Below are 127,124 nucleotides of genomic sequence, written 5' to 3' on the forward strand. Positions count from 1 at the left end.
TTTATCAACCCAAAAAATATCAATTTTGCGTGACATTCAAATATTAGGTCAATCTTGTTACTCATTTTCTGGTTTGGTGCTTGCATCGTCATATTAATGATAATAGATCTAATTCTACAATTGTTTTCAATGTCAGTTTGATGAAGAATGCTGATCTGATAACGAACAAAAAAAAAAAACCCTTATTTTCAGCAGGACATGCAGGAAAAATTTTGGCCTATTGAAATTGAAGCTCATATGGGTGCATGATCTAGGCAAATTGCAACCTAGGTTATTTTATTAGGTCGACTTCATTATCTTTTGGTTATTCGGTCGGATGGCGTCGAGTTTTGAAGAAAGCGTAGTCTCGTCGGCCTTCCTATTTTCTCACCCAGGTTTGATGCAATCGTTCTCTTATATTTTTGTCCTGGTGCGATCGTTGCATTCCATACCTAATCTTCATTAAATTCTATACCTAATTTTCATATGTAAAATATTAAATGATAGTTAGAACTGATGGGTTATTGCGTTAGTGTAATCTCGAAGACAGGTCTAGACTCTCCATTTGCCACGATGGATCTCAATTTTTTTATTTCTGCCCTCTAGATTACAAGTGCTTTACACAGGACAGCCAACACTTTATTATCTTTTTGTTAATTGATCGGATCTTAGAAATTATCATTTAATATTTTACATATGAAAATTCAGTTATTATTATAGGTATTTATTGGTTTAGAGGCTCATTTTGAAAACTAGTCAATCTTAGTGGTTGGATCAAACTAGATTTATTAGTCACTTAATGTATCAGACTCGGATCGTGACATTTGGTATCAGAACCGACTTAGTATTTAGGCATGGTGAGGGAGCTCGAGTTGGAAAGAACTTATAAGTGTCTCATGAGTGTATTATAATAATTTTAATTGAAGTATTTTGGTTAGTGATTGGATCAAACGAGAGTTATTGATTAGTTAACGCATCAGAGTCGGATTGTGACAAGACATAGGAGTCTAACATACCAGGATGGACCTTCAGATTGAATCATTTGGAGCATTAGATCCACTTAGAGCTGCTGCATGAGAAAGGATTTTATGATGAAGATTTAGAAACATGAACTAGTGAAGGATGCTTGGTAACTCTTATTTAACATATGTTTCGTGCCGTATACAATGGTCTTTCCTTGAAAATAAAGGTATGGGATTCTTGATGTCAGCATAGTGGTATATGGAACACAAAGTTATTACTGATGATTACATAGTCAGCATATTTAGTGCTTATTATTTGAGTTTGCTCATAGTCCACCTGACCATTATCTATACTTTCAATTCTTTTGTCTGATGCTAGCTACTGAAAGTTTTGTCTAGCCAATGTCTGACCAGAATTGTGATAGTGGTAGCTGAAAACAATTCTAGCAAAAGGAGAAGTTGCAATTTGAGATAGTCACTGTTAATGTTTCTAATAAAACATGTAAAATTTCAAGATATAGGTGACATGCAATAAACATATGCCTAAATACAAGCCCAACCATTGAAATAAGAGGATTCTTGTCTGACTTGAGTTTCATTTTCGAACCATACAAGTTTTGAGATGCATTCTACTGACATATTCTACCGATGCAGGCCACACTTTACCTTGCCTCAAATACCATGGACCGAGTATCCTTCTCCTGGTTCTCAGATCACGCTGAATCAACAGTCATCTTCCTTCCAAGATGATGCTTCCTAGCTCTTAATCTGAGGTGTTTGATGTGTTTGTAAAGGTATGTGATAATGGTGTGTGAATCAATGAGTCGAGAAAAATTTGATATCTCTGCTGTCGATTCGGTTTTGGTAGTTGGAAATCTAAATGCTAGTTAGTAAAGTCAAAGAAGCTTGAGATAACATCATAAATCAAGAAAATGTCACTGTTATGATGCAACTTTCTCTTTTATTTTTCTTGTGTGCCGGATGTGGTTTTAATTGATACAGCACATCGGTATCTGCAGTGACATCGCATAACAAATTTCATTTGGTCACTTGAGATTTATATTGATGTATGCATCTGGTAACAGTGTGTGATTTGTGTATTTTTATCTGAAATCTCATTGCAAATCTGCTGTTCAATAAACATTTTATTTGCTTCTCGAATATAAAAAGAAACCAGACCCTACTCAATGTTAGATTTTCATATAGATTGGACCATTTTCTAGTAGCTTAAAAGTTAAAACTTTTAGAATTACGAAATCACTCAATTTAAAATATTTATAGTAGTATCAAAGCAAATTTTATGTTCCTTACTTTATTCTATGTTTAATCAATATTTATGCAATGTTCCTTTTCACTTTTTAGCTTGTGCTATTTGCTTGGGTTCATTTGAGAACTTAACATGTAATAGTTTAAGATTAGCTGATAAGATTGTGAAGCCTGTGGATCATCGTCAGCCGCACACTAAGCCCGCAGGCAATTGTGATCACTTCGATGGGATGAGTGCATGCACCGTCACCGGCCTCATCACTTCCCTACCGTTCTCCATGTTCACTCACCGAGCCAATTTACGGTTTATGTCATTATAAATCCACATCATTCTCGTCGAGTGGCAAGTCGGCTGTGGAGTCCCGACAGTGCGCTTCTAGATGTGAAGCTACGACCTACGTAACGCCCACGGCCATTGACGACGACTTGGGTCACGACGAATGATGACCATCACCCACGGAGCAGTCGAGTCGTGGCACGAGCTCGGATGCATAGAAATGGGTGGCAATAATAAATGGGTGACCAGCACAGCTGCCTCTCTAATGGGATGCCGGTGTCAACATAGGACGACTAGCTCAAGTTGGCATGGTGGCGAGGAAAAGGGCATTGCCGTGTATCGCTTCCGCTAGTATAAAGCCTGTGTCGCCCTACCTATTTCCAAGTCATGGAGCACCATCTCGCCGTCGACGACTTCATCCATCACCACCTCCTCGTCGGCGACTTTGACCCCCTCCTCCTCCTCGTCGACCGGTCCCCACCGCCCATCCCTCCTCCTTACCACGACGCCCCCCTATACCCGACCACGACCGACGCCGCCCCGCCGTCGGGTCCGGACATCGGACAGCCACCCGAGGGCGGGAGGCAACCGCTGCCGTCCTCGGATGATCTGTCCGTCGGCAGGCGGTACCGTGGCGTCCGGCAGCGGCGCTGGGGGAAGTTCACAGCGGAGATCCGGGACCCCTGCCGCCGGGGGGCCCGGATCTGGCTCGGGACGTTCGACTCCGCCGTCGAGGCGGCGAGGGCGTACGATCAAGCCGCCTTCCGGATGCGCGGTCGCAGGGCGATCCTCAACTTCCCCAATGACGTCGGGAGATCCCAGCACCGTTTCCCGCTGGTGGCGGACGATGCCATCAGCCGCGGCGGCGGCGGCGGAGGAGGAGGAGATGGCGCAGGTCGTCATCCGTAGGCCGTAACTGCACGCTACAAGAAGCTAGACTGTCACTGTAGACTTCATGTAGAAGACTTGTTACTTGTTGACGGGTTGAGTGGGAACAAGGGCATTATGGGTATTGTAGGACATTCCTCAGTTATATCTCAACTAATACTCTATATAGCTGTGTTTGATTTCTTTTCCTTTTGGCTTTGTGAGAATATTAGATGGAAATATCAACATGATTGTAAGGTAAAGTTTAATCAAACTTTTAAATAATTGGAATATTTGGTGTTCTTTTCTTTATTTTTTTTGAATAAGTTGTTTCATTAAAAAAAATGAAAAAAAAAAATTGATGGTTGAATTTTTTTTTCTTTTTTCCCTCAAGTAATTGCTTCTTTCAAAGTTGAGAATTGAGACTATATTTGCACCTCTAACTCGCAATCTTTAGCTTCAAGTTTTTCTGTGGAGATTGAGACGGTATAAAACCAGTATAACAATAAGAGAAAGAAGTCCACTAATTCTACACATGAAATAAATTGGCGAGCAAGTTTATTTTGACATTGGTATATTAGTCAACCCTGTGCACTTGTTTATGTATAGAAAACTAGGTTGACTGACCTTAGACTAATAGTCCAATGTGGGTGAAACATTGACAATAGTGCAATGCTCGAGTCGGCAAGACGATTCCACATCTTATTACACATTAATTAAAACAATATAAAATAAAAGAGAATACTGTAAGATGTAGAAGGGTGTCTAAAGTGCCTTAATCAATAAAGGGTGCATAGTTGGTGAGGATTTGGTTGAGGTATAATTGACCCAATTAATTGTGTTGCAGTTCTCACTTTGATTTGACTTTTCAAATCTCCATCAAAGTCTACTGTGATCACCTCTCCCGTTCAAACATACCTTAGACCAAATCCCCCAAATATGAATGGTCACAAATAAGATACTCAATAGCTTACTAAAATACGAGCTCTAATTTGACTCGTATACCAATTCACATGAGTATCTCTTAAAATAGTAAATACAGGAATACCATCGATCGTACGAATCTATGTATGTTATGTTTTTTTCTTATCACACGATACTAACGAAAGAAATACATATGTTTTTTTCTTATCACACGATATTAATGAAAGAAATACATATATCTATATTTACACAATGATAAATACGAAATGAAAAAAAAAGAAATAAGGATTGTCACTATCGATTAGATCTTGCTCTATATGTCTATTTTCACAAAAAATAGAAAAATTTATTTCTTCGTTCATCGTAACACATCTTAGGATTAACGAGTTTCGAACCCATAGCTTCTACCTTGACAAAACAATACTTTGACCAATTGAACTACGAGCCTAATGAGATGTATGATATATATATTTTTAATGATTTAAAAAAAATATTTTTTACGTCGTGTTGTAACAAGACACGAATGATATATTACTAAACGATATCATATACATATAAATATGGAGCATAGTGAAAGTGACATCAAATTCAATTTAAACATATTAAATTGATATAGGTATACCCCTCCCTCACACCCTACTATGGAAATAATTATTTTTAAATATTATAAATTTAAATTTAATTATTCCAATCATTGTTAGTAGGGGCTAACTGGAGTGTTTCTATGGGTTCTTTACTTATCTATTCATTTAAACTTTTTAGAACTTTATAGATCCCATTAATTGTTTAAATATTTTCATGTATGATTTTTAATTATCATTTACTCCAAAAAAAATCACATTAAGTTTAATTAAAAAATTATCTATGTTGAGATATCTGGGTTATTTAGTGTGTTGCTAAATAAATGATAGGTCTCAGTATCAGCTGTTGAATGAAATAAAAATATTTTTTTTTTGTGAAAAATAAGAAAATAAAATTTCAAATACCAAAAATATTTTTAATACAACAATTGAAAAAAAATTAATTTAAGGATGCAGGTATAAAATTACTAATAAGCAAATAATATGTTGAATGATATTAATATCATTTGTAATAAACTCAAATTTAGAGGGATAAATATGAGAACAATTACATTTAAGTTTGTAATTGATGCTAACACGGAGAATATGTATTGCAAATATTAATATTTAGAAGGATGAGTTTGCATTAACAGAATCGTAAAGGCGCGGTAGAGGAAAATAATAATATAGGGGTAAATACGCTATTTCGAAGCTCTACAAGGATATATATGTAAAAGGGTCCCTATAAATTCAACACTGGAACGATGCTCACCCAACAGGAGGAGCGTTTAGGTCCGATACGAGTTCCGCCGTCACCGAGTCGCCGCCCCTCCCAAAAGCGCCGAGCTATCCTTCCCATCGGTACCCCGTCCGCCTCATGGCTTCCGCCAAGGTGAGCCTCTCTTTCGCCTCCCTCTTTGCCTCACTTCTTCTCGCTATCTGTCAGTCGCTTGTTTCCCCTCGAATCCCTCACCCCGCAAATTAGGGCTTCGGTTTCCTCCTCCGGTCGCTTCCAATTTCTGATTCTTGGAACTTACCTCGTTTTCATTGAGATATTTAACATTTTTTTTGTTTTTAATATTCTAAGGTGGATGATCGTGGCTCATTCGGATCCAAAAGGTCACGCAGTGAAGGTATGATCTTAATCTGTGCAGATGACTCCGATAGGTTATTTGATCGTTTCTTATTTTTTTTGCCATGATTTTCCGTATCTCACAGTTTATTGGCTAAACTTTTGATTTGGCTTGGATTTAGATGCCGAACTGAAGTGAAGGATTTTGGTTCACTTAATGCATTGTTCTTTTAAATGAATTGGTCGTGCTGGATGAATCATCGTAACCATCTATTATCATGCTTGTAATTGTACTTAGCTAGGTAAAAATTCTGCTTTGTGAAGCCACAATATTTTGAAATGGAGAGCCTCTCAATAGTTAGGTCAGTTCAAGTCTTGTTGTAAGAGGGAAACAACGGCAAATTGGAAAGGACATGACATTTCCTATGAATGCTGCGTGAAAAAAGAAACCATACCAGTGACATATTTGACTTTGCTATTGAACCTTTGACGGCCTTTCTCCTTTGTTTCCTTTAGGATGCAGTAAAAAAGAACAAAAGGTGGAAAAAGCATGGTAAAAGCATATTAGGATCTGTCAAACTTGGTTGGCCAAGTTATGATTTGGGCAAAACAAATCAATTGTGGGACCTGATTTTTGTTGATCTATTGTAACATTTTTTGGTTATTGCATTAGCTTTCGCCTATATTGTCACTCGTTTTGCCTAAGTCGTGCGGCACCCTTGCTTGTCCGTTCGCAAAGGTTAGCCTCTCCGAAACCTCCTATGGTCTCTTAGGACCTACAAAAGAGAAAACGGATTAGAGAAAGCGTCTCACTCGCTATCCACAAGCAATCTTTTCAGTAAACACTTCATAGCTAATACAAATTATAAACAGATTTTACAAGTTCTGAATGGTCCACTACAGATCGATATCTCACACACAAGTGTCCACATGACACAATCTTTATTTACAAGCCTAAAACGACCATCAAACCCAAAGAAAATGGGGTTGCTAAGCCTACTGTCAGCCCTTTACATGCTGTGCAAAGCATGAACAAACCAAAAGACACGGTCATACATAAGCATTACGTCAAACACCCCGTTTACAATTTTGTCTGTGACAGTATGTTAGCTGCTTGCAAGAGCGTCTTGCACCCTCATCCCTTATAACCATATAAAATCGGCCCATGCATTACATGGTGCCTGTGTCTGTGCTATTTAGAACGGTGCCGTCAACTTTCCAAGACAAATGCCTGTTCTCAGATAAGATACTAACTGGAACCTCATAAGACTTGGCACATGATATATGTTTTTGTTTTATCATTCATGACCCAACCTAAGTTCTTTTTGACCTTTCTGCAGAGGTCAACCAAATGGTGCCATGATGTAAAGAGTAATCAAATCGACTGACCTCAAATTCTTGATTCAACCTAGACACCAAAATTAAACCTACCTGTAGCAGCACTTCCAAATATTCATTATTACTATATGTAAGAACAAGAAAATCATTGACAGATCTCAACATGGCAAGTTAAGAAAACATGTCAGTTATATACTGAATACACCAAGGTGCATGAGACAAATAGTTTAAACTACTCAAAGGAAGAAGAACACTTTGCAAAACACCTTGTATGGAAACTTTAAAAGGTACCAAATTGTTTGAATATTCAGTAGTCAAGTTAATTTTCTCACATCACACACCAGGGGACACACTGTGCTGACATCGAACAAGAGTGTAACATCTATGCATTCAGCGGACCAAAATAGTATTCACGTTCTGCAGATCACCAGTGGAAATGCATTGCAACAGGTGGTGTTGGACGTTTTATATTGTGAATTATTGGTCTTGTTCAATAGTAAAATAGTAATTATATACCATGACCCATGTTGGGTTAGTGCTTGCAGTATGCAATTCATCGTGAATGCTCCATGACTATGGGCTTATGTTACGCCATGTGTGATTTGAGAGAGGTCTTCTTGATGGATTAAATAAATTTTTTCTCCCTAGCACTCATCTATTCTCTTACATTAATTTCTCATTTGTAAAAGGTCTTATTCTTACCTTATCTAAGCTGGACACTTCCAACGGCCTATCATCAGCTATTTCATGAGCAAATTATTTTGTGACCAAATTAGTTCTCTTCCAACAGCCTTTTTATCATCATATCCTTTCAGAGAGTGAGAGTGTGTGTGTTTTCTTCTTAGAAGGAGAAATCACAGAGGGATTGGCCATTGTATGAATGTTTTAGTTTTTTGTTTCTGTATATAGCTAGTGTTCCAAACAACACAACTAAGTTGATACTGTTATGCTGGTTTTCAGGTTCTCGGAGTGATGGAGATTGGACCTGTCCGCAATGTGGTAATGTGAACTTCAGTTTTAGAACAGTGTGCAATCGTGGAAGATGTGGTGCTCCTCGACCATCAGCCAGCCCAAATTCTGTTAGTTTCTCTTAGCACTATTCTTTCCATATGTATCATCAAACCACCTTATTTTCTTATAGTTGTAAGCATTTAATTGTCAGGGTGTGTGTTGGTAGTATGTTGGCACGTAGACACTGGAACGGATCAACATAGGTTTGGTTATTATGGATCATGACCTCAAATTATGGTCAGATATGTTAAGTAACTTAAGCATGTACACATTAGAAGATAGGCTTTGATCCTGTAAAATTGCTGCTGATTTTTTAGGCATGTTACACATTGTTGTTTGGCTCATTACCAAATTCATCTATATATAATTATGTGATCAGAAGTTGTTTACCATTTAAGGGTGTCTTTGTGGTAACAATGTTTTTTTGTCATTACTCTAGAAAAGAGATAAGAGGAGCCAGCCAAATTTATGCACCACTAAATTTATGGTTATTACCAATATTACCAACAATTAAGTAACAAGGTGAAAGCAATTGTATTTTGTAAATTAAAAATGATAAATAAAAATCATCAATTTGTTGCTATATTTGCTGCAAATATTTGAAAGGTAAAAGCTTCCATATAACTGGATTGTGCACTTGGATGTATGATAAGGTTATAAGGTCTTGTTCTTTATCCTATTTAATGACACCAACTTTCAGTTGATCAGTGTAGAATAATTTCATGGGAAAGAAGTTTGGTAGGAATCGTTCCCCAATTTCAACTATACATATCTGCCATTTCTCTTTTCATGTGAATGTTGTTATACCCATTCGGCCATTCCAAAATTTTCCTTTTATTGCTTTACCAGAGAATAGGGCTGACACCTGTCCCTGGTGCTTTTGATCGACCTTTACCTGGTTACTATGGTGGAGTTGGTGTTCCACCACATATGCCCCTTGGATTATCTGGTGGCTACGGTGCTCCACTTCCACTATCTGGGATGCGCTATGACTATGGTCCACTTAGCAGTCCAGGATATGGTCCCTTATCTGCATATGGTCCACCAGGACCAATAGGAGGTTCTCTCTCTCTCTCTCTCTCTTTTTGTATATACATTGTGTATTAATGTGAACATGTATTAATGAGCGTATGTTTGTATTAGCATATCTAAAATATGCTGTCACATATATTTTCATATGTGGCTATGGTTCATTATGTGCATGCATGCCTGTATGCTTGCAGTGTTTGCGTGTCCATTCTGAATAACTGGTTAAACTATTGGGTCATGTTCTGGTCACCATGATCCTGAATCTTTCTGAACTTGATGTGTGGTTAATGTTCCCATGTTTTGGCTGAAACTTTTGTTTTGTGCCCATGTTTTTTCCTATTAACTTTTGTGGTTGTTGCAGGCTATGGTTATGGTCCTGGTCCTACCATCGACAGGTATGGCTATGGTTATCGAGGATCTCCAATGCCGGTATGCAATTTGTTATATAAACTTTATTTCATGTTATGGATACTTCATCTGATGTTTTATTTTTGTCTTATTATATGCTTGGATTCTAAGGTTCTGGGTCCATGGTCTGGGGAAGAACTTCCTGATAATAGTGCTTCACGTAAACGTCGTGGTGGTAAGTTTCTTAGTTTCTTATTGATTTGCTGATAGTGGAAATCTTCTCTAGCATTGTGAAACTATATCGTGTTTAGCATTGAACATGAATAGCAGAAACACATGCAACATGAGAACGGATGTGACTGGCATCTTGTCCAAGTATAGCATCATCTTTGCTCAAAAGGGCAGTTTAGTCTAAAGGAAAATCTTTTATGATGGTTTATATACACATAAATTGCCAAATACATACTTGTCATGTGTTTCTGTTTAGTTCATCTTGCTAAATTTCTATGATTTTGTCATTATATACATGCAGTTTATGGCTATCATTCCATTTTATATCCTATGTTAATTATTTGCATTAATAGTCTTTTATGGTCTTCATCATGCTAATAATGAATTCTTTAATCTCGTAAAACAATTGTAATTCATCTAACTACAACTTTTTCAGGTCCTGATGGGTCATTTGAGGGTGATTGGAAATGCCCTAAATGTGGCAATATTAATTTTGCCTTTAGAACCACTTGCAATATGAAGAAATGTGGAGCTCCCAGGCCTGCTTCTGTAAGTTATCTAACTAGCTTTTTTATTTATCTTCATTTGCAAATCTGATGTAACGGGTAAAAAGGCTGTTCATCTACAGGTATGCCATATGGTACTCATACAATAACCCAGATTTATTGGTGATTCAGCAAATCTGGTTATGTACAAGTGCCTCATAGATGTTTGCACAATGCCATATGGTACTCATACATTAACCCAGATTTATTGGTTATTCAGAAAATCTGGTTATGTACAAGTGTCTCTTAGATGTTTGCACAACACTTTGGTGAACTACTGCATGCATTGCATACTTGCTCATGATTGACATGAACACTGGTTATTTCCCTTGAAAACTTATTTCATGAGTTCCATCTCCCATCTGATAAGAAAATAATTATTTGCTTAACTTTTGTGATTCATTGTTCGTGAGTAATTGGTCTTTTCTCAAAGAATTGGCATGAGGAATCTTTTCCATACATATTTAGGACAAAGTATGCATAAAACATTAGATTCAGTCATATTATTTAAATCATGCAACATATAGAAGATGAGCTCATGAAGAGCAAAAACCAAAAATATATTTTTGGTGAATTGTGAAAATTTGATACGTGCACATGCATGCATATATTAACAAAATAAATCATAGATCTTAATGTTAGGTGAAAACATGTTTACATATTGAGATTTTGGAAATCCTCAATTGTATCCTGAAAACCAACTGACTCAATCCAACAAAACCCTTGTCCAAAGTGGTATGCAATAAAACATTTGTAATGAAAAAGAATTTAAAGATTGTGAGTCCTAAACTGACTTTGCAACAAAACATTTAAAGATATCAATATGTCTTCAAACGATGAAAAAGATTGGTAGAAGATAATAAATATGCTATAATGATTGTGATTCCTAAACTAACTTTGTATATGACACCAAAAGGAGCTGGTGAGGTTCTGACCATTAGAAATTGCAGAAACCATGTAAATTTGCTCAAACCCAAGTAGAGGAAAATAGCAACCGATTTGAAGGTCTTTAAAGTCATAGAAAAATATTTGTCTATTGTAATAGGTTTTTTGTCGCCAGTAGCCCATAAATAAAGGAGTCTGTGAGTCACAAAGGTATGGTTGAACTATCCTTTTCATCGTCTTTGATATCATTGCAATTCCCAGCATTAGGATATTTTATTTTGGAGGCCCTTCTCTTTTTTTAACACAGAAACTCTAGTTAGGATGGGGTTGTACATAACATGACACCTTCAGTTTTATATGTGTCCTCTTTATCCTTACGAAAAAAAAGGCTTTATATGTTTGCTTGCTGAAATTATTATTCAGCTCTCGTTGCTCAATTCTTTGTCCTCCAGAGCATCACATATCATCTATTTGAGGCACATGTCAATCCCTGCTGACACAATACAGGTGGACCACCAAAGCTCCTTTGCCATGAAATGTAAAATCTCGAATTTAGGCTCTCCTAAGTTTTTTCACTGAACTGCTAAAAAATTGGTGAGTACCTTGGAAGTTATTTTCATAGGCCGAGTTCCTTGAGGGTTATACGTGCCACAAAACTTAAATACTATATTAAACAGTGATACTTTACATATACCACAAAGTATTCAAGGCATTGATGCTTTTTGAATCTAGTTTAATTGGTACATTTATGAGTGGATACATCTTACAGGTTGCCATATTTTATTGTTCAAAATCTATTGCCTACTATTTGTGTCTCTATTGCATACATTATGATTGGTAGGCTCTTTGTTTTACAAGACAGTTTGATCTTAATTCTTTAGGTCACACCACATACCCTTTAATTACTCCATAAAATTAAACCATTTTGAATTCCTTGAAGGATCATGAGTTGTCATTTACTAGAAGGCTAGTAGTCAGACTGGATGAGTTGACAACTAAGCCAGTCGACACCAGTGTCAATCCTGGATTTGAAGATAAACATTCCGAGTAACTCTTATCTTACCTGATTTTGTCAGATGAAGAGTTTGTAGGTGGGGTAGAGAGGAATCTGATGATCTGCAGACCGTCTCAGTCAATACATTTGTTAACTGAAAATATTTATATTTCATTATTTTCCATGAATATAATAACTTGATTTGATATCTTTATCCTTTGTCCTGTTAGGCTTCCAATCGTGTCGACAAGGATGTGCCAGACGCTCCAGAAGGCAGCTGGACCTGCCCCAAGTGCAACAACCTCAACTACCCCTTCCGCAATGTCTGTAATCGGAAAGGATGCGGAAGCGAGAAGCCTTCTACAAGCTGATGTTCAATTTTGGCTACTGCTGCGGTTCAAAGTGATGTATTGCAACCTCTTCATATAATTATCATGTCAGCACTTTGGATAGGCAAACATACAATCCATAGTTTAGCATGGGACTGATTTATCCTTCCTTGTATTATTAGTTTGTTGCCGTAGTTTGTAGGCTTTGCTGGGTATCGTGACTGACGGGAGTAATCTCATGTAGTCATCAGATTTTTATTCAAATTGCATCTTTTGCATCTGTAACGATGGTTCCAATGTTAATTTTTTGATTGTTTTCTTTTGTGATTCATAAAAATTGGACAACAATTTGAGAGGAGATTATTTTTCTTAAAATATGGGCAAATAAATTTAATAATAATGGTTATTCTATTTGGAATGTGATGATAGGAGGTATAAGTGTCAAGGGTATGAATACTCGTGTGGCGTCGTCTCTAATGGGACAAGGATGAGGGGAATAGACGAGGATTATCTTTTATTATTATGTGGATATGGAACATTGACGGGTAGATTACTTTTTTTATTTTGTCTTGGACTCATGCCCTTTTGATCATATTAATATGCGGGTCTAGACGTTGGCTTAAAATGTTCGACCCATCTGATTCAAATGTTGTGCCTTGTGTTGATTGCAAGCCAATTATGAGCTATTTGATTCGATTCAATCAGATAAAATAATATTAATATTTAATAGTAATATCCTCGTTTGTGTCTGATTGTTATTATTTATAAATTTTGATATTATTAATTAGTTTTGAGAATAATTTTATTTTTTTAAAATAGAATGAATTAGTTGGGAGAATACGAAGAATCTATATGTTTCTCGCCTCTAACAGAAAAATGAGCTATCTTAGTTTTATGTTTTATTGATTGACTCGTTAAAGTTTTGATTGTATCGTAGGATAAAATGTTTTTGAGACATTTGAGTTAGAAACCCGACTCACGTTAAGATAAATCCATTATAGCAGAAGCACAAGGCTATATATGCTCGAGGTATGTGAGTCGGAAAACTCGACCTACACTAAGATAAATTCACTATGACACAAGCGTAAGACAATATATGCCCGAGACATGTGAGTTAAGAAAAACTAACTCGCGTCTACGAGTGTCTCCTTCATGCTACTAAGGAGCAAGTTGGCGATAGGGATGTTGGGTGAATTGAACACCGCACTTCGGACCCCTCTAATAGGAGTCCCAAAGCATACTTTAGAGGCGGAGGGATAAATGATAAGAAATATATTGACAACCAATCACCATTCGACATCTGTCGCCACATGGATGTTGGGAAATCTAGCGATGACATCGTATGCGCAGCGGAAGAATATAAAACAAAAATCCTAAATTTTTAAAAAAGGTATTCATCGTCGTGCGAGATTGGTACGCAAAAACTTGCAAAACTTAAATCCACGTGTGAGATATTGCTTTTACCTAGGAATATCATATATTCTTGAATTCTTACAGATCTGTGGGATTAAACGAAGGAGTTCAAGTGTCATCATCTCTAGCGGTGATCCACACAATAGGGACATTTATTATCTGAGGAGGAAAAGGAAAGAGGAGAATAGAAGGTGGCAACTAGGAAGCCTCAGCCTATGGGTCTTTGGTTCCCTTCTATTTATAGAGACCCTCAATTAACTTAATCCTAATTGGATCTTGCTCTATTTGATACTAGATCTCCATCCAATTACCCAAGCCTATTAGATTAGTGGGTCTTTACCTAATAATCTCTTATTAGCTTTTATTGGATCTCACCTATGGGATCCAATAATTCAAGGGCTTATTGGATATCCAATAAGATAGGGGCTTCGATGGATATCTCATATCCGAACCTCTACTCGTCGCAACGCCTACTACACATGTGTGACCCTCTAGGCCCAATATCGAGCTGGCTATGAGTCATACTTGTCAAAACTCCTTCTTGCTTAGTAAATTATTATCTTTATAATAATTCACTTGACTCATTGATTACGGATGTATTAGGCTACTACGTCGTAGTCCCCGAGCGATACAAGGGAATCTAATCATTTAAACCTATTTGTTCTTAGTTACCATGTATCTATAGTCTCTCATTCATATAATATCTTAGAGATTGTATATCGGGCATGGTGTTATCAAGGCTATATGATTTCTCTTTGAGTCTCATTCTAATTAGATTCTCTTGGAGAACTTTTTCTCTCTTAATCTGAATGACCTTGGCTAAAGATTTGTCTAAGCAAGAACATAGAATATTTCTCTCGTGATACCGAGAGCAGATGATCCTCTATCGACATTCAATAGTCCTTGTAAGGTTTGCTGTCATTCCCAATGACCGATTGCATTAGATCCGGAACTTCTAAATCTATAAGTCTGGTATCAAAGAGTGGAGTACTCATACATGATATCCTTGGTATCTCAAGTTTAAGGACCAAGTATACTATTAGGATGACAGAATCGCTGTCTGACAATGAGGTATAATCAATCATCCAACATTCCGCAAGCGGATCAATAAGTGAACTCATTCTCCAATGAGCACCTACATTATATCATTAGTATCTCAACATGAGCAGCTATAAGACCAGTCGTCTCCATCATATGTATGAGTATACAGTACATAAGTCTATTCGGTTATCTCAATACCTCTCTCGAGTAACATATGATCAGGATTATTTATGGTCTATGTTTAAGAGTGAATCGGTCTCATTATCGTGATCTCATCACGATTTGATTCTCATTGCATAGATCCATGAACATCACACACACACACACACATATATATAAAGTGAAGACTACGTGTCAAGTCACATGTGTCATCACTCACATGATTGTAGATTAACATAGCAGGAAAGGTCATAGTCATCCTTCACTTGTCTGCTCCCATGGACAATAGTCCAAGGGAAGCCGTTCGAGCTTGTCTTCCATTGTCGTCCACATGGACAAAATGTCAAAGGTGGACATTGAGACACTTATAAGCCATCCTCTCAATGGACCATGTATAAAAGCTTACTCTTGACACTATACCGAGTGGGTTCTTCCCGAAGAACCCAATAATCACTAAGTCATTGATGACTAATTTGAACATCATAGTGATCGGATCGAGAAACTTCTCTCGACATCGATCTTAGTGTAAGCGACGCCTTATGAGCTCGACGCACTCATCTTGGAGCCACCTCAGGACCACTTTGAAGCTACCCCGGAGCCACTTTAAAATCAACTCGGAGCCATTTTGAATACTCCTATGCGCGGGTTGGATCACGTTGGATTGACTTAAACGTCGACGATAATTCCTCCAATCAACTATCCACTTTGATTTATTAGTTTGCGATTTCATACCGAGCGAGAATACGATTTGATCGTCCGATATAAACTTCAATATAAAAAGATGTTTCGATGAATTCAACCATATGATTCAAAAAAATAAATCGTAATCATACCTAAAACAACATCGGTCTGCTTTTGAAGATGTCAATTATGCGAGTAAGGTAGGCGTCAATTATAGTAATCAGCAAAGAATCTCGACAATCAAGTGATGTATCTTATCATTTATTATTAGAAAAATCAGAATCTACAACATTTATATCAGAGTTGTGTCAATTATTTATTACACAATCAAATTAACAATCAAACATCAATCACCAAAACTTAAAGGACCCATTAATTTACAACATTTATTTATTTTTTTTATCTTTTGTCAATTAAAAAGAAAACTCTTTTTGCAACATTTAAAGTCTTAAGGCCCGTTAGTAAGAATTAATACAGTCGTAACACGTTGCCATCTTTAAATCCTGTGAACCAAATAGATTCGCGCGAGGCGGCCGTTTGCTTCCCCGCGACAGCTTCTTCGGCGCCCAATCCAACGGCCAAAATCGAAGGATGGCGTCCACGCCAACCACCAAATAGCTCTTTGAAACCAAGAAGCCATCGAAGTCTCAGACGTCAGACGACACCGCCCGTTTCCTTGCCATCCGAAACCCCTTTTCTCGGGGGGAACGGAGAACAAGCAACCCTCATTTCCGAAGGGAAAGTGTCTCAGGGATGGCCTCCGTGCTGCTATACTGGGGCGCTGTCGTCGTCCTCCTCGCCGCCTCCGCTCCCACTTCGTCTTCGATCCCCTTCGTCGTCTTGCACGGTACGTAGCATCTGAATGAACCCCGGAGCGTCCCGTTCTTTCTTGTTGAATCTCATCATCGGTGGATCGGCTTCGGTGCTTGTTAGGAATTGGGGATGAGTGTGCCAGTAAGGGGGTCTCGCAGTTTACGCAACTTCTGGGCAATTGGTCTCGCTCCGAGGGATACTGCATGTACGTAAGCCTCTCTTACTATTTGCTTATTTGAGTCAAATTGCTCTCTCTTTACCATCAATTGGTCGAATTGAGATAATGGGGATTGATGGATCTTGTGCAAGTTTGTCACTCATTTAAGTTCAGCTGGAGCTTCATTGAGTGCATGGTTGCAATGACCATAATTTACGCTTTAAGCTGCTTCGTTTTCCTTCCTATTGCTACTCCCCACGTGCTGATTCATTGATTTGCTTTAAATTTTCTTTCATATCGGTAGTGGGAAAGGATCAAATAGCAAAAACTCAATTTAACAGGCTAAAATTTAGTTGTAACTGTGAATTTTAACTTTCTTGCGGCAACATGTCTTTTAATGTCAAGTTTTTTTGTTTTCGAGTCTTATCTTGAAATTTAACACATTGTAGGAGGTTCAGGGCTGATTATGATATGGTTATTGGATGTAAAATTTTCATTTGCACTTTATAGCTGAGCAGATAAATATGGGAGAAGTCTTGATGTCAGATATAGGTTGAGGGTTCGAAATCTCATCCAGCAAACTTTTAGTAGATGACTAAAAAAAAAAAAGAATTAGGACTAGAAGCAGAAGTCTTGTTCATCATCAAGACAGATGTGACCAAATTAGACCTGTAAAAGGTAGTGTAATGAGTTCTTAAATAGACTACTGTTGGAAATGGATTAGAATTGGAAGATATTATTTGTTCTGCACCTTAATGCTATCCTAGGCTGATCCTGCCATTTTTTACTTGTTAAAGATAATGGTTTTCTAAGGTAGCACTTGATCTATATAATACAAAAATGGAGTCCTTTGGACAAATGTTTCAAGCTACAGGTGAGCTTTAATTCTTATTTTTAACAGATAAGGATTCTCCAATTAACTGGATAAAGACCTTCCTTTGTTTAATAATTCTGTTTTTTCTTTTGTCTGACGTTTTACCATTGTTCTCCTTAGAGAAATTGGAAATGGTGTCTGGGACTCTTGGATTATGCCACTTCAGCAACAGGTCGATTCTTTTCTTCGTAAATATGATCCTTATTATACATTCTAGCTCTAGTTAACACATTTTTGCAATTTACAGGCAGATGTTGTATGTGAGAAGGTGATTAATTTGTTCGGTTGAAGTTCACTAAAGTTGGTTCGTCATAAAAGCCAAGGTGCTTGTCGTTGGGCTCTTTAAATTGCATGCTTTTTTTTCAGGTCAAAGAGATGGGGGAACTTAGAGCAGGTTACAACATAGTTGGTCTTTCTCAGGTGATGATAAGTTTTTGTTGTTCTTTTTGGTTCTAGTAGTCATTTTCTAGATACCTGTATGTTCAAAATTATGAATTGTATTATTAAACAAGTTGTATAGCTTATAGTTGCATATTTTAGTTAATTTAGGCCTATTTATTGGTAAATATATGGTGTCATACCATTTCTAAATGAAGCTAGTTACACTTCTTTTGGCCCTATTTGTTGCCTATGTTGTAGCTAAAGCAATCAATTACACTTCTTATGACCATAATTGGTATGTTGCCCATCCCACATACCAATTATGGCTTGGACCATTGAGATCGGTATGGTTGGTTTTTTATGCCTTAGCATTAGAACCCCTATATTTGTCTGTTGGCCTCTGTTTGATATTTCCATTGATGGACTATTTTTTTAATTTTTGTGCAAGTTTACTTTCTGAAGCAACAAATGTATTGATTCAATATTCAGATTAGAAGTTGGAATCATGGTTAAAGATTAAAGATACTGTGGTTGTGGCCACCTAGTATTTAGTGAAAAATTTTAACCTGTGTTTAATCTTGAAATTTTAAAATTTATGGGTCATTTTTTCTTTTTGATATTATAAATTTATAATGTCTAGTTCAGAAAATATTGCATGAAATGCTAACGTGGGCCAATACAAGAAGAAAATCATAGGTGAGCAATTCCAATTTATTCTACTTAAAGAGGAATTAGGGTTTGGTTAAATCACTTCTCTGCTAAGATTTTGTTGCTGCAATGACGTTAACTTTATTGAAATCTTTAACTTCTCTTGCTTATTTGTTCATTTTTATCCAGATTGTTTCTGTTAGGCAATTAAGATGTGTTTTTGTTTAAAATACTAATCAAGAAGTTTATTGAACTGTTCTTTTAGGGAAACTTAATTGGTCGAGCAGTAGTGGAGTTTTGTGAAGGTGGACCTCCGGTAAGATATTATACTTCTATATGTTCCCTACTTCCAGGATTTGTTCTCTATTTCCTGAACATTTTTATCTTCACTAATATGAAAGCATTGATGCATGAAGCTGCATTATTTGGTCTCACATATTTGACAGTATTTAGGATTTGAAGCAGTGTTTCAGAGATGAAGTTGATATTTTTGTATTTTAGAAATGTATACTTTTATTTTATAATGCTCCAGGTTGTATGACAATTTCAAGCTTCCTGTACGGTCGAACATAGTTATAGAGGCTTATAACTGTTGCAGTGTCATTGACATGGATTGTAGTCGAATTATAGAGGGTCCATGATACAAGAATTGTCATGATGCATTTTCTAATGTGGCATATGTACATACTACATAGTACATAACTACATATAACAGCCTTTCTTTAGAAACATTTAAAAGTAACGGTCAGTCAGATACTTGATAAATTGGTTGCTATGATACATCTTTCTAGGTTAAAAATATGTTCTATGAAGTTATTTAAGTCAATCCTGATAAGCAACTTTATACTGAGCTTATGACAATGTTAATGGTTTCCACCAGGGTTAATATCTCATAGAGAACAGAATATAAGGAGTATCACTTCTTGAAGAAGGGCAGGTTGACCATTGTTCTTTAATGTACTGCATTAGTGTGATATATACTTTGCAGACATGCTAGGGCTTATAACTTCAATTAATTTTAACATTTTCTTGATTGATTTTATCTTTATTCAACATACTTAATATTGTGAACATAAGCATCCCTAGCAAGAACGGATTTTTTAAACTTATATGCTTTTATTGATTTTCATTACACAATTTTATTATGCTTTCCATGCCATTTGTTATTAAGAACACATCACGCTTGCTTTATGTGACTATATCTATTAAGGCTTTTGTAACAGGTTAAGAATTTCATCTCATTAGGGGGCCCTCATGCTGGTATCGCCTCTGTTCCGTTATGTGGTGTAAGTGCTCTGGAAGTGGCTCTATCTTGTTTATTCTTCCATATATGTCCCACGTACTTTACTTTTTGTCTACGATTAAGGCTATTTATGTAAGATGTCCAATTAGGGGCTTTTCACATTAAATAAGAGGCAACTTTGCCTATGATCTCATTGGAGTCAGCCATTACTTTTTGTAATATAGATTATGGCTTCCATCTTTCTGTTGAATTGTTTCTTCTTTCTGTATGTAGTCAAATAATATTAGACTGTTATTATGATGTGGTTACATGAGTTTTGTAATAAACTTTTCCTGATTTAGACTTGTACTTTTGGTTCCTTGTATATGAATATCCATGTAAAATTTTCATATGTTTGGCTGACTTTAGAATAGTTAGAAGAGTATGATCCTGGTTTCTTCATGTGTACTGCTTGAATGTTAGATTCTCAATGGTTTATCTCCAAACACTAAATGTTTCACAGAAATTGTTACATTTTGTAATTATGACTATATTCTTCCAATGTTGTTTCTTTCTTGCAGTCAGGGATCCTATGCAAACTTGTGGATAACCTCATCAAATTACAAATCTATTCAGATTATGTGCAGGTTTGTTTGCACTACATATTAGTATGCTGTAGCATGAAACAAATATCTAACTTCTTTGGAATTCTTCTATTTAAGCACTTTGAAATGAAATGTTTGTGTTAAGCCAACCATGACTACTATTTGGCACTTCTGACTTAAGATTGTTCCATCACAGGCCCACTTGGCTCCTAGTGGTTACCTCAAGATCCCAAATGTGAGTATTGCAGTTGAATTTGAATGGTCAACTTTGTCTTCTCATCTAAACTATTTTTATTGTTGTTTTTGATATGTAGTTATATTGCTCCTAATCACTTGGAACTTCCGAGAGTTAATGTGCAGCAAGCAGACAATTGTCACTCAAACTCATTAACTGACTAATTCCCTTACTTTATTTCACACATCTTATTTTATTAGGAAAGGCTTATTAGCCAACTAATGCACCTATGCTGGTCTAGTGAAAATTACATCCCACTGCTTAGTTATTTTAGGAAGTCAATCTTAAAACATCGTAGCTATGCTTTTTCTTTGTCCTAGAGCTTCTAGAATAATTGTTACTTAATCTACTGTACCAATGTATTTTGTATTGCAAGAGGCTGGTTGTCTGTGATCAGCAAGATCAGTAATCATCGTATATACCATGATATCACTTCTTCGCTATATTGCTGAAACATCAGAGTTTTCCTGCTGACATGTCGTATTATGTGAAGGGTTCTCTTGTGTCCAGTCAATGAAGGCTGCTTGCCAACTGATATGGTCCAGCATGTTTTGTTGTTCACCTACTTTAGGACTTGGATTTACCTAGACAATCCTTTAAAACCTTTAGTGGAGTTTGGGCATAGGAAATGTCTCCTCACCTTAAGGCCTTTGGTAAGATTACTATTGTTTTCTATTTGGATAGGAGCCCGAAGCTGGGGAAAACACTTTTAAAAGGATATGTGAAAGGAAACATTCCATCATAAAGTGGTATATGCAGTATCCAGAATGTTCTGCTGGTGAACAGTGCTGCAGATACTGTATTTTCTCAAATTCTTGGGAATCATAATCAAAATCCCACCCGCAAGTTAGCATTTCAAAGCCTCTGAAAAGGCAGAATTTTCTTAGCTAGAATGTGAATTGAAATGTGATCTTCTTTTGGCAAACACTATAAAATCATAATTGTTCAATCTGATCTCAATTCTATAATTGAACTCGTTGATAAAAACATCATCTGGTAATAAGCATATAGAATAATAGCTCAATAGAATATTGTTCTGGCTGGTTGCTATCTACGGTAGAAGTAATGCACTTATTAAAAAAAATCCTAAAAATAACTTTATAATATACATTTCTCCCCCTTTAGTTAAGAACTTCGAAAATAATATACTTATCACTATGTTATACGCTCTGTGTTATTGGTGGATCTGGGTTTCATCTCAATTGTCTATTCTACAAGACCAGCATAACTTTTGTTCCTTGTGCATGAAGTTCTTTTCATTTAATAAATTAATACTATTAAATAAGATTGCAAAATTAAACATCAGTTTGTAAAATTATCACATGAACACAGTAGGCATGAATTTCTAGATATCTATAGCATGGAGTTTAGGAAAGGATCATTCTTTTGGACTGATTGTGTATTGTGTATCACCATACTGTTACCATGCGCATGATATAGTCAAAGATGATTTACATACGACATCAATCAGATATTTTTTAGTGTTTGCAGTGACAAGTTCATTTTCTATCCTGCTGTTTTTATTTTCTATATTAAATGTTGCAATTTACTTGATTATGCTTTTCACTTGTAATGCCCGCTCTCAATTCTTTTAGGACATCCCTGGCTATATGGAAGGATGCATGTTCTTACCAAAGCTTAACAATGAAGATCCTAGCAAAAGAAATGCTACTTACAAAGAAAGATTAAGTAGCTTACAGAATTTGGTGCTTATCATGGTTAGTTCGGAAAGCTTTTTTTTTTCTTGTTTGATTGGTAAATAAAGAATCATAATTACCAGTACATTTTAGGATATAACAGATGAAATACTTATTTCTTTTGACATTAGAATCTCCTGTATCAACATCACATTCTGTAATGTGGGTAGAAGTTTCTTATATTTATGATTCCTACCCGCTGGACAGTTTGAGCACGACACAGTTTTGGTTCCTCGGGAGACATCTTGGTTTGGATTCTATCCAGATGACAACTTTAACCCAATTTTGCCTCCAAATCAGGTGAAGATTTTATCACTATTGAACATCTTTAATATCACTTGATCAATCATGTTTCTACATCTAATTATGTTTGAAATAAAAACTATCCATATTTAAGCGAATCTTCTATGATACACTACATGTTTTGACTTCATTCACTCCCAATTATTGTCTGTGCACTTGTCAACATTCCTTACATGTTAACTTTAATTTTTGTTGCATGGAGTGTAAGTACTGCTACAGACTTGTGGATGATTCAACTCTTGATGCTTTCTCTGCAGAAGGCGGTTAATATGTGGAATACTACTGTCGCATGCTTGGAACACAGTTCATAAGTTTCTATCTTTTTGCAATCTCTATTTAGAGGATTGCAGTCATCATATAGTATCAAGCAGGTTTTACAGTTCATCTAAATGTAATCTGCAGAAGCATTGGGTAGACATATCATTAAAATGAAGTATCATGGTCAATAAAAAGTATGGCACGGTTTTGAGCCTCGTAGACCTTACCAAATGCAAACTAGAACGGGTTGGGTTTTCAAGCTAACCATGCAAATTGATGACTTTTTAGAAATTGATGAGTTGAATTTTTGGTGCATCATGATGATCCAGATTTGTAAAGCCAGTTACACTGCAATTTTCTGTAAAACCAGATGATCCAGAAAATTAGTACATCATTAGACATACCGTCACTGATAACAAAATTCTATTTGAACAAACCAAACTTTATTTAGCTACATTATTTTCCTTCTTTGATGATTTCATTGCTTATTATGAAGAATTGACATTGCAGACCACTCTCTACACTGAAGATTGGATCGGTCTGAAAACATTGGACGATGCGGGACGAGTCAAATATATCAGCGTCAAAGGAAACCATATCAAAATCTCTCAAAGTGATATGAGAAAACATATTGTGCCATACCTGGAGGAGAACCCAGAGAAGTTCATGCAAAAACTTCCTATGAAAGAATAGTTCTCATAACTCTGATCCAAGTCTTATTCTTTTGTCCCCTACTTAAAGGGCAAACAGATGCAAATTTATTGATTGAATCTTCCTACATTATCTATGTTTTAGTGACAACAGCTACTGTCTAAATGGCCATTTGACATTCTCATTAAAAAAAAAAAATAGATTTTTTTTTATATTATTTATTTTCATATGTGTTATATCGAACTGAATAAAAAAGCTGATAATACTTATTAGTTGCATTACCAAATTCTCAGAATATACTGATGCAGGTTGTAATGTCTTCGAAGCATTGACTTTGTTGGTAGAGAATTCAACTAAATTTGCTTGGTTATTTGAGTATCTGAATTTTAGGTACTCGAATCCAACTCGATTACCTATTTTTCTCATGATTAAATGAAATTTGAATCCCATTTCCTAAATATTATATGAGTTTATAGTAGCCATGTTGATAATAGTTTTTTAAAGATAAAAAAGTATTGTGGATTTTAGGAGCGTCATGTTCATTAACTCCGAACCCTCAAATTCTTGTGGATCGTCCGATCGCCGCGGGCACCGCATCGCCACCCTTCATCATGATGTGTGATGGTGTGTGATTCGTTTCTGCTCCCTTGGAACCTTTTCGTTTTATTTTGTGCCGTTTCTTCCATTCATTTCCGTGACTGTGTTTTAGATCTTCGCGACGATGTTGGCGAGATGGGGAAGGGCCGCTTCCCAACTCGCTGCCGCTGCTGAATTGACGCGTAGGGTGGCCGCTCCGCGTGCCGCTTACCTCTCCGATCGGAGCTACTCCAAGGTCGGTACAGACGCCGCCGCCACCGTGACCGCTCCCTCGACTCCGGCCGTGTCTTCGCCCTCGAAGCTCCCCCTGAACAAACCAGAGGTAATCGAATGGAATCATGAAGCCCATCGCCTAATATTGATTGTTTTCTTCGATGATGTACTCGTGTAGGAAGACTCCGGTTCTGGAAAGACACCAATTTTCAAGGAGACGAGTACAAGATATCATCATGAGTGTTGTTTAGTCCTGAAAATGAAGCTATAGGTCTTAGAAAACAAATGAATCCTAAGTTTCTCAACGTCCCCATCCTATGTTGTCTTGTTGCAGCTTCACAACATGTCTTAGTGAGCATAAAAGAATTGTTACTGTGGCATCGTTATGCGCAATGTTTTCCTAAATTGGAGTTCTTGCAAATATATATTGAGTGGAAATGGAAGTCATCCACCATCTCGTGTTTCATGTGTCATTCAAATCTAGTATTACTTGGTAGGGTGGTTCGACGAATTTGAGAAGAATTGTGCTTCTAATGAAATTATTAAACCACTGGAAACATATCTCCTCTTTCTAGTGATGATGCTGATACAAATTGTGTGAACCCTTACACCTACGTGTACCAAATAATATGGATAATAGGTGGTTCCAGTTGTGTTGTTTTCATAAACAATTTTAATGTAGACTAAATTGATAGAATCTACTAGTGAAGTTAGTATCAAGACTGTACTATTTCAATGTGATCTAGTTTCCATTTTCTTTTTTCTTTTTTGACAATTAACAAATGAAGAGTGATATGAGCCATTCTCAGTTGTCATATTTCACCTCAACATTGTACCATTTTGACTTGCTAGCGGTGATGACTAAACAATCATGTTTTGAGTTTGACATAATGAACACTTAGAACAGCCAAGATTATGGTTGGGATAGTTGTGCAAAATTTGTGTCCATAACAGTCCTTGCATGTGACAAGCTCATGAGATGATTTATTATATAAAGAGGACTGACTTTTTCTTAAATGGGTTCTGTATGAATAGAATTGCTTAAATGATTAGTTGCCCATCGTCTCACAACAAGTCACTTAACTGAAAACTATAGTGTTATATCTTCCTTGTGATGTCATGAGAGACATTGTTTCTGTCTTTGTACTCCTGCTACATCTTTTATTCCAAAAGTTTGAACAAATTTAGTTGCAAATCAACATAATGACTCTTGGATCTTTGTTGTTGCATGACAGGATCCACGAATTGCATATCATAACAAGTCACATGATTTCATGTATGCCTACCGAAAATTTCACGTCTTTGCAGAACTACCTGTGGCTGCTAAACTAAATTGTAGTGTTATGCAGTTGTGCTAGCACCACACTCATCCTGATACTAATTTTTCCTAGCTCAATGTTAAAATAAAGGTTGAAACCTTCTCCCGCTGCTAAGTGTCAAGATCTATTTTGAAATCATGAATTTTCACACCAAATGTGCTTTTCTCTTTGTGACCCTGTATGACTGTACCATAAAATTGGTTTCAAAGTTACATAAGTTGATTTTCTCCTGTTGTTACGCCAGTTCTTTGGCTATAAACTTTGGAGTTATTTTTTCCATTTCAAAAGAACAATATCCTCTGAGTTTTCTTGTTTTGGTACTGAAAGCTAACATTTTTGGACAGGTTAGACTAAATGTTATGTTTTGGTCCAAGGCATGCTCATTGGCTTTGCCACCCAACTCTCCTCTGAGACTAGAAGAACCTCACTATGAGGGCATCAAGCGTCTAATCCTGAAGTTATTGTTGTTCTATAGCAAACAAAGCAAATCCATTAGAGGAGCAAATGTAGTTTATCAGCGCATCATTTCTCAGGTCGACAAGCCTGCTATTTATGATGGTGTGCCTTCTTCATTTTCTTTCTTTGCATATTGATTTTGCTTTTACTACTCTGACATGGTCAAATACATACTCCTTTTATTATTATTATTTTTGAAATTGAAAATTTTGAGCACACACATTCTGTGCCTAATATGCTTTTCTTCCTATTACAGGCAATCGTTTTACATTTCATTATTTCATGTTTGGATTACATAACATAGTATGTTATTTTACATATTGTACATATTGCTAAGGATTGATACAGAACGTAATATGTTATTCTATATATTGTACATATTGCTATGAGTTGCATAAAGCTTGAGCACAGTATTGTTAAAGAAGCTTAAATAAATAAATCCTTGCTTGCTAGAGTAAAACTAGATTGCAAGATTAGTTTTATTCTCAATACCATTATTTGTGCTATATTATGTGTTATTGTGCAAGTCATATTGTATTATTGCTACTTGGTTCCTTGTTTTAATTATTTGTATTATACTATTGTACTAATATATAGAGTTGACCCATGAATGTATCTTTAACATGAGAGTTATTGCAGAAGAGATTCTGTTGTTCATATTTCCTTATATCCATACTCCATCTCTTATTGGCCAAGATGGCATTAATTCACATTGCTGTGCTACGGTGACATGGGTACTCAACTTGTCGTGTCATTGTAAAGATGGGTCAAATATCGAATACATATTACAAGAGTTAGTACGTGGGAGAAAATCAATCTGATTCTGGTGGGGTCTCATACTGATCATAAAGTTTAACGATTCAAATGAAGTACTTGAAAGTTCAATTTAAAAATTAGAATTTGAACTTTACACAAAACAAGCAAAAATATCATGTAATCTCTTGTGTAGCAGAGCTACTATTGATGTTAGTTTGATCAAATACTTTTTTCACTTTTTTCAAGCAAGTGCAGCTTTTGACATTTTGTTTCCTTTGATGATTTGAAACATCAGCTACACTAGCCATGATTTTACATACAACTAGAAAGAGAAGTGTTTTCTTTAGCTCTCGCTAACTTGATTTTTCCTTTTGGAATCTTGGGACAGTCAAATTTTCTACTTCACAAAATAGTGATTCCCGAATCTTACGAGTTGTGCAATGTTGTCATAGAGGCATGTCATGGTATTTAGTTCCTATTGTTGTCTAATGCTTAACTTTTGTTTCTATCACTTCTGAACTAGTTTTTTTTTTCATGACTTTTCCATCTTCATGTGTTGGCTGAAAACTTGGCTAAGTAGTCTTTCTTAGGTAACATTATGTAATGGGCTCATGTATCACAAAAATCAGTCCTTGGCCTTGAGAACACATCTAAAACTATATTTTCATTACTTGAAATTCATGTAGTTTTTCTTGGACCAACACTTGATGGCCTAATTAAACATTTTGTATCCATTTATGCAGTATTTCAGTTGGAGAAAACATTTAAAACTACATTTTCGTTGCTTGTACTTCATATGTGGCTCTTCTTACGCCGCTTGAAGGAAGAGGGAAAGGAAGGAGTTGACTTTGGGCAATACTTGTATGAGATTTATAATCATGATTTGGAGTTGAGAGTGTCCAAGGCTGGGGTTAGTAGTTTCCTTTATGATTTTCTGTATCTCAATCAATTGCATTACATCTTTTTGACATAATTTTGTTGTATATCGAATTGTCAAATGCATATTTTGATTTAATGTAAACTTGTATGTCTAGATTATTCTGTCAGCACCGAGGTATGCAGTGTCTTAACAATGTCAAACTGCTTCAGTAAAACTCGACAAGAACCTACATTTGTGTGGACTTGGAAAAGAAGCTTAAACCAGTTAAATTTGAATCAATAAAAGAAAACATCAACATATTTTTTACTGTGGTTGTTCATTAGCTTCAAAATTGTTATCTATGCTCCAAACCATTGTAGTAAACTAGTAATTGCTAATAAGGAAAAGGCTGGCAGTTTATAAGAGAGGTACTGTCCCTTGATCTTTGGAACTCCTGCAACACTGAATGTAACCACTGAAATTTTAGTTCTCACTTTCGTTTGCAATAACTAAGACAAGTGTGATCTCCATTCACTAAACTAAATGATTTTTTTTGTCTGCCTTATTTCTGAAAAGCACAATCTACTTTTTTTACAAAATTATATTTTACAGAAAAATATATTAATTAAATACATGACTCTGATTGTCACTGTGATCATGCTCCTGAGTATCTCCAAGAACCATCTGATATTACAATTTACAGTGGATTGTTTTGTCTTGCGGCTGGATTGCAGGTTAACTTGTTATTGACAAAATGGATGAAGGATCTAGAGAAGATATTCTATGGCAATATTGTTGCATATGACACTGCCATGACCCCAGAAGCTAAACATGATGACCTTGCAAATGTAATATGGAGGTAACATGTTCCTCTGACCCATTTCTAAATCTTCTTGTCATGAGGGAATTTACTTGCATTGGCATGCCCACATGTTGGTTGGTTGGTATGTGCCCACAACTAAAGAGAATTAATTACTCATCGGGACTATCAACAAGATAAGTTGATAGAGGGATATGGCTGCTGATTTTCTGTTATCATGGTACATGCTGGTTGTCATGATTGAGATGTGTATGACTATTAGTTCCAGAATTTATCTTGAGAGGTTGGAATACTATTAAACCAATGTAAAAACGAGTAACAGGTATTGGATTAGAGCTTTCCACAATTTCATGTAATGAAAATTGTGGAACATCATCAATCAATGTTCTAAATATTTTATTATTCCTTGTACTTAAACTAGAATATGTTCGAAGTGCAATGAGATGAGTTCAAACCAATGATCACCATTTTGGATTCCAGACCCATTTTAGTGATCTATCGGACCAGTATATACTGGCCAGTACCAATGTACCATGTAACAGTACACCGATATGTACCAGTGTTTCGAAGGGGAAGAAAAAGGAGAACAGAAATGAAAAGGAAGAGAGAAGGAAGAAGGAAGAAGAGCAAGCAGCAAAGGAGGAAGAAGCGGAAGTAGAGAAGGAAGAAGAAAGAAGAAGAGGAGGTGAAGAGGTGAGCGCGTACCTTGGAAGAAGGAATGCGCCGGTGAAGCGATAGTGATGACAGCAGCGTTGAATGCGCGAGAAGAGGGCTCGTGTTCGCGAGCTCTAATTTCTATTTTAGGATTTTTTTTAATGCCAAGTTGGATGGGGCCCATTGCTATTTTTATTTTTTAATTATTTTAATTGAACTGGACAGGGCCACTAGAAACGGGGATGATCTGCATAACGGCCCATGCCCGAACCGGTACATACCGCCTGTTTTGTACCATTTCGGGTGGAACCGCAAACCTTGATTCAAACTATGGATACTGTAGATAAGAGCAAGACCTAACAAGACTTGGTTGGAAACTGTAAAGGATGTGATGTCACTTGGATTATCTATCAACCTTGTTCTCAACAGAGCTCAATGGCCAGAAAGGATCCACATAATACTATTTCAATATTAAAGCACCACATAGTCAGAATCATCTTCGGTTCGTGGCATCATGTTCATTTGACCGTTGTTTTTTATCTGCACAATTTGTTAGACTTGTTTGGTCTTTAAGTGCTAGTTTCAATACGTGCAGTACTCTGACAATTTCTTGTCCAGCAATTTGGTAATGAAGCTGGTGCAACTACTGTTTCAGGAATATTTTCTCCGAAGATGGTTCTGGGTTATCAAATGATGCTGCTGCTACTGCTGCTGTCCAGGCATATTCTCTATTTATTACTTTTAACTGACTATAACATGACATGTGCAACATGGAGAAGCTTCCCATGCTGAACTATGATAAATTTATGTTAGTAACTTCCCACTGGAATGAATTTTGCCATATTTTTGTGATTTCAGGCCATGGCTCGATATACTCGCAGGGAATCTACCTGTCTTTTATTGACAGGTTTAATTACTTCTGCTACATATCATCATAACTTTGCTTAAGCTTAGCCTTTATCACAAATATTTGTTGATAATGATTATTTTCTAATCTCCCTGCAAATTAACTCTGATGTTCAGACAAGGAGGCTATATTCTCTGGCAACTTCATGTTTACCTCATTGGAGAACAAGCCTAACCCTGGGAAGATAACAAATTGAGCCTAATGTTCCACAGTAAGGCGACAAATGTAATCTTCTGGATTAAAGAAGTTAATCATGCAAATATGATGAATTAAGAATGTTTATGGCTCTACACTGTTTTTGTTAAATGAAAACTCATTTTTTAGTCTATGGATGGATGCATCCCAACTCAACAAGGAACAACACATTTCTGTATTGTTGAGTTTTCTGCAAATGGAATGATTTGTAATAGTGGACAGCCCTTTCAACTTGTTGAAAAAACTGAGATCTACACCCCTTTTTTGTTGTTGTTAAATCTCAGTTGAATGTTTGGTTTCATGTGTTTACTCACTTCATTGGCATGTTCTTTTATAGACTTATTGGTGTCCATGATGTCAACTGAATGTTCTGGTTCTGGAAATGTGTGTATGGTTTGGTCCAATACTGAGATCAATTGCATGCAAAGGTAAAACAATCAGATGACTGCAGTGATCTAAGCACTCAATAGCCAAAAGATCCAATCTTCTCAACCTATACATGTTACTAATTTTTTTTATAAATAGTGCATACTTCAAAATATTTTTTTATATCTATATATAACTTTTTTACTTGTGAAAAATTATCAGAGAATGGTTGCTTTTATATTTCTGGTTTCTTATTGGTATTTTGTAATGTAATTAGATTATTACAGTTACTTTTACAATTTTTATAATTTTTTGATTTTTATTTAAGTAATTTACAAAATTATTAAATTCAATATCATTTTTCATTTGCATTTTGTCTAATTAATAGTAATGATTTTATCTGGCTTCTCAATTTGGACATATTTCAGACATGATAACCCACTATCCAACTTCAACCCCAACCCGGATTCGGATCCGACCCGATACTGAAAGGATTCTATACCACTTGAACTGGGTCGAGATACCAAGATGACCGGTAGCCCGGTCCAATACCGGACCGGTCCGATCCTGACAACTGATCCCCCTTCTGTCGGCTATAAAGCTATCGGTGGAGGCCGAGGCGGAGACGGCGACGGGACGGTGGCGGTGACCAATGGCGACGGTGGGCTTTCTGGAAGACGAGAACCTCGAGGCGATCATCACCCGGATCGAGCACAAGTCCCGCAAGATCGAAAGCTTGCTTAAGCAGTGAGTTCGAATCTAATCCTAACCCCGATTCCAGCTGAATCTACAAAGATCCAGTCTTTCCTCGTAGGCCCTAATGCTGAACCCCTAATGGCAGATCTAAGCCGGTGGAGGCGCTTAAGACGGCGTTGGAGGGTTCACTCTTGAAAACCAAAGATGAGAGGTGCAAGGTTAGTTGGGATCGAATTCCTCGCCGCTTCGAGTGTTTAAGTTTTGATTTTTAGGTGAAGAATTATAGCTCTTTTGGGGCTGTAGTCGGCGAATTGGATAGTGGTGCATCGGGCGATCATGGCTATCAAGGATGTGGATGCGATGTTCTCTTCCTTGGATCCCGAGTATTACGACATTCTCATGAAGTAAGACAAATCAATCTTTTCTTTCCCAGTTTCTGTTATATTTATGATTTGTTCTGCGATGTTGTTCGTTATCATTATCACATGGATTTGATGTTTTAGCAACATCTTTTTCAAACTATTCGGATATAGCTTGATATTTCCGCAATTTTTTTGCGTTCGCTTTGTCTTCCTTTGGAATGTTAAAGGTACCATGACTAGTGGGAAACTTGGAAATCAAGAATATAGAAAGATGCGCAATGTTGACTTGATCTAATTGCAGAGTTAGCTTATACCAAGTTTAGACTGGATGAAAATATACTTTCTGAAACAGTTGATATTGGGATAATGGGGAAGGCAATGGCTTTATGCGACAAGAGGATCCTTAAACCTATCCATGCTAGCCTTTAAATGGATTGGGATAGTTACTCTAAGATTTTTTGCATGACTAATGGACCTTGATTATAATGAATTGGCAAATTCCTTTATTTAAAATATTTTGGCATTATTTGTTTCTTTTGATGTTGAAGGTTGATTGCCAAAACTAATTTCTAGCTTTTGTTTCTCAACATAAATTTCTGAAAATGACACTTTTGTTCATAACATGTCCATAATTTAAGAAATGGTCAAGTTGTAGATGAATTTTGACATTAATTACAGCCTGATGGTTTCTTAATAAACATGCGACTGGATGCTTTATGATGCACACTTTTGTTTACATCATAGAGGACCAAAGCATTAAATTATTTTGGTTGTGATCCTTCTTGTGCTGTATCCTGGCCACTAGACTAGATCCTAGCGAGTGTTATGGTTAAGGGTACATTGGATCGAGGGACTTATAATCTACTGTGATATAGTTATAAAGACAAACGCCTGGGTGCAATGACTTATGTGAAAGTGAACTACTGGGCACATTTTGGCTGAATATGCACTGAATGAAATGCCAATTACAAATAGTGGTTGCTTGTAGCTCATTTTGAAATGGTTCTTGATGTTTGGTGGGTTAAAGATGCATATTATGCTGGCGTAAGAGATTTGGAGCATAATCACGAGCAGTGCTTATCTTTATGTCGATGCTACACATGAAGGTTGACTCATATAAGAGACTAATAAATGTTTTATGTTGGAATGTAGTCCCTGTAAGAATATTTCTCATGTTGTGTTCTTGCTATCAAGTATGTCGGGATGCCCAATTTGAACTGTGGTGAGGATTGCAATATCTGTAAAATTTGTAACTGTATGAGAATACTATTGAGCTATGGGTCAAGTAGACTCAAACTAGTTGTTTTAGATTTTGCTCTATCCCCACAAACATGTTTTCTTATATTATGATCCAGACCTAGCATGGTCATAATTTACAACAGAGCTGCAAAAGTATGGATATAAACATGGAGTAGGTAGTGAATACCCAATATGGAGTCTTGGAGTAGTTAAATAGATTTTGGGTGCAAATTTGTGATAAAATGTTCCCAACTATGCAAAGGTCTCTAATACAAAGGGAAGAAAGTTGGTTAAGAGTTTTATCTTGGTTTCAAGGATGAATTGGTTCATATAGTCTTTTCTAGAGACAAAATGCTACTTAATTCCAAGGTAGTTGTGATCTATATATAAATACAATTTTTATGCTTGGTTAATATGATGTAAAGCATGAGCTTTAAGTAAGTTTAAGATCTTATTATTTCTACATTGATTTGTAGGAATGTATGTTCGGATATTTCTCAACAAATGAACTTATATTCTTAGTTAAATGTTTCTTCACAGAAAACATGCATGATGAGTGTTATTCAAGGGTTGTGACAATCCTCTGTAGTTTTGGAAGTAATTTGTTTTGACCATTTCAATGGTTTGTGTCCCAGTGACACAGTGACTAAGATTGAAGTCATGGAGAGAGTCTCCTCCTCTCCGGTTGTGTTAATGGGAGCCTGATTCATTGGGTTATTCTACTATTTTTCTCAACTTAATCTGATAGGTAGTAGCTTAGACATAACGAGTCTTTTAAGCATATGATCCAAAATGCTCTTATTGTCATATCTAAACTGCATGGAGGATGTTCACAAGGAGTCTCCAATACATTGGTGTTCTTCCAAATAGTACTCGACTAGTCCTATCGTCTTCCACATAGAGCAGCTCATCTTCTGATACCAAATTCTGATGCCATCTCTTGTAATTTGTTGGCTGCTCACAGACATTCTAAAACATGCAGGTATTTATATAGAGGCTTAGCAACTGGAGATCGACCTACATGTGACCAGTGCCTCAAGATCCATGAGAAGCTGACAGAGAAAGCAGGGTTGGGTTGTATTCTTCGCTCCTTAGCTGACACCATTAATACTGTGTAAGCTTCACACAAAAGCAGCAACCTTGTTCTTGTGACACTTATTCGCTTACCACAAATGAGTGACATTAGCAAAGCGCTGTCTTGAGTTCGTTTCCGACAGAGCTCCATGTGTTGGCTTCATCATATCTTCATGCTATTTTAGTTGATTCATAACCAAGTTGTTACACGCACGTGCCCACGCACGCGCGAACACTCACAGGCGCACACACGGTTCTGATGGTTCTGCCAAGCCAAAGCCGTTCGCCTTGAATCCTAATCCTTCCTTCCTTAGCGTTGCACCTGGGCTCGCCCTGGCGGCTGAAGCTCCTGTGCACACTGCCGCCGAAGCTGAAGAACGTGTGCTACCGCCACCGTGCGCGTGCCCTGGTGGAGGCGCAGCGCGTGCTCACCGACTACCTCCACGGCACGCGCGCCCTCCCCTTCTTCCACTTCGACTACATCGCCTCCCACTCCCCCTTCGCCCTCTCCGCGTTCGTCGCCCAGGTCCCCTTACCCCCGGACGCCGCCGTTGACTACCTCAGATGCACCCTCACCCGTTTCCTCCCCTACCACCCCGTCAACGAGTTCGAGTTCTTCTTCGAGAGCATCGGCCTCCCGGCCTCCTCCTGCGCCGCCGCCTCCTCCTCCCGCAGCATCTTCCTTTCAGACGACGCCCCTCTCCTCGCCGCCGTTTCCGCCCTCATTCACTTCGGCTTCCCCTGGACCAAGCTCGGCCTCCTTTACCGCGAGAAGTCCTCCATCTTCTCATCCGTCCCCAGCTGCCTTGTCGCTCGGCTGCGCGACCTTGAGGCCCGCGGCTTCCACCGGGTCTGCGTCATCGGCATCTGCCTCGCGTTCCCTACCGCGATGACTGTTGATGCTGAGCCCGGCGGGGAAATTGATCGCTTGCTCCAGGATCTGAGAACGGTCTTTGTGGACTTCAGTCTGGCCGAGAGCGTGCCCGAGGACAATGTTGATGTGTTCCTTCAGATTTGCAGGAGGATTCGAGTGTTCTACGATCTTGGTTCCAGCAGGGGGACAATGGGCGAGCTGATGGGCATGAACCGAAGGATTTTCTTGGAACTGGATGAGGAAGCCATCGCACAGAAGTTGAAGTTCTTCATCAAGCTAGGTATGGAGGAAGAGAAAGTTGGGCCCTTTATTCTGGGATGCCCAGATATTTTGGATTTTGATTTGGAAAACCCTATCATCGCAATGCCAGAGTATCTGAAACGTGTTGGATTAGCTAAAATGAAGTTATTCTGCTGCCTCAGAGGTATCCATATGTATTGGGCAAAAATAAATTGGGGAATTTGCCAGGAATCATCCGTGCCATGAACCTGCACAAGTGGTTCTTAAGCAGGATTTTGGATGGGAATCACCATTACCTTTCATCTTCTTTGGTTTCTGCTACATCACCTGATACCGAATTGGAGAGCAAATTTCTACAAGGTTTGGAGAGGGTAAAATGTGGAAGGAGTAGTCTGTGGATAACAAGCTCAAATTCTTGCTAGGTATTGGACTTGGGCAGAATAAGGCCACTGTTAGATGCCTTTTACTGATGTACAGCACAAGTGGCCAATTGCAGGAGCGCTTTGATTGCCTCCTTGAGATGGGTATCGAGTACTCCACGCTATGTAAGAGGATAAGCATGGTTCCTAAATTACTTAACCAAAGCAAAGAGATGCTTTATGAGAAGGTGAATTTCCTTTGCAATGACGTGGGTTGTTCCTTGGACTGCCTTGATAGTTATCCGGCTTTTCTTTGTTTTGACCTGGAGAATAGGATCAAGCCAAGATATAAGATGCTAAAATGGCTTAAAGAACATGGCTTGCTCAAGAAGCTTTTTTCCCCCATTAGTGTCCTTGCTAGATCTGAGAAGAGCTTCATGATTAACCTCTATAGTGCCCATCCAGCAGCTCCTAAGCAATGGTTGGAATGCTTCTCCGGCTAGCACTGTTCAAGATCTCACCTCATTGGTGCAATTTTATTCATAAGCATTAAGGTGATTCCAAACCTCTGAATTTGATTTTTTGCATCTCTTTTCAGTTGTAGATGTAGATTGCTGTATTCAACTGTTAAAAGTATCTTGGGACGCAAGTTTCAGGTTGTAACCCTGCCAACTGATGCAGAGTGATTCTTCAGCACTAGCATCTCGAGACCAAGTCTTGGCTGTTGTTATTCTAGTTAAGATGGAAAGATTTGCACATGAATCAGGGAACTTTGGTCTTTAATGCTTCATATCAACTTTTATTCACCAAAATTTGTAATTGATATATTGTCCCTGTATAGGATTTACTAAAAGAGGGAAAATTGTTTTGTTGGTTGCTGGTCTCTCCTTTTAACTGATTGTTTGTATAGATTTGACATTCTTCTTAGCGTGATACACTGAACTGAAAGTGGTGCTCACATATCACTTTGCTCTGATTTTGTGCCTTTGTGGTCCACCTGGAGTAAAATGTCCAAGATTTCATGAATCTTATACATTTGTATTTTAATTGATGCTGGCAACCGAAACTATGCTTTCTTTATTGTTAATTTGTTAAGACTACCCAAATATTCCTGTCGGTTATCTAAAGAAACACTTCATTTTCTATTACCAACATGTCTGTGGTTGGCTTATTTTATCCAAATTTGCTGGCATGCAAGATCATACTTTTGTTCTACTTGTCCAATTTGAGCACCTCCTCAGGAATTAATCCTCTGCTTGTAGCTACTTTATCATTACCTCCAGTTAACTTGATCTGCTTAAAGAGCTTGCATTTGGTGATGGGAAGAGACTTCTTTCTCTGGTGCTATGCCGTTTACTACTCAGGAACCTTGTTCTGTGTTCCCTCTGATGAATTATTGTCTTCTGAGATTTTGAGCTTCTTAGTGTTGTTTGGTGACATGCGTCCATCTGAAAGTTACTGCTTTTGTTGGATAAACAGTATCATATTTTTCTTGTTAATTGGTGTTGTTCGTTGAGCTCGCCTGATTGATCTAACATCAGCACTGAATCCATCTAGTTGTGAGCAAAAGAGTATATATGAGAAATAAACACATTCTTTTAGGGTTGTTCTACAGTAAGTTGGATTGAACTAGATTCTTTAGTCCATGCATTTTTTAGTGTTATGTTTCGTGAATTTGTTGTTTTAGCATAGTAAGAGTACAAACTGAGGTTGTATGCTTCTTGGTATGGTGAAAGGTTTTGAACCTGTAGATCTCTGGAACTACTGGTTTTCCACATTAGTTTATGTAATTGTAAGCTTTTTTTAAGTTGTCAAATTGTCCCTTCATGTTATCATTTATGCCACCTTTTGTTGCTGGTTTCTTCATTTTGCTTTTGAGAAAGAACCCTGCTTGTTGCTCTGCCTTGCCATTGATGTTGACCTCACTCCACGAGGCAGAGAGGATTGCTTTCTTCATTTGTGCTCGTTATCTTGCTAACTTTTTTTTATCTTACTGTTGGCAGAGCATCTTTATCTAATGAGTCACAATTGTTTAATTCAATGTTTGTTCTTTGCAATTGGCAGAATCTAGTCATTTTTCTCCAAGAAGCATGGAAACGACTTTTTTGCATGTATGTAATATCTCGAGTTTTATTTCAACTTGTCTTTGATTTAGATTGTGGCATGTAATATCAAAAGTTTCATTTTGATTTTCCTATTCGAGTTATGTTGAATACATGGTAACTATGTTGATGACATGAAGAAGTTCGCGCCTGACCTTGGTTCTCTATTATCATTACATGCTAAATCTTTCCACCAGTTAGTTTTGTCGCATCCCTGCTTATATAATTCATTTTTATGTTTCTTCTTTTGAAGTAATCAGTGCTTTCTGTAGTTTGGATGGATTGCACATCGTTGAGATGGGAGCAAGATTATTTCTTGTTGACTGGTAAGTGATAACATGACATGATGATGGCTTTGTTTGGTTCACTTCTTAAGAAATTTAGATACTCATGCAATGGATTTATGGAACTACTGGTTTATAAGATTTATTGCTTTTGGATGGTAAGATGTGTTGCATCTTGCCCCACAAGAGCTTCAGCAGTTCCCCAGTTCTGTGTTGCTAACAAGTTAGATTCTGCATGACTGTTTCTTTCTCTTTTGCTGGATCGGATTAACCCTCAATTTTTATCAGATGCATGCTACATAACGAGGTCCTCTGAAACTACACTCGTTTATTGTTGCTATGATCTGTGTCCTACTGTGGTTCCAAGACGCATTTAATGTGGTGCACTCTCGCACACACATTGACCTGCACACACACATATAGACGTAGAAAACACAGATTTTTCACTCTTGCTTGTAACAGAGGATCCAAGAACAGGCAGACCTCCAGAGCATTTCGAGGGAGGATGGATAATGATTCCAAGCCTCAAGTTCAAAGGTAAACCTTAATTTCTTATAGGTAGCACATAATTGTTTCCCTTAATTAATAGCAAGTTAAATATATGTGTTATTGTTGAGAATTTTGCACTGTCATATAAAATAAATACTTTTCATTGGAGAGTAGAAAGTAAATGATGTAGATTGACAACAGGATTCTTGCCTCCATCTTCCTAATTAAGGATCAACTCCTTCCAATAGATGATTGCTCATCATGTTTCTGTTCTTCTGTTCTTGTTGTCTTTCGTATTACAAGTCCTTTTTGCTGCGATCTTAAACTTGTAGGATGCGATGCTTAGTCTTTAGACTACATTCTGGTCTTACTATGTTACTCAGGAGTGTTGTTAGGATTCTTTGGATGATCTTGTGAACCTGTTCATTTTCTTCTGCCTTTCTTCCATTTACACTCTTCTCATTTGTCGTCTTCCAGCAATTTCTCCCTCCATTTGGTAGAATTTTATTGGGTTTCTTTGTTTCTAAGAGAATGCATGATCTTTCAATCGGATACCATCTGAACTTTTTGATCAATGGCCAATACATATGAAATGAGAAGTAAGGATGGATCTTTTAAGGTATTATTACATTTACATATCTGCAAGATTAGGATTCATTCTGGTCATGGAAATAGACGATAAGATTGTATACCCGTGATTTCACAGAGGATGATACTGCGTCTTAACCATCCCCAGGTGGCCAGAATTGCCCAATTGGATGCCCATAACAGTCAATTATATCATCAGAAAAGTCAAAAGTGTTCTCTGGTGCTCGTTCGGTCAATGTGACATGAAGGTCAACGATCTTCCTAAGTCGCTTTTGTAACGATAATGCACGTTCCACTGGAATACTGATCACAGAAGTAACATTGATAATTCTATTAGACTATTTCGGAAAACGACGCGTGTCGTCTCACAGTATGGTGTCGGCGACTCTCGGAGTGCTCATTTAGTTCTTGCAGAGCCAGGATCTTAAACTTATTCGATCGCCTCAACCTCAAATCGACTGGCATCGACACGGGCGCGGCTCTGAATCGGGAGGGATCCACGCTAAAAGATGTCGAGCGGCCTCAGCCTTCCTCTGATCGACCTCTCCTCCCCCGATCGCGCCACCGTCGCTGAATCAATCCGCCAGGTCCCCTTTTCGAAACCCTACTTCCAGTTGTTCCAAGACTCTTAAAAGATTGTATCGTTTCGACACCGATGCATTCTTTCGCTCTAGTACTATTCAAACCTTATCAAATACGACTCCCCTATTGTACACCTCTTCGTGTTCGTCATCTTTTGCGAGACCCGTTTGTGTATCCATGTTGAGCAATTGAACTTCATGTTTTGACCCTATCGTGTTCTTGGCATCTTTCGGTTTAAAGAGTGGTTCTTTAGTTTCTGCAACGCTGTTTTTGGTTTTATTCTGACCAATTAAATCTCGTTGGGCGTTTTCTGATATATGTATCTTTAGTGAGCTATTGAACCCATCTTTCGTTATCCCTTACACCTCATTTAATCGTTCATACGTTAATTTAACGTGAATCGTTTATAATCGTTATTGTGAGTTTATAAAAATTCGAAGGAATAATTTTTTTTTACTTTTTCTTTGATATAAAGACAATTTTTTGCCTAATATTTTTTCAGGCATGTATTGAGTATGGATTCTTTTATGTAATAAATCATGGGATTGGCAAAGGTATTTTCCAAAAGGTATTTGAAGAGAGTCAGAAGTTCTTTTCACTACCTCTGGAAGAGAAGATGAAGTTGAAGCGCAATGATGCTCATAGAGGCTATACTCCATTATATGCTGAGACTCTTGATACTTCGACTGAGTTTAAAGGCAATTTTTCATGCTTATATGTTTGTCTCTTTGGTATTCGCTGCAATATCATATTGCTTATAGGCTTACTGTGGTGTCTTATCTTGTTTAAAATGACGAAATAATTTATGTTTGATGTTCTAGTAATTGTATTTGTAATACTTGGTTTCTAAATGACATTGCATCAATTTTCTTGACTTCTATGTAAAACTAAATCTGACTAGGAAGACACATCTGGGTAGGATCTAGATGTGACGTTGCAAATGCATGGGTAGGATCTACATCTTGCGTTTCAAAGGTTCTTTGATCTAGGGTTTTTAATACCGTTTCGTACCGCCCAGTACGGGCGATACGTACCGGTCCGCCAGCTGACTGGCACGAGGACACTCGCTACCGGGCGGTATTAGCCTAGTTGCGGCAAGTCGAGGCGACGAAGAAGAGGGACAAGTAACGAGAAAGAGGGAGAAGCATCGAGAAAGAGGACCGCGGAGTCACTGATGCGTCGTCACCAATGTCTCGATGAACCTAAGCTCGTCGAACCTTAGCGCGAACTTGTCTTCCATGCCCTTTCTCGATCCCGATCCGACGTCGCCCTCCCTTGACGATCCCGATCTAGGAGGTAACAGCGAGGAGAGTCGTACCTCTTTGGAGGAGGAGGTGGCGGTGAGAGCGGCAGAAGAGGAAACCACGAGGAAGGTGACAAAGACCCCGACCTTCTTCATCTTCGAACAGTCTCCTTCGTCCACTATCGCCGATGTCGTCTTTCTTCTCCCCATCTCCTTGACGTCAAAGGCCACAAATGAGGCGACGAGGAGAAGAAGGATGAGTCGATGACGACGAGGCTACCACTCGGTAATCTTCTTTATATATTTTTATATCTTTATATATTGATTTTTATATTTTTATATAAAAATATATATTTTATATCTTTATATATATATATTATATTTTTTTTTTTATATTTAGTATCGCTTGGTCCTAAAATTGATTTTTATTTTTTTTCTTAGTGTACCGCTCGATACGACTTGGCGTACTGCTCGATTCGCCTTGGCATACCGCTTAGTATGTCGTACCGTACCGTACCGAGCAAAGCTTGGTACATCGGTATGGTACGAAATTTCAATCCTTGTTTTGATATATGTGATTTTTTTAAATCAGGTAGTAGATTTGCTTTCAGTGATAGATATTATTGATAGTTTATAGTGTGTTACTTGCTGTGATCGAAAGACTTTTTGTGGTCATGTACTAGAAGTAGAATTATAAATGCTTCAGAAAGTCAATAATCACTTAAATCATTTAGGTTCTTTCCCATTGATCTTAAAGAAGGCAAAGAGGCCTGAATGAATATCCGATATTCCGACAAAACAAACTTCCAGTGTAACACCTTCAGAACAAGCTTTCTAACTGAGAAACATTTGACCTAATCATGTTTTTACTACAAGATTCAGGAGTTACTGTATAGTTGACTGCGTTTTGCCCTAAATAGGACTCTCTCGAAGGTAAGATGTTGCCTATTTTCCCTTTTATTAGAAGTCTCATTCTGTCACTTTTTGATTCCATAGTTGACTCTTATTAAAATTGAAGGGTGAGCCTTTATACCATACTAAAGTTGCTCATTTGCATCTTGAGTGACCATTCTGGGTTATGGAAACACCTCTCTTCTCATAGAGCAAAGTCTGCAAACCGTGTTGGTTGGAGATTTGTGTGTTGTGCTGTCCATTTTTTGTTTGAACTCTTGAATTAAGGCACTTCAAATTGATCTCTAAATGGAATGAGTACTTGGTACCCAATTTACAAGTACACCAATGCTTGCTTAATGAGAACTGAGAACCCTCTAAATCAGAAAATAAAATTATAATGAAAAATCAGATGGGCTTCCAATTCTCTTTGACGTAACTCACTTCTGCACTACACTCAAATCTTTTGCACCCTCTCCTTAACGTAGGATAAGTTGCTTACTAATCTAATGTAGGACAAAAGCATGATGGGCAACAAAGTTTTTCCTAATATGGATTTAAGTAAAGGGAACTAACAAACTTACTCTGTTTCAAGGAGTAACTCCCAAGACCAAAGATCTTATACCTCTGCACTTTTCATGCATACGATGAAATTATATTTTTGTCTCACATCACTAACACATAATATGAGCAAAGAATTATTCCTACATTTATCAACTGATTCATCTCTTAGTTATAATCTCTTTCCTGTTTTATAGACATTCCAAGCAGAATAAAAAAGGAAAATTATTCAATAAGAAAAAAATTACGTTAAGTAAAATCAATTGCCTATCTTTCTCTTCTTTTGGGAAGACAAAATTTCGGAATTTTTCTTGGCAAATAATCTTTTCTCTTATTATATCAATAGGCATCTATCTTTATAGAATGATGAAACTTCCTTTTAGAGATGAAATCTTTAATCAAATTCAAGCCTCATACCCTTCCTCTTTCCTTAGAATTTTCAATCATACAAAAGATTTGCCTCCTTTTATTTTTTATTTGTTTTTCTCCCCTTCTCTTTAGACAATATTGGTATCTAATTTAGGATTATAGATGACGTCATCATTTGTATACTTATGACATTTGCAACATCCTGCTAAACTACTAGAATTTATTTAAACAAATAATAAATTAAGATGACCTGGCATCACTAGAGTGGATAACCCACTCTCCTGTCTTTTATTCTAAAGTACTGCATGTTCCATTTGCTGATATTCTTTCTCTAATTTAGGCTTGAAATGTTAATTATTTATTCACATATACATAAATGGTTCAATTCTTGAGACCTCTCTTTGATGGTCAGAATAAATACAACTTCGGTAGTTTCATAGCTTGTTTATGCTGTTTCTGGAGTCTGCTTGTCAATTCCTAATGTGAGTAGAATGCAGAATCTCTTTCTACGAGCAAAATCATGTTTATCATTTAGATTGTGCTAAAATATGATCCTACAGATCTCAATTATCATGAAACAAGAATAGACAAAATTGATAAAAGCTTGATTCTTACAGAATTTGAGAGACATTTCATGAATTATTTGAATAACCAATTATGCTCCAATTTGCTCAAACGGTGTCATTTGAAAGATATATTAATCTAGTTTCAGATAAATTAAGTTTTGTATGAATTAGAGTTTCCAGCAAGGAGTTATAAACAGTTTAGCAACCAAAGGTTAGAGAACGTCATCTCTGTTTTGCAGAATTTATAGAGTTGATTAGAATTTAGAACAGATGTTTCAATAGGCATTTGTACTTCAAATCTTTCATATAAGGTATAAAAAGAAATATCAATGAGTCTGGTTTCTCATGAAGTAAGTTTTGCCATAACTGGATTCTTTAACAGAGAGTTAGAAGTAAAATAGTACTAAATGGTCAGAACTTACAATCTTTGTTTTACAGATTTCATAGGGTCAATTGAAATAAAAGTTTAGGTAGGTATTTAGACTCCAAATTTGTCAATCTTGGTATCAAAAGAAATATCAATAAGTCTATTTTCGAATGAATTAGGTTTACCCAAATCAGAGTTTGTTGCCGAAAGTTATGGCTAGCATAAAGCAGAAAGGTCAAAATCTCGAAAAATTTCAGATTTATAGTTTTATTCCTAAACGAGGGAGATATCATGTGCAAAGTCAAAATCTTTCGAATTTTTCAGAATTGAGATGAAATCAGAGATCAAGATTATTGTAAGATGGGGTTAGAATACTTGCCTTTGAAGGATTAGATCCCAAATGAAAGGATTTGAGCTAAAACCCTAAGCCCCAAATCCTACCCCTTCTTCTTCTTCTTCTTCTTCTTCTCCCTTTTTTCCTCTCTTTTCCACAGATGTTGTCTTCTCAGGTTCCTTAAGAACGAAGGCAAAGGTGTAGAGGCAATGGAATTTGTCTTTTTGTGTATTTTGCAGTTTAGTCCTTGTATTATTCATATTTACGATTAGGTCTTCAGGGTTTACAAATAGGTTTCCAGATTTTACAAATAGATCCTCAGATTTTTACAAATAGGTCTTTATAAACCATTCAAAATAGGTTCTTATAAACATTCCAAATTTGATTCTGACATCACAAGCAAATCCTTATAAACATTTAAAAAATGATCCTTACATTACAAACAAATCTTTATAAACATTTCAAAAATGAGGGATATTACACTTTATGATGAAGAGGTGCATGAGGTTTAATATGAAAGTATTTGCTTTCATGTTTTGGTGTAGCTAATGTGCTGTTAGTCTTAGATAGAATTAGATGATTGCAATCTTGATGCCAGACAGCATACTGGTTGTCATATATCTCTATACCAGGCATTGATATTGTCAGGGACAGAAGTCACACAAAGGCAGTGGACAAAGGTTTATTTACTTTGGTTTTGTTTTGTTCTGCTTGACCCAAAGCTCATGTTTGGCCCTCCTCTCCTCTTCCAATTCTTTAGGGTTTGTCATGAGGAGATCATTGCAAGGATTTGTGGATCACAAACCTTGATATCTTTATCATGTTTAAATAAATCCTGATCATTTACTGTATGCCACCTGGTTTGGGGTAGTTCATGATCCACTCTATGCTTAAGACTGTTGTGTATTGAGCATCATACACCATGTTATTTAACTATTTTTTGATGTACCACATGTATATTTTCTCTTATCTGAAAAAAAATTGATTTGGATTCGTTTCTTATTCTTTTGACAAAAGGGGACCTGAAGGAGAGTTTCTACATTGGAAGCAATTCACAAGATGATTTGAATCAGTGGCCTTCCGAAGGTATCTTTTTTTTTCACTGTTAGCTTACAGGTGAATTGGTCTTCTTTGTCGAACAGCTATGGATTGACAGGAGCTCAAGTTACTTATCTCTGGTTTTTTTCAGTTTGGTGGTTTTTTTCATCGTGTATACATATGATGATAATGTTTTTCTTCTAATATGGGCCCATGTTTTGGTGGTGTGTTTGTCATACTTTTCATACTTACTCTAACAAACAAAACCTACGTTGTCTTTGGCATGTGCATATCAGAAAGTTTACCACTTTGGAGAGATACAATGCAATCATATCATCAAGATGTGATGTAAGTTTCTTCTTATTATGTTGTCATTGTTACATATTGTAAAGTGTTGTAACACATCCCTTATGTGTTGCTTGTATTTACATTGTTAATTTCTTCATCTATGTATCTTAATTATAATTCCTGGTATTCTGGTTCCACACCATTCTTATAGTGACCAAAATTGGTATCGGACTAATATTTTAATCCTTGTTGAATTGATACTTGTGTTTGTGTGATTATTGGTTATGTTAAATTATTGATTTGAATGATAATAAGTACGATATTCAAAGTGCTGAAGATCTTGATTAATGTTCTACATCATGTTTACAATTTAGAATTGGAACAATTGCATATGATCTCCTTGAAATGTATCAATTATTATACGTGGCACTGAAATTGAAAATTTTAGAGACCATGAATTTTACCTTGGGTATTTGGTACTAGATCAGGAAGATCTTCATTAGCTACATTGTGATTAGTTGAAATCTTATGTGTTGTCAGAGGCAGTCGCTAGATGCCTACACAATCCACTTAGGTAATTTAGCTATCTCCACCACCTAGATGTCCAGTGCTTTGCAGGGTTTAGGTGATTGCCTATGGGCTTGCATGGGTTCTAGGCAGCTTCCTAGTTTTACTTAATTGCCTCTTAATTGTAACAAACCGTATCAGTAATGATTTTGCTAAAATGAGGTAATAGGATGAAGGTACTTGTCATTTTTAAATAACTTAACAAGAAAATGTTATTTTATAACTACATTTTTTAGTTCTACATGTTTACATAATGAAATATAACAACAATGAATACATTATTTTGAGTCGAAAGTGAACAAAGTCTCACAGTTCATTTCAAATGGAAGAGTTTGGAAAGTGAAAAATAAATGCAAAAAGGAAGCACAAAGAACAAACAAAACAGCCACCAGTTACTATGTCTTAGCCCATGAATGAGAAGAAAAGAGTATCTTGTTTGTCTCTGGACCACATGATCCTGGTTGCCTTCTTGCTTGTCCTTTGAATTCATTCAATCACTAATAATAATGGTGGGACAGAGTTGGTAGAGGGAGAGTATAGAATGTAAGGAAGAGCAAAACAAATGAGTGTTTTTAGAATGTAAAATTAGAGGGTCAGAAATAGGGGACAGGAGTCTAAATGGAGCAACTACCTCATGTTAGTCCCCCCTTCCTCTGCCACATGATTGTTCTGGTTATTCCTCTGTGATTAAGATAATAATTGCTATTTTGATGAGAGTAAAGTTCAAATCAAGTAAACATCATGATTAAATAGCACAAATAAAGAGATCATAACAGGAATTCAGTACTTTCTTTGCTTTAATTTTCTTATTTAATTTGCTTTAAATAGCACAAATCTAATTGGCTTGCAAGTCTTGAGGCCGAACATATGATATATTTACTGAGATTCTGATGAGCTTTATTAAATTCAGGTCTGTTGCAAAAAGGTTAGCATCTTTGATAGCTTTGTCTTTGAACCTAGATGATAATTTCTTCGAGAGAATAGGGGCATGGGATTTTCCAATGGCTTCTGTTCGCCTTTTGCATTATCCAGGTATTATTATCAAATTTACTTTATTATCTTATGCCAACACTACTCTCTAGTCCTGTCCCTAATTATTGCTTCTTTGTTACTTGACTTGCATTCATGCTTATGTGAGGCCACTTAACGGTATTCTTGTCTAGCATATCTGTATCTATACTATCACATTTTATAGGAAAGTTTGTAATATTAACTGTAATTAACTTGTAATCCCAAACGAAGTATTTAAATAAATATAAATGTTGGGACTTTGATGTTGTTGAGGTTTTGTGCTTTCATTGTGTCATGAAGCAGCAATGCAATCAAGGTGTTTGATGCTTGTCCATGATGCTTTTCGGTTCTTGTTCTCCGTTGTTTTTTAGTGTTTTTGTCATGACCGGGGTTTGATAGGCTAACTGGCCTATCAACTTCGTTTGGCCCAAACCACTAGCCAAAATACTTAAGTTGAAGTTGATAGTAATATACTCATTAGACTTGGGACTAATCGGGGTATTACAATCACCCTCGCTCAAGAGCTTGATGTCCTCGTCAAGGCTCAGCATAACCCAGATCAAATCCTAGCATGGTGCATGTGAGTTACAGCCCAATATTGGCTCCACATCATAACAAGACCTCTTACTCCATCCACAGGTAGCCCTTTCCTACTCGACCCCCCTCACCATGCCCAAATACTAGGTCGACTTTAATACCAAATGTCACGACCCGAGCCTGATGGGCTAACTGGCTTAACAACTTCATCTGGCTCAAACCACTGACCAAAATGCTTAAGCTGAAGTTGATAGTAGTCCACTCATCAGACCTAGGACTAATCGGGGTGTTACAATCTCCTCCACTCAGGCTTGACGTCCTCGTCAAGGCCCAACATAGCCTAGATCAAACCCTAGCATGATGCATGTGAGGCGTAGCCTAGTGGTGGCTCCACGTCGTGACGAGTCCTTTGACTCCATCTACGGGTAGCCCTTTCCTACTCGAACCCCTTTACCATACCCAAATACTAGGTCAGCTCTGATACCAAATGTCACGACCCGGGTCTGATAAGCTAATTATCCTATCAACTTCATTTGGCCCAAGCCATTGGCCAAAATACTTAAGCTGAAGTTGATAGTAGTATACTCATTGTCCATTTTCGATATGAGACTAATCGAGGGTGTTATAATTTTCTCGTAAGCAGCATGTACGAGGCAAAAAGTTCTACCATCAACCCCATTTTAAATTGTTGTCAGTGTTTTTGTTTTTTGTTTGTCTTGTAAAACTAAAAAATGTTTCTTGCTATGCAAAGCTGTGCGGAGGTGAAAATAGTCAAAATAGCCCCGTCCTCGTGTGCCATGGGCTGATTTTTGGCTAACGGTCTTGTGGAGCGAAACGTCATCTGTCACAGCATCCTGAAACTCCCTAGGTGGCACAAGGTTGGACGGGGCCTTAGTTTTATGTCTAAGAGGTGGTGCAACGCCTTCAGTGTGTCTGATTTCCGTTCGATGAAATTGCTAAGTGAACATTGGGCTTGCACTTGCCTTCGAAACCTCCTTTGTGTACGATCGTTCAACCCGTTTTCGAGAGCTTTTTGTGCCTACTAAAAATCGATTGCTTTGTGTTACTTGTGATCCCATTTATCTTGTCCTTTTTGTGCCTTCTTCTCTGTGCAGTTCCTTTGTGGACTGCACGAGGTTAAGGTCTAGATTTGACTCGCATAAGAATATCGATTGGGTGTTACACGCCTTAGGCAATCCCAGCTAAGGACGTGACAAAGTAGCATCAGAGTGGGTCAAGCAAACATCGAATTGTCATGGCAAGGCAACATGGCAAAAATAGCACTGGTGTACAAGAGGGACAGCAACAATGCGTGGATTATTGTTAGTTTTTTAGTTTGATTTACAAGAGGGGCAGCAGCAATGCGTTGATTATTATTAGTTTTTTGTTTGATTTAGTTTATAGTTTGGTTTCCAAGAGGGGCAGCAACAATTATGGATTATTATTATCATTATGTGTCGATTCTTTAAAAGATCTACTTTGTTTTGTTGAGTTGTCTTATTATGTAATATTCTTTAAAAGGTCATATTATGTAATACAGATCAAACTTACTATGAAACTAATCTTTTACAATATTTAGGTGAGTTGTCTGCTTGTGATAATGGTAAATATGGAGCATCGGCACATTCAGACTATGGAATTATCACACTTCTTGTGACTGATGGAGTCCCTGGTCTTCAGGCATGTCTACTGAACATGTATTTTTTTTTTCAGAGAGTAAATAATATGTATGTTTCTCCAGCTTTCCAAGGTATTTATGGATACCACGTTGGAACTATTTAGATTTGCAGGGAAAAAGATACCAATCCGCAACTATGGGAAAATGTACATCACGTTAATGGGTAAGTATAAACAAGAAGTCTCACTTTTTCTGTAAATAATTGTAAATGCTAATGGATGGACTTGCTATTGGATTTCATATTTTATGTGATCCATGATTGGTTGCAATCTGAACACAATCGTTTATTATCACCAGTATCCATTATGGATCCATATGTATTATATATGTTTGTGCAGAATTAGCTAAATTTCTTTTGCACGAGCATACTAAAATTTCTCTAGTGCAGGAGGTTACATATTATTGTGGAAACTATATAGAAAAAGTGCCTTGTAAATTGCAAGGAGATTTGTGAGATGATTCTCTCATGAAGAGCTTTTAAAATGGAGAATTTATGTTTTCCTTTTAACACCATCTTATCATTTTTTTTTCAGCTTATATGTTTCACATTTCCCACAATTCACTCATTTATCTGACTTAACATGCTATTATATTTTGCTTATGGTATTCAACTTTGGCAGTTGCTCCTTATCCAACGCATGCCTGTACTCTGAGCTTGAAACCAGGGATTATATTGTACATTTCCCAGTTGACTTGTGTTTCTAAACCTAACACTTACTGATCTGCAGTCATTGTTCTGACGGTTGCATATTTTTCTACAGTTTGCAAGTGTAAATCATCAGCCATACCTGTTTTTCCACTTATTGTTTTTTTTTTTCTTTTATGAGGTTCTGTACTCGTGAATATCAATTGAGAAAAAGGCCGACTTGCTCAGTTTTTTTATAAACCAGTCTAAGATAATAATCTGGCATGAATATGTCCTTTCCGTTGGAATATTTGAAAATTTGAATCACAGATAGAAGATGCCTTATGTTCTGAAATCTAGCTGGGTATACTTTTGCAGAGCTTTCATTGTTAATGTTGGAGATTTATTGGAGAGGTGGACGAACTGTTTGTTTCGGTAAATTTTCAATCTTATATACTGTTTAAATTAATTTGATTGAACTTTCCAACACATTAGAAGTTTAGTTTAGTTTGTTTTTCATGTATTTTCTGATGTAGTAATCTAAGAGTACATATCTCTTAACCATAATTTGCAGATCCACATTGCATAGAGTCCTGGCAATTGGAAAAGATCGCTATTCTGTAATTATCTCATCTAATCTTTTATATATTTATGTAGACCTGAAAAAGCAAAATTTTGATGCACTTGATTTTAACGTTTCAGTTGTTACTCTGTGGTTTCCTGTTTTTGCTTTTGTCTTGTGAAAGACATACAATTGCCAGAAGTGATTCTGTTGAGGTTTTTTAACTGAAGATTGCTATAAGTAATGCTGACAAACGCATAATGACTTTGTCAGGTAGCATTCTTTCTTGATCCAAATCCTGATTGCCTGGTTGAATGCTTAGAAAGTTGCTGCAGTGACTCTCATCCACCAAGGTACCGTTTTTAAGACCCTCATTACTCTCTCTCTCTCACTCTCTCTCATAGATGGACGCATATTCCATAACTACATTCTATTGAGCATACTTATACCAATTGTTCTCAATGGTTCTTCTGGAGGTAAATACAAGCTGTCATCTTGAGATGGCATTCTAGTTGTCGGTCCATATTGATGAGAGTCTAGTATAGTCTTAAAACTGTAGAATTATTTTATTTGTTTGATGAGGAACAAGCATATGCAACAGCTGCTGCTGTTTAATATTTGTCAAGGCAGATTAAAAGCTATATAAGGTGATCCATATTATAAAATCCTAGTATGTATTCATAGGATTTCTGTAAATTTCCATTATTATTAATATACTAAAAGGCGCATCAAATGTATTCCGCAAATGTTCTCCCAAAACAACTTATAACTGTTATTGTGTTTCGTATTTTAGATTCTCTTATCACGCCTGTTTGATTTGGGTCATGAACTCGATTTTCTTGCAGGTTTCCTCCCATTCGAAGCGGCGATTACTTGAAGGAACGTTTAAGAGTTACTTATTCTTAACATCTGAGTGAAACAAACAACAAACTACAGCACAAGTGATACGGTGATGTGTAGAGTTCCCCTAAGAGACCTGATTTAAACCTCTTAGTTAGCAAGAACTCAAATGAATCTCTATTGACTATGTGCACTTAAATCTCCAAATCCACAATATTGTTGATGGGAAGTGGCTATTTGTTTTGTTCTCGACCAATGCTTATTTGCTTTTGACCACCCTATTCATTCCTCTTTCAGAATAGAAAGTGTACAAGAGTATTTTCATTTGTTTCCAAGAATCTCATGTCACCGTTGACATTTGTATCTTCGTCTATTCGATTTACTTTGGTCGGGCTTCAGTATATTTTGGGATAGATTTGCATATATATATATATTGTCGGGCCACGTCGACACAAGCTCAAGCGGAACCGGCGTGCGTCTCGTCACAAGCGACGTGGCCCCCGCCGAGCCGGCGTCATGCCCTAGTCCTCCCACGTGAGCCAACTACCGTAGGATCAGCGTCATCGGCGGTACAGATCTCCCTAACCGCTGACCAAACCTGCGAGCTACATTGAAGGGCTGGGAAAGCTCGGAATCTCCCTCTCCTCCTCGATTTCGCTTCGGGGCTTCACCTCCTCGGCTCATCCTCCACCGCCTCCGACCAGTTCCCCCCTCTGCATCAGGTTAGGGTTCCGTTCCTATCTCGATAACAAGTGATCTCGCCTTCGATTTCCTGTTCCCCTTCTAATTTCTTTCGTTTAATGTCGGTATTTTGGGTTCTTTGTGGTGATCTTGGGGGAAATATCAGTTCTTGGTTGCTTTTTGTTGTATCATTTGCTTGATTCGTACTATGGTCGTGTTTTCGTAGGGAAAGGTAGGGGAGTTCGGGACCTGAGAAATCGGTTATCATGTTTGGGCGTGCACCTAAGAAGAGCGATAACACCAAGTACTACGAGGTTCTTGGCGTTCCCAACAGTGCGAACCAGGATGAGCTTAAGAAGGCTTATAGGAAGGCCGCCATAAAGAATCACCCGGATAAGGGTGGAGATCCTGAGAAAGTGAGACCTTTTAATCTACTTTTGCCTTTTGTTTGCCTTTCCTGTTCTGTTAATGGTTAGTATCCGTCGATTAATTCATTGGAGCAGTTTAAGGAGTTGGCTCAAGCATATGAAGTTCTTAGTGATCCTGAAAAGCGAGATATTTATGATAAATATGGGGAAGATGCACTTAAAGAGGGAATGGGAGGAGGCAGTGGTGGCGGCGGCGGGTTTCACAGTCCATTTGACATATTTGAGCAGTTCTTTGGTGGTAGCACCTTCGGTGGTGGTAGTTTTGGTGGTGAGGGAGATCTCTCTTGCTATTCCTTTTGGTTTGCTTTGTGATTTCTATTGAGTATCTATCAATTGAATTTGTTTGGTCTAAAGGTGGCAGTTCGAGAGGCCGCAGGCAGAAACAAGGTGAAGACGTAGTTCACAGTCTGAAGGTGTCATTGGAAGACGTGTATAATGGGACATCAAAAAAACTTTCACTATCAAGAAGTGCATTATGCCAAAAGTGCAAAGGGTATGCATCTTAAGATCCTACACTTTTGTTTTGTTTTGTTTGGAAATTCCATCCATGATGCTCATTAGCTTAATTGGAAGAATATGTGCTATTTGTCACTCACCATGAGCTTGTGATTGGTATTAAATGCTATAGATTTGACTGATGTATTTCGACTTTACCTTTATACTAACTCTTGAGTCGTATTGCTAATTCAATCTAATTTGGGCATGCTTAAGTACATTCACTTTCACTTTACCTATATACTAGCTTTTAAATTGTACATTGTTACCTATTCTCTGAAATTTTTAATAAATTTTAATAGGATCTAATGCTATTAAAGGCATGCTTAAGTTTTTCCTAGGCGGAAGCTCATTGAGGTTTGGATTTCAGCCTTATCTGTCATGATCGGCCTGATAGACCAACGACCCATTAGAATCATTGGGACTAAAAATGCTTTAGAATCATCTAACCCCATAAACAACAACATCATGCCTTAGTATGTAGCATGTGAGGCCCACAATGCAGCTCACCAGTGGCTTCAGACTATAATGTGCCACCATCCTGAACCAGGTGTAGCTCTTTCCATTTTGGTCCTGCTACACAGCTTAGTATAAGGTCTACTTTAATACCACTTGTCAAGAGGCAACCTTATGGACTACAAGCCCAATAATTTGGAGGCCTAGAATAGCGATCCTGATCTTTTTGAGGCATTTCATATTGGCTTTTGCCATCCCAGATCAAATAAGCTGATCTGGATTGGGATAAAATTATTTGTGGCTTTATCCCTTAAAACCACAGGTCAACTAGCACTAGTGTCATATTGATTTAATGCCATGTTCTGAACATCATGCAAACATGGGTAAACATTGGACAGGCCCTGGTTTGACCCAGACTGAGTTGCTAAAAAAGATTGTACTGGGGTGATATTAGCCACGTTTCATCCAAGAACGTTGTGATATCATGTTTACGAAATTAATAATTATCCAATTGGATAGAGCAAAGATGGGTGTCAACTGTTAGGTAGTATTAATCTGTTTCATACTAGTGGAGTGTGTACAATTTTAGTTTGGTGTGAACCACTCTTTCATTTTGCTTGTTTCATTCTTCTTGGTGGAAGCACCGATGCTCATATTATATACACACCTTAGCATAGACGCTGGCATGTCCTAGAGTTTCTAGAAAGAAGTACCAATCAAGTATTCACAATTTTATCAATTCAGTTTATTCCAATTTTATGATAATTATGGTACCATTTGTACCTACAACAATAAGAAGTGTTTTCGCATCTGTCATTCAGGAATCTACTTTCTGTGTTTTGTTTGTTTGTTGATCATTTCAGAAAAGGTTCGAAGAGTGGAGCATCAGGGAGATGTTATGGATGTCAAGGGACAGGAATGAGGACTGTTACTAGACAAATTGGACTAGGCATGATCCAACAGATGCAGCATGTTTGTCCTGAATGCAGAGGCTCAGGTGCTGTCAATCTTTTTTCTTCACCTGCTTGTTTCATGTAACATAAGCATTTGCTTTAGAATGTTATTCTGAATAAATTGTTTTGCAGGTGAGGTCATCAGTGATAAGGACAAGTGTCCACAATGTAAGGGGAACAAAGTTGTACAGGAAAAGAAGGTCTTGGAGGTGCATGTTGAGAAAGGAATGCAACATGGTCAGAGGATTGTATTCCAAGGAGAAGCTGATGAAGCTGTAAGAAAGGATCATGTGTCTCATAGTTTATCTTGTTTAGCTTTAAACTTCTTGTCAATTTAGATTTTTTTTTTTCCTCAGAAGATTCTACATTTGTATGTGTTTACCTTTCAGCATGTAGTCTTTTGCTAGAAATTACAAGACTAACTATGAATACAACATTTTCTGATATTATATGATAAACAGCATTTTTGTTACTGTTTCAATTCGTTATACATTCTTCTATTTTATTTTGCATTTGTGCTTGTTGTCTTTGGGTCAGATGTTCTCTGAATCTCCCGTTACTTCTCTCCCCTAATATGTATCCTGCTGCTTGCAATGCCTTGTTTTGCAGCCGGATACGGTGACAGGAGATATAATTTTTGTCGTACAACTTAAGGAGCACCCAAAGTTCAGAAGGAAGGATGATGACCTCTATATTGATCATACTCTCTGTCTGACAGAGGCACTTTGTGGTTTTCAGTTTGTTCTGACACATCTTGATGGCAGACAGTTGCTTATTAAGTCAAATCCAGGCGAAGTTGTTAAACCTGGTAAGCATCTTCTATTCATGTCACCCGAGTATATTTCTATCACCAATTCTTTCTTCCGGTGACTTAAGATAATCTATTGCCTTGGTTTTTTTGGCATTAAATGTCACTATTCTCTTCAATCAGGTCAATATAAAGCAATCGATGATGAAGGAATGCCTCATCATGGGAGGCCATTCATGAAGGGCCGCCTTTATGTCCAGTTCAATGTTGAATTTCCTGACACAGGTGTGTTCTCTCCTGATCAATGCCGTGCACTGGAGAAGATTCTGCCACCGAGGCCAAGCAACCACATTTCAAATATGGAACCAGATGAGTGTGAAGAGACCACCATGTATGATGTTAATATTGAAGAGGAGATGAGGCGACAGCGCCAGCAGCGGCAGCAGGAAGCCTACGATGAAGATGAAGATGCGGGTCCACGTGTACAATGTGCCCAGCAGTAAATTTCTATGATATGTTGTCTTGTGGGGAGTAGTCAGGCCTTTCCTGCTTCATTCTAGATTCCAATAGCTTAACAGCATTCCTTATACGTACTGTTTAAAGATAATCGCACGCAGTGGTGTGTTGATGCTTAAACCGATAGGTTGCTTGATTGGTGTCATTGGTTTTTCAAGTCTTAGATTATATTAAGATATTTTGACCAAATCCCTATCCTGTAATGTGGCAGTTTATCGGCATTATTGTCTTCTTACCTTGCTTGGTCTTTGTTAGTACAGATGCAGGATTGGAGAAGGAACTCACGCAGGAGTAAGACAACAATGCAACAACAACAGGCAGCATCAAATCATTATGATCTGCAAATCATAACTTGGTAGTGTATTGTGATTAAAAATCATTATTTGAGAAGCTCCCATTGTCTCCTCAGTTAATTGTTCATCTATCAAATCATAACTTTAGAGGCAGTGAATTCAATTTCCTCCAAACTGTTTCACACCGTATGGTTCTTAAGTGGGTTAGGGTATGAATTAAGTATGGAGCATTTCATTTCAAGTCGTCTTGTAGAATTATCTTGAACTGGATGTCTATTAAGCCTTGTGAGGAATGGTTGGACTCCATTCTCTCTCCCTCTCAATCATGGTTGTTTGTTAACCTGTCTCATCATTCCTTTGTTGCTGTTTCATTCCCTCTGCAATCTCCACTCTCCTCTCTTCCTAATACAAGTGTCAGCAATCTAGGTGTTCATTGTATATTCGTGATCTCTTTTCGATTTTTTTTTTTATTGTTTTAGGTGTTTTTGATTGGTATGGCCTTTTGGTTTGTACTTCATTTTTGTAAAAAACTTAAAACATTTTATTTTGGTATATCATGTTCTATCAACAGTATGCAATTTGTTCTCTGTGCTTGAAGGGTGATATGGTATAACATTTTTAGTATGTTCATTTTTTAGCTAAGCTAGCTAACGCCTTCGTGATGGCTATCATTTTACTTATCCATTCATCAATTACCAAGTTGACTCAATGTACTGCTTGATCACGGGATTAAAGCCTTAATCCCGATGGTGATGCACAAAATAGTTCGTTATCCAAGAAAACAGACAATGGTGATAACTAAAAAGTGAAGTTCAAAAGAATGCAAGCGTTAGCCGAGGGTGTTGTTGGTTCCTCGAAGCTCTTATTATTTCGTGTTGATGTATTTTAAGACGATATCTAGCCTTATTGGTAGAGACTATCATATCATCGTAACTTCCACTCCCCTCTAAAATAAAAATAATTATTTCTAATCTCACTAATTTTTATTAGTAAGTCCGATAGTATATCTTTATATACCGTATGTCAATATAATTCAATTGTACCAATAATTAACCGATGCAACAGTACAGACCAAAAAGATGGATCTTATTTGCTTTTTTATCAATTTTTGTCCTCAAGTAATCAAATATGAAACTCCTTTTGAGTATTAGATGTTATTTCTTTACTGACAATCAATATTATCTGTTTTCTCTAGTGACACTTGTGGAAAGGAAAATAATTGAAGAGATTTTAACACTTTATCAACTTCCAAAAATTTTGGGGCAACAGGTGCCAGAAAAAGATTAATATTATTCAAACCTGAGCATTGAAGAAATGTAGAGAGGCTAACTTTAGACAATTAGGGCACAGAATCATAATCCTATCATGAATAAATAAATACTTTGCATGTGGATTGGCACAAAAAATTAACTCCACATTCCGTGTATGTGACAAGGATAATAATAGCATCATGTCCCTGATTATCTGAATTCATTTTGTTCCAAAAAAATTAAAACCCTTCTTATCAAAATGAATCCTTTCCCTGAGAATTACCAGTAGAGCAGTAGTAGGTTCAGTGGATCACCTCTTCTCAACACTGCATGTGTGAAGCCAATAGCTACTAAAACCTCATTTCAAATATGCTGGGCACAATTAACTATAGCGGAAATTAAACATTAAACCAGGATAAGTTGTTGAAGGGAACAGAGTGTTATCAACACCAAGTATTTTTGCCTCTGGCTATGTCATCTTTAACTACTACACCTAACATGATGCTAAATCATAGACTTCAACTAAGCAACTATAAGAATGATGCTAAACTGTCAGAGGACATCCGAAGCAGTCATGTCGACGAGTGGTTGTTAGGGTTTGTTGATCCGTGTCACGATGACGATCATGAACACGATGATTGAGATCATAAATGAGGACTTCACCGCGTCATCAAAAGCAGTGTTCTTCTTATTCAACTCCTTCTCTGTGTGAAAGATCTGGTGTGCCAACTTTGAGATCTGGTCAATGAACTCCATAATCTTAGACTTGGCAGTACCAAGGATCCGGCCAAGGAAGCTGGTCTTGGTATCAGCATGTTCATCTGAGTTCCCTATTTCACTGCTTGCAGATCCATCTGCCAATACACAATGTTGTAACACAAAATGAAAAAACACGAAAAAGGAAAGATGTCCATAGAATCATATGTGATAGTGTAAGCTTCTGTTTCATAAATAGTTGGGAATTAAATAAAAAACTAGATGGATATGATCAAATATAAACACTTGACACAGTTGCCTCTCATCATCACAGGACCGGTTGACCAAAAACATCTAGAATTTAGACATATTATGCACACATTTGGTAGCCTCGTCATGCAAAAAAGACAAAGAATGATCATAATCATATATGACATTCTAAGCAATAGTAGCGACATAGTTTACCAATCATAGATAAAGATTTTTTTTTAGGTGTAAATCTATCTTAAACAGAATATATTTTTCAACCATCCACTTAACAAAGTCATTTACTATGTCACTTAACAAAGTCAACTCAATAAATCTTATCAATCACTTATAACTCACGAGATCAAAGAAACACCATATTCATAAATCATAACCCAATATTTTACTACAAGTTCACATCAAAGCATGAAAATTTCATATTTAACATCTCTAAACTTCAAAACAAAACTTAGTTGTCAAACTTCCACAAACCAATTCCCGTAACTTCCATGCATAGAAGATCATTATGACTCATCTTAATCCTCCTTCAACATATGTCAGTTGCCCTTTAGACTTTACTAAGAAATCTTGTTTTTCCATTATTTACCGAGTAGCCAAAATTTCCCAATATTACTAAGTACAATTCTCCCTGTAACTTTCCTTAATGTTTGGCATATCCCACATCAGATGATCTAAAAGGAACTCTACATGTTCACGCTTCACTAGAGGTTCAACAGCATCAATTAACCACAGTCATTTGCTATTGAAATATATAAACACATTTGATACTTGAAGTGCCTCTATAAATTAAGAGAAAATTATTCTTTCCACAAGTATGAAAACACTTCTAAGAAGCACGGACACGAAACTCGACAACACGCCATTTTTACTAAAACAGCGAGGACGTGTGTATTTTATATGTGTGTGTGTGTGTGTGCCCGCGTGTGCGTGTGTATATATATACATGTGCGTGTGTATAATATTCAATTAACATGAGTTTTATTATTGTTCATAATGCCTCATGTTCTCAAAGTTACTCAAATATTCTATTTTGTTATATTAATGCAAAAACAGCATCTCACTGAAATATCCAAGTTAAAACTGGCATGGGTTTGGATAACTGGATACTTGATCAGATTCAAGAACAGGCAGGGTGAATTTATGGGTACCTAACCTGTCACCTTTCCCGATCTATGTAGATTGGAGTCATCATTCCTAATCCATGTAGGCATGGTAGAAAATAAGATACTTCCAAATTCCAGTGTCTACTCAAGATTTTAAAGTCAGATTAGAATACTATGAATCTGATTCAGAACAGGTAAGCATATGTATACCAAAATAGGTTTTAACAAGTTAATCAGAATAAGAGTAGTAACAAAAATTAAGCATGTGACATTATAATTAGGGACATATCATGATCAATTCCTAGAAAAAAACAGAGGGAAAATCCTACTTCTGCGACCATTGGTGAGATCATGGGTTTGCACAAGCGAGGCCGCCGGTGATCCATTCCTAAAACGAAACAAAAGGCGATGGGTCCTTAAGGGCAAGAGGGATGCCGAGGGTGCACGTCGCGGGTCGCCAAGGGCACGCGTCACGTGACAGATGCTTGACCGCCAATGAGGTTGAGGGTCGCCACACGTGCATCACAAGATAGGTCACGGCACGCAACGTGATTTGTCGAGGGCACAGGTCAGTGAGGTTGCAGGTCACCAAGGGCATTGGTCAAAGCTGCAGTGGCATCGTCAATGCAACTGTAGCCTATAGGTTTTGGCATTCTGCTATCGGTAGCTGCTGAAGCTTGGCTTGGAACCATTGTTGCCGCTGGCATTCTGCTCCCTCTGCAACACACCTCATTCTATTATCGGTGACAGAGGGCCACAATATTTAACGTCAAGGATCCTCCAATAAGAAATCCTCCAAAGATTTCATGCCTCACCTTCACTTGAGGGCCTCATGAGCTCAACACCGCACGCGGGAAGGAAAGGCACAGGAGAAGTGTCCGACATGGATACACCATGCCCAAAATTAAAATTAAAAAATTAAAAACAAACACGTATCTTACATGTGTGTGTCCGAATGTGTTGATGACATATCCGGGTTTGACATGGATACATCTACCAAACTGACATGTACGTGCTTCTTAGAAGCACTTATCCTTGAAAACCCTTTACCATTCGAACTAATGATTTAAAAGAATGACTAATGATGACCCTACATGTTGGCTTTTAGTCTCCAAAATCACATGCCTTCTCCAGGAAGAAAAGGCATACAAAATCTTTCTTGTTTCTCTATTCTTACCATTGGTTACTAAGAAATGACTCCATGTTTATCATCGTATTAACTGAAATTTATCTACGATTGTTCTCATATATTGGATTCTGTGGATCACAAGACTAATAATCATTGCTGAATCAATCGATTGAAATATTTATTCACAAGCAAGAGAATGAATTATCAAAAATGTTTAACCTGATTGTTTATTTTCAACAAGTTAATCAGACAAATCAACTCTATTTCATTTGGACAAAGAAAAATCGGCTAATCAGTACAATTCTCTTGTACCTTGCTGTTCAAACTGCATGTTCATATATCTCAAACTTCAATCATCTCATTTCATATTTTATCTCAAAGCAGAATAAAACAATTCTCAATGTAAATTACTTGACAAACTTTTGCAAATTTTGCTGATTTAGGAGAACTTTTTCTTGCAAATACCTTCATGAAAAGATCGTCTCAGTTCCTGGACTACTTCATTATTCATTACTGCATCCCAAACAGCTGCATCAGATGAAAGCGAAACAACCATTCTCTGCATGAAGAAAACAAAAGACATTGAGAACCAAATTAGAAGTATCAATATAAGCATAACAACTTATAATTAGAAGAACCAATGTAAGCAATAACAACACCCCAAAGAAGCAGCATAAGGAGTACGCATTTGATGATGATATAAATGTTAATAAGCCAAAATGCCCATAGTATTTACAATTTAGCTAGTTAACCATATCGTAGAAACAGTAGTTGTTGCCATTCGAAATGTAGTTTGTTTCTACCTAGTGACAATCAAAACTAACTTCAAGTTCATAACTACCGGGGTATGATTGAATTTATTTTTTTCTAACTTATGTACATTAAACAAAGATGTTAGGACCAAGGTATACAGTTTCGAATAATACCGTCCATACCGAGCGGTACGTACTGGTCCGTTAGCTGACCGGTACACAGACCATCCATTACCTGACGATATATATATATATTTTTTCATAAAAGGCGACGTCGCCCCGCGTCGGAGAAGGAAAAGGCAACATCGCCGAGGCGACGCGACGTCGCCTTTTATAAAAATATTTATATATAAATATATATAATCATATATATATATATATATATATATATATATATATATATATATATATATATAAACGAGGCGACGTCGCCTCGCATAGGAGAAGGAAAAGGCGACGTGGCCTTTTTCGACGACATCGCCTTTTATAAAAATATTTATATATAAATATATATATATAATCTTATATATATATATATATATATATATATATATAAACACCAAGCGGTATACCGAACGGTGTACTGCTCAGTATATAATATCGTATCGTACCAAGCGAATGTCGAAACTCCGATACGATACGATATTTCAATCCTTGTAAATTGCTTCAGGTATAAAAGAAGACAAACGATAAATCACAAGTCATATTCATATCAAATACAGACATATAGATACATATTGTGCTTTTGGTTTCTGATATGAAAAATTATTGTAACAAGTAACTTTAATGTGCCAAATTTGTGATATCCTTAACCATGTCATGCTAAGGGATACAAGCTTAACATGCCTGATGGTTCTACTAGATCACAATGCCACATTCCTGGTTGCTTCTTTACATAGCTGTTCTTTTAATGTTAATGTCTACAAGCAGCATCTGAACAGTAAAATATCATTTAACATAATGAAACTTGTTATGTTACATGAATGAAAACTCCATGACTTAAAAGACAGTTTATAAGAGACTTTAGGATTATTTACATAATGAACTTGCCTTCATCCAGATTATTGGCTCAATAAAAGGTGAAAAATCACTATTTTTTTAAGCAACTCGACTTCCAGTGTCCACTTGACCAGAACAAGCTAGATTTTAAATAAGTTATATAAAAAAAGAGAAAAAAACAAAGAAGTAATTCTGCCTTATAACAAAGTGCCTTCGCGACTCTTATGAGTTGCCAGACAATGAAGAAAGTAATAACCAAATGCAGTGTGCAAACTGTATAAACATAGAGAAAATTCACACGAAAATATATGACACAAGTCAAGAATTCACCTGAACAGTTGCATTCCTCTGGTATAATTGAAGTGCATTAAAAACTCTCTCCTCACCTCTAGACTTTAAAAAGTTCGATTCATAGAGCTGAATTGCAGGTTCAATCCAATCAGACTGACATTCAACCGAAGACTCAGACGAATAGCCTCTATGCATTGCGCCCGGTGTAGTTATGTCATCAATTACGTCCTCCGCCAGATAAGGAGACGATCCATTGTCTGAAACCTGAGATCCATCATCAGTAACCTGAGAAATCACGGCTGGTAGCAGTACCCTAAATGCAGAAAAGAGAAGGCATCACAATCAACATGAAAAATAGAAAATTGATGATATATGATTTAGATCTTGAACCTAATAATGGAATATTACAAAAATAAAGTTATTTAATGGGAGAATCAAACAGAGAAATTCTCACAAACGAAAAAAACATCAAGAAAGTATTGTTCTACATAAAGAAGTGCCAAAAAAATCTCTTGGATATAAGCAGAGGTTTACTGGTTTCTAAAATCTCACAAATCGCTCATTCTTTATCTCAAATTAGTTCTTTTTTCTCCAAGTGAAGGATTCAAGCAAAAGTCCAACATCCAAAAGAAACACTTATCGCATACTTACTTGCAACAGTACCATGAGAACAGCCAAAATGAACTCAACGACGATAAAAGAAGGGCGAAAAAGGATATTTTACGCATGGATACGAAGCTTATCTTACTGCTGAAGAGTCGAGATGGCATCGTCGGCCTCCTCCCTCGACGGCGCCGTACCGAACACGTACCGTTCAAGGGTTCCGACCCCGTCGTCCACCACTACCCCCTCGTCCCACGCATGCTCCTCTCCTCCGACCCGCTCCCACTCCTCCCCGTCGAAGAGCGCGTCGCGGGAGTCACTGACCGCCCCCTTCCTCGCGGCGGAGTCTAAGGTGGGCGCCGAGGACGAGTGCGGAGACGTCGCGCCAGACGACGAGACGCGCAGGACAGGGGCCGAACTTCCGGCGCGCGCGGCCGAGAGCGGCCCTCTGACGCGGCCCGCACCAGCCCCGACAGCGCGTCCGACGGCCCGAAGCATGTCGCCGCTGATCATTCCCGTGGAGCGTCGCATCATCGTGGGTATGTCTCCAAAAGAAAACGATGAGGACGTGAAAGAACCAACAAAAGAGGGGGAGCGGTTGGCGAAAGGAGGCGAACGCCGCGGTGTCGCGCTCTGAGATGGAACACGATGCCTATAAATGCGAAGCCGCAGGTGTGCGTACCGAAGACGGGTATCCGTCTTTGCTTTCTTCATTAATATCCTATCTTTACAGCTGATGTTATTCCAATTTTAATTGCAGAATCTCCACAGATTGCGGTTTTCAAAAGCCGATGAAATCCAATTTAATTCTAGCAAATAAATTATTATTATTATTATTATTATTATTATTATTATTATTATTATTATTATTATTATATATCAAAATTTAATATTTATTGATTGATGAATTAAGCCTCTTAAAATGAGATTTTAAATCTTAAAGAGGGGTTGTGATTAGAAGAATATCCTTTTGCATAATAATATTAAATTTTAAATTGATAATTTATTTGAAAACATGAGATAGAAAAGGTAAACATTTTAATTTTTATTTTTATTTTTAAAATCTGATGATAACCATTATATATAAAACTTTTAAATCATTGGAGGATATATATATATATATATATATATATATATATATAGCAGATGTGTTATATTAATATCAAAACTTGGAAGAGAATATATGTTATTTCTAATATATTAAAAGGATATCTTTCCAGGAAAAGAAACCCTTTGCTACTTTGGGTGGTGTGGCAAATCTGTGTCTTACAGCTGAGAAGCATAACGAATCTCTTTGCTTTATATGCATAATATGATCGACTTTGTGTTTGTGATGACAAAACTGTTCATCTGTTTTGAGAATACATCATCTGAGTTTTAGTAGCTCCATGGCGTGCTCTACTTGCTCAGCATCACCTGATACTTGTTTGAGCAGGTTCTGCACCCCATCCACCCATCTCAGCATGGTCGTGCTGTTCTCACACTCGAACTCTATCGATCCTTGAGCTGTTCTCAGTCCAAAGCAGCATCTTTCTCCGGCGCGCTCAGGCCATGCTGCAACATCATCATACACGCCATAAACAACACCTGATCACCACAGGTTTTGTCAGATCATGTCAAAGCAGGTCATGTTTTGCGTTTGAGATTCGGAAGACTCACTCTTTTTCTTCTTGGAGAGTGCACCTCCTATGTGCTTGCTCTTGAGCTTTACTATGACCTGGGGATTGTGTCCATGTCACGTTAGCACAGATGATTAAGCTTTAGAACATGCGATGATGAGCTTCGTTTGATTCTTCCTTTACCTGTGACTTCCTGTTGATGTAGATCGACACTCTCTTCCAGTGTAGAGTTCCTGCAAATCGAATCGACTCGAGTTGTATGTATGATCCATTGTTGCTGAATTGTGTGAATCTGATCTGGATTGAGGTGTTCTGCCGTACCTTTTCCGGTGCGTTTGAGCAGCTCGCCTTCTTTGCACCAGATATCTGGGCTGCAACACTGACTCTTCTCGTACGGGATGACGGCAGCGTTGTTCCTTGCTTCTCTTTGCAGTCTCGACTTCAATGCTGCAGCTCCTCGTAATGCTGTTCAGTGAATGAAGCAAGCACGGGAATTAGCAGCTTGCGGAACGAAGCATTGTTAGTCTTCTCGGTAGGTCTTTGAGAGGGATTTGGCGTCCGACCTGTTGCTGCTGCAGCAGTGAGGGTCATCAGATCGCCGGCTGTTTTGAAATCTACTGCTGAGCGTATAGCAGCAGCCACATGCTCGTGATCAACCCCAGTTTGCTCTGCGATCTCTACACAGTGCGACGCCAAGATCTCGGTGGCAGAGGCCATGGCGGCACTCATCTTTGAGGTCTGGTCACCTGAGTTCGACGCGGCAGCGACGGCAGCGACTGCTGCAGCTACGCCAGCGACGGATACCAAGGCATGGATGCGGGCTTTCTCGGCGCGGGCCCTCTCCTTGCACTTGGCTTTGGTTCGATTGGCTTCTTGGTGGTGAAACCACTTCCCGATTGCTGCAGGATTTATGCCGCTGCGTGGCTGCACAGCCATCAGAGCAAATCGTCGCCATGAGAGAATTCCCAAAGGCTTCATGGCGTTCACTCGGTCAAGCTAACGGAAACAAAGACTGCAAGTTTAGGTTAGTCAATTCATCAAACAGTTGGCTACACGGCGCTAGCTTACTCGCTTATGAGTACTCTGAGGAGGAGCAGCAGCTGCGGCAGCGATGACCAATGTCTCCGGGATCATCATCTCCGGCAGCCGATCCACGACGAAGTTCCTCTTCTTATTCCCAGCCAGAAGAGCCTTCGATATCTCGGAAGCCGACACGCTCCACGACCTCGACAAGAACTCCATCGGCTCGTGCGGCGTCTGCGGCGGAGGTATCACCGGCATCTTCAACCCACCCTCCGACATCTCCCCCTCCTCCTCCTCTTCTGCTACCAAGTCCTTCAAGCTTACAAGCTCGTCTCCCTTTCTCCTCCCCCACAAGTATCCCTTCTCCATGAACAGAACCCGATCTCTTCTTCCGTGGCTCACTTGAAAGGTGGAATTGGCTTTGAAGGATGAAGGACGAGCATATATAAGGGGGAAGGCCACACGAAGCACAAGAAGGGGGACAAGAGGTGGACAGCGGACAGCTTCCTGCACTCCTTTTGCTGCTAGTGTTCCCTGCGCTCCTGTTACTGTGGCGACGCAGTCACCGTGCCCGTCTTTGTACGCGGGGCTAATGATGGGCTTGAGTGCAGGGGACGCAACTCGCGACGAGGGAGAGGAGGAAACCTCGGCGACAAGTGTTCCTGGTCACCCGGCGCGGCCTCGTGCGCTGCTCCGCGATTCCCTACACCTTTGTTCGGGTCCGAGCTCAGCTGTCGGTGCGGGTGCAAGAAGAGCCAGCGAGCGAGGGGTTTCCGAGCTTTGTTTAGTGCTTTCATGTGCGTCGTCGTTTTCTCGAGCGATCGGTGATGCAGTGAAGTGGGGACTTTCGGTGGACTTCTACCGCTGCAAACGGGCTTTGAGACAACTGTTCACAGGTGCTCATCCTTCTCCGTTAAGGAATCCAATCTGCTTGTGCGATGGATGCATCAGGAGAATGTGATTCCACCACATTGTTTGCCATCTGCGAGTGCCAAAGGAATAATGACCTTTTCGTGAAACAAAGGGTAGGTTTGCCACCACCACCACCATCAAAGTTGGGCAGGTAAAGGAGGAGAGCAGACATGTTACTGCAATGAAGGCAACACAGGCAGAGAGCACCATTAAAGTGGCGACCCACTCGCTCTGGAGGGTTCGAAAACACCTCCAATAATTCTCTATATTAAACGGCATGAAGCAGACACGAACGCATGGCACCCTTGAAAACGATAACTGGGGGTCATGATCGAACGCAGCCGCGTGAGGGAGGTGAGAAAGAGAGCTCGGGAGCTTGTCCTTAGTGCTGCGTGAGAGGAATGGAGTGACCAACTGCGGTGGCTTGAGAGGATGAGTTTGGCATCTCAATCATGATCTCTCTCTTTTCTTTTCCTTTTGTTGCTTGTGGAGGAAGTGATGCGGCTTGATGGGTTATTATTTTAGCAGACACAGTGGACCCAGAATTCTCCGGGTCTTCATGGATTCCTTTTATTCTGCTTCTTTTGGATCTAGCAGAGACCTGCAGAAAATTTGAATGGAATTAAGATTTCGATCTCTATGTTTCAAAAAATTACGTTAACATCCATATAATTACGAAAGTGAAACATCCAGATCTATTTATCCTGACTATAACATCTTTATAATTACCAACAACATGATAAATGAACTTAGATATTTTACTTTGAAGCAAGATTCTATAATCAAATCTCATTCTCGTCATTAATATTGCAAAAACAACTTCAATGATCATATAAATACAAAGTGTTTGTGTGATAAGTTCTCTCCTTTTTTTTTTTTCTTACACTTATCCTTATGGTACCATATATAGAGTTTTAAGGTTCACAATTCTTAAAGATTTGATAGAATAACCATAATCCCCAAAAGTTTTACAATAATCAACAATATTTCTCTATTTTTAATGCATTTGTATGTTTTTACATGTTCAAGAAATTATATATACTTGACTCAATTTGAACTCTCATGCTATAATTTTTTAATAATAATTAATTTGATGATGGTCTATTGGGTACACTTACTTGATCAAGACTCAAATCCTCACCATACAATCTTATGTTAAATTAATGGTCTAATGATGGTACATCTTATGAGCTCATAAGAATTTTGATAGTTGATCTTTCATCACTTCAACAAAGGTAAATATTTTGGGAAAAAGATCAATCTCTAATTAGCCCCTACCATTTAGATCTTACTAAACAAGAAATATAATTAGTAAAGTGCACATGCCAAAGTCATACTAATTTTCAGATGATATCATTTTGATAATAATAACATTTTGGTACTAGCAAATGATAGAAGATGCTATAACCAAGCCGCAAGCTAGTCCGACTAGTTAAGACTTTTTTTTTTGCTCGAATGAGTTATCGCTAATCCTTAAGCTATTAAGAAATGAACAAAAGTATATACAAATGAACATAGATAAACCTGACTCACCCTGCATTAACAATTCTCATCTTACAAGATAAGAGCTTCAATCCTCATCATACAATCTTATAAGAACTTGATAGTTGATCGTAAGGTCTCTCTCTTCATCATTTACGATTTGCAATGTAAAAAATATAAAAAAATTATGAACAAAGGAAAATATTTTGGAAAAAGATAAATCTCTAATCAACCATTATCATTTGGATCTTGCTAAACATGAGACAAAAATTAGTAAAGTGCACACGTTAAAGTTTACTAATTCCCAAATGCTGTCATATAGGTAATAGCAAATGATAGAAGATGCTATTGCCAAGCTGCTAGCTGATTAAGACTTCTTTTTTCAAATGAATCAATGTATCAATGTATATTCACTCTTAGTATATGAGATTCCAACAAAAAATAAGAGGTCAATTGGAGTGATCAAGTTTCCTAGCTTTACAAGAGATCTGATACATGTATCATCACTTTCTCCTTTGACTCTCAATAAATTGGTTACAGTGAAGTCTTAATTGAGCATGAGCATTTGATAACAAGCTTTAATACGCATACAGCATTTAAAAAGAGATGCAATAGGAAATTCGAGAAGCAATAAGCCACACATGATACATTTAAATTCAATAAATCTTTCAAAATAGATATAGGCATAAGTCGGATGAAGCATGAAATTTACTAGATCAAAGAACTAGTAATATGACCTTATAATCTGAACATTAGTTAGCTCCGAGGGGAAAAGAATCCTTTAATTCCTTTACAGTCTACAGATATGAACAAATGAACATATTATGATGCTTTACTTCTCAGAAACCGTGTAATACTTATCTTCCAAGTAAGTGATTTGGTTGCATAAATGACATCTAGAGATCACAAATGAAAGAGGCAGTACAACTATCCTTGATTATTCATTCCTTCCAAGAATAAGAAGCACGATCAACGATCAAGTAGTCTCCTCGTATGTCTTTTGCAACTCGAATATCATCATCCAGATATATGGACTCAAACCTGCAGGAAAAGTATAAAACTTTTTAATGACAGTGCACATATATCTATATGAAGGCTAAAAAGCTCACTCTGAAACATTATGGCCAAGCTATTCATAAAGAGATTGACAACTTTGTCACGATCTTCATTTTGAAGTTTGGCTCTCTCTCTCTCTCTCTCTCTCTCTCTCTCTCTCTCTCTCTCTCTCTCTCAAAATTGTGAAAAGTTCTCGAGTAAAACCCCAAAATGGGACTGAAATCAGCAGCTGTTTTGGAATATTGCAACAAATAAAGGTTTCCACATGCTAAAATTTATTGAAAGATTTGTAACTTATGGATGTTTATTAACATAGGGATTTTAGCCTTGTTATATATAGTTGAATCTAGACCTAGCACCAATATTTGATGTATTTATGCATACTTCCCCTCAAATACAGAATGACATCCAAAGTCACTCTTCCTGATTCTTGTATATTTCAGAAAATCAAATTGTAGAGGAAAGTGGAGAGAAAATTTGATAAAAATACATGATATTTCATTTAAAATGCAAAACATATAGTGAATTTTCAAAAAGAAAGGTTTACAATTTGATAGTTTAAATAGCTTGGTAGCATAGAATTGTGACTCATAGGCTCATATTCTCTAGCCTAACATAGCCTTAAAAGTTCAAGAAAATTTGAGGTGTTCAAGAATGAATGCAAGACACTAGAGAAACTACAACTGGCCCTTCTGTCAAGAAATTGTATTTTGCTATTATGAAACAGAATTTGAATTAGTCATTGTAAATTATCAAACAACCATTAAAATGGTCTAAACTAAAATTTAAAGCGATACCTATATCTATACTCAGTCTCACTTAATGACCAGTTTAGCCAATTACTAACCAGTCAGGAAATGGTAGGGACAAATATGCAGGTAACGGGGCCTAATTCACAGGCCTTGTAAATGCTCAGCAGGTTTTTTCCCCACAACCCCATATAGTGCACTCACCATTGTGTTTAAAGATACGGCCAGAAAAACGAAAATTAGCATATGAAGAGACCAACAGAATTCCAAAAGTCAAAGCAGCATTCCTAAATTAGCCTAAGATTTAGATAACCATAGAATTTCTATACTGAATCACATTCATGGATTGGCTGCATATATATTCTAGATCAACATAAAAAATAAAAATAAAAAAGCATAGAATAGGCCGCTGTCCCTTTGCAAAAGCGGTAGTGCATCCGGGCAGGTTTCAAGAAGCCAAGGGTTCAATCCCACTTTTCTGTATGGCCGTCGGTTGCTCGCTGTGTGCTTCTTGTACTCATGGAGCTTATTAGGTGCGTTGTGTGCCTATTGAGCACTCGTAGGCCCCGCCACCTACTCCTTTTCTCAGTTGGAACCCAAAAAAAGAAGAAAACAGTTATTAAAGAGTATCACTCACCATCCTTGTCCAAAAGGGGGCAGTGGGATCTCCCAATTGCTACCTCTCAAAACGGCACTGGTGAATCTGCTCCAAAGTCGAGATATTTGATGAGTTTCACAGAGTTCCCATGAGAATTCAAAAAGAAGTACGAATTTACCTAAAGTTGACTCTTTGGGGCGGCGCAGCTTCGATGGAGGACCGCACGAAGAAAACCCCTGAAGGAGGGAAAGTGATCACATTGTTCAGCGACCTTTTCTCCACATCGATGACCTGGAGAACGTCGCCGGTGCGGGTTCCGAAGAGAGGGGCGTTCTTGATGATGAAGAGCTGCTCCTTCTCGGTGGTCCAGAGCATCCGCCACGTGCCGGAGAGGGATGAGCCGGTGGTAACCTGACCCCTCCCCAGGGCGCCGAGAGCCTCGACGGCGGCGATGATCTCCGCCCGCTTCCGCGGGTCGGACTGGGTTCGGAGGCCTCTTTCTTGGTCGGCGATGAGGGCGAGGAGGTCGGCCTTAGCTCCGAGAGACGCGCCGGAGCTCGGGGGTCGGGCTGCGGCACAGCAGCCGAGGGCCGGGTTGGACTTTAGTATGCGAAGGGAGGATGGGATGGCAGAGGGGCGGGAAGAAAACGGGGATGACATCGCCATGGCCGGTACTTAAACAGGGAGCGGAGATGAGTTGGGAAGGCAATGAACCTGATGGCGGGATCACTTTAAGAGCCCACACTTGTAGACCACACATCTCCTGTGGCATTGGTGAGATGGTGAGCCGTATCTTCTCGCATTCTGATGCATGGAGGATAGGAAACATCACCGGCCGACGTACCCGCGTTTCCCACAGGAACAGGGATGGTCCCACATGTGGATCCTCCACGATTCCCATCGCGCTCCTCCAATAAGACGGCAGAGACGCGTATGGCTTACTTCTTGATGCTCCCTAACGAGGCGTGTTCCATGTTTTCAACAGAATAGGAAACACAATATACCAAATATCATCTCGTTTTTTAGTCCAACTTTTTTAGTTTCTTGATTTTTCAAAAAGCACGTGCAACGCAAATGCTACAGAAAACTAGATTCCCTGCTAATAGATTCACGCTAATTAGTAGTACCCATTACTCGTCTGGCTTACCTGCATCGCGATTGGAAGCAATGCTGTCCTCGCAGGTGAGTTCCGACATCCCCGATCGCTGCCTCCTATCACAAGGTAGGTAGGCGAGACTGATGAGCACAAATGAATAGGTAATATTGCATAAACTGGAAATGTCTCAATGAAACAGTTGCATTCAGGCTTAAATATTAGAGGGGAGATTACCAAAACATAGGGAGTCTGAATTATTGAGAACCCATATGCTCAAAAGACATGTCACACTATAACGGACGTCTAGAATTCCATGTCTCATTAACATTACAGTTCCCTACGTATCATAGAAAGTGCATATATTGGATGCTGGAGAATTCTTGCATGTGGATGCAGAACCATCTAAGAAAACGCCTCAGCCGCTAAGCCTCTCGAGACTAAAGACACTGGGTGATGGAGCATCACGGGAGGCCCTGCAGGAGGAATGAATGAGGTTAGTCAGATGTTTAACATATTCTTCATTGAAATAACTGGAAACCTCAGTTTATGCTATTTTATCTTTTTTGAACGGACCAGGAAACTTCTGTAGGCTTATGCCAATTCTCGATTGGATCAAAGCAGTCAGTACTCGATTGGATCAATCAGTCAGCACAGAGCACAAAGCAGTCAGTACTCGATTGGATCAATCCATTCAGAAGTAATTTCACAACACAATTTAATTTTCCTTCGCACAGTAAATCACCAAGAAAGGCTGAAAATTCACAAGCCAAAGGAGATCTCATCCTACACTGGAGAAATCAAATATAAGAGTTTGAAATTCTCTCCAATTTCTGGAGGATCCCGATCTACCTCCAATTCTCACATCTTAACAATCTCCTTACCTCATCTTAGATCTTAACTGTGCACTTGCATGGGCCCTATTTGTATGTGTGACACGGGAGACGAGACGAAAGGATAAATATGAATCACAAGGTCAAAACATGGCAGGTTGGAGAAGAGACTGTTATAAGAAGGATGATTGAGATGGAGAATTGGAGAGAACTGGTCGCTCTGAATAGGAGATGCTTCTTTCCCAATAGAAAATGGCAATTGATTGCATTATCTTTTCAGACATATGATAATGACATGCATGGATTGTGATCATTTGCAACCTTGCATTATATAAAGTGGTATGAAAAATTTTCAGCAACTAGTTTCGTTGTACCTGCCAACTGAAATTTTATAGCTCTGACTACCTTAATTCTTCTCTGATCTGCTGCTTCTGGAAGTTACTGCAGAAACACCTTGTTCGATACACTGAAATTGGATATATCCAAATAGGTTACTAGGATACAGATGTCATGAAATGACAGCAACAATCTTCTCACAAAAAGTACAGTAAACATCTTGTAATTAACTAGCTCTTTCGTGGACATGATACATGGATCCTTTATGATCATTTAACTTTTATAAAGGACAATAACTATCTTGTCTTCAATTCCACATTAGCATAATATATTATCAATTTAAATGTCAAAACAATGGCAAAGGCATCTATCAGAATGCTATCAGCAGTTCAGAAGATGGATAAAATATGACTGCAGATGCTGGCAAATTCTAAGTTAAACGATAAGGTCTTTTGGTATTATTCCGGATAATAATCATTTCTAGATATTCTTTTCATATACATAAGTATTTGTATTATTATTGTATGAAGATCTTTTGGTAAGCTCCATAACAGCATATACACGTGTATTGTCCATAACAATATAAATACAAAAATTATATAATTAGATTACAAAAGGAATCAAGAATATGATTCACATTTATTGATCACAATTAACACATACTTTAACAGCATATTCATCTTGTCCATTGTCAATTGTAAAACTTGTCTAAAATGACCTAATTTCAAGTAATTTGCTAACTCAACCTAAAATTTTGGCTAAGCCTCGTTTAATTGATTAATTGATTTAATTATTATCTAGTAAGATAAGCTGTTTTCTCATTGTAACTAAAACATTTCATGTTGTTTATAAACATATCCCTATTATGGTATGTTCTGTACCTGGGCTCTCAGTTGTAAGAAAAATTTGTAATGATCTAATCTCCAGGTTCAGTGGGACTTGCGCCAAATAAGTCCAGCAAATACTCATAATGAATCTACTGAAAACTTATAATACATGTGAAATCATTTCCATTTGTTGCACCATTATAGTGTTTCAAGATGTCTTCCTACCTGAAGAAGATAGCTATGGAGCCGATCCAATGTTTGAGGGAACGTTGTGGCAGAGATGTTTACAACAGTCATACCCTGCCCAATGATCAAAGGTAACATGACAGAACAGACATGACTAAGAACAAAATCGGCAGCATCGTTATTTGAACACTCCTTTATTTAAAAAACAAAAAGCCAACTGCAAACAACAAAAATCAGAATAGTTATGCAACAAAATCTAAATTTAGGCTAAACCAACCATAGTTTTAATCTTGATAAGAATTAAAATGTGAAAATTAATATATCAAATTTTTATTCGTTTTATGGGGTTGAAAGGTACAGATCATCTCTACAGATGATAAAGGAAGCGATAGATGACCTATAAAGACTGGCATGCAGTTCACAGGAGAATCTATATCACTAAATATTTATCCTACGAAAACATGAACCAACTTTAGGTAGATCCAATACTAACAAAAAAACACACTTAACAACATCTCCACCGGTACAACAGTTCATTACAATCATTCGTCAAACAGAACTTCAGTTTAGGCTTTTGCTATGGCTGGTGTTGTTGATGGTCATTAAATAACCTATTGTGTTATTCGAACCAGTTAAACTAGATCACTGATCAATGATTTTTTTACATTACTGCACAAGCAACCATGCTTCAACTTAGCTTTTCGAATTATGCTTCTTGACATCTTCAGGGGCACACAGAAAGCCAGTAGGTGCTTAAGTTGATATTAACAGCATAATAATATGTTTTTTTGTTTAAAAATTTAGAAAATTATCTTGCAGCAGTGATTTTGTGATGCATGACTATAATAGTGAACAGAGATAAGAATCAATAGCAGAAATGAGGTAATCTCAATAAGACCACAAGCCTGTTATTTTCTCTCCGGATAAAACATTCACATTTTTCCATACAGTCAACAATTTATTAAAGCATAGTACTTCATTTGCCCAAGGACCTACAGACTGAGAATCTTTTTTCTCCTTCATTACCTATATTATATGTAAGCAACAAGTTGCTCTTTGGAAATTATGCAGAAATCTTGAACACAATTCTAGAATATCTTAGATAATAAAACATTTTTTTCGGTTGAGAGATTTAATTATCAACATTGCAGCTATAATTAATAAGAAAGAAAATGGTTACGCTTATCTTTCATCAATGTTTCTCTACATATTCCTTCCCCATTTTTTTTTTTACTTACGGTATAAGAGAGCAACTTTCATCTTTTGATTGCCACTCAATTAAAATCACTCATTCATAAATGGGACTACATTAGTGTCAACTAACAACAGACACTTCCAAAAGATTTTCCATGCCCAATAACCAAAGCAAGGCAAGCACAAAAGTTACAGCTGAAAAAAGGTTGTGGATGAAGGAATAAAATCTTCAACTGTGGATATTTGGGGCATATTGGAATATTGACAGTAGTGAAAAAGGGAATTCTCAACAGGATCGCTTTTGTCAATTCCAATTTTGGGACTTGGCAACAAGCCCTAGTGATGCACATCACTAATGGTAAGGAACTCCATTCCAAAGAAAACACAATCATCATAAAGCTAAAAAAATCAAGTTGAAATGCCGTCTACAGGAATCCTCGTGTCCTGGCTAAACATTTTATTTGGAAGCATTAAATTAAGAGTTCAGCTTCCTTTTGAATATCTTCCCTACATTAGTTGCTGTCAGTTTATTTCATTGAGCTATACTTCTCCAAACTTGCTAAGTTGGATTTTTCATTATGCTATTTAAGTGTACTCTGTGAAGTGTGTGTCAACTTGAATAAAATAGTTACAGTTTATCTACAAACTACCATCACTCAATTTAGAACCTTGTCAATATAAGCAATGTCATCTTCAAAAGCAAAAAAAAAAAAAAAAAGGTTTACCTGTGACTCAAAAGAGCAAAGATATTCCTGAATAATTTTGAGATTGCTTATAAGCTTATTCTGGTCCTGCAAGATAAGGAGAAAAAAGGTTGCTCTTTGTCATAGCCTCTGACATGACAAGATAAAAAAAAGATCAGAAAAAATACATTGTTCTAATATCTGGTTTACATGTTCAGCTGTTTAAGTGGATGCAATCATTTTCATGCTACAGTGTTGCGAAAGCATATTCAAATGATGTAATTTTCATATCAAAGTTTTGGTTGCATACATTTGGATGTATATTTCCCTTCTTCCTTTAAACTAATTTTTTACCATCATATTCTTGTTATTATGCCATGAATGATATCAGATAATCACGTAACCCCTTCACCCATTTGTTACCACTTATCATTGAATGACTTTCTTAAATGAGCTTGTCAATCATCCTAAACTAGATAAATTCTTAATTTGACCACAGTTACCTATTTATTATCTTAAAAGTCAATAACACATCTATATTGCTATGCTGGTCCATTCCACACTAAATGTGAAAATTATACTAGAAAACAAGAATTAATAACTGGTCCATTCCACACTAAATCAGCAAGACAGGTATGGTACACCAATGACAGCTACAGTAGCCAGCCACCAATTAAAACAAAGACAGAAAATATTGACAATTTATTTTGTATGCATCTGTGTGTTTGTATAGATTCAAATAATACCTACTGAGGACTGCAATACTGACCTGCTGACACAGGCAGCTACCAGGAAGTAAAGGGAAGAAAAACAGAGAAAACAAAGAAAAAAATTGAGGATATGTGTGTATGTGTGAATTGAAATCACATTTATTGAAGACACGAAGTGAATCTCCTTGTCTTCTTACATGAAGTGAGTCTCCTCATCTTCTTCCTCTTATCTGTTTGCCTTGTGGGGGGGATTAAAGTTGCCACCACAACCCATACCCATATTCATTTTAGCCCTAATCCCTCTGAATCCTCAAATTGATTTAAGATTGCAAGACTCAGAAAGTGCATCCAACAAATTCCCAAAGAAAGCCCTGTATTATGCATTTTAAGACAATGAGTGGTACGACCAGTGTAAATGCTAGTCCAGCCTTGGACCACTAAATATTGCATGGTACAGATCAAGTGGAAAATACTTGTGTGGAGTCCATGTAAAGTGATACCAAGCCCACAAGCGGAACCAAATATTACTGTAGTTTGCTTTTGATTTTGTTGTGTTTACATAAGTAGGTCATGAGGAAATCATCCTAAAAGTAAAATATTGATTATAAGCATGCCTCTATAAAAAAAAGGTATTGATTGTATAAGAGCAACAGCAACCACTTTTAGGAAGATCTCCTTGTTTTCATAGTTTCAAGAATAAGGATGGCCGGTCCTCAGCTACGTTCAACACAAGTAAAAGCATGGACCACCACACTGGTCTGTACTGTTTGGTACAAGCATTATGTACCATATTAATGGAATATAAAAGTATAGACCACCTAGTACTAGTGGTATACATCAAACCAAACAGTGTGATATACCTAATGTAATAAGCCAGTATGAGTCCTGTTAAGGTTGGTAAAGTTTGATAACCAGTATGCTCTGTACAGGCTAGTACTTTACCCAGATCTACCTCATTGCTCAGGTGGAACTCCTGATCTCATTCACAAACCATCAGGTGAGTTTTCTGTATAGACATGACATGGAATTGATATCAAAAATATGTAAACCAAAATTACAACTTCTAGATTGATAATTGATATCAGTAGATCTCTAGCCCCCACATCACTCAGATGTGGTTTTAGGCTTAGAGGGTGGATTTTGAAGATTTGACATGTTGTATTGGAACCATTGAACTATCATGTCTTGTTTCTTACTGAATTATGATGTATTGTGATTATCATGTTGACTCATAACTCATAAGTATCATATTTTATCTTTTATTTAAATATTATGCTCATGATATGTTATTAAGATTTTGGACAATACATATAACCATGATGCATTCTGTAGATGATAGATTTTTTATATAATAATTACCAAAGATGATATCTTATTTTTCAAAACCACCAAAAACCAAACAAGTCCTATTACCAACAACTATATCGAGAGTATGAACACTTGGCATTGCGCCAAGAGGGGACCAGTACAGGATTGGTACACAATACAACAATCTTCAAGTAAGAATCAAACTAGAACCACATAGCAATTTACTGTAGATTATGTTTGTTATGGAAGTGCACCATCTCTAGCTAGAAAAAATTATAGTTGCAATGTAGTCTGAGCTGCAATATATGTTTGCAAAGCAATAGTGATGGTAATCTATTATCAGCTACCTTCTGCCAGTTAAAACAGAACAGGTAAAACATAATGTGTTACAACAAAAGCAAGTCATGTCATTCACCTGAACTAGGCATTTATCTTTAACTGTTCTAGTGGTAATCCATTCCTCTAGCAGAGCCTGACCAAGTAAGAACATAGTTATATCAGAAACATGTTACTCCTCCAGAAATGATCATAACTACAGCTACCATTGCAGGAAACCACTGAAGGTTGCAGTTATTAGTAATCTTTTCTTATTCCTAATGGCCAAAGAGAACAACAACAAGCGTAGCAGCATGTGGAGTCGAAAATTGTTTCGAGATTATATTGTTGAACTTGATGCAAGCGTTGAACTGTTAAGGAAAAAATAGCTGCTTGACTCAAGAATCGGTCTGTCCATTGCTGACTATTCAATCATGTGGTGGTCAAATAAAGCCAAAAGAAGTCCTTTAAACTTCTTAGCAGTCCAATGACTGCACCACAAGGATCCATCCAATTCATTTCAAACTTAGAGGTACAAAATGTAGTAATACATAAGTCACCTGTTTTCGATGATATTTTGCACCTTCTATTAATAAACATTATCAACTGAAATATAAAATACTGCAGATAAGTACATTGCCTGGCTGATAAAAAGAAAGATGAATACCAGCAATTAATATGTTTCCTCAGCTAATTCAGAATTTGACTCAACAAAAGACTCACCAGAAGTTGAAATCTTCACTGATGACTGGTGGTTTGTTAAAAGACATTTAGAAGGCATAGCATTTGACATAACATATTCAAATATTTGACTGAGGAATATTCAATTCCATAAAAAAAAGTAGATGAAAACCCAAAAAGAAAAGCAAGGTTTCCACTTTATTCTTCGTAACAAAATCAAGTCAATGGCTTTATACAGACAACTTCAATTACTTGAATAGAAACAAAACAACTTAAGAGTTCCCACATGGAAATATAAATAAAAATATCAGACTTCCAAGAAAACCTATAGATTGCTTCACAAGCATGAGACTTGCACCCAATTAGTGGTGTCATAAGCTAAACCTAAAAAGAGAAGCAATATAATATAAATTAACAACCATGAGCAACTAAGATACTAGTGGCTGTGTAAATGCACAAATTTACAGTAATTCCATGTTTTCCTAGATTGATTATTCACATCCATTTTGGATGGTCCTAGTTGGAATTGGTCGGTCTCAATCCTATCCTGGCCATTTCATGCCCCCCTTGCTGCCATCACTCATAAAATCCATGGAAATCAGTCAGGATTTAGTGACAATCTAGCAAATTCCAACTAGGGATCAATGGGCCAATTGCTTCTAGCAAGATCCTGGCAATTAACAAAAAGGATGGCAGAGGATGAAAATATGAAAGGAAGAAAAAAGAGAAAGAAAAGGAGGAAAAAATTTGAAGGGGTTGCATATAACCACTCATGCCACTCATTGACTGTTTTATGATCCATGGCGGTTCTCACCACTAGCAGGCAACTGCTTCTAGCTACCTCAGAACTTGAGAAAAAGAATGACAATAAAAGAAAGTGAGAAAGAGACGAGCCAGCCTTACATGTTTTTAGAAGCATATGCATGCATGTGCTTTGGATGGTGCACCGTGAAGGAGACATCCAATGCAACAAGCCAACAACTACCATAAACCCACACTACAGAAGGGAAGCATCTACTGTTAAACAAATATTATTCTGGTTAATTGGCAACCAATGAGAAATTATTGACTTCAACAATTCCCTAAAATGACAGAATGTTTACACATCAAACCTATGTTTCTGAAAGTTGCACATATGTTCCTGAAATGTCAATTTGTTTCCTTTTCCAATAAAGAGTAACAAATTGTCAAGTTGACCCATGTACCAAAGGAAAAACCCAAAACCCAAAAGAACAACTGAGGAAAGCTTTTCTTATAAGAATTGAAGCAAGGATCTTTATTACAATAACTTACTGGAGCACACTGAAATCAGAATTGTAAGGTTAGGTTATAATGCTTAATGATAAAGAATCTCATAACAAGTTGAGTAAGCATGTCAAGTTGCAGGAAAGTGAAAAATAGAGAGTTATGTATTACTTGTTAATTGTATCATGTTTGTTGATTATTACTGATTGCTATAATTGCTTATTTTCCAACATCAGTATAATTCTGGGCAGCTTATTATATTTTGCTTTATTTATAACCTTTTATTTAACAATGCATCAATTCTTCCTAGCGAATATATCAATATTTAGTGCTTCTCATTCACTATATTATCAAACATGATATGGCAAGTTACAGGCTTACAGCAAACCCCTTCCTCATCGAAAAAAAAAAAAGGAAAAAAGACACACACAAAAGAGAGAGGAAGAGGGAGACAGGGAGGGAGAGAGAGAGTGAGGACACAGTCCTAACTATGTAACATAAGAATAAACAGACAATTCTATAATGAAATCAATGATAAACTAGATAGACGAATCAAACCTCAAACCTAGTTAGCTGTTATCATACATGGCATCTAATAATGTACAAACGGCAAACATTTCCAACACATAGCCAATGATAAATAAGAAAGGAAAAAAGGGAAACCTTGTGATCAAACTCAGACATCTTCAGAACTATTGGTACGATTATTGGTTCGGTAGCTGATTTTTCTTTTTTGTAAGAGTTACTACTTTGTAACTCTGAATCTTTATGAACTTCGCCTGAAATTTCATAAAGAGCATTAACAGAAAATAACATGGAAAATTGCAGATATGGAAATTTCTTTTTTTTTTTTACTTTTTTCTATACCTGTGAAATGACCTTTAAGTTATTATCATGGAACTCCTTGTTAGATAAGATGTTATAATCATTATCCAGAGTTAAGATACTTATAAACTAATGAAGACTAATGAGAAAACCTTGAGGTCCAGAAGCAATTTCTGCAACACTAGTAGCTCTTGAGCAATTGGTAACCTCAGTTTGAGAAGCATCCCTCTCATCCACAGTTCCTTCAGTTACTGAGTAGGTCATAGTATTCTCAGCATCACTTGCAGATGCAGACTGGCTCTGTTCGGTAGCATTATCTAGTATATTTTCCACTGGTTTCGCAGAATCCTCCACCAAAGTTCCTGATTCTCTGTCTTTTGTATGGGAATCTTTATTCTCCTCCTCCATTAGATAAATACTTGGATCCAAGTGTATACCCTGAAACAATCAGGTAAGACAAAAACACAACCAATTGTAAAAAATGAATGAACTAGTAGAATAATAAAGAGAAATCGAACCCTGATTAATTTGGAGAACTCTTTGAATTTTAAGCAATTTCATTTTTTATAAACCAATACCTGATAAATATAATTAAGTTTTCACTTCAAATGACGAATTTGTCAAAGTGTCATGATACAACAATCTGAAATCTAATTAGATTACTTTCTCTACTAATGTGTGCTATTTTCAACATCACTGGATGGTTTTATATACCAACAGCAAACGAAATGCTTTAGTTGCAGTCTGCTCAAGAATTGACTTTATTAGATTACAAAATAAGATGTTCAACAGGAGACAATTAGATCCACTAATTTATTTATGATTCGTAGATCAGCCAAGTTGAGTTATTATTGGTCATAGCCAACCCAATTCTTGCCGATCCTCAACTGAATCAGCCAACTTTCAGCTACAAACTATCAAAGGACAAGGATGAGGACGGCTGTCATAGGAGAGGAAGAAAAGCAGTTTGGCGCAGATGTGAATGGGGAAAGAGCAACCTCTAAGGCCACCAATCACCTCCATGAAATGAATCACATGCCAACGACTGAGAACACCACTTGTTGCCACTGAATTCCCTGCTTTCTGCTGCCACACTTGCTGCTTGCCATTGACAGCATGCAAACATAAGAGAGGAGCGAGGTGGGAAGGGTTGGGACTTGGGAGTTACTTAAGCTTGAAAATTGAAACACTTGCAGGGGTGTTACTTCTAAACTTGACATGATAACAACCTGAATTGGGGGAACCAGGTTTACTAAACCACACATACCGGCCATTACAAACAGGTGTTAATAAATCTGACAGCCAACCACAATGTGAATCACACGATTTCATCCAGTTTGTATTTTGTAACAATATCATGTTTACCGCATAGCTCACCATACCAAACTTACTAGATGGTCAGCAGGCTATTAACAGTACTAGGCGGTAAACAGACTGTTGCATACATTTTTATTTTTGATGGTTGTGGTAGATGTCCTTTTTTCTCTCTTTTTCAACTTTCTCTTCCTCTTGGGGGCTTTCTCTCACACTCTCTCTTTCCCCTCCTCTCCATCACATCAACATCGCCTCCACCTTGTCCATGTCTACTGCCACCTCCTATTCAACCCCAACCCCCCATCCCTTTATCATTTTTCCCCCTGGTTTTAGGTGGTACCGACCCATAGCATTGATACATTGATGATTGATCCATAGTGTTTTTTTTATCAGTCCAACCACCAACTTGTATCAACATTGGACCAAGATTTTAAACTTGATTGACAGAAACTTGAAATTCATATGATGTGAACATACTTAATCTAGAAATGACATATACAATAACAACAACAAAGCCGTGAGCCCCGACTATTTGGGGTCAACTACATGGATCCTTCACTGTCAGTAAGATCTATAAAAAGTTATAACCAGAAATGACATGATTAATCAATTTAAAGAATAACTAAATATTAATCTTTTAATTGATGCTAACCAAGGATTTTAATTTCAAATGATATCGCTCGTAACGGGCAGTACTGTCGATTGGGACTATTTCCGCCCCGTTACCGCCTGAAATCGATCGGTAACGATTGATTTCGACCATCGCCGCCGGCTACCGAGCAGTATTAGCCGAGGGAGAAGGAAGAAAAGGGAGAACCTGGAGATCCAACACCGCACTCCCTCGACGATCCCGATCCGTCGTCGCCCTTCCCTCGCTGGACGCCGCAGATGAGATGTCGCCTCCTCTTCGTTTGAGGTAACGAGGCCTCGGGGTCATCGACGACTTCTCATCCGCGCAAGGAAAAGAAGCCTCAACAACGTCACCGAGGCTTCGCGAGGAGAAGAAACCGAGGTTTCTTCTCCCCATGCGGGGAAAAGAAACGAGGCAATGTTGCCTTGATGACGTCGCCCCATTTTTTATTTTTGAATTTTTTTATGATGTATATATATATATATATATATATATATATATATAGACTGGTATGATTATACCGTACCGTACCGAGCTAAGCTTGAAATGTCGGTACGGTACGAAATTACGAATGCAGATGCTAACCTGAATTGACATAATTTAAACAAATACGACCAACACAACCCATCAATACCTCTAGATACCATACGTTGCAAAATTTTCAACTTTTAGGTGAGAATCTTCTTCAAATTAACTTTAAATTACAACCATTTGATCCTCACATCTAAACTGTCCATTAGCTTGAGCCCCATCCCATGTGAAAGATCAGACTCATACAATACTCTTGGCCAAATAACCATTATAATAATCAACGTATTAGAAACCTGCCAGACCCGCATTCTTGTAAAATCTTTCACAGAGCAACAGGCAACAGGGCATATATCTGGTGGAACTTAGAAGTACAGACTCCATATGCTATTGTCATAAACTAGTATGTCCTGTTTAAGACCTACCATACCTCAATTATGATAGGCTTCCCATCTTTCATCGCCTTCTTCAGATCACCAGCCAAGCCTATCATCAAGGTAAGTATATTTAGTTGAGCAAGAGGGAAAAAACTTGATTAACAAGTTAAAGCAATCTTCTTTATGCATACTGTGCATTTTACAGATACCAACTTGGACTTGGATTTTACAGCCAGGAAACATCACTAGCTACCTTTACGAACAATTCTGCATTCTCTGCAGAACTCTGTTATAAGCTCTTCAGATGAATCAAAATCTCGAACCCAGACTGGTGTAGATGTCAATGGAGCACTGCAAGCAGTATCAGAAGAAATAATGTTTTAAATGTTCTAAAATATGAAGAGCAAATAGTGCACGATCCTGATGCCTTTATTTACATGTGATCCAGGTAATTACACAAAGTATGATAATGCAAGAAAAGTCAATATGAGTGACTACAACAAAGAGAAATTACAATACACCATACTGCCGTAAATAAAAAAGTTTCTAGAAGGGAAACAACGATATCTTAATTGTAGATGAAGTGCCTTTTGACTGGCGTTTCATAAGAGCTCTCTTTCTTGTCTTTTTTAAATATTTCAACTTCATATACAATAGTACCTCACAGAAGACACAGCATATGAACCGAAAAAGAAGATAGATAGAACTCTAGAAGTACATAATTAGGATACAAACCTTTATAGTATTAAGTATTAACATATTATATAAAGAAATAATTCTACCAAAATTCAAAAATCATCTCCAAACAGTAAAACATTTAAACTCATCTTTAAATTACCATACAAGTTAGAACTCTTTCATATTGGACACTAAGAATAGACATTTTTATAAACAACATTTGAACTCATCCTTGAATCACCGTGAAAGCATTATATATATTATAATATCTCAATCAATCTTCCGATTAAGTAGTCATTTCCCCACAAAGTTTCACCAATAGTGTAGTTAAATTTTCGGCTGCAAATAAATGGAGTATCTCAGTTCATTGATAAGGTGTCTAGATTTTTAATGTGGTTATGAAAGTAGATAGAGGTTAATCCTCTACAAGGTGATTTCAAGTTTGGTGCCTGGCAAGTCTCAACTTTCCCAACATTAAGCAAATTGATGTTCAAAAGTATAATATGGGTATGCTGTAGTTAAGCTAATATCACATGGACTGCAGTTAAACTAAAATGATTTCAGAATGAAAAGAAAGTGCTAGTGGGTCGTAATAGTCAGTTGTTAAGACAGTTGCATGTCGCTCAGAAAAGTTACACGGTAATGAGGTATTGTTAAAGTGCAATGGATGTCAGATGCAACAAAATAATATCTACTGTAGTCTTATGATGTTATCCAAAGCAAAATTGTAATAATGGTTTTAGGCATCTTCCCATTTGAGACTAAAAGTTCTGATTCATGTCCCTCACTAAGTGAATTGCTTGAACAAATACATCAATTCAAGACTTCAAGTGCCTAAGGCATGAGGCTCCCTCAAGTGACTACTTTAGTAACCGATACAATTCTTACAGATTCAGATTTCAGTATCTAGATTTAAAGCAAAAAAGGACAACAGCAAGAGGATTCATATCAAGCCTGCACCATTCAGTTAACAAACTGGCAAGAACTTTACAGAATTCTAACATTAAAAATATTGATTCAAATAAAAGAGGCAATATAAATGATAAATCACTCACTCTGTTGATGTGCGCAATAATTCATACACCATATCTGTCTGCAGAAGAAATGTTACAACATTATTCCACGATTTTCAAGTTGTTATCTTAAATAAAACCAAGTTACAATCAGTTATGAAAAAATGACCTGCAAGACATTTGGTAAATTTAGTCTTTGAGCAAGTTGTGTTGCAATTGTCGATTTCCCAGTACATGCAGTTCCACATACAAGAATAACTAGTGGTACTCTTTGGTGATGAAACCTAAAACAAAATGACCAGGAAAAATAGAATAAAGCATATGATTTACAGAATACAAGGAGAAAAGAACTACAGACTTAAACTTGAAAACAAGGACAAATTTAATAGGCAAAAAATGAAAATTATGTTTTACGAACTAAGCACCTTTAACATGGGGCATATTGAATACGAAGTAACATGGTAATTTAATGTCAAAACATTATAATAAGCTTTTCCCACAACCTGCATGACTCTTTTCAAAAAATTGGTTTGCTAGCCAAAATAGTAATTGGAATATGCAGGCACAAGTGTTTAACTTGGATTGTAATACCATGTGACAGACCGATCTCGGGCCAGTACCATGCCATACCAGGTGTTGGGACACTTAGTACAACCTGCTGGTTTGGCCAAGCATGCCAAAACAACAGAAGTACTTTTTGTTTTTAATATTTTTGTAAAAATAAAGCATCACTTATGCTACTTGTCTCAGGAAAACTTAACATCTAATATTTTATGCACATGTCATGAACAAGCATATGAAGTAGGATAATAAAAACATGATACCAGTAAAATATGTCAATAAAGTAATATAATTTAACAAGTCAAGCAGACAATAATGCGTTAGAACTCAATTGAAAACAATTCATAAATACCCAACAATCATACAGAATATATCAAAGCAAAGCAACTACATAAACCTAAAACAATATCAAGTCACATGGAGGACTAAGAGTGTACCGACAGGCGACAACAATATCAGAGTTGTAATCTTGTTTCAAACAATTTTGAAATTGATCCTATATCAACTCATGTTAGTAGATTGTTTGAAATTGATCCTATATCATCTCATGTTAGTAGCCAGATATCTACTGCATAATGTTCATGAAGTCAAAAGCTACACTTGAGAAATGGGCCTGATCTGGGGTTGGCTAAGCTAAAACAAGATACACACTGGTACCAATCTGTACCCTATAATGAACTGGGCATATCATGGAGAAATGAGAATCAGAACTGTACTTAGAAACCTATAAGATAACTGAGACCAAAACAGAAAAAATGTCTGGAGAATCAGAAAAGATCCTCTTAAGTCTTGAGTACTAACCAGTTACTTTTATTATTTCAATGCCAGTATATTATTCTATAATATCTCAGAAAGATGCACTAATAATAGCATCTAGATGACTAATGTGGATCTTAAATCCATAGCATGATCTTAATGTTTTGCGATTTTTGTAATGGTAAGAAAAATGGTTTCATCCAGGTGATTTAATTTTGGCTAGAAGCAGGCTATGTATTAGTAGATTTGACAAAAAATCACAATGAAAAACTTGAAAATGGTACTCATGCTTAAAGTCAAAGAACTTAAAGACAACAAGCTATTGGCCAGATGAAGCATGTAAATGTAGGCTAACTGCCAAAGTGACATGTAAACATGGAAATAACCATTCCAACATAAGTCAGATTTTCCCTTGATACCAATATAGGGCAGTTTAGACATCAAATTGTCACAAAAAGTGAGCATCCTTGGGCACATTAATCTACATATTTCTGTAGATTAAAATCTTGGTCAGGTACCGATACTGTCGACAGTAGGATAGGTACATCACCAGTATGCATCAGTGTACCAACACTCAGTACATCTGTACCATTAGTTACTGCCTAGACCGCATAGTGAGAGTGAGAAAGAGATAGAAGAGAGTACGAATAGAAGGAAGAAGCCGATGAGGAGGAGAAAACAGAGGAGGTGGACCAGGAGGATAACAAGGATAAAGACTGACAGGAGAGAAAGAAGAAGAAAAAAAATACAGTTGTGACAATTGTCAAAAACTAAAAAAAGAATGGTACAGTTCAGTACAGGTCTGTTCACCACCAGGTGGTACATCCAATACAATGACTTAACCAGGTGGCACAGCCCATACCGGACAATAATGGGAGAAATTGCTAGTCCATGTCTTGATTGACTGTTGAACCAGTAAATACTGACTCATAACAACTTATATGGATGGTATCTTCAGGTTTCAAAGATCAAACTATACAAGTACAATAAAGGTGTCGAGACATATGCAAAATAGTTCAAAAGCAACAAAACAGACAATGGATATGTCATATAATCATCAAAGTACAGTTACAAATGATGTGCCAAATAGCACATTAATAAGATGAAACTTATCAATTTGTTACAGGGCATGAATCCAGGATATCTTGAATGCATTTGCTGCCCAAAGACTTACCTGGTCATCATCTTATAACGGTTTATGTACTCTTCTCCATAACCCCTTCGCAGCATAAGCTGCATATGGATACAAAAAATCAATTGAAATATAGAAAATGTTCAAAAAAAAGTGGCTTTTCATTAAAATAGGAAATCATTATCAAATGCAACAGAAACATAAACGAATTCGTTAGCATATTTGTGAACTCTATAGCAGGGAGGATGTTTAATCCATTTAAGCAAGTAAAACAGCTTCAACTTAATTCATTTTTCACTTTTCAGAACTGTATTGAGTCGATACAAGACAATCTTCTCAAGCAAACAAGAACCACAGAAAACTCAGTCATAAAACAGTAAATTCTTATTATTCTTCAGCAAAAGCAAGCAGTGAAAACTAATCCAGAATATGTTTTGCACTGTTGATATATAAGTGGGAGCAGGGAAGAAGCTATACATAAATTACATAGCCCAAGATGATCAGATGATCATAGTTTCTACTTTCTATGACGTTTTACAGTTCATATATCAAAGAACAAACAAAAAATTTTGATAAGGTAGCAGGTGATGGATAAACTAAAAAACCTCACTTTGTTTGTCTAATTGATAATATGCTTTAATTGCCAACAAAATTTTAAAAGTAAAGAAAAGGATTAAAAGCTGTGAGGTAATACCTTAAAAAGATTAGTTTCCAGATCAGATTGCGAACTGCAAAATAGTTAGGATGAACAAAGCTATAAACAATCATGTTCATGCTTAAAAAATAGCACATCTCAAGAAGCATGAGTTTTGTAAATAAATTCAGAATATACAGATGAAACCAATAAAATCTTGTTTAACCAACCCAAAGGAGCACACAAACAAAAAATGGACTAATTCTATTTGCCTTCATGTATGAAGACTATTTCCCTTATAAAACTTGAGTTTGACTTAAAGAAGAGGTTTCTAAACAAAGGTACTTAATTAACGTACAACAACATGAAGAAGAAGCCATTAGACACTTAATTATCATCCTTAACAAAAAAAAAGAAAATGCATTTGATGAATGAGGATTCATTTAGATGATGTTCAAAGAAAAATGATACTTAAGAACACCAACACTGAAATGATCAGTACAATAACCTCTCCTTTCCAATACAAGAAGGTAATAGGAAAAGGAAAGGTTTTTTTTATCTTCACAAATATCTCAAAGTGCTAGGATTTACATTCAAAATTTTTCCATCAAGAGAGAGTATGAAGTGCAACTTTTGTATGTTCCCCGACAGGACATACTATCTTTCATGACAACTAAATTGATTGCAAAATGAATAATCCCATCTGTGCCAATGACCCAGGGTTATGACATAAATATCTTTCTTGGTGTCTTATTTGTAACATGAATGTCTATTTCAGGTAATATCCAAAAGCACATCTAAGAGTAGATATAACATCAGAAATCATCTCCATTATAATGCCAAAAACATGAACAATCTAGAAGTATTAATGTCAATCATAAACAACTAAATTGAAGAACATAAATGGATCTTCTTTGGCATATTGGTCTACACTTGGCATGGGATGTAAGCTTCTTTCATAACAACCACACAAGGTTGCAGCTATACTATCCATACTTGAATAAACAGACAGAATATATCTCTTTCTCTTAATATTGTTGTTCCATTTAATGGAAAAGATCTAGCATGTTTCTAGTACACCTCAGACTTAAAACTGATGCTGGAGATGGCATTCAACAGATGTGAAATCTTAGTTCTTTTCCTATTTCCAGATTCTGAATGATTTTTTTTTTTTTGGCACACCAATTGTGCCTCAGCTTGCTGTTGGCACTTGCTTGTGTCAAGTGTTAGTGCAGCAAGGAGGTGCCCTACCATGACAAATGGGGTGGCAGTGGCACTATCCCATGCCATCAAAGGACTATTGTGTTCATGTTAAAAACCTCAAATAAAAGAAAACAAACAAAAACAGGTTACAAAAGCTCACTGGCAAATTGATGGAAAAAAGTTGAGGATAGCATACACATCAAGAAGGCTATTGTCTACAAGCAGCTTTTTGAGTTCAAGAGCAATCTTGATAGCCACATGATTAGGAATCTGAAAAGTAGCAATTCAGAGTTAACAAGATTCTGTGCAAGAATAAAAAAAAAGGGAGAGAGACAATGACTAAAAGTGTTTAACAAAAGAAAGAAATTTAAACTAGACAACAAAAACAAATGGGGTGCACTATTGTGAAACAACAAAAACAAAGCTTTTCAAGTATATTTAAAATTTTTGTGCCGCGGACAGCAACTAGACAAAAAACAAAAAGATGTAGTAAAGGAAAGAAAAGCTGCTGCTAGCATCATCATCCACAAAGCAAAACGACAAAGGATCTATTTATTTATTCAAAACCCTTCAATAAAAAATTAGGATGAAATAGACATTTAAACTTGAAAGTGAAAGCACTAATATATTGACCCACTCATAACAATCATAACAGGAGAATACAAGCATTGCATCCAACTAGAAACCGATACTGTACTCAATTCTCTATCAAGAAAGGTTCATAACTTCATACTATATTATGCCTAAACAGATACAGAACAAACATATCTGCAAGTTAGAAAGTCAATTTGAATTACCTCAACTAGAATGTCCTACAATTTACCTTTAGTAAGAGATAGCAGTTTAACTTGCTCTAGATCAAATAAGTCATCTAAGGGTCAGCTACCGCACGAGGCCAATGTGGGATGAGGGTTAATATATGTAACCTTATCCCTGAAATCAGAGGCTGTCTCTGTGGCCCATATCTTTGTCACCTAAATTGCAACGGACTAACTTTATTGTGGCACCAAAGCCTGCCCTCTAAATTGTCTCAGTTTTCTGGACAACAAAATTACATGAATATGTCCTATTAGGAGAATTAACTTTTAATTAGAAAACCAGCCTTTTTTCATAAAACTTAATGGACCTTAAAGGCAAGGTTCGTCGTGATGCCCCATACCGAGCGATATATGTGGTACGTACCAGTCTAACAAGAGATTAACACGCGAACCACCTTGTACCGGGCAGTCCATAACATGGGACCCCGTATCGGGCAATACGAGGTCTATACAGGGCGGAACGATCAAAATCTAACCGTTAACGATGAAGGGTTGGGATTTATTGAATTCAAACGATCCATTTAACCATTTAAACCGGATCTAGGGGTTTTTGAACTGATTCTACCCTCTCATTCAACCCCTTTTACTCTCTCAAACTTTTCTACTCACTCAAGCTCTTTTATGGCCAACAGCAATATAGTGATAGTTAGTCATTCTTCTCCGAGCAGTAGTATGGTAATCAGTCTTATGATACGAAGCAACAGGTCAATGGCGAAAGTAGAAGTTCCTGCGTTCTCCAACCTTCATATTAAAACATGCCACAATCATATTTGCCTCGGGAGCCGTCTCAAACACGTGTGGTTCATGATAATTAGACAACGACCATCACCACATTGATGCACCAATGACATATGATATATTAGTGTATCATGTCGTGTGATCAATTTTAGAATTGGATCCGAGAAACATACCATATTAATATATAGACACATAGGATCGAGGACCATGATCTACCACCCGTAGAATCCTGTCATTATTTTTGGGGTAGAATCAATCTTATGATACATAATTAGATGACCGTTGGTATCTAGAACTATTAATGTTGCAGATAACCACTGAAAATGATGGAAGTTCATAGTTTCCATCTCCCAAGATTAAGCTTCACCACAAAGGACTGGGTTTCTAAATCTTTATGTTGTATGGTAATACTCCCCAACTTTCACTATCAGTATAGTACCAAGATCCAAAAACCCTAAAGGAACCATCACAATCAAGAAAGGAAACAAATCGACAACCGCAACCAGTTAATTAATTACCTTCGTTACTGTTAACATCCTGCTAAGAAGAAATCTGGACAGAACGTAGTAATGATCCGCATTGTCCCCCAGCCATACTTTCACCTGCCAGGCATTAATCAAGGATCAAATCATAACAAAACCGAGATTGAGAATTCAAATCTAGATCACCAAAATCCTCCTCGTCTCTTGGTTCGTTCGAGGTGAGAATTAACCAACCTTGACGAAGTCGTACTTGGAGGAAGCGTTTCGGGAGGGCAATCGGGCGGGGGGGTAAGAGGGGGAGGGCTCGCCCTTCTTCTCGACGGACGGCTCTCCGTCTGCCGCCGTCGTCGTGGGAGGAGGAGCCGAGAGGGGGCCAGCGAAATCGGACTCGCCCATCCCGGAACCGGAGGCCGCCATGTCGCCGTTCGTTACCTCCTCGGTGACGTCGCGCGGCACATCACAGCCGATGTCGCGATTTTTATCTTTTTGGCATATTGTATTCCCCGTTATCGGTAATTTTTGTATGTATTCCACTAAATTCAAATTCAAGTAATTAATAATACTATATATATATATATATATATAAACATGTCATATGCATTAACTGCAACAAATATCGACTATTATGATGACAATAATAGTAAAAATATATTTTTAAATCTAATTACTCAATAATACTGCAAATGATTTAAATTTGTTTACATGGATAATTAGTATTTACAAGACATATTGTATCGTTTAACAAACATTCATCTATCATCGTCTTAATGCGGTGGGAGAAACTAATATATTTATAATATGGTCACTAATTCATTTGCCAAAAGGAAGTGATTATTTATTTTATGAAACTTATATATTATATTATATATAATAACTTGTTGTCAAATTCTAAAAAAATCTTTATTTTTTAAAAATTTTAGTTGGCACTCTGACTTTTAAAAAATTTCGTAAGCATATTTTTTAAAAATAATGATATTATCCTTTAGTTATTGTCACCCTTGTCGAACTCATCCCTGCTTTTACAAATCATACTAATTCACGTTGGATCTATCCTTATGTGAGCCACTTATATCGTTCTTACTCATAATATAAGCAGTTGTTAGCTTATTTCCTAATTCCCTTCTTCTTTATCCCATCGGATCTACCTCTACTTTCATAACTATAACCTTCTCCACTTGTATTTTTATTGTTGGTCTCTTATGTTAATGACAAGAATTAACGAGAATTCATAAAGATAAGGATGGATTCAACAAGATAGAAGGGGAGAGAATTAAATCGATAAACATCTACGAAGGTAAAAATAAGTATGATAAGTATTAGTATATGTATCAGATGAGAACGAAGGTGACGATGCATTTGACAGATATAAAGGTCAAATAATTTTTTTATATAGAAATTTTTTTACATTATTTTTTTTTAAAACTTACCTAATTTAACTCTGTTGAAACACAAATTCAACTAATTTCAGGCAATTGGATTTGATTCGGGCGACTAACTACTTAGGTATTTGATTTAAAATCTGATTCAGGTATCTACTTATTTATTTAGATCCATCCGTTGTGATGGTTGACCAAAGGTTCGAGTCAATTAGATCCAATAAAGGAGAGGAGAACCCCATGCGCACTGATTCACAAAAAGATCGAAGGCAAGAAAACACATCCCACGCGCGCCGGACCGCAAGTCCCGAAGCAGGTTTGAAAAGCCGTGCGCATCTCGGCGTTCGCCGGAAGCACCGGGAGAGCCTAACCACGAACCCGAACACACTATTCCCAAATAGAAGCTCAGCCAGCAGGGCCTTCTCTCCCGCGCCTGACATGTGGACACGGTGCCGGCTACGTGCCCACCATCTGTGCCCTGCGTCTGACGTCGAAGCCATATCCTCTCATCGAATCTTACCCAATCACCTTCGCGTCTCCGTAACATCACACTGCCCTTTACTGTGTTGTGATCTGCATGATACAATTGAATCCACTCGTTTGCTTTCTTCCGATCTCTTTATATATGGTTGTGTTTGTGTGTGCTCTCCCCCTCTACAAGCGAGGAGGAGGAGAAGCAGCAGTAGAGATGAGCCAGCGTGTGCCGAGCTGGGACGTTGATGATCCGCCTTTCAACCCTTCCTCATCCAACCTTCCCCTTCATCGTTACCATCCTTCTGGCGCTCCTCTCGGCCGTTTGTGCGCGCTGCTTGCTCTCTTGCTCTTCGTTTTCCTTGATGTCTTCTTCTTCTGTAGGTTCATGTTGTGGGTGTTGTGGAGTTCAGGATGGGCTACGAGGTGGCGGAGCTGGCGTGGGAGAACGGGCAGCTCGCGCTGCACGGCCTCGTCCCGTCTCGAACCGGCGCCAAGCCCGGCGCCGACACGGCCTGTAGCAAGCACCACCTCCACCACCACCCCAGCGGCACCCTGGAGTCGGTGGTGAACCAGGCCACCGGCGCCGCGGCGAGGAGCCCTGTTCTCGAAGGCTGGCTTCGTCGCTCGGCTTCCGTGGCGGTCGACGCGCTCGTCCCGTGCCAGGACGACGTCGCCAGCAACCGGATCGCCGACCCGGACGCGCCGCCCTGCTGTAAGCGCGCGCGGATGGTGGGGGTGTGCTCAAGCCAGGGTAGCGCGGCGGGATCCCTGCCCGGCCGCGTCGACAGTACCACCTTCGTCACGCTAGACACGTGGAGGGAGGACGACGTCGGCCTGACCGCCACTGCCACCACTGCCACGGCCACCGACACCTCCGCCTGGCCGGAGACGGAGAACACGAGTCTGGGGAAGAGGAAGGTGCGGGCCCTGTACGACCACGTATCCATCAGCCACACGAGCTCCCAAACGAAGGTTATTCTCATGCACACATCAACGTATCATAACACCACCACCAAGAAGAAGAAGAACAACAACTACTACTACTTGGATCAAAATCCTTCTTGTTTGCTTTGATTACATGATACCTTCTCACTATTGTCGTCATTGTTTTGGCTCCTCCGGTGGCTGAATCACAAAGCCTGATAGTTTGTCCGATGAAGAGGAGAAGGACAACAAAAGGGAGGTGGGGAAGCCTTCCGGCGCCACCAAAAAGAGCAGAGCCGCCGCCATCCACAACCAGTCCGAACGTGTAAGTACAAAAACAATGATGATTCATTTTCCTTAGTTAACACATGTTCATGATAGCTCAAAAACATTGTAAAATAGGCAATTCTCACTTGAAATCATGAGTTAATTGACGGATCTTTCAAACATCCGGTAAATAAAATACACTTTTACAAGATAAATTGAGGATATGACACGAGAAGCAGTTTCATGTCTTACTTGTCACGTCAATAGTCAAATCAAAAACGAGTTGGCTTTTGGAAACGCAATAATTAGCTTTATATCACTAATAAAGTAGTAGCTTTTCCTATTGTTTCAATAGTAATCTCTAATAAATTTACAGGAGAGTTTATATCATTAATAATTGATTTCAAGAAACTTTAGAAAAATAAAAAAAAATCACTTGGATTCTAGAAATTAGTTTGTGTATTAATAATTACAACCATATGCTTATTGAGAACATGAAATATAATATAATTGACCTTTTCTTTTCCTGAGACTTTCCTTCTTATATGTTTAATTACAGGCTTTTTAGTAAAAACTCCCAGACCTTAAGAAGATTGTGGTGATGATTGAAGCACGGTAGCCAATGCAAGGAAATAGCATCAATGATAAATACTGGTCTTAAAAGATATATATTTGTTCCTATCATTTGCATAAGAGACATGATAATTGTGGGGCTAAAATTTGATCATTTTCACTAGGGTGTCCATCACATCATCATGAGATATTAGCACAAACTCCTACCAAAACATATGTAGAGAGAGAGAGAGAGAGAGAGAGAGAGAGAGAGGGTCATCCTTTGGTTGGAGAACAAGTTAAGAAGTTGCAAGTCTTGGCCATGGAGGATAGAAAGCAGATGCTCATAGAGAGGCAAAATAATACAAGCATTAGACACTACATGTGTGGCTTGCTAATCATGTGGGACATGAAGAAGAAAAGGACTATCTAATGGATGTGATCTCTACCTTCACTTAGCAAAAGGAAATGATTGTTGTCTTTTTGGTGTCTAATAAATAATTAAGGCTTATCATTGTGGGGAGATGCTTCCAATCTTGATAGAGAGAGTCCCCACGCAGTGCAGTATTATTCTTCTTCTTGTCTCCTCCTTTCATGGTGCACTGCTGCTGTTGTTTACTTGCAGAAAAGGAGGGACAGGATCAACCAGCGGATGAAGACTCTACAGAAGCTGGTGCCCAACTCCAGCAAGGTGCAAAGACTCCCTGCATCTGGGAATCGTTCTTCCTTGTCTCCCATGAACAGTTCAGAGACATGATTAGCTTTTGCCTCTTGCATGAGGAAGACCGACAAGGCGTCGATGCTGGACGAGGTGATCGAGTACCTGAAGCAGCTGCAGGCGCAGGTGCAGATGATGAGCAGGATTAGTAGCATGATGGTGGCTGCCATGCCGCAGCTGCAGATGCCAATGGTGGCGCAGCTGCTACCCCACATGGCCCAGTTCCCGCAGCTGCCACATATGGGACTGATGGACTTTGCCTCGATAGGTCGCTCCGTCCCTCCGGTCTTGCCCCTCCTCCACCCATCGGCGTTCCTTCATCTCGCCGCCACCGGGGGCTGGGACGGAATCGGCGACCGGCGGCCCGTCGGTTCCGTCCTCCCCGACCCCTTCTCGGCTCTCCTCGCTTGTCAGATGGCACAGGTACGTGCGTCCCCGGTTCGTCATAGCTGCATGCATGCATGGCAACCCTAATCTCAGCTTCGGCTGACTGACATTATCATGGTCTCCGACTGCATTCTTACAGCAACCAATGAGCTTAGACGAGTACAGCAGAATGGTCACGCTGCTTCAACACTTGTCTCAGAATCAGTCACCGGCTAATCTCAAGTCGTCGTAGGAAGTCTTAGAATTCACTGCTGGAGGTGTGAACGTTTGACCGCGTCGTGTTTGCTCTGCTCAAAGCATGAAATGAAATGATGCACGTCTTTGGAGGTCAGTGGAGTGGGTAGCAGTGATGATAGACTACCAAGATAAGACATCCTTTTCCATGGATCACAGCTCTCTACGACCACATCTCTATATGTTAATGACATCGCCCACGTCTATACTTGCTTTTCCACACTTTTTAGAGCTCCACTTGTGGACAACAGCACGATGAACTCGACTGTTGATGGAAGCAGGGAACAATCCGAGAGAGACAACTCGTTCGTTCTATGGTCCTCAGAGCCGCATCAACTCAATAATGGATCTGAATTGTGTGATGTGGTGGTGACCAATGGATGTTTTTGCTCAGATTAATAGATGAGATTACTTCTCCCAGACGAATCAATTGTGTTCGTGGGATCAGCCACCTGTGAGCTCGAAAATGAGACTGATGGCACGGTGCAATCTCCATTCTCCAATCACTCCAAAGGAAGAAGATGTACGAGTGGTCTTGTCGCCGAAGGAGACTGATGATATAAGAACAAAAGCATTCTTGGATCATATGGTGGGGATAGAGGTTACTCGTCGGTACTGAGGAATGATGAAGTCTTGGCACAGCCTGATGAGGCTGAGGGTGCACTAAATGCAATGATTTAGTCATCGTTTTCCTTGTACTAATCATGTATTCAATGACTACTTTCAAATTCGCATGTTTATCTTATCATTTTTATTCATAATTTTTTTTTTCTCTCACCTTTGGATATTTGTGATAAAAGACTAAAATCTCTATAAAAAATAGAGTATCATTAATCGATTTGAACAAGAACTGTCACGACACGAGTCTGATGAGCCAACTGGCCAATAACTCTATTTTGGTCCTTTCAACCGCGGATTAAAATGCTTAAGCTGAAGTTTACGTAGTACACTCATCATGCCCTTATAAGCTAATCATACACATTCCCCACTTTTGATGTGGGACTAATGGGATATTACAAGAACCAAATCGAGTTAGCACTTTTGATGTGGGACTAATGGGATATTACAAGAACCGAATCGAGTTAGAACTAAAATCGAATCTGCTCGGCGAACCATTGATTCTAAACTAAATCGATTTTACTAATTCCAAACTGAATCTTGAATTTAAGGTTAATCTCTCTCTCTCTCTCTCTCTCTCTCTCTATATATATATATATATATATATATATATATATATATATATATTATTTTTGATTATCTAATTCAATTGCATATAAAGATGAATGTGATTTTGTGTGGAAGCTGTGGAATCTATGTCTCCAAAATAAAATAAAAAATAGAATCTAAATGGTTATTTTGTTGGGACAATAAGAACGTCGCTACTTGTTATATAAATATTTGAACATGATTTATTATCGCCAAATACTCCTAATATTAATTATAAAATTTATTTAATTCCCTATATTTATATAAATTAGTTCTATTTGCACTTCTTGTTTTTGTTTTTGGCTTCATCTAGGAATAACAAGTATCTATAAGTTTCATCATGTCAAGTTACATATATAGTAATTCAAACATGTTTCAATTTTAACTCTAATTATAATTTAGAATCTGATAGATAATTTTTTCAATTTAGTTTAGACTGATTTGATGGACAAATACCTATAAAAATCATTGATTCCAAAAACTTAGTACTTAATATACATCTTTAAAATATAAAACATGATTATCTTATAATAATAATAATAATAATACATTAATTATTAAATATATTTTTAATAGAAACATATAAACGTGGATTAATTTATGGTTGGTTGTTAGGGCTACAATTTAGCTTGCAATGCCCACCGTTCACTGAGCGGGTATATGACCGTTGACCCGGAAACAGGCTTCTTCTCCTTGCACCCACTTGTCACCAACCACTACAACGCAGCTCTACTCCCCTCCCTCCACATCCAACCAACACCTCAGCTACAAACCAGGGAGCAACTTTGTTGCACCACTAGGAAGAAGAGAACTAGAGAGAGAGAGAGAGAGAGGAAGAGGAGAAGCTTAGTCTTGCACCATACAAACCTCTGCTTACCCCGTTCCGCCTTCAACCGCAACCATTACAAAGCCTCCACCCTTCTCTGTTCTTCTTCTGATGGCAATGGTGATGGACCAGCAACAGCCAGAGCAACAGCAGCAGCAGCAGCAGACGTACAGGCACTATTGCCGGATATGCAAGAAGGGGTTTGGCTGCGGGCGCGCCCTCGGGGGCCACATGCGCGCTCACGGGATCGTCGACGACTACGCGGCCGACGCTGAGGATGACCCCTCCGGCTGCAGCGACTGGGATGGCAGGATGAATTCGGCGGCCGCAGGCACCAAGCGGATGTACGCGCTCCGCACCAACCCCGCCCGCCTCAGGAGCTGCCGCGTCTGCGAGAACTGCGGCAAGGAGTTCCTGTCGTGGAAGTCATTCCTCGAGCACGGCAGATGCAGCTCCGAGGAGGAGGAGGAGGAAGACGGCTACGAGTCTGTGCCCGCCTCGTCCAGGTCCGAGGGTGACGTCGATCTCGCGGGGTGGAGTAAGGGCAAGCGATCCAGGCGCGCGAAGGTGGTCGGGATGAGCGAAGAGGAGGACCTCGCCAGCTGCCTGATGATGCTGTCCGCCGCCCGTGTCGAGCCGGCGGCTATCGCCGAGACCGAGGAGTCGTGTGCGTCCGCGAGCAAGGAGGACGACCGGCGGCGGCAAACGGTCGCGGTCGGTGTCACGACGGAGATTCCTCAGGGTCCTGCATTCTTGCCGCCGGCGCAACCGAGCGTTCCCAGGGGGACGTTCGAGTGCAAGGCTTGCAAGAAGGTCTTCAGCTCGCACCAGGCGCTGGGGGGCCACCGGGCCAGCCACAAGAAGGTCAAAGGCTGCTTCGCCGTCAAGCACGACGGCCTCGACGAGGCCCCGCCCGACGACGAGGTGATCACCCACGAGAACGTGGCGGCCGCATCGACCTCGACGGCGATCGTGCCGTTCGATGACCCGGCTCCGCTGGCCATTACGCCGCTCAGAAAGAGGTCGAAGGTGCACGAGTGCTCCATCTGCCACCGCGTGTTCACGTCGGGGCAGGCGTTGGGCGGGCACAAGCGGTGCCACTGGATCACGTCCAGTTCGCCGGACCCCGGCCTAAAGCTCCAACCCTTACCGCACCACGCCAACCTTCCCCACCAGCTGACGCTTAGACCCATGTTCGATGAACCTCTCGATCTCAACCAGCCTGCGCGCGCCGATGAGATCGCTCGAGGGACGAGGGACATCGGGAGTCCATTACGACTCCAAATGCCTACAGCGATCTACTTACAGGCATGGATCGATCGCCGCGACGTCGGCAGAAACAGAGCCTGCGCCACCAGCAGTGACAAGAACGACGATCACAATAACGTCCACGGCAAGGACGACAACAACACCGAGATATCTGGTCTCAACGTGGACGACGAAGTGGACAGCAACGTAAAGAGAGCGAAGCTGAGCGAGCTGAAGAACATCAACATGGGAGAAGACAGCTCCCCTTGGTTGCAGGTGGGGATTGGTTCGTCTGCCAACGAGAGCAGTGAAGCATGAAGAACAGGAGGAGGAGATGCAGAGTGTGTGTTGTAATAGAAGACTGTAATTACAAGAAAACACAAAAAAAAAATCATTCACGTTCAAATATCATGTAACTCTTTTTCTCTTTATTTTCCCTCCCTAATTATCTCATGATTAAGTGCTGGAATCATGTTTTCCTAATAAAGATGAATTCGTGCAGCAGACGGCTGCAAAGTAATTAATATAAGCGAAATCATCTTTGTCTTCACTGTCACTATTTCCTAGTCTCTCTTTCTTTTCTTTGTTTCTCCTACCTTCTACTCTTCCATCTCTCTTGCACAAGGGAAAACATAATTGATATGCTACGAGATTAAAACAAATAAATTATAGTTATTGCAAGTATTCCTTCCAATGGATCAACTCATACAAAATATATTTCATCACAGTTTGGAAAAAACAAAAAAAAGACCAAAGCAATGAACCTTGAAGATTATCGTCAGCATCTAGACTGAAATCTCACCTTCATCATTTACCCTTTGTAAAAAAAAAAACATATATATCTTCAAAACTTATAAGGCACTTTCATATTTCAGCATGTATTGCAAAAATTAAATTACGATGCATAGTAGATGTTAACAATGGACTCCAAGTCTAACAACACACATCCTAGTCATCTTTTAATCACTGGGGTGTCTCTTCCCGAGAAAAAAAGAAGACATTCAAAGGATTTCCTAGCTTCAACAATTTCATCCGCGATAAATGCACATGTCCGTAACAAAAGTATTACAAGCATCGGCAATTGGTTTGCTAATTTTGAATGCAGTGCACGACATGCTAACAACCTTACAGGAATATCACTCTGAATCATCCAAGGAGAACTGCAATAGTTTTGCTGACAACTCACTTGGCACCCGAATAGGACGATAGCTTCCATTGAGACAAACAACTGTTGCAGTTGCTTCCAATACGGGCTGAAGAGACACAAGATGGCAAAGAATTTATAGATGCACATTAACAAATGGTGTCAATCTAAAAAATAAGTTTATTGCATACCTGCAGATCTGGCAGCTTGTAAATGAAGTGTTCCATAATAACTCGAGCAGCCGTGATGCTCACAACCCTCACCTTTAAAACAAATTTATCCTGACTCTGATAATGCAAGAAAACCCAATGAAGACACGAACTTACAATTTGATATAGATCGACAAAATAAACTGTCAGCATGAGTTGGGAGAAAACTACTAAATTCCAGTAACTGTTTTCTTCAAGTGATGCACTTCATAAGCACCATACTTATACAGGGTAGCCACTTGGTTTTCCAAATTGGTACTCAAAAGCCTGTCTGTGCACTTCACTTATTTAACAAATCATCTATCGATCCGGATATCTTGTCAATTAATTAGCAAAATTCCGGGAACACCAACAAATTTTATTTATTTATTTTTTGGGTTCAAAAGGTCAAACGAATTGTTTTTAACATATGAACAAGTAGGATAGAAACCCATGATGCTTCTAGAGAAGAAGCTCTGTGCTTCTTCAAGTTCTTTTAAGCATGCAATAATTTGATGAACCAGAAGCAAGACATACTCTTAATGGTGAAATATACTTCAGCCGCAAGTCAGAAAGTGCAAATGAGTTTCCAGTGCGAGCAACTGCATCCACATTAATCCCGATCTTCTTAAGTAATTCATGACGGCCTAATCGAATTCAAAAGACGGGCAGCATTAAGGAATAAGGAACTGTAGCTTGTAAATCAATAGGGGGAGACATCTCCAATTAAGAAAGAGCAGGTAAAAGTAAAGGACCATAGAATACCAAGGTCCAGGATCATCCAGTTGTATTTTTAAGAAAATATAATGCATATAACATTTTCTCTGCTTGTCAGGATGTCAGATGCATTAAGCTTCACCATAGTTGCCCAATAATTCTATTTCCCACTACCAGAAGAGAAAACTGAAAAGCAAGGTGTTCAAATAATAGCTCCCAAGTCATTTTTGTCATTCCAACTGACATTAGTCATAACTTCTTCCCATAAGAGATATGGAACAGGGAGCTCACCTGAATGCTCAAAATTGACATTTTTGGAAGGTCTTGAACAAAGTACAGCGGAGCTGCAAATTCAATTCAAATTACGGAACATCTTGTTAGTTGGCATTACTTCTTTCTTCCCATCCTTCTTTAGCTTTGTATCCATTCTTCTTGAAATAAATTATCTTCTCCCAGAATCGGCATGCATTTTCCTTTATTCACATTCTTTCTTTATTTTTGTTTCTGATAAATGAAGGATCAGGTCCTTCTTTCTTCTTTCATACACCTTGCCTGTTTCTTTCTTCCACATATTTCTGTTATCCTCAAATTCATGCTCCTTTTTCCACATCTACTTTCTACCAGCAAACACCATCCACATTCATATTCTTGCTGGCTTCTCCAGTGAAATTATCTATTAAAATTTAAATGCATCTAGTAACTAACTTATCCTAAACAACAAATTGATTCCAATGACCGATGAATCTGCCTCATGTGCATAAAATTCCATGCAAGTTTAACCTATGGTATCAAAAATATCAACATAACAAGGTATATCCATTTTAAGCCGATCTAATGTAAAATTGCACATAGAATGCACATGAAGGTATCATTCATGTGGACCATATTAAAATTCAAGTACTACAATATAGAAGTATAATTATCTAGATAGGAGAGGGGGGAAAAACCAGAAATTCACTCCTGAATTGCTACCATATCTAAGGATAAGGAGTGAGACTCATATTGATGGTAGGAAGTGGTTATAACATCTTTTGAAAAATTGTCTAATAGAAGAATGAGAACACAGGATGTAAAGAAGTATCAACCCCTAAAGAAACCAACTCTTTAGACGAACAAATTTTGGTGGTTCAAATGCTCTCTTAGATGTCCATACCAGGTTCTTAATCTAGTTCCTGCATTTGCTTCCTAGAAGAAGCCATATCATATAGAGTTTCTTACCACATTGACTCCTGCATCCACCTGCAGTTTATTTAATTTTTTGTTGGTGATAAAAATAATAAAAAAGAATGATGCACTTGACTTAAATGAAATCACAGCAAGCATCAACTTCTCTCATTCTCTTTTTTTCTTTTTTAACTTCTCTCATTCTCTTTAACAAGATGTTTTCGTGAATGAATCTGGTTGACCACACATCCACAATTCAAAAAATATTGTGTTCTTTTTTTTTAATTCCAAGCAATTGCCTACACAAAAAAAGATGGACATATCTTTAGAGGATACCTTAGCCAATATCATCTCCAGCTTTTCTTTCACATACAAGCCAATAAAAGATAAAAGAAATAGAAACAAAGTTTTGTAAATGTCGACGAGTCCATGAATCAGGCAGTTAATGACATTCACAATCTGACTTTCTCTTTAAATTTTGAGTTGACCAAAGCCCACATGGTAATAATAAATACAGTTGGATTCATACAGATTTCAGTTAGATCCAAAATCTCTTAAAAGACAGACCTGGATAGATTGTCCTTTTCTAATTTTTCAGGCAATACTGAACTCTAACAATTTCATCCAAGGAAAACAGACCATGCAAGCATTTGTATTCTGTTAGAAATTTTGATTAAGGCATAAACCATGTTAATTTTTTTCTAGACATCATATTGCATAATTATGAGGAAATATACAATGGGTCTACTCATGATAGGACACTATCTACACCAAACAACACTGCAAAAGATAATTTTTTATGCTCAACAATACGTAAAAGATAATTCATTTAAAAATAATAATAAGGACTCCTGATATCAATCTTTGAAAAGACTTATCCTAGGAGATAAAGTGTTCCTCTTGTTTCCAGCCAAAAAAGCCCTCCATCACTATGCACAATAAAATGAAAATATTTCAGACATGATTTAATCCCAATTTTTTGTTGGGAATCAACATAGCTTTTACTCCTTTGCCCAAAAAAAAAAAAAGAAAGAAACATAGCTTTTACTCGATTTGATTAGATTACCAAGTTACTAATTCAATTTCAAAATCAAACAGAAGCAGACTATTAATTGAAAAATGCATCATGGGAAAACCATCAAGTTTTATTGAACCATTCAACCACATATAATAAGGCATAAATTGAATCCAATTCTACTAATCATAGTGCATAGATCTTGAAATAAATATTACCATGCTGACAATAGTTTGCATAGACAGCATTATTAACAACTCCAAACTGATCGACTTCATAATCTCTGACGTTAAGCTCAACTTCGAAAAAATTTTGCGTCCTATATTGAGAGGAAGACAATTAGAACAAATTAAGTGGGCAAGAAAGTAAATGACACAGAAAATTGATAAGGAGATAACACCTTCGAAATTCCAGCAAAGTTCCAAATACCTAAAATTTAACCAACAAAAAACTCAAGAAGTAGTTTTCCAACTTGCAAGCAGTGCAATGCACTTACTTCACAGGCAATCTTCCTTATTTAGAGGAAGATGGGAGCTAAATTATCTAAAAGACTCATAAGGAAATGGAAAAAACAAAACAGATCTAAAAATATTATAATTAATTACGATACAGCAGTATCGATGTCAATTACTTCCGTTCCGAAGAATAAAGGTCAAGATCATGGAATCCCGTGAGGGAACCAGAGAAGATAAATTTCCTATAGAAAGGGAATTGAAACAGTAGATTCAGGCAGCGGCACTAAACATTACAAAAGAACACTCGCAAACATAGAACCCACCAAACTAGTAATCTCTTTTGAGCAAGACCCACCAAAAAGGTAATCATCGCGACTACAAGAAATCCTCACTTTCTTTATTCCCTCGGAACAATTTATCTTTTAGCTAGTCAAAACATGTTATCATTTTAATTCCTAAGATAATGTGGGTTCAAGAATGAACCCTTGACGACAATTGTCACGAATTCCATTTCCTTATGCTAACTTTTCCTCAAGTTAAATCAGATCAGAAACAAGAGAGGACAAGCAAGCATCTTAAAGAACCTAATGTCACCGACTGAACCAGGCGCCTCGGTGCTCCTCGCTGCGACGGGGCGGACGCACCGTCCGCCGCAGCGGCGCAGGACGGGCCCTCTGTGAGTTCCGCGCTGCATAAGGTGGATGGAGAGAGCAGCTCTGACAGCGGAGAGGCGAGTGGCGCTCGACGGAGAGAATGGGACGCGGGCGTCATGTACGAGGCTGTGGGAGCGGAGCTGCATCGCCTTTGCTTAGCTAGTAGGGATGCGCCTGTGCGTTGGAATCTGCGTCGGAATGGTTCGAATGTTTGCTGAGATTTATATTTCGAAAGTTAATTATTATTTGACTACTGATATATTTAATATTTATCTAGAAATAAATATATATTTATTTAAATTAAAAAAGTAATAAATAAATAAATATATATTTAATATTACAAAAAATTTCATTTGATCCAGATATATATAATAAATAAATAATAATATAATCATGTAAATAAAATTAAATAATATTTAAGATAAATAAAAAATTACTATATAGAAGATATAAAGGATACTTTGGGAAGAATGTCATCTTGTAATAAAATTTTATTTTATTAAATCGAGATATTTTAATTAAAAAATTATTAGTGTCCTACAAATGCTAAAAAAACTGATAAGACCATAAGATATTTTTTTAGTATTTAAGCATTTTCAATACAATATTTAAATTAAATATAATTAAAAAAAAATCAAACACTAATATTTTGTTTGATATTATGATTTTCTTTAGTTTAATAGTGTCGATCAGAATAATAAGAATCACATGTTATGACCATTATAGGATGACATGATTAAGATATCAGATTAGATTATAAATCAATTTCATCGAGAGTCCTCATATGGATTCAAGTAGCATATTGTAAGATGTTGTTTGGAAATAAAAATTAGATTTTTCTATGTAATCATTATGATCGATTTTAAGATATCTTGTAAGCAATGAATGTGTTTTAGTTAGTATGCGTAAGAATTGGATGGGTTGACCACATTGAAACGTATTGATTGACTTGATCTACTATCTACTGTTGTCATAGTTTTTATTGTCTTGATGCTTCTTCTTCCTCTTTAAAGTGGTGGGGGAAGCCTGCTTCACATTAGCTTACAAGCTAGAATTGCTCCTCGTCCTTCTTTATCTTCATGGTATGGTTGGTGGTTGGAGGATGATTGATCCATTGACAACATCACACTTCCCTTAGCCTTAAAGAAAATATGTTGAATTCTAAAGCATACATTGTAGTATGCTTACAATAAGGTTAGCATCAAGTTAACATTGATACCACCATACTCCCAAATAAATATTATAAGATAATACCACAAATTCAACATAATCTCAATAGACTAGATTTTTGAACGAATTCAAGGGAGCTAAAGTCGTCTTACTCCCATTGCATCAATTATAGATCTAAATCATCTATAATTTAGATCTTGAGGATTTATATGGTAATTAGAGTTAAAGGAGTCGATTATGAATTATTGAGCTCAAGGAATAATAAACATTATTTGAGGATAACATAATAATTTAATATATATAAAATATTCATTAGTGATAATACTATCGAGTCTAACTATTAAACATTATTTGAGGATAACACAATCCAGTCAGTCATAAATATCTTCTAACAATAATACTACTAAATCTGATTATGAAATATCATTCGATGATGCCCATAAAATATAATCTAACGTTTCATCTAATGAATCTGGTTATAAGTGTCTTTAGCCAAATTTGATTATGAAATACTATGTAGTTAGATACGATCAAATCTAACTATAAAGCATCTCTCAAGAAACATCATTTGACGACCTATATAGAGTTTGGTTATAAAGCATCCATTGATAATAGTGGGATTGAATCCGATCATAAAGCATCATTTGTGACAATGTGATCAAATTTCGTCATAAAATATTTTTTGATAACGATGTGATCAAATCTATCCATAAAGCATCTCCCAATAATGACACGATCGAATTTTGCTATGAAATATCTATTGACAATGATAGAATCAAATCCGGTCATGGAGTATCATCCGATGATAATAATATGAACCTGACCATTAAGCATCTCTTGATAATGATATAGCTAAACTCGACTATAAAATATCATTCGATGATAATATGATTGAATTTGATCATGAAATATCCTCGAACAATAATGTGATCGAATATAATCATAAAGTATTATTTAAAACTAAAAAGTCGATCCCAACTCCCAAGTATATTTATAATAGATAATGATGCTATTAAATATGAATACGAGGCATCATCTGAAGACATCGAAGCCAACCCTAACTCTAAGTCTATTTATATTAGAGGACATGTTCATATTGCTTATCAAGCATGATATCCCCATCATGCATTAAAATATAATATGGAAAGGTGATAAAGGAGACCAATACATGAGCAACTTAATAATATTGTGGGTTTAATAATTAATCAATATCGATAAATATGTCTATTCATCCCAATGCTTAATTCAATGTTTTTTAAAATTAGCATAAGCTATTTTGACAAATGTCTTCACAACTAAACAATAATCAATGATTCAAAGTAAATATCTCATGGATTAACTCCCCACTACATCCTTTAGTCTATTTGAGAATACTACTCAATACTAATCTTGAATTATACGAGTCTTTGCTAACTTAAGCAATGAGATTTTGTCACGTATACTTTTGATATAGTTTTTTCATAATCATCTATCAAAATTTCTACTTTCTTAACATGACTTTTGATAAACTCAACCTAAGTTGGTTTCGAATTCCTAATGCGTCAAACAATTAAAACTAAATTCTAGCATAAAGATCTGTAATTATGCTAAATATTGTAAGCATAAAGATCTGTAATTATGCTAGCAGCTATTTTGGATTAAAGACGGTGCTTAGCAGATCAACGGGATCTCTGAACATATGACATCAAAAGGTACGCATCGTATAATTAGATCTATGCATTGATTTCAATCCTGGCATATAGGTTATTTCCGCATTATTGACATAGCATAATTACAGATCTTTATGCTTACAATGGGTATTAGAGCCCGGTTTTTTGAAATCATGCATTAGATCTGTAAATTAATTTACGATGCATAATTACCTTTATCTTCCAAGAACTGCTAAGCAGTAATGGTCACCGTCGACCTCGCTGCAAATCTACGGTTACGCTGAGTAGCGTGCGCATCACAGAACCCGTCCCATATGCGGACATCACAGAACCCATCCCATATGCCGACATCACAGAACTTGTCCCATATGCGGGCATTACAGAATCCGTCCCGTACGCGGGCATTACAGAACCCGTCCACACGGCATCATAGAACCCCGTACGTGCGACGGCATCATAGAACCCCGTCCGTGCGACGGCATCACAGAACCCCACACGACATCACATAACCTCGTCCGTGCGACGGTCGGCCGCACGTAGGCAGACAACCCAAGTGGCGGCCCTGCGTGAGTAGGCCATGCACAGGCGGCAGCCGCGCGTTGGCAGCAGGCACGCGCGGGCAAGAACCGCCGCAGAGGCGATGGCCGTGCGCTGGCAATAGCCGCGGCCAGTCGTGTGCGCCGTCCATAGGCAGGAACCGCAGCGGTAGTGGCCGCGCGTGAGCAGTAGCAGCCTCGCGGCGGCAGCGCCGTGGCGGCAGTAGCCGTGCACAGGCGGCAGGCGCTCGCGCAAGCGACGGCGACGAAGGCAGATTAGGGTTTTTGGAATAATTACGATTTTACCCTCGAGGCTAGGGTTTTGAAAAATTACAATGTTACCCATTGCAAATATCGTAATTACAGTTTATGTTCTGTCAATATATTTATGGTTTTGCCCTCTGATCTAATTTCTGCCAAATTATAGTTCTGCCATTCGCATATTTTCGATTTATATCCTATCAAATATTTTCGGTTTTTTATCATTATGAAATTGAGAAATTTAGGTTATATTCTCAATTATAAAATTGATAAATATCATTTATTATAATTATGATTAATTTTAATCATGATTATATTTTTGATTATTTGATTGGATTTAATTTTGATTAAAAAAAACTATAAATTATGGTATATTTTATGGTTTTCTCATATGAATTATTCATTATATATGTGGTAAATAAAATTAAAATCCAATTATTGTTTTTGGAATTTTCATTTATTTATTCACATGTATATGCTTGAAATTATCATATGAGTTTTATTAAATGTTCAATAATTATTATGGTTATTTATTATTGAACTACTTAGCATTAATATTCAATAATTATTATTGTTATTTATTATTGAATTACTTTGCATTAATGGTCAATAATTGTTATGGTTATTTATTATTGAACTGCTTTACATAAATGTTCAATAATTATTATGGTTATTTATTATTGAACTACTTAGCATTAATATTCAATAATTGTTATGGTTATTTATTATTAAATTATTTTACATAAATGTTAAATAATTATTATTGTTATTTTATTATTGAACTGCTTAGCGAAATTAAAGGAATATTGATTAATATTATTTATAATTTATTTTCCTAAGTTTTATCACTAGTAGCTGCCAAAGTGGCCTGGGATGAAAAACTTTTGTGATATAATTATAATAAAAGTTTTATCATTTTATAGGATATTTTTATTTTATATTATTGCATTAGTCTTGTAGCCACCAAAGTGACCTAGACTAATGACTTATAAAATAATATTAAGGAATTAGTCCTAAATGACATTAAGGAAATAATATTCATAATGACACATATAATTAGGAGATTTAGATAATCCCAAAGGAGAATCTAATTCAAATAATTATGTGATGGGGTAGGATGATACTATTTTAGATATCCTTGCAGTTTAGGGTTGTATACCCAAAGGTAACAATACCTATTCCTCAAGGATGGTATCAGTCCTCCATAAATATTCTTGAGTGAACACTAGATATGTCAATATTTCACCCAAAAGTGTAATATAGATGATATCAATAGTTCATCAATTTTTGACAAACTCAAAGCATTAATGTTGTTATATATTTTTTTACAATGGTACTTCCGCATATACATTCATATGCTTCTAGTGTCCCTGTACTTTCTGGATCAAATTATTCAGAATGGTTAGAGCATGTGCAATTCACACTGGGTGTAGTAGATCTTGATCTAGCATTACTTGTTGAAAAGCCTGCAGACTTGACTGATGAAAGTACTGCAGAACAAGTTAATGAAATGAAGACTTGGGAAAGATCTGATAGGCTTAGTTTAATGTTCATAAGAATGACAATTGCAAATAACATAATGACGATTACAACTAGCGCAAAGGAATATTTAAAGGTTATTGAAGACAGATTTAAATCTGCTGATAAGTCATTGACTGGCACATTGATGAAAGAACTGACTACGGCTCAGTATGATGGTACTCGAGGAATTCAGAATCATATCCTCAATATGGCTGACAAAGCTGCAAAACTTAAAACATTAGGCATGAATGTTGATGAATATTTCCTCGTGCAATTTATTCTCAATTCTCTTCCTTCTTAGTTTGGCCCATTCAAGATTCACTACAATACAAATAAAGATAAGTGGGACTTGAATGAGTTGACTAGCATGTGTGTTCAGGAAGAATTGAGATTAAGGTAGGAAAATTCATATTATCTAAATCTCCTAATTATATGTGTCATTATGAATATTATTTCCTTAATGTCATTTAGGACTAATTCCTTAATATTATTTTATAAGTCATTAGTCTAGGTCACTTTGGTGGCTACAAGACTAATGCAATAATATAAAATAAAAATATCCTATAAAATGATAAAACTTTTATTATAATTCATATCATAAAAGTTTATCATCCCAAGCCACTTTGGCAGCTACTAGCCAGATAAAACTTAGAGAAATAAATTATAAAAAATATTCATCAATATTTCTTTAATTTTGCTAAGCAATTTAATAATAAAATAACAATAATAATTATTGAACATTTATGTAAAATAATTCAATAATAAATAACCATAACAATTATTGAACATTAATGCAAAGCAATTCAATAATAAATAACAATAATAATTATTGAATATTAATGCTAAGCAGTTCAATAATAAATAACCATAATAATTATTGAACATTTATGTAAAGCAGGTCAATAATAAATAACCATAACAATTATTTAACATTAATGCAAAGTAATTCAATAATAAATAACAATAATAATTATTGAATATTAATGCTAAGCAGTTCAATAATAAATAACCATTATAATTATTGAACATTTAATAAAACTCATATGATAATTTCAAGCATATACATGTGAATAAATAAATAAAAATTCCAAAAACAATAATTAGATTTTAATTTTATTTACCACATATATAATGAATAATTCATATGAGAAAACCATAAAATAAACCATAATTTATAGTTTTTTTTAATCAAAATTAAATCCAATCAAATAATCAAAAATATAATCATGATTAAAATTAATCATAATTATAATAAATGATATTTATCAATTTTATAATTGAGAATATAACCTAAATTTCTCAATTTCATAATGATAAAAAATCGAAAATATTTGATTGGATATAAATCGAAAATATGCAAATGGCAGAACTATAATTTGGCAGAAATTAAGGGCAAAACCGTAAATATGTTGACAGAACATAAACTTTAATTACGATATTTGTAAAGGGTAAAACTGTAATTTTTCAAAACCTAGCCTCGAGGGTAAAATCGTAATTATGTCAAAAACCCTAATTTGCCATCGCCGCCGCCGCCTGCGCGAGCGGCGCTGCCGCTACTGCCTGCGGCCCGGCCGCCTGTGCTGGCTGCTGCCTGTACGCGACTACCAGCGGTAGTTCTAGCCTGTGCGCGGCCACTGCCGCCACGGCGCTGCCGCCGCGGGGCTACTACTGCTCACGCGCGGCCGCTGCCGCTACGGCGGTTCCTGCCTGTGGACGGCGCACACGGCTGGTCGCGGTTGTTGCCAGCGCACGACCACCGCCTCTGCGGCAGTTCCTGCCCTCGCGTAGCTGCTGTCAGCGCGCGGCCGCCGCCTGTGCATGGCCTACTCACGCACGGCCGCCACCTGGGCTGTCTGCCTACGTGCGGCCAACCGTCGCACGGACGGGGTTCTGTGATGCTGTGTGGACTGGTTCTGTAATGCCCGCGTACGGGACGGATTCTGTAATGCCCGCATATGGGACAGGTTCTGTGATGTCGGCATATGGGACGGGTTTTATGATGTCCGCATATGGGACGGGTTCTGTGAAGTCCGCATATGGGATGGGTTCTGTGATGTCCGCATATGGGACGGGTTCTGTGATGCGCACGCTACTCGGCATAACCGCAGATTTGCAACGACGACGGTGACCATTACTGCTTAGCAGTTCTTGGAAGATAAAGGTAATTATGCATCGTAAATTAATTTACAGATCTAATGCATGATTTCAAAAATCGAGCTCGGATACCAATTGTAAGCATAAAGATCTGTAATTATGCTATGTCAATAATGCAAAAATAATCTATATGCCAGGATTGAAATCAATGCATAGATCTAATTATACGATGCGTACCTTTTGATTTCATATGTTCAGAGATCTCGTTGATCTGCTAAGCACCGTCTTTAATCCAAAATAGCTGCTAGCACCGTCTTTAATCCGACCGTCTTTAATCCAATCGCAATATGAGGAGTGCAAGGAGAGTAGACCCTTTCGAGAGGGTTTTGGGGAGAGAGTCGAGGAGAATAACTGAATCCCTCAACGTATATATCTTATTCAATTATAAAAGGGCCACATATTCTAACATTTAATACTTAATCAATATCGATAAATATGTCTATTCATCCCAATGCTTAATTCAATGTTTTTTAAAATTAGCATAATCTATTTTGATAAATGTCTTCACAACTAAATAATAATCAATGATTCAAAGTAAAGATCTCATGGATTAACTCCCCACTACATCCTTTCGTCTATTTGAGAATACTACTCAATACTAATCTTGAATTATATGAGTCTTTGCTAACGTAAGCAATGAGCTTTTGTCATGTATACTTTTGATATAGTTTTTTCATAATCATCTATCAAATTTTCTACTTTCTTAACATGACTTTTGATAAACTCGACCTAAGTTGGTTTCGAATTTCTAATGCGTCAAACAATTAAAACTAAATTCTAAAGTAAAAAATGTTAGATCGTGAATATGTTTAAATTGAAGTTTAAAATCCCTAAAATCACCTAAAATTAGAAAACTAATAGAATAACTATTTACACTGGTAAAATAAATTATGTCACATTCAATTGAAAAATCAAAATGAAAGTATGCAAAATTTAACTTAAAAGGCCTTTAAGATCACCAAGAATAAAAAAAATCAATAAAATGATTGTGAATATATAATGTTAAAAGAGTTAGATGAGTCGAATAAATTTGTTGATGTTATATTTATAAATAAACCATATTACGATCAATTATAGAATCATAAGTAATACATAGTTTATTTTTTTATTTTGATTGTAGAAATATTTTATGAGATGAAAGTCTATTATTGTCAGGAAAAACTGATAAAAAAATATAGGTGGATATAGACAATTAATTATCAAAAGTTTTTTCCTCACTTGTATGAATACTTACGAGTTATGAGTAATAAATAATTAAATCATAATTAAGCACATAAGAATACTGATAATTTTTTTATGAAAAACTTTCAATGTGAAGGATAAAAATTACGGGACCTCACTTAGTTCAAATCAAAATCTCTACCGTAAAAATATTGTTTACAGTAGCAAAGAGTTCCACAACAAATTTAAAACCTAAAACTCAAATACCTGTCAAACATAGATAAAAAATTACAATAGGAGGTCGACTAGATTGGGGAGATTTTCTAGAAATCACCTCGAAAATTATAACATTATTTAATTTAAATATAATATAATATATATATATAAATATATAAAACATTGTTAAACTTACGATCCGAACCCAATTCATCGTGACATGGGATGTGATCGAACCCAATGTCAGATTTGATTTTAGTAGCCATGAATTCAAGTCCATCGACCGCTCAATTCCCTAAAGAGATTGCAAACCATTTCGATAAGCTTCCGGCGCCGTGTGTGTGCACAGTCGTGACTTGAGTTGCTGTGGCGACGGGCACAGGATCACCACCGTCGCGAAAGCCTATCGGAGGTAAACCACCGTCTGATCTCGATCAGCCCCGTTCTTAAAGCAGTCGTCTCGCGTTAGACGGCGACGGAACCCCTACGCGTGGCGTAGGGCCTCCCTCGTTCCTGCCCCTTCTTCGTCTCCTCCCCCCGCGGTCCGTCCCCGTGTCCCGCCATGGATTACTCCGCCTTCGCCCAAGCCCAACAGCAGCAGCAACAGCAACACCAGTACCATCAACCTTACGACCCCGCCCGATCCCAGCAACAGGTGCTCTACGGTGCAGCGGCCTACCAGCCTTACCGTCCCCAAGAAGCCTACTACAGCCACCACCCATCCTCCACCCATCATTACCACCCTTACCACCACTCCTACCGGCCGCTCCCTCCGCCGCCGCCCGGGACCGACCCCTTTTTGCAGAACCACGCTTTCCGGGGTCCGCATCGGGAGCACCACCGCCCGCCGACGCCGCAGACGCAGCAGCGCCCCCTCGCGTTATCTAAGTTCGGGAGGGCCATTGGCGTAGGCGAGCGGCCTGTGGCGCCACCACAACATCTGGCGGTATATTTTTTGTTGCCCTAATCGCTCAATTGGTTCTTTCTTGTCAGAATCTGGCACTTGAGATTTGGTTTGGCGTGAAGCTTTCTCTGACCCGTTAGTAATTGGGGCTTATCTCAATTATTTGGTCACATTAGGAAAATTTCCTGCCATCCGGCAATTCACGGTTCAGATATTTGAAATTCTTCTGAAATTGAGTTGGAGTTGTTACTTCTAATTTTGTTGCTTGATTACCTCCTCCGCGTCTTAATTCCTTTTCTGTCATTTGGTATATATAAAAATTCTTTATAACGTCACGTCCTGTTTGTGAATTGAGCTAAAGGTCATCACATCGTGGTTGCCAGTAGCATAAAACACAGGTAGGCTTGGCTTCAAATCTTATGGAACACAGAAAATATGAGTTGGAAAGTTTATCTTGTTAAACCTTCATTCTTTTTTAGGATACGGCTTGAGTTTGTGCAAAACCTTCTAGTTAATGGGATTGTTTCTTTGCAGTTAGATGTCGACACTTGATAAGTTTTATCGTTTAAGACCGACATATGTTGCGTTCCTTGTACAAAAATGTTTTTGTTTATCTGACTTTTCGATTGCATTAGGCACCATAACTTGACATTTGTTTTCTGAAAACCTTGATATCAGATGCTTGATTCCATTAAGGGGTTACAGATAAATGCCAACCAAATCTTTTAGTCTAAAGGATGAACATAATATATGGGAGGTTTGACTGGACATATATTGGTGTAGATTGCCTTAAGGTTATTGTGGTGTCAGATGCTTCTACCAATTTTCTACTGATGTGATTCACAAGAAAAACTGGCATTGTAAGAATGCACTTATCTATGGAGTTTATATGCAATGGTTTAAATTGCTTATATTGGGTTATTTCTTAGGTCCTTTGGCATTTCCTTTATTTATAAAGGACCATAGATTTGTGCTGTTTATTTGTGTGGTGCAAAATGTTAGCCTCTCTTTCTAACAGTAGCAGTCCCCCTCTTTTTCTTTTTTAATTTTGTTTTTTGTTATCTTCAGCAAGATTGGGATCATGTTTATGAATGTACCTTACGATTACATAACATGCTTTTGGAGCAAGGAATTGATAAATTAAAATTTTATGTATGATAGTTTTTGGACTTTACATCTTAATCGGTGGTGGATGTTATGCTTGCCAGCTGACTTTCATATTGAGACATGTAGAGGGGCTGTTTGGTTGCTGGGTAATCACAGCTATGCATTCTCTGTACAAAAGGCATACGTAGTGCATATTTCATAGTTCAGTTGATAAATGAGGGGATTTTTCCATGACATTGGTAGCTTGCGATTGTTCCATCATTGATCAGTGGCAGGTATAGCTACCTTGTGGGCTAATGATGCTTGCAAATACAAGTATCAGGAGAAGCCTACCTGAAAACCCTTGTTTATACCTGAACTAATTCTAATTTTTCTTGGGCACTTGATGCACACAACCAAAGAGCTCCAAGTGTGTTGACATCAAAAGGATTAAGGTGCTTCTGGTTACCTGGGCTTGCTGGCAATGGTATATGTGAACCATAACACGTATCATGCATGTATCATCAATTGATCATGCTTGAGTCTGTAAATATATGGTGTGGAATATTGCACATGCAATTGCCTGATGCTGCAGCATACCAGGATGCATTCAGTGCCATAATCCTTGGCTGATGTTAGCCTTAAAAATAAGGTCTTTATTTTCAAGAAGCTTATCATAAGAAGCTTCCAGGAGGATAGAGTTTAAGAAGTGCCTCTATGGCTTGAAATTTCTAAATTGTGTTACTATTGCAATAGGAATATTGACTTGATGCTTCCTCCTCTGTTACTTGCCCAATGTTTCACTTGGCTTGTCGGCTATGCTATGTAGATGGAGATCCTTTGCCAAAGATAGGTATGCTAAAATTTCTTCTTCTATTGTATTTTCTTGTGATTGGCCCAGATTTTAATTGCTTGCATGTTGTCTATGGTAATTATTGTTCAAAAATGGGCATAAATTCATAGGAATGGATCGTTGGTGTGAAGTCGCCGCATATTATCGTTTGCACATGCATTCTAACTTCTTCCTAGGTTATCCATCACAAAAGGCCAAACTTTATAGTAATGTTACCAAAGTATAAAAAGAAGGAACATGCATTATCAGGACATGTTTAAGTGGCATGGTGCATGCTCTTGTTGGTTGTGCTTTAATTGCTGGTTATTTACAGTTGATAAATGTTTTATGTGCTTTATGTCTTTGAAATCTCAACCATAGTTAGGCCATTTCCATTTTATTTCATGTATACAGCAAAAGTTCGGTGAACTTTGGACACTAGTTGGCATATACTTTATTTTTGGTAATTTCTTCCAGAGTATGACTTTAGATATTGCTATCAGCACTGTATATATTTTGCAGAACAATACCACGTCATTGAAATATGGGAAGGCTCCTTTTTGACATGTAGACTGATTTAGGATGTTACAATGGTGTTTAAAATTATTGATGATTTGTCAATTTACTCTGCAAAATTTCATGTTTATATAAAGATGCACACTAGGTATGTTTTACATTTATCCTTTTAGAGCCTATGTGCATCAAACTAGTAGAACTTCAGAAATTTTATGCCTTAAAATTATAGAAAATTTAGTTCCTTCATGTCATATGAAAGCATGTAACTGGACCTTGAATTATTCATTTCAAAGGATAATTAGCTTCAGCTGGAAATTTTGCAGCAGATCTGAGACAATATCTAGATGGAAATATGAAAATCACTTAAAACTTTAACTGGATGGTGAAGTTGGAAATGTTAGAGGTTACATTTGGATTTGGAATAAGAAATTTATCTGTAATTCTTTAGGGGTAGAACAAAATCAAGTCGTTAAACAGAAATAAGCGTGATGGACCAGTTATTGCTCTTTTGGACTTAGCAATTGTCAAGTTGATAAGCTGCCATCGTCATGCATGGGATAGCTACTTAATGGACTATTTTTAAGCGAAGACAATTCAGGATTTATAGATCCTCATGCCTTCTCTATAAAAAGCTGTAAACATTGGAGGAACACTTCCAAAAGCAATAATCCACTACTCTCTTTACCTCACCCCTGAACAGACCGTTTTTTCCAAATTAAAAAAATGTATATGTTACTATTAAATACTTTTTTCTATAAATTAAATAACCTGCAAGTTGGTGAGCTACTGAATTTCATGCATCTTAAAAATGAGGAATCCACTGTACCTGGGGGATCATGCTTAAGTATGGTAGTCTTTTTCAATGTTCAATTTCTAATTTTCTTATAGACCTGTGATTTTTGGGCCTCCATCCAGATTGATCATATTTTTCGGGTCTGGGTTCTATTCCCGGTAAAGCTGACCAATTTTATTGATAGTATATTTTCCAATTACCAGGAGATTCGAAAAAAATATTCAGATCTACCTAGCATATGAATCAGTCACAAAGTGATTTACCTCCTAGACATCAAATATAAATTTATACTATACATATAACTATCCTACAATTGGTTTTCATATGGAATAAATATATGATCCTGCATCTAATGCTGTTGATTGTGGTTCTCGATGGGTAAGCATAGGCCAGATATTTTTTCTAATTCAGGATAGGAAGGCCCTGTCTGATATGATCAACTCTCTGGTGCAAAACTGATTCATCGACCCAGCATATGAATCAGTCACAAAGTTATTTACCTCATAGGCATCAATTATAAATTTATCCTATACATATAACTATCCTACAATCGGTTATCATATGGAATAAATTTATGATCCTGCATCCAATGCTGTTGACTGTGGTCTCAATGGGTAATCATAGGCCATATTTTTTTTCTAATTCAGAATAGGTAGGCTCTGTGTGATATGATCAAATCTCTGATGTGATAAGTGGAAAACTTTAGGTATTATACTATTATACATACTAGAATCTAAACCTTTTTTTAGTTCATAGATACAGATTAATCCATCCTTTGGATGCTTTTGAACTTTTCAGAATTGCACTGGAAGAGTTGGTTTTTTCTTATATGATAATTGTTGGTTTCAACCTGCTGTATCATTTAAGGGGTATAATCATTGTATTGAATTTTGCTACTGTCTTTTTTATCCAACAGACAAATAAAGAACCTTGGTTCATTGTGCCATCTATTCAAACTGACTCCTAGGTGTGGTTGGACTATTTCTTGTTTTGGATTCATACAATAACTTGTAAGAATGGGAAACATAGCAGTGAACTGGAAAACTTTGTTTATTTTGTGCTTTTGGTGTACTTTTATCGGAGGACTTTAATCATAGGGCCTGTTCTTTTTCATAGATGTTATGAATCAATATGTTAAACATGACAAATTTTTTTGACATTTTTTTTTCTTTCTATCCATTCTTTCTTGATAAAGGTATATTCTTACTATTACCAACGCTATGTGATTCTTCCAGTTAGCATTCGTACACTTTCTGGAACATTGATCATCATATTTCAAAGTTGGCTTTGCTTTAGCCATCAAAGAGAAGTTTTCTGTGTGATATCCACTGTCAGTTTTCTTTGTGGCACTTGCTTCTTTTATTTGCAATGTGCTTTGAACTGTTTTTTATTACATCATAATTGCATGACATCTTTTACATGTAGTGATGTTGACCAATTATTCTTGTTGATATATATTTCTATTGTAAATGCATGGAAAGGTTATCATATTTTAAGAAATTTATTCACTTTTGAAGAAATATGGGTCATCCTTGCTGTTTTTGCTGTCCTTTTCTTGTTTATAATTTATTTATTTATTTATTGTTCTTCTTCTTTGGCATTTTGTGTAATGCAGTTTTCTCAAGTGTTCTTCACATCCAGCGGCAGTTATGTGAGCATGTATCTCTACTTTGTTTGATTAATTTGATTAATAACTTATTTTGTATATATATTTTTGTTTCCGTTACACTTTCTTGTGGTTGATTCCAACTAATATCTTTTTTTTTTGGCTTTGTCTGGTGATGTATTGCTGAAAAACAGTTCTTTTTTATATGTTACTCGTACCCTATCTCATCTAGAGGAAACTTGTTTTCCACTACTCTTTTTTAGCCTCTTGAAAAGATGATTTCCTGCCTGGTAATATCCATTGACCTGCTAACTGTAGGTGTAAAACCATGCCCATATTAGGTGGTAAGAATTGCTTATGTAGTTGTATGAAGTTAGATTGATGTAGATTTTTCATAAGTTTATCAATAGAACCACTCTGTAAGGCCTTTTAAAAGTTTTCAAACATTCCTGCAGGTTGGTGGCGAGTCTGCACATAGGGGTGGCAGCAGAAGAGGTCGTTGGCCTTTTAGAGGTGGTGGTGGCAGAGGCAATGTTGATTTCCGCCCATCTAGACATGATGTTGGTTCACCTCCTTTTCATGGTAGAGGACGAGGCCGGAGAGGTAGGGGTGGCAGCAGGCAAAATCATCTTTCCGCTCCTGTTGGACCATTGCCTGTTACTACACCTGCATCAGTTGGTGAATCATTGTCAGTAATACCGCCAGTGATGGAAGAATTGAAGGCTCCATTGCAGTCTCCAGCACTTGTTGCAGAGTCAGGAACCTTGATACCACCGCGTCCTTTCCTCCCACTTGCCTGGTGTGATATTTGCAGGGTGGATTGCAACAGTTTAGAAGTCCTAGAACAGCACAAGAATGGCAAACGCCACAAGAAGACTGTACAAAGAATCCAAGAGATACAAGCTCAGCAGAAACTAATGGCGGATCTGCATATAAAGTATGCTGCCGAGCCTGAGATGGTACTCCAAAGTGCTGAAGAAAACAAGGTTTCTCTTCCAGGTGAAGCGAACAAATTATTTTCTCATACTGATAAAGCTGGTGAAACTGTTGCAGCTGCATTTTCATCCGATCAAGTAATTGAAGCCGGAAATGCAGTTGTTGTAGCATTGAACACGCGTTGTACAGCCTTGCCTGCTTCTTCTCAAGATACTGAAGCAAACAAAGGTTCTATTTCATCAGCAACTGTCATCTTGTCTGAAGTTAATGAAGCAAACAAATGTTCTGCTGCATTGGAAAACTTGCCACCTGCAACCACAGAAATGGATCATAAGATGGGTCCTGAAATGCAGAGTCAGAATATCACAATACAGTCTGATTCTTCAAAGGAGGGGGAAACAGGTAGTGTGGCACCAACTACCAGTGCACCAGATTACATTGATGTACCAGCAGCAAAAGGTTGTGGAAGGAGGGCAGGGATGAATGGTTATAACAGGAGGCATGGTTCAAAGAGGAAGATGATGAGGTATTGGCGGAATGGAAAGCGGTTGAAGATGCTTGAAGCTGTCGAAAGCAATCCTCAGGAGCACCAAAAGGAACGGCCCAGGGTTTGTACACTATGCAATGTGACGTGTGACACACAAGCTGTATTTGATTGCCATCTGTCCGGTAAGAAACATATTTCTCGGATCAAGCGGTTCCAAGGCCAACATACTGAATTTGGTCCCATTACTGTATATATTCCCCCCAATCAGCCATCAGCTCATCCACCGAAAGCACCTGACCCACTGTTTTACGGCCTTAGAAGTCATGAGATGCTCCAACAGGAGGCCTGCACGGGAGGCTGTGGTGTTCAACCTGGCGATCAGGCTGAGCAAGGAGGGAAAACAGAACCCATAGCCCTGGGGTTTCGGTCCCAACAGCCTTCAGAGAAACCTGAAGGCAGAGTTCCCATAACCGAGGGCCAGAATTCGGTTAATATGTGTACTGAAGGGCTACATAATGCAGCTGAGACTGTGTCAAAAGAAAAGAGCGAGTTGCCAGTAGCATTTTCATCTGGGATTTCTCAAGTCGACGAACCCGCTTGAGCTATTGCTGAAGATGCAGTTGCTATTTTTTGTAAATGAAGCACCACTTGGCAAGAACGTGTATGCCCATGGATTTGTTGTCGAAGCAGCGTTGCCTGGTCTTAAAGCTGAAGCACCTTCCTTCCCACACAGCCAATACTGCCGTCCGGTATGCTTCAAAAGCTCAGAGCTTTCACTTCTCACCAGGCTTTTTGCCTTTTTATGTTATTCGGACCAATTTAGCTAATCTCAGGTAATTTTATTTCCATGTACCTATTACCTCACCGGTTACCTGTCTGAATTGTTTGAGAATATTTGTGTTAGGGGGATTTTGTTTCAAAAAAAAAAGTAATTATAGTAACTTATCATAGCCCCAAAAGGTAATTTGACAACACTAGCTGTTTCCTATGTTCTTGGCTGGCTGCCCGGATAGCAGCCCAATTTGCTATACGGTTACCTTCCGAGGCATCAAAGCAGTAAACAAATTTTACCTTTGATATGTGTATGTTTTTGATCTTTACTTGTGGATTTGTTGCGGCATGCATGCTTCTTCTACTCTACGAGGCAATGATGTGACAAAGTGAGTGATAAAGATAGTTGATAGGGAGATCTTAACTGCTGATAACAATCTTCTTTTTTATATCATTTGATGAAAAACAAATCAAAAGTAGTTCTCTCTAATCGTTTCCTCCCATAAAAGGCACCAAAATTGGCTCCACAATTTGATCCGTAAACAAATAACCTCGGCGCCGACCGACCGACCCTTCTTTAAATCTCGGATTTGGATGCCGCCTCGCCTCCCTGTTCTTATGGTGTCGTCCGTCCTCCTTTTGGCTTCGTGGCTTACATTAAAGAGAGACGGCGGCATTAAAAACAGAAGCAAAAGTCTGTTCAATGAAGCATAGCATAGCATAGCATAGCAATTGCCGACATCAGAGACACCAAACAAGAACAAAAGATTTGTTATATAGCCTTCTTTTTGTCTTTAATTATTTGCCTTTCCTTAAATAATTTTTATTGTTGATAGGAAGACCATGAATTAAATATCATCTTCACCACTTATCGTTTTGTAATAATAATAATAATAATAATTAAAATAATCTATGAATTTTAAATTACACGAATAGATCGAAGAATATAAAAACAAAACCTTTAGTAAGCAAATTTGGAAGTTTTATTTTTCAATGATAATTTTTTTTTTAATGTATTGAATAAAACATATCATGGAATAGTTTTCTTTAACGTTTGCCATTTTGCTTTCGAAAGTAATGTCAACGTTGACTATTTTAAGCTTTTTTTTTTTTTGTTATTGAGTTTGACATACTACTACCTTTTTTTAAGTCTTCACGACAATTCTAAATAGTCGGACCGGACCAAAGTCCGTAAATATAATTTATCCTTTTTGACCAATGAGAGCTTCTCAATTGAAGTTGACTAGTTGGGATGATATTTTAAATCGTAGGACCAAGCTAAGCTTCGAATAATAATAATAATAATAATAATAATAATATATTTTGTTTGTATTAACTTTGACCATGCGATATTTTCAATGCAAATTTACAAGTTGAAACCCACCAACATAGTTTAATCGTATCAGCATAATCTAGTGGATAAGGCTTAGGTAGAAGAAGAAAAGCCAAGAAAAAGAAGATTTGCTTCGGGCACTACGAAAGGTGGTGGTGGAGAGAATCTTATCCTCGGTCGGTGCGTCTCTCGTGCATCCACAGAGACTGACCGACTGATCATAAATGATATTGAAATCGATGATTTTTAATTTTATTTTTTTTAAAGTTAGAAATTTAACATTAAATTGATAATTTTTAATTTTTAGTTTTTTAAAATATAAAAAATAAAAAAAAAATATTTTTAAATTATGAAATCGACGGTTTGATTTGATTTGATTTGATTCGATTTAGGAATAATTCGATTTGATTCGAAATCAATGAATCTCGATTTTTGACTTCATCATTGTTTAATTTCGATCGAGTCAAATTGTGATCGTACTTATATTAAATGATAAAAAATAAAATTATGAAATCATCGACGCTTCTAGTTTTTTAAATCTATGAATCAGAATTGAATCATCTAGTTGAATTTTAGTTTTATTCTAGTTGAACTGTAGTTCGAATCGAAGAGATCGAGACGTACATCTACGAAGCATGTTCGCTGTTATAAATAAAGTAAAAAAATAAAAATAAAAAAATTATAAGATGAGGTCTCTTTTGTTTTTGTCTAAACATTCATTAGTTGAGATTAGATAGATAGATATTAGGAGAACAAAAATTATATTCTTTTTTAAGTTTGAATTAAAAAAAAAAACAAAAAACAAACCTCATCATTATTTTACTCCTTAAATAACAACAATAATAGATTGAACTTTTCTAGCATTTGTGTCGATCTGAGATGCTTGAATTGGAATCAAGAATTTTTTTTTTTTTTTTTTTATCGGATTTGAGATAGAAAATGCATCTGAAGAGAATCCAAAAAGCAGTCGGTTGGTTCGAAACTGAGAGCTGATACACAACATTCTTTAGACATGAATGAGATAATAGAGATGGAGATGCTTATTTTATCCTTGAATAAATGGTGGTTTCGAAGCATCTTCATGCCCACCATTCTTTTTCCACGCCCAAAAGAACATCTCTTTTCTTTCTTCTTTCTTCCTTTCGGTGTGATTCTTGTGACTCTCTTTCTTCTTCCTAAAAAGAAACTATATCATGAATTGTCATCCCTTTATCTCTCTGTCAACTTTCTAATTCTTTCATTATCATGTGATATTTTTTTTTCTTTCTTTCTTTATATAAAACGACTGACATGAAAATTATGTATATCCTTTGTTGTTGGATGATTACATTTAGTGTAAGCTCCACTATAGCACTCTCCACTGAGTGAATCAGAGTAGATCCCATGTCACATCAAAACCTGTTTTGTTCATGTTCAAACTTATCATGCCTTTTTGTGATATGGCAAACAGACCTTCAATATCATCCAGTTTTATTTTCTTCTTCTTCTTCTTTTTTGAGATTATGATGCAGTAAAGTAGTACAAGTTTAGGATTCATCAGAAATTTGCCTGCATATTTCTTTCTTTTATCTGACTAATTACAAGATTGGAGGAGGAGGAGGAGACTGAGAGACATGGACAGTCCAAAATGATATCTGACTTCATACTTGGCTTTCAATCTCATGTTGGCCACTCCAAAAAGAGATCGGAGCCTGTGTTTCTCGGGGGACAATGATGTGTCTCTTAACTCTAATCTATATTCGTTGCATCCGAAAAGATCTCGATATATATATAAATAAAAATTAATAATAAAATATTAATAATAAAAATAGTCGATATAAGTTTTATGTGATTCGACTTATCTTGCATATGTTTACGAGTAAAAAAAATAAAATTTTCATAATACAAAATCAAACTAGAGTTAAAGTCTAATTCAAGCACAACTACATAAATTTTCTATATCTACTAGAGAGAAATCAACAAGTACTGATGATGTTTTCTTCTATTTTCCCCTATTAAGACTTGCATATATGTGATGTATTTATGCATTAGGTAAATCATAATTTTTAGGATTTTCTTGTTGGACATAAAAGTCTCTCTATACTTAGAATACTTGTCCTCAAAGAATAGTGACTTTACATTGATTCTCAACCCTAACATAAAAATAACTTTTGGCATTGTTAGAAATGTGAAGGACCAAACAAAATCATAGCCATAGAAAGCCAACACCAATCTTCTTTTCTCTCTCTCTCTCTCTCTCTCTCTCCCTCAAAAAAAAAAAAAAGAAGAAAAAAACAGCTATTCTGATACCATCAGATTAAAAATTACATTTTGACAGTCATGTATTGGGCATAGAAAACACTGCAAGTTGCTCTCTTCTCCAGGCTTTCTACAATCTAAGCCTTCCTACAGTGAGCATTTAATCTGATGTCTGAGTCGTTTATGACACATCCCTCTGATCATTGTTGGAGAAGCTGCACTCACAGACTTACAAATGAACAGTGTCTTTCTTGCATATGAGACAGCAACAATGAGACTTTTGTTTTGCACCATGTCATCATCCAAACAAGCGTTAAGAGCAATGCCACAACAAGATGGAATGAACATGGCACAAAAAGGTGGAGTCTTTGTCTAAGCATCATACTATGGAATCTGGACTTTCTTCTTCCTAACATACTTTGTCCAAACTCAACTACTTCATCACATTAAGGAACACACAAACAATACAAATTATGAGGTGCAAAGCATCAAAGTTTTGGCCTTGCAAATGCTTAGGTCTGCAGGACTTTGGAGAGATGAAAACAAAGGTATAGGAAGAAGAGTGAGAAAGCGACTCATGTTGTCATCCTCCGAGCTATCAACCTGCAAACAAAAATGCTTTTGCCATCTCTCTCTCTCTCTCTCTCTAGATATATATATATACTGAACAAGGTGCCTTGTTGATCTTGTTCTTATCCTTGCAGAATTTAGCCATATTGTATAAGAAGGAAAGGTGGGAGAGAGATGGGATGATCAAAAGTGCAAATCCCACTCATTAAAGAAATATTCAACACAACAAATTAGTGCATGACATACATATATATATATATATATATATATATATATATATATATATATTGACATTAACATTTGGAGTGAGGATAAGAACATTAAAGAAGAAAGGCTCAACACAGCTGTGTGTTTAGGATTATTGTGGTAGTTGACACCCATTGATTTAGCTGCCAACTCAGCTACAGTTGATTGGTGGATCTATTTTTTGACATTGGCATATGCCTTGCTCACATGCGACTAATTAATCACTTGAAATCGGTTTGAGGTCTAATCTTTACTTTCATGTCATCGTGATCAGAAGAAGATCAATCATGCTTTATAATTCGAGTGTTTGACGATTAAAAAATATGCAAAAGAATGTATGAATGTGTAGAATTACTATCAAAGATAAAAATAGTATAAGAATAATCATCTAAAATAGTATGAACATATTTTAAGGAAGAATAATGGTTTTAAAATAGTAAAAACTTATTTTAAGAAAAATATTATGGTTAAATAATATTGAGACTACAAAACAGAAAATTCCTGAATTATTAAGACTTTAAATAAAAAGATATTTCTACGAGTATTTTTCATGAGATACATCATATTAATAATAAAAAATGACACCCTAAAAGACATAATTAAATATTTTCTCAAGTTTTAGCCATTTAGTAAACACAACATATTCTTCGTATGAAAGATCGATACAATCCAATTGTCCATTTTATCGTAACTTTTCATCTTGACCGTCCAATTATTTTTGAGCAAATAAAATTTTATTTTCAATCCTATGAAATCAAGTTTAAGATAAGATAACGTTACAATTAAAAGAATTCGATTGAGACAGGGATCAACTATTCAGGGTGACATAAACACAGTTATGCATCGATTTGTATGGATCAAAATGATATAATACCTATTAAAATTGGATTGCAGGCAAAGAGGACTTGCAACCTCCAAAAAACGAAGACAGCTTCACAAGATTACGTTTCTTATGAGATCAACAAACTTTTGAGCACGTTAGCGGAGTAGTCGGATCCCATCCAAATGTAATTCTAAATATAATCATGGAGTTCTCGTATGGGTCGTCCTGTGGAACATTAATCGGTCCATAGTTCGTACAACGGCTGTAGGGGATCCTATTTTGTTGTTTTCCGCGTTCACTTTTA

General features: G+C 37.4%; 15 protein-coding genes and 1 pseudogene across 26 annotated transcripts; 11 read left to right on the forward strand and 5 right to left on the reverse strand.

Annotated features, from left to right (window-relative positions):
• Positions 1–2,731: 2,731 nt before the first annotated feature.
• On the forward strand, positions 2,732–3,560 carry LOC103994252 (ethylene-responsive transcription factor ERF095-like). The gene has a single exon (XM_009414583.3). The coding sequence runs from the start codon at positions 2,872–2,874 to the stop codon at positions 3,391–3,393; it is 522 nt and encodes a 173-aa protein (XP_009412858.2). The 5' UTR covers positions 2,732–2,871; the 3' UTR covers positions 3,394–3,560.
• Positions 3,561–5,604: 2,044 nt separating this feature from the next.
• On the forward strand, positions 5,605–12,902 carry LOC135619029 (ranBP2-type zinc finger protein At1g67325-like). Of its 2 annotated transcripts, XM_065120596.1 has the most exons (8): positions 5,605–5,727; positions 5,923–5,968; positions 8,206–8,324; positions 9,106–9,316; positions 9,647–9,714; positions 9,805–9,868; positions 10,301–10,413; positions 12,519–12,902. In XM_065120596.1, the coding sequence occupies exons 1-8, from the start codon at positions 5,713–5,715 to the stop codon at positions 12,657–12,659; spliced, it is 777 nt and encodes a 258-aa protein (XP_064976668.1). In that variant the 5' UTR covers positions 5,605–5,712; the 3' UTR covers positions 12,660–12,902. The 2 variants fall into 2 exon arrangements, with proteins under 2 accessions (XP_064976668.1, XP_064976667.1); XM_065120595.1 differs by having other exon boundaries at positions 9,647–9,868.
• A 3,583-nt stretch (positions 12,903–16,485) lies between these two features.
• On the forward strand, positions 16,486–23,905 carry LOC135619031 (uncharacterized). Its single transcript, XM_065120598.1, has 12 exons — positions 16,486–16,758; positions 16,845–16,929; positions 17,876–17,927; positions 18,003–18,023; positions 18,122–18,175; positions 19,050–19,100; positions 20,008–20,070; positions 20,588–20,653; positions 20,808–20,846; positions 22,442–22,564; positions 22,751–22,843; positions 23,615–23,905. The coding sequence occupies exons 1-12, from the start codon at positions 16,665–16,667 to the stop codon at positions 23,795–23,797; spliced, it is 924 nt and encodes a 307-aa protein (XP_064976670.1). The 5' UTR covers positions 16,486–16,664; the 3' UTR covers positions 23,798–23,905.
• A 515-nt stretch (positions 23,906–24,420) lies between these two features.
• LOC103993298 (uncharacterized) lies at positions 24,421–30,832 on the forward strand. The gene is made up of 7 exons (XM_009413308.3): positions 24,421–24,674; positions 26,229–26,442; positions 27,840–28,006; positions 28,690–28,814; positions 30,085–30,148; positions 30,288–30,336; positions 30,453–30,832. Exons 1-7 carry the CDS (start codon positions 24,477–24,479, stop codon positions 30,530–30,532), a joined length of 897 nt encoding a protein of 298 aa, XP_009411583.2. The 5' UTR covers positions 24,421–24,476; the 3' UTR covers positions 30,533–30,832.
• A 605-nt stretch (positions 30,833–31,437) lies between these two features.
• On the forward strand, positions 31,438–36,699 carry LOC135619033 (actin-related protein 2/3 complex subunit 5A-like). The gene is made up of 4 exons (XM_065120600.1): positions 31,438–31,644; positions 31,739–31,811; positions 31,897–31,997; positions 34,177–36,699. The coding sequence occupies exons 1-4, from the start codon at positions 31,550–31,552 to the stop codon at positions 34,310–34,312; spliced, it is 405 nt and encodes a 134-aa protein (XP_064976672.1). The 5' UTR covers positions 31,438–31,549; the 3' UTR covers positions 34,313–36,699.
• Positions 34,561–36,801, forward strand: LOC135619762 (transcription termination factor MTEF18, mitochondrial-like; annotated as a pseudogene).
• Positions 36,802–39,391: 2,590 nt separating this feature from the next.
• Positions 39,392–51,512, forward strand: LOC135619032 (2-oxoglutarate-Fe(II) type oxidoreductase hxnY-like). Its single transcript, XM_065120599.1, has 11 exons — positions 39,392–39,791; positions 40,289–40,484; positions 45,135–45,203; positions 45,452–45,503; positions 46,921–47,042; positions 49,138–49,238; positions 49,341–49,399; positions 50,240–50,296; positions 50,436–50,481; positions 50,697–50,776; positions 51,269–51,512. Exons 1-11 carry the CDS (start codon positions 39,714–39,716, stop codon positions 51,327–51,329), a joined length of 921 nt encoding a protein of 306 aa, XP_064976671.1. The 5' UTR covers positions 39,392–39,713; the 3' UTR covers positions 51,330–51,512.
• A 148-nt stretch (positions 51,513–51,660) lies between these two features.
• LOC135619030 (chaperone protein dnaJ A6-like) lies at positions 51,661–55,729 on the forward strand. Its single transcript, XM_065120597.1, has 8 exons — positions 51,661–51,985; positions 52,171–52,360; positions 52,448–52,640; positions 52,727–52,865; positions 54,187–54,320; positions 54,409–54,551; positions 54,886–55,084; positions 55,208–55,729. Exons 2-8 carry the CDS (start codon positions 52,211–52,213, stop codon positions 55,525–55,527), a joined length of 1,278 nt encoding a protein of 425 aa, XP_064976669.1. The 5' UTR covers positions 51,661–51,985; positions 52,171–52,210; the 3' UTR covers positions 55,528–55,729.
• Positions 55,730–57,453: 1,724 nt separating this feature from the next.
• Positions 57,454–63,738, reverse strand: LOC135619125 (uncharacterized). The gene is made up of 4 exons (XM_065120823.1): positions 63,069–63,738; positions 62,360–62,633; positions 60,744–60,837; positions 57,454–57,937 (listed from the first exon to the last, which is right to left on the reverse strand). The coding sequence occupies exons 1-4, from the start codon at positions 63,635–63,637 to the stop codon at positions 57,675–57,677; spliced, it is 1,200 nt and encodes a 399-aa protein (XP_064976895.1). The 5' UTR covers positions 63,638–63,738; the 3' UTR covers positions 57,454–57,674.
• A 467-nt stretch (positions 63,739–64,205) lies between these two features.
• On the reverse strand, positions 64,206–68,903 carry LOC135619036 (VAN3-binding protein-like). Of its 4 annotated transcripts, none has more exons than XM_065120607.1 (7): positions 68,011–68,903; positions 65,611–67,078; positions 65,106–65,466; positions 64,864–65,007; positions 64,726–64,775; positions 64,583–64,640; positions 64,206–64,510 (listed from the first exon to the last, which is right to left on the reverse strand). In XM_065120607.1, exons 2-7 carry the CDS (start codon positions 65,932–65,934, stop codon positions 64,290–64,292), a joined length of 1,158 nt encoding a protein of 385 aa, XP_064976679.1. In that variant the 5' UTR covers positions 65,935–67,078; positions 68,011–68,903; the 3' UTR covers positions 64,206–64,289. The 4 variants fall into 4 exon arrangements, with proteins under 4 accessions (XP_064976679.1, XP_064976678.1, XP_064976676.1 ...); XM_065120606.1 differs by having other exon boundaries at positions 64,206–64,477; positions 65,106–65,538; XM_065120604.1 differs by having other exon boundaries at positions 65,106–65,538.
• On the reverse strand, positions 68,901–71,028 carry LOC135619771 (probable plastid-lipid-associated protein 11, chloroplastic). The gene is made up of 3 exons (XM_065122081.1): positions 70,541–71,028; positions 70,402–70,467; positions 68,901–69,000 (listed from the first exon to the last, which is right to left on the reverse strand). Exons 1-3 carry the CDS (start codon positions 71,026–71,028, stop codon positions 68,901–68,903), a joined length of 654 nt encoding a protein of 217 aa, XP_064978153.1.
• On the reverse strand, positions 71,024–91,948 carry LOC135619035 (uncharacterized). Of its 8 annotated transcripts, XR_010489275.1 has the most exons (19): positions 91,698–91,948; positions 91,500–91,583; positions 89,622–89,695; positions 88,283–88,316; positions 87,631–87,689; positions 85,309–85,423; positions 85,182–85,219; positions 83,702–83,799; positions 83,502–83,557; positions 80,751–81,036; positions 80,437–80,552; positions 77,948–78,004; positions 75,557–75,622; positions 73,677–73,751; positions 72,663–72,754; positions 71,693–71,931; positions 71,510–71,574; positions 71,207–71,317; positions 71,102–71,125 (listed from the first exon to the last, which is right to left on the reverse strand). XR_010489275.1 is itself a non-coding variant. In XM_065120602.1 (16 exons), the coding sequence occupies exons 1-15, from the start codon at positions 91,878–91,880 to the stop codon at positions 72,695–72,697; spliced, it is 1,401 nt and encodes a 466-aa protein (XP_064976674.1). In that variant the 5' UTR covers positions 91,881–91,948; the 3' UTR covers positions 71,600–71,931; position 72,694. The 8 variants fall into 8 exon arrangements, 2 of the variants coding, with proteins under 2 accessions (XP_064976674.1, XP_064976673.1); XR_010489277.1 differs by having other exon boundaries at positions 71,024–71,317; positions 72,694–72,754; XR_010489276.1 differs by having other exon boundaries at positions 71,024–71,317; positions 71,510–71,567.
• A 1,529-nt stretch (positions 91,949–93,477) lies between these two features.
• Positions 93,478–97,140, forward strand: LOC135619037 (transcription factor UNE10-like). Its single transcript, XM_065120608.1, has 6 exons — positions 93,478–93,637; positions 93,724–94,285; positions 94,452–94,562; positions 95,682–95,747; positions 95,841–96,197; positions 96,301–97,140. Exons 1-6 carry the CDS (start codon positions 93,528–93,530, stop codon positions 96,391–96,393), a joined length of 1,299 nt encoding a protein of 432 aa, XP_064976680.1. The 5' UTR covers positions 93,478–93,527; the 3' UTR covers positions 96,394–97,140.
• A 1,287-nt stretch (positions 97,141–98,427) lies between these two features.
• Positions 98,428–99,993, forward strand: LOC103994250 (zinc finger protein ZAT4-like). Its single transcript, XM_065122106.1, has one exon. The coding sequence runs from the start codon at positions 98,539–98,541 to the stop codon at positions 99,991–99,993; it is 1,455 nt and encodes a 484-aa protein (XP_064978178.1). The 5' UTR covers positions 98,428–98,538.
• Positions 99,994–100,612: 619 nt separating this feature from the next.
• On the reverse strand, positions 100,613–105,192 carry LOC103993288 (acyl-acyl carrier protein thioesterase ATL3, chloroplastic-like). The gene is made up of 5 exons (XM_009413296.3): positions 104,943–105,192; positions 104,122–104,222; positions 101,545–101,654; positions 101,011–101,106; positions 100,613–100,928 (listed from the first exon to the last, which is right to left on the reverse strand). Exons 1-5 carry the CDS (start codon positions 105,155–105,157, stop codon positions 100,812–100,814), a joined length of 639 nt encoding a protein of 212 aa, XP_009411571.2. The 5' UTR covers positions 105,158–105,192; the 3' UTR covers positions 100,613–100,811.
• An 8,686-nt stretch (positions 105,193–113,878) lies between these two features.
• Positions 113,879–121,811, forward strand: LOC103993286 (uncharacterized). Its single transcript, XM_009413295.3, has 2 exons — positions 113,879–114,625; positions 119,872–121,811. The coding sequence occupies exons 1-2, from the start codon at positions 114,242–114,244 to the stop codon at positions 121,438–121,440; spliced, it is 1,953 nt and encodes a 650-aa protein (XP_009411570.2). The 5' UTR covers positions 113,879–114,241; the 3' UTR covers positions 121,441–121,811.
• Positions 121,812–127,124: the final 5,313 nt, after the last annotated feature.

This window comes from Musa acuminata, chromosome BXJ2-8, assembly GCF_036884655.1.
Source record: "Musa acuminata AAA Group cultivar baxijiao chromosome BXJ2-8, Cavendish_Baxijiao_AAA, whole genome shotgun sequence".
Classification (NCBI taxonomy): domain Eukaryota; kingdom Viridiplantae; phylum Streptophyta; class Magnoliopsida; order Zingiberales; family Musaceae; genus Musa; species Musa acuminata.

Excerpts from the sequence above, each read along its gene's own strand:
- LOC103994252 (XM_009414583.3), top strand. The coding sequence starts at position 2,872 with ATGGAGCACCATCTCGCCGTCGACGACTTCATCCATCACCACCTCCTC.
- LOC135619029 (XM_065120595.1), top strand. Across the intron at positions 8,325-9,105 it reads CATCAGCCAGCCCAAATTCT|AGAATAGGGCTGACACCTGT; the intron begins GTTAGTTTCTCT and ends TTGCTTTACCAG. Across the intron at positions 9,869-10,300 it reads TTCACGTAAACGTCGTGGTG|GTCCTGATGGGTCATTTGAG; the intron begins GTAAGTTTCTTA and ends CAACTTTTTCAG.
- LOC135619031 (XM_065120598.1), top strand. The coding sequence starts at position 16,665 with ATGGCCTCCGTGCTGCTATACTGGGGCGCTGTCGTCGTCCTCCTCGCC. Across the intron at positions 16,759-16,844 it reads CCCCTTCGTCGTCTTGCACG|GAATTGGGGATGAGTGTGCC; the intron begins GTACGTAGCATC and ends GGTGCTTGTTAG. Across the intron at positions 22,565-22,750 it reads AGAATTTGGTGCTTATCATG|TTTGAGCACGACACAGTTTT; the intron begins GTTAGTTCGGAA and ends CCCGCTGGACAG.
- LOC103993298 (XM_009413308.3), top strand. The coding sequence starts at position 24,477 with ATGTTGGCGAGATGGGGAAGGGCCGCTTCCCAACTCGCTGCCGCTGCT. Across the intron at positions 24,675-26,228 it reads TCCCCCTGAACAAACCAGAG|GTTAGACTAAATGTTATGTT; the intron begins GTAATCGAATGG and ends ATTTTTGGACAG. Across the intron at positions 28,815-30,084 it reads CTTGCAAATGTAATATGGAG|GAATATTTTCTCCGAAGATG; the intron begins GTAACATGTTCC and ends CTACTGTTTCAG.
- LOC135619033 (XM_065120600.1), top strand. The coding sequence starts at position 31,550 with ATGGCGACGGTGGGCTTTCTGGAAGACGAGAACCTCGAGGCGATCATC. Across the intron at positions 31,645-31,738 it reads ATCGAAAGCTTGCTTAAGCA|ATCTAAGCCGGTGGAGGCGC; the intron begins GTGAGTTCGAAT and ends CCCTAATGGCAG. Across the intron at positions 31,812-31,896 it reads CCAAAGATGAGAGGTGCAAG|TCGGCGAATTGGATAGTGGT; the intron begins GTTAGTTGGGAT and ends TTGGGGCTGTAG.
- LOC135619032 (XM_065120599.1), top strand. The coding sequence starts at position 39,714 with ATGTCGAGCGGCCTCAGCCTTCCTCTGATCGACCTCTCCTCCCCCGAT. Across the intron at positions 45,504-46,920 it reads TCATATCATCAAGATGTGAT|GTCTGTTGCAAAAAGGTTAG; the intron begins GTAAGTTTCTTC and ends TATTAAATTCAG. Across the intron at positions 47,043-49,137 it reads TCGCCTTTTGCATTATCCAG|GTGAGTTGTCTGCTTGTGAT; the intron begins GTATTATTATCA and ends TACAATATTTAG.
- LOC135619030 (XM_065120597.1), top strand. The coding sequence starts at position 52,211 with ATGTTTGGGCGTGCACCTAAGAAGAGCGATAACACCAAGTACTACGAG. Across the intron at positions 54,321-54,408 it reads TCCTGAATGCAGAGGCTCAG|GTGAGGTCATCAGTGATAAG; the intron begins GTGCTGTCAATC and ends ATTGTTTTGCAG. Across the intron at positions 55,085-55,207 it reads AGGCGAAGTTGTTAAACCTG|GTCAATATAAAGCAATCGAT; the intron begins GTAAGCATCTTC and ends CTCTTCAATCAG.
- LOC135619125 (XM_065120823.1), bottom strand. The coding sequence starts at position 63,637 with ATGAAGAAAGCAAAGACGGATACCCGTCTTCGGTACGCACACCTGCGG. Across the intron at positions 62,634-63,068 it reads GCCATCTCGACTCTTCAGCA|GGTACTGCTACCAGCCGTGA; the intron begins GTAAGATAAGCT and ends TTCTGCATTTAG. Across the intron at positions 60,838-62,359 it reads AGAGGAATGCAACTGTTCAG|AGAATGGTTGTTTCGCTTTC; the intron begins GTGAATTCTTGA and ends TTCTTCATGCAG.
- LOC135619036 (XM_065120604.1), bottom strand. The coding sequence starts at position 65,934 with ATGGAGAAGGGATACTTGTGGGGGAGGAGAAAGGGAGACGAGCTTGTA. Across the intron at positions 65,539-65,610 it reads CTCAGAGTACTCATAAGCGA|CTTGACCGAGTGAACGCCAT; the intron begins GTAAGCTAGCGC and ends TGTTTCCGTTAG. Across the intron at positions 65,008-65,105 it reads CACTGCTGCAGCAGCAACAG|CATTACGAGGAGCTGCAGCA; the intron begins GTCGGACGCCAA and ends TTCACTGAACAG.
- LOC135619771 (XM_065122081.1), bottom strand. The coding sequence starts at position 71,028 with ATGGCGATGTCATCCCCGTTTTCTTCCCGCCCCTCTGCCATCCCATCC. Across the intron at positions 70,468-70,540 it reads CCCCAAAGAGTCAACTTTAG|ATTCACCAGTGCCGTTTTGA; the intron begins GTAAATTCGTAC and ends ACTTTGGAGCAG. Across the intron at positions 69,001-70,401 it reads CCCCCTTTTGGACAAGGATG|GTTTGAGTCCATATATCTGG; the intron begins GTGAGTGATACT and ends CTTTTCCTGCAG.
- LOC135619035 (XM_065120602.1), bottom strand. The coding sequence starts at position 91,880 with ATGGCGGCCTCCGGTTCCGGGATGGGCGAGTCCGATTTCGCTGGCCCC. Across the intron at positions 89,696-91,499 it reads GGATGTTAACAGTAACGAAG|ATTCCTAATCATGTGGCTAT; the intron begins GTAATTAATTAA and ends GCTACTTTTCAG. Across the intron at positions 73,752-75,556 it reads TTTGCTCTTTTGAGTCACAG|GGTATGACTGTTGTAAACAT; the intron begins GTAAACCTTTTT and ends ATCATTGGGCAG.
- LOC135619037 (XM_065120608.1), top strand. The coding sequence starts at position 93,528 with ATGAGCCAGCGTGTGCCGAGCTGGGACGTTGATGATCCGCCTTTCAAC. Across the intron at positions 95,748-95,840 it reads TGGTGCCCAACTCCAGCAAG|ACCGACAAGGCGTCGATGCT; the intron begins GTGCAAAGACTC and ends TGCATGAGGAAG. Across the intron at positions 96,198-96,300 it reads TCGCTTGTCAGATGGCACAG|CAACCAATGAGCTTAGACGA; the intron begins GTACGTGCGTCC and ends GCATTCTTACAG.
- LOC103994250 (XM_065122106.1), top strand. The coding sequence starts at position 98,539 with ATGGCAATGGTGATGGACCAGCAACAGCCAGAGCAACAGCAGCAGCAG.
- LOC103993288 (XM_009413296.3), bottom strand. The coding sequence starts at position 105,157 with ATGCAGCTCCGCTCCCACAGCCTCGTACATGACGCCCGCGTCCCATTC. Across the intron at positions 104,223-104,942 it reads GGTTCAGTCGGTGACATTAG|GACGCAAAATTTTTTCGAAG; the intron begins GTTCTTTAAGAT and ends CTCTCAATATAG. Across the intron at positions 101,107-101,544 it reads AGTATATTTCACCATTAAGA|AGTCAGGATAAATTTGTTTT; the intron begins GTATGTCTTGCT and ends TTGCATTATCAG.
- LOC103993286 (XM_009413295.3), top strand. The coding sequence starts at position 114,242 with ATGGATTACTCCGCCTTCGCCCAAGCCCAACAGCAGCAGCAACAGCAA. Across the intron at positions 114,626-119,871 it reads CGCCACCACAACATCTGGCG|GTTGGTGGCGAGTCTGCACA; the intron begins GTATATTTTTTG and ends ACATTCCTGCAG.